The following is a 139086-nucleotide window of genomic DNA, read 5'->3' on the forward strand; positions in this document are numbered from 1 at the left end:
TAGCCTCCCTGACCAGTTTTCTTCTCATCTTTTCATCAATTTTGGAGGGACGTCCAGTTCTTGGTAATATCACTGTTGTGCCATATTTTCTCCACTTGATGATGACTGTCTTCACTCCATGGTATATCTAATGCCTTGGAAATTCTTTTGTACCCTTCTCCTTACTGATATCTTTCAACAATGAGATCTCTCTGATGCTTTGGAAGCTCTCTGTGGACCATGGCTTTTGCTGTGGGATGTGACTAAAAAATGTCAGGAAAGACCAACTAGAGCAGCTGAACTTTATTAATCAGAGGCACTTTAAATGATGGCAGGTGTATGCTGACTCCTATTTAACATGATTTTGAATGTGATTGCTTAATTCTGAACACAGCTGTGGTGTGCACACTTATGCAACCACATTATTTTAGTTTTTTTGGTTTTCTTCCCTCCACCTAAAACATTTCAGTTTGTTTTTCAATTGAGTGGTACAGTTTATAGGTCACAGGTGGAAAAAGTTCTGAAATTGTTTATCTTTGTCTCATTTTTGTACAGCACAGGAACCTGACATTTTACCAGGGGTGTGTAGACTTTTTATATCCACTGTAGTTGCTCTGGAAGACAAGCCACAGTAAATGCTGTAACAAAATCCCAGCAAATTGTTTGGTCTTTTGCTTCTCATCTGAGGCACTCATCAGGGACGTTGTCAGTGTTTCCCATCTGTATACAGACATAAATACCTAGAAACATTTTTACAAAAACACATGTTCAGACTGACACAACCATTTGACAACAGTAAAAGTTTTTGTTAAAATTTGAACCTAATTTATTTTTCATTTTTCAAAATAATCACAATGACCTGGAGGAGGGCATAGAAAGTACTGCTGCTATTTTTGCTGATGATACTAAATTGTGCAAATGTGCTGATGATAATAAATTGTGTAAAATGTTGCCACTTTGCAGAGCGATTTGATTAAATTGGAAAATGGAAAATAAGGTTCAATATTGACAAGTGCAAAGTTATACGCTTTGGTAGAAATAATATAAATGCAAGTTATACATTAATGATAAAAAACATAGTCAAGCTGATGCTTGATGTAAGTTGATTTATTTTACTTAATTAATTAATTACTAATTAATAAAATTGCTATACAATGCTGAAAACCTAACCATAACATGCTTCAAATGTGGGACACGTCTTTGAAAACAGGAAAAATCAACTTTCACAACAAACACAATATTACACATTAGCTGTGGCTCTGTTGTAACAATTGCCTCATATTTATGTTGACAGTCATTGCATCTGTATTACTGTAAAAGTGTAGCTGGCTGACTCAAGAGCAATTACACACACAACAAGTAATGTTCAAGGTAAGGTCTGTGCTATATTTTCTGCATTTTAATAGCTAAAATCTGAATAACTTATAGGATTCAGATATGATCCAAGAACACTCACAGTTATAGCTTTTTTATATTTGTACGTTTTGCAGCAATTAATCTCCACATTAAAACTGGCACTGGATTTGATAAAGTGTGAGCATTTTTTTGGTAGTTACAAGTAGTTACTTTTTTGCAAGTATATATTGATATTATCAGTCTGTTGAGCTTCTGAACTCATGATTAACCAAGCAGTTGCAGGTTCTGTTTCCCTTGTTAAACCCTGTGGGATCTCTCCATCTAAGCGACCCAATGCTTTTAGGGACAGGAACATATTTAGGGGTAGGTGAGTTGATGATTTAAGAAAAATGTATTGCAATTCCAACAAATATTTAACTATTGTTTTCATCTTATTTTATTGTTCCTTTCCGAGCTTGTCTGAAACTGTCAGTGACAAACAAGATAACATCCTGTTCACTTTACTGACAGTCAATAAGAAGGTTTGGATGTGTGTGTGACCTGCTGTAATGCACATACCAGTACTGAGATATATTCAGCATAGAGAAGCAGGGATGGTAGGGGCAATATCATTTGGTGTTTGATTTACAGTTTACACTGAGCAGCCAAATCTGGCTGTAGCTATGTGCATGGATGGAAACAGGTATTGGCTTGTATACACAGCTTGTGCCACAGTGTGGTTTAAGCCTGGTGCAGTGAGCCGTAGTGTACAAAGTTTCACTGACCTTACTGGGGCTTATAAATAAGTAACTAGTATTTTAGGAAAATTATACAAATTTAAAAATAAGGCACAATTCATGTTATTAAATTTATTGAGGAATGTCACACATCACAAGTGACATACATGACATGTGCAGCCATAAAGAGAATAGCGCTGCACGTCAGGCCATTGTGATACAAACATCTAGCAGTGCCACCTTCTCTGGAGATAAATAATAACATTGCCATTAATCAACAGTTATCCCAACTGAGCAGTTAAATAGCTGCCAGCCTGCCAGTAGGCAACCCTCAGGCCCAGACTGGCAATCTGTTTCGATTCTGGCAAACGCGGAAAGGCTACTGTTAGATGCCATAGAAAGTCAATATAATGGGCTGATGGGGGGCTGTTTGGGCCTTTGTGGATGTAATATGCCACAACCTATTCTGAATCTCAGTCCAGATCAGGCAACCCTACAAACATTAAATCTAATGACTGCTCAATATTTACATCACACACATTTATGTACATGTAGATACAACCCTAAGCCCTGTATATATATATATCATTTTTTTAAACCACCACAACCGCTATACTCTGTGGCTCATAAGCAAGTTCTTTTCAGTTAAAGGAGGGACCATTCCTTTATTGTTTTGCAAGTACTTTTTATTATAAATCAGTCATCTGTGATGGAGAATTCTACGCACAAGCTCATCTGTAGAATTTGTGTTAAAGTTTCACTACTCAATGTGTTGCTTATACTACATTTTCTACAGTCACCCAAAACTGGAAACAGTTCATTGTGTGCTAAGCCTGTATCATCTAGGGACCCCCAAGCCCTTACACCCTTTTAAGCCTCTTTTAAATTTTGCTGGCACTTCCTTTCTCCCATTCACGCCGCATCAGGACATGTCAGCAACTTGGGTTACTCGGGTTTTTGACATGCCGCGATGTCACAGCCATGTGACCAAGATGTGGGCGGGAGAGTGTGACGTCAGGAGCCAGTCTGTGTAGCGCCAATCAGATCAGACGGACCGCCCCGCGTCACAGCGCCACGTGACACCAAGGAAATGGAGCTAGTTTTCCCCATCCAAAGAAGTGAGCAAGAGGTCTGAATGTAGACTTGTGGTGGCGCAGGGTTTAAATGTCAGAAAGGTGCAGCAAGAGGTGAGGGCAAAATGGCGAGGGCATCAAGGGGACCGTTCGGCAGTTTTGGGGCCAGTGATATAAAAAGTACCCAGCAGTTGGAGGAGCACACTGTCATTTGTATAGGGCTCCTGTCAGTGTCATATGTACAGGACTGCAGGAGTTCATGTATGAGGAATGGAATGTGATTTGTATATGACTGCTGGTGAGGTACTGTGTGATATGTTCATGGCTATGTGATGTACCGTGCTGACTGGCACAGCAAGGGTGATGTGTATAGGGGTGTTGGAGGAGGACTGTATGATCTCTACATGGGTGCTGGAGGAGGGCAATGTAATCTATACAGGGGTGCAGGAGGAGGGCAATATGATCTATACAGGGGTGCAGGAGGAGGGCAATATGATCTATACAGGGGTGCTGGAGGAGGTCAATATGATCTGTACAGGGGTGTTGGAAGAGGCCAATATTATCTATACAGGGGTGTTGGATGAGGGCAATATGATCTATACAGGGGTGCTGAAGGAGGGTAATATGAACTATACAGAAATACTTGGGGATGGCATGTGAACTATACAGGGGTGCTGGAGGAGGGCAATATGATCTATACAGGGGTGCTGGAGGAGGGCAATATGATCTATACAGGGGTGCTGGAGGAAGAGGGCGATGTGATCTATACAGGGGTGCTGGAGGAAGAGGGCGATGTGATCTATACAGGGGTGCTGGAGGAGGAGGGCAATATGATCTATACAGGGGTGTTGGAAGAGGGCAATATGATCTATACAGGGGTGTTTGATGAGGGCAATATGATCTATACAGGGGTGCTGGAGGAGGAGGGCGATGTGATCTATACAGGGGTGCCGGAGGAGGAGGGCGATGTGATTTATACAGGGGTGCCGGAGGAGGAGGGCGATGTGATCTATACAGGGGTGCTGGAGGAGGAGGTCAATGTGATCTATACAGGGGTGCTGGAGGAGGGCAATATGATCTATACAGGGGTGTTGGATGAGGGCGATATGATCTATACAGGGGTGCTGGAGGAGGAAGGCGATGTGATCTATACAGGGGTGCTGGAGGAGGAGGGTGATGTGATCTGTACAGGTGTGTTGGAAGAGGCCAATATGATCTATACAGGGTGCTGAGGGAGCATAGAGAAGCATATTTTGGGTGTTATTATACAGGTATGCTAGGGGTGCATGGGTTGATCTGTTTGATTTGCTGGGGAAGTGCGACGTGAACTGAAAACAGTGAGGCCAGGGCTGCTGTAGGAGCACAGTGTGATATATACAGGGATACTGGTTGAGTACCACTACTGGAAGGTCAGTTGCCAATTAACCTACCTATTCTTTCAGATATTCCAAAATGCCCAGCTAGAAGGCCGAATTTGGTGGACTATGGAGTTGAACACTTATTTTCTTCCTTAGATATTTTTGTAACTACTGATGAGTGTTTGATGCATCAGTTGCATATTGAGTAATATGCAAAGCAATGGTATAGTTATGGATTACTTAGTAATGTTTGTGTTTGTTTGAAGAACATTGTAATTGTAAATGAACCGTATAAGAATTAGGGATTCGGCTGAATTTTTCATGATGGATTTGGCTGAATCTGATGGATTAAAAAGAGCCTAAAATGTAGCCTGCGGAAAAATATTTTGTGATTTCCTTGTTCGCGTAGGGTCGTGTGATTTTAAAGGGTTGGATTTAGTTCAGCTGGTTGCTTTGATACAGCCTAATCCAAATCCTGCTGAAAAAGGCACAGATTCACCCGAGTGTGGAGTTTTGTGCATCCCTAGTAAAAAGACACATGTTGCATGTAGATATGACGCAAAATGCATTGCTTTATCTGCATTTGGCTTTTTATTGCTCTCCCCTTGGCAAGGCTCCTAGAGAAGCATCGGGTTTGATAACTTACATTTCCATATGATGTATTGCACAAAAAAACACATCCATGTGCAGGGACCCCAACACTAGCAAGTAATTTTCATCTGTTTAAATAATACGGAGCCATTAGGGGTCTTTTACAACTATAAGTGCAGTTGCACTTGGCCGCAATCAGTTTCATTAAAGGTACTTGTATTAACATGCGCTCTTTGTATTCCCATATAGTTTCTCTGCACTGCTTCCATTAAAAAAAACATAAAAATGAAGGCCAATTGCAATTAGTCTCAGAATATGAATATCTACATCATATTAAAAGCTAATTCAAAGGTGAACTGCCCCTTTAAAATATCAATTAATATCCTTTTTTACATTTGTCAAAATATATAAATTTTGTACATTTGTCTAAATACTGCTCAGCAATAAGGAAATCATTTAACAGAATCTTGTTTCCTTGAATTAGAGTGATCTCACTATTCCCATTCTCCTAATGCCTTCAGCCAAGGAGGTCAGACCAAATACCGAGAGCACGATTCACTTTTGCTACACGCAGACATGTTATTGGATCTTTTGTTTTCAATAAATACATGACCAAATATAATATTTTCTGTTTCATTTGTTTAACTAGGTTTTCCTTATCTACTTTTTTCAAAACTAAATATAGAAAATTTGAAAGTGTTCACAAACTTTCAAGCACCACTGATAGGGGTGTATTTATTATGCTGTGTAAAACTAATTTGCCGAAAAAACGGAGTAAAAAGCTGTGTAAAATAGATGGAAAACATCGCCATCTGAACGCCGGATATTACGCCGTTATTTTCCATAAGTTCCAGTGGAAGAAAAAACGCGTAAAACACGCTGATTTTATGCCGTTTTTACGCCATTTTTACACAGCGAAGCCTGGCGATATGTGGCGAATTTTCTCGCCGTTTTTTACACAGCATAATAAATATGCCCCTAAGTGTACATTAATTATAATCCACTTAATGAGTAAATGAATCCCCATAAATGACAAATGAAAGGAAAGATGTACAGAAAGCAAAACTGTGCCAAGCATGTTGTTTGGTCAGTTGGCTTCTGATGCATTAAGTGCATGTTTAAGTGCATGCCTATATGTTTGTTTCTAAATGTTGTTCTATGTACAGGTATGGACCTGTACAAAGAACAACATTTAGAAACATAATAAACATTCAACTATATGCAACTTATATTTTGTTTACAGTTTCAAACAGGCAAAACAGCCTGCACTGGTATGCTCCCCACTGTCTTTATATAGAGAATTCTCGGCACTCACCCATATCAATATATGGTTCAACCTTAATGCACCTCACTTCATTTACTAACGCTCTCCCTCTGTCTGTCTCTCAATATATATATATATATATATATATATATATATATATATATATATATTTATATAAATATATATACATACATACATACATACACACCTACACACATATCATACCTCGGGTGCAGGGTTCCAATACTGTAGAAATGACCAGCAACACCAAAAAACGTGTATTTTTAAAACAGTATATGTATGTATGTACAGTGACTGGAAATAAAGAGAGTTTACTGATCTTCTTGCAGGATCACGCACCCCATTCCAAAATTATTCAAACTTGCATATAGAATCAGTTATTTAAAAACCCATTATCCAGTAAGCATTGAAATACAGGAGTCCTATTGGGGCAAGCAATTTATATTTTGTGACTGGTTTCATATTCCTTTGTGATAATTAAGTACGTTAGTAACTAAAGCTTTTCATAAATGCTCAGATTTAGCCAGGATGTATGACTGGACATGTATGCCAGATTTGGTATCATGCTGCCCCAGATACAGTTTATGTCCTATAGCAATGCTATGGAAATGTAATGTATCCTGTACTTTAAAACTTGCCACCTTTATATGGTTGCAGAACTTAGAATGTTTTTTAATTTCTTTATAATTTAACACCAGAGTTAATCAGTAAATATATGATTTATGTAAAACGGAATGAATTGCTTCTGCTTTTTTCTCCCGGTAAATTCCTGGTCTATTCCAGCTCTGCTGGCTCTTTAAAGGCTTAAGCAAAACTGTGAGTCAAACAGGCAAAACCTGCATTCAGAGCTGGTCTGGGCTCTTGTGCTGGGCGGTGCAAGGAAGTGTTAAGGAATAGTTCTCGAGGGTTAATACTTTGTGCCATTCATTGCTTGACAGCAGACACTTGGTACGTTTGTATTACCTTCTGGGTTCATGTTTCTAACAGCATTTGTAAAGTCATGTTATTTGACCCTTCTATGGTTACAGCGTTGGATGAAGGCTGTGCCTTAATGTATTTTATTTGGACTGCAGTGTAATCGTCGCAACTGCATTCTATTATAATGTTTCTTTTTAGTTAGCATACCTTGACTAACACTTCTATATTGTTTGCTTTGCAAGTTTCTGTGACTCTTGTGTTTCTTACAATAGTATCTTAGTATCTTAAAAGGTGACTTTAAATGGTGATTCTGTCTTCCATTGCATTTACAGTGTTAGGTTCAGTATGATATACAGGTATGGGACCTGTTATCCAGAATGCCCAGGACGTGAGGTTTTCCTGATAAGGGGTCTTTCTGTTATTTGGATCTCCATATCTAAAGTCTACTAAAAAATAATTTAATATTACATAAACCAAATAGGATTGTTAAGCCAACATTAAGGATTAATTATGTTTTACTTCGGATTAAGTACAAGGTACTGTTTAATTATTACAGAGAAAAAATAAAATCCGTTTTTAAAATTAGAATTGTTTGATTAAAATGAAGTCTATAGGAATTGGATTTTCCTGTCATTTGGAGCTTTCTGGATAATGGGTTTCCAGATAACGGATCCCATACCTATAATAGATTTTTTCATTTGTTCTGGAGTAAAATATGCAATTTTCTATGTCTCTTTTGCTTTAAAGTGCAGTTTTTTGGGGAAAACTGAAGCTACACCATGTTTTGTTGTGAGTTAGTTAATTAAATTACCAATATACAACCCCCTCCTTTCACCCCTTTCTTGTGGCTATTTTCTTACAGGTAAGCCAAAGTCCATTAGGGCTCTGGCACACGGGGAGATTAGTCTCCCCCAAATTCCATCCCACCGGCGAAAATGTAAATCGCCGGTGGGATGGCATACGCGGCACGCAAGTTTCCTCTCGAGGCAACTTGCGTGATTTCACTGAAATCACACCGCCGCGTATGCCATCCCACCGGCGATTTACATTTTCGCCGGTGGGATGGCAATCCGGGGAGATTAGTCGCCCGCAAACAGGGAGTTTTGTCGCGAGCGACTAATCTCCCTGTGTGCCAGAGCCCTTAGGGGATTTTCTGTGCACTAGTAATCTAATTATCCACCTGACAATGATCAAACTTGGAGTAGCTTCAGCATCCTTGTTTGGCTTTTGTTATTTCTTGAGGTTAAGGCTGATGCCACACGTGGCGTTTTTCCGCTGCATTTTTTCTAATTCTCTCGGCGGCTGAAAAACGCCTGATATCATCATCCATAGAAATAACTTGAAAAGACGCGAAGCAAACCACACAATGCGGAAATACGCTAGAAAACGCCTTAGCACGGATTTTTCAAGCGTTGGCCGAAATACGCCAGTATTTGCAAAGTAAGCTATTCCTATGTATACGCAAAGGCAGCTGCCAGACCTAGCGGAAATACGTGGCGTTTTTGTTCTATTTCACACTGTTAGCACCATGGAAACGGGATTTGCTACGTCACCAGTACTAGGCTGAAAAACGCCATAGTCGGGCTGTGTGGCTTGTGCAGCGTTTTTAGGCCGAGAAAAAATGCAGCGGAAAAACGCCACGTGTGGCATCAGCCTTACAAGAGAGACTTTTTTTGTGATTAAAATAATAAACGTTTAGCACAAGCCCCTTTCATGGTACAGGTATCTTACTATCTTACCCCTTATCCAAAAACCCATTATCCAGAAAGTTCCGAATTACAGAAAGGTTCTCTTCCTTAGACTCCATTTTAATCAAATAATTCACATTTTTACAAATGATTTCATTTTTCTCTGTAATAATAAAACAGTACCTTGTACTTGATATAGTTAATCCTTATTGGGGGCTAAACTATCCTACTGGGTTTAATTACTGTTTAAATAATGATTTTAGCAGACTTTAGGTAGGAGATCCAAATTACGGAAAAACCCCTTATCTGGAAAACCCCAGGTCCCAAGCATTCTGGGTAATGGGTCCCATACCTGTACTAAAGTTGAACAAGGTGGTATACTGCGCTTTAGGGCCAAGACACTTGCACTGATTTGCCTCATATAAAAAACTTTACATGTGGCAATCTGGCTATATGACATGAAAATGCAGAGGAAGGCATTTTCCCTCAATCATATTCAGTTGGATGAAAATGTATTGATAGTTGAAGAAAAAAAAATAATACCATAAAAATCAACAAAAATTTAATGAATGTGCACATCCAGAACTGAGCTACAAATAAACTAAATGATCATTTGTTTATTGTAATTGTAACACAAATGAATCTGTGTGCATGCATTCTATGTTTGTGCATTTGTTTATACAGTATTACCTTATTTATGGTGGCGCTAAAATTGTACAGTACATACATTTTTGTGAGCAACTTATATGTCTGTGTATTATGATCTTGCCAGCTATCTGCCTATTGGCTTGTATACATTTACAGTGTGGGGTGATGGCTGGCTTCTCTTTTACATGATATGTGACATTGTTAATAATTAACAGTACACAGATTTTTGAGCACAGATATAGAGCAAAGTGCTCTTAGAGAATTGGTTTAGTTGCTTTAAATATCCTTTTCTCGTTCCTGTATGTTGCTGTTTGAAATGGCCTTTCTTAAATTGAAGAATAAATGCTGTGGCAGAAAGGTAATATAAACTGAATATGTCTGTAGTGAGTTATGGGTGGAATTCGGCATATTGTTTAGCGCTAAGATCACTGGCATGGGAGACAAAAAGCTAAGGAACCAGTGTTTTTTCTTTTACTAAAGCAGAGTAAAAGAGCTTAGGTAATCGTGTAATTTGCCTTGCTTTGTGTGGCTGCACGTTGGCATGCACTGTGCTGTATGTGCAATAACAAAAACATAGGCTTTACAGTATAACGCAAGCTGTTGGTAATCAACGTGAATTTACTATATATACAAACTTTAGAAAAAGACTTTTGTATTACCTATTTTATTTAAAATGTGTTGGCGACATTCCGGTTTTTCAAAGTTCATATTTACAAAGAATTTTCTTTAAAAACACAATAAACGTGACATTAGAGATGCCTCACACTTGTTGCTTGTGCCACAGTTTATTTATGCCTACCCCCTATGGGTTTTGAGGCAAGATATTACAGTATAGTGGTAAAAGGTTTTAACTAACAACTACCTACCACCTGTTCTTTTCCTACTGTTATTCATAAAAATTCCTCTGTCCATTCTGAGCATGTCCTCCTGTCAAGGTCTTATGCTTTCTGAGCTCCTCTGCATTCACTCTGCCTTGAAAAACAAGTAAGCCTTTTATTTTAAAATCCCCTAAAATGAATCTTTGAGCACTCCTTCTATCTCCGACTATGAAGACCTCAAAGAGGTGTCTACTAGACATGCTCACTGCCTCTGATCCAACTGAAATCAATCAGGCACGACAGTAAGCACCACTTCAAGGCCTTCATAGTCGGAGAGAGAAGGACAGCTCAAAAAGCAAAATGGGGTGGAGCTTCATGCTAGACAAGGAAGTCGGTAAAAGAGTTGTAGTTAAAATGGCTGTAATAGAGAAAGGAAATAAATCTGGATGCAGGGAGAAAGGTATGTTATTCTGGGGGCTGTACAGAGTAATTTTAGATATTTTAAAATATCTTTAAATACAGGGATGCAACTACAGTTGCCCGGGAGCCACTCTTTCTTTAAAGCCTGATGGCAGGAAGGGGGATGCTAGCCTTCAAGTGCTGTACCTAAATATTAAATAAATAATTTATTAGCTGTATAGTGATTATGATTCTGCGGTAGACTCTGTTCCTTCTCCTCCCCCTATCCTTATCCAATACATCTGAAGAACTGTTCCTTCAGAGAGGTCCTCTTCTCACTGCACTGCAGTTTCTACATGTGCACTGTTATGTCTTGTGACTGACATGACCCAATAAAGTTTTTGATTCACTATGCGCAAACACACATATAAATTACCATAGACCATAATTAAATCTAATTAAAACTGCACTAACACATGAAAAAAGTGTCTTAATAACACAGCTTCCTAAGGTTTGTGCACTTTGATCACATAGTTTTGATGTGTCATCACATCAGTGAATGTACAGTGTCCCTAAACTCCATGATCAGGAAGTGCACACAATTGTAAGGTATTTACAAAGGTGAAAAGCAGTGGTGTGCTGAGGCACACAAGTAGGTTTGAATGTTTTTTCCTGTATAGTTTTCAGGCATTTTAAACCCATACAGTCTTTTAGAAGCAATCAGCAGCTGCCATGATAGAGCAAGTGGCAGCCTGATGAAATACCAGGAAACACTGTTAAGCCTGCCCAATCGAGATCTGCCCGATTTCAAGCAGGGCAGGCCCGTAAGGGACTGATATCGGCAGCTAGAATTAGCCCGTGTATGGCCACCTTTAGGTTTGCTACTAAGGTGAGTGACACTCTCCCCTGTCTGCCTATTACCACTCCTGGTGTTAAAAAATGGAAAGTATTTTGGTTGATGCACATGGAGCTGTGACAGGCAGACTTTCACTCATAAATGCAAAAGTGAGGCATTTTGGTGCCATACTCCTTCTGAATGGAGTGGTCAGAGTAATATTACTTGTTTATTTGCTATGAAAGTGAAAGCACTGTGCTTTATTCAGGGCACTTAGTCTCCATGTAGTTTGACAAACAAGGCCTCTGAGGAGTATATGTAGTTTGGCTCTGAGGTCCATTTGCTACTGGTCTATGTGCATCAACCTGAGCTCTTTCCTTTCCATAATATCAACAGTAGGGTTGCCACATTTTTTAGAAGATATACCGACCTGTAGGGAAAAGGTTATGGGATATAAAGAGGTAAAATGGGGTTATAGGGCAGAGTTATAGGGGGAATGGGGAGGGCTGGGGGCAGAACAGTTGGAATTTACAAATTTACTGGCAAGCATATTGCCTGTAAATTTGTAATACTGCTATTGGCTGGTATTTTACCAGCTCCAGCCAGGTGACAACCCAAGCAGACCACTGTTTTCTAAACAACATTTTATCGTGAAACACTCAAAAAGAACTCAGCGCTTCTTGGTGAAAATCCTTAATAGGCAATCTTCAATGTGATCACGTGCAGCTTCCTCTTGGAATCAGCTCCTCCTTAGATGAGCCTCAAATGTGTATGCAGTGTTGTCAGTGGAAGCGCATAAAATAAAAACATAAACAGAATATAGTGCAGATCAAATGGATATTGTGTGAACCGAAACCCAAAAGTGCTTAACGAATAGCTGATTACAGAGTGTAACACCCAATCATAGTGTCTAGTATAAATGCTCACCAGACACCATTAAAAATGGAGCATATAGACCAACCAGACCGGGCATTGATTAAAGTGGGATCAAAATCCTCAGTGTATATAGAATGGAAGAGGAGGCAAAAATATATAGTGTAAATCGTTTAATATAAAGATAAAACCCTGCTCAGTGCAGGCTACTTACAGTGTATACAACGATAAAAGCAGTAATGAATAGAAGCTCAACGCGTATCGCGTGCTCTCTGCATGCTTCCTCAGGAGCCAGTGAAGAAAATTATGAACCCCTTTGTTCCACAAAACACCCCATAATTTCAAAAGCCTAAACATTTTATGTAACCTCTTTATGTGCTTTTTGATGTTACTTCTTCATCTACATCTGATAACAAAATTAACTTTAAACAACTTGAAGATATTGCTTTATAGAACTTGCAGTGAGTTTGGTAATGAATGTATACTTATGCCCAAGGCCTGTGGTGTACTAGGTGTGTGGACAGGAAATAATTAAAGATATGGTCACTTAACACTGCTTGCAAATGGTTTATGACAAATCAACTTATAAAAACTCAAAGGGAAATTCCACATTTCCTTGTGCAGGAGTTGCAGGTAATCATTCTAAGTTACAGATTTACAGTTTGATTTAAAAAAAAAAAAAAAAAAAAAAAAAAAACCTTTCTATACTAAATAAATCAGTTTACTCACTGCAAACAACCCTTTATTTTGCCACTGTTTGTTTTCCTTGTATACGGCAACAGCAGTAAAGGAAGCCGGGTGGAGTTTCCTCTGTTCTCTGCCAGACGATAACAAAACTGGCTGAATTTACAGTCTTCCTTAAGGCAGGTGCCTGGCATCTTTTTATTTCCTTCTAGAATAAAAATATTTTATTATTCAAATATATAAAAGTATGATACATATCCATACATCTAAGGGAAATTCCAAATTTCCCTCTGTATTGTGTTAAAGCCACAAGTGGTCATTCTCTTCTTAAAATGTACCAGTCAACATTTTTACTCTGCCATTATAATATTGATAATTTTTCTTTCTTTTCTCATCCATAGGGAAGTTTTATCTCCTTGAGTGAAACGTATCAGATTCCATAATGGAGAGATCCCAGGGCAAAGTGTGCAACAAAGATAAAAGTGAGAGCATTGAAGAGACACATTTCTTTGCAGCCTGTGACTGTGAGGAGGACTTTACTCGAGGGAAACCAATTAGAGGGAGAACAAAATCCAGAAGCTTATCTGCATCTCCAGCACCAGGGAGCACCAAGGAATTCAGGTGTGGAATGACTTGGAATGGTTGTACAAAATGGACTTCCTAAGTACCACAATAAAAAGTGGATTTGGATCAGACCTGTATTGGCAATATGTGGATCCTGGCAGGGCCTGCTGTAACATGCCATCGACAGTCACTATTTATTGGGAAGGTTTGGGCCTCTGTATACTTGAAGTGCCAGGGCCTATTTAAATGCCAGTCCAGACCTGATTTGGATCCACTCCATAATAATGTTTCACCACTTTTGCTAGTTTCTGCTAGTCAGAATATCTTGCACCACAGTAAGAGTTAGTTTTAAGATATTTGTACAGTAATTTTTGGACCACCAGCTTTTTGTACTATTATTATATCTTTATTGCCACTGGACTGTGTGAAAGGATGTAAAAAGGCAATATTTACTGATATATATTCCATTTTGTTAAGATTCTTTAATAGGCCACCTAATATGATATAAACCTAACCTAAATCTATTGGTTACATATTCTGTGGAGGTATAGTTTTCCTTTAAACTTGAAGTTTGAGTTATGAATAGAGCTACAACATACTGGCATGGACCTTGAATGCTGAGGCTTGACCAGAAAGATAAAAACACTCTCTCTGTCCATAAATCATCCCCTCTGAATTTATTATACCTCATTTCCCTGCTAAAATTAACCCCAGAATTTGTGCTAAATACAACCATACGTTCTAGGGTAAAGTACATAGCATCTTGACAGTTTATTATACAATACTTCTTGTATATTGTTGCACATCTTTTTCTGCCTGTGATTTTTTACAAAATTGTAATTGCTCTTAAAATCTTCTTATCTAGGCTGCAGAGCATGGTAGACATTTGTTATGTACTTTTGGACCTCCTAAATTCAATTAAATAAGGACTATTATAAAAACATACACATGCCATCTTCAGTTGGCAGCAGGCAAAATTTGTAATTTCTGTTTCCAAAGCTTTACATTCTTGATAAGGGGCTGCTGGTGTTTGCACAATTTAAGGAGAAGGAAAGATACAATCACTGGGGGTGCCAAAATATTAGGCATCCCCCAGTGGTTGTAATTGCTTACCTGAAACCCTGTGCTGGTCGCCTGTTAGGAGAAAACTGCACCAACCCAGGTTAGCTGAGAGACAGCGATCCTCTTCCGTCTGTCTTCATTGTTCCAAATCCCAAGGCCAGAGCATGTGCAGTAGGGTGAAAAGTTCTTGTTAAAGTTCAGCTTTTCACTCTACTGTGCATGCGCAAGCGGTGCTGGGACAGAAGAAGAGAATCGCTGTCTGGCAGTTACTTGGGGCTGGTGCGGTTTTCTCCTAACAGGAGCACCAGCCCGGGGTTTCAGTTAAGTGATTACAATCACTGGGGGTGGCTAACATTTGGCACCTTTGGTGATTGTACCTTTCTTTCTCCTTTTAACAGTGCCACACAGGTCTGCCATCAGAAACTTTGGTGCCCTGCACAAGTTATTTAAATTGGGCCCCCCCATGAACACAAGCGCACAGTACCAAAATTTTGCCCACGCCCCTTGTGCGTGCAATATAAATGGCTGATGTTACTCTATAATAAGCAGTTCATGTGAAGAGTTCCATTGATTAATGTACTAATAAACCATTCAATTTATAGCGGGTCAGTGGAGTTTTCCCTAAGTTTAACCCCTTCCCACCTACCTGCCCCTGCTCTGTGCTACCATTGCTTGATATGAAAGTTACATACCTTTTTGCATAAGCTACGTAAACTGTGTAAGTATAGGGGCCCATAACAATGCTGTGGGGCCCAATAACTAGTCAGTAGTAGTTTAAAAAAAAAAAAAAAAAAAATAGCAAAAATAATTAATGTGCTAATCAGTCAGGATTTTAATTGGGGGTCAGTGGAGTTTATACATAAGTTAAGTAAGTTTCTTTGAAAGTAACGTAAGTTTTTGCATAAATTACGTAAATTGCATAAGCGTAGGGGACCAATGATATTTCTGTGGGGCCCAATAACCAGTCATTCCCCTGCTGCAAAGTTCATATAGAAGACGCTGATATAATTCAGTAGATAGATCGCTATTTAATCATCTGATGTTACGCTATAATAAGTAGATCATATAAATAGTTAAAATGAATAATTAATGTGTTAATAAGTCAGTCAGTTCATTGGGTGCAGTGGAATTTAAGTTTGTAATATATTGGTGGTCAGTGGAGTTTATTACTGCAAAGCATCGTCCCTGCATTGTGGAAGAAGATTTCACAGGGTACTTGGCGTGTTAGCCACAAACAAACCACAATATTAGCCTTTTGTCAGTTGCTGTTGTTCTAAAGTATCCTGTCACATGCATGGTAGTTTTTGCATTGGTTTACAGTCTTGATTTATGGTTTTATGGTAATGTTTTTCTTTGCAGATGTCTTCAGTAAATGCCTATTTTAACTTTTCTTATTCTACAGGGAAAATATACCCCTCTTTTTAATAGGAGCTCATTCAGTTGGGCTTATGTGGACATGGTGCATAAGTAATCTGAACTATATAACTGTATACACCCATCCTTGATTCCACCGGTTGAAAGGAAACCGTAATAGTCTGCCTTTGCTTCAGGGACTAGCTTCCCACACACCCCTTAGGCCAGGGATCCTCAACCTTTTATACCCGTGAGCCACAGTCAAATGGAAAAAGTTTTGGAGAGCAGAAAAAAAAGTTCCTGGAGGTGCCAATGAGAGCTATAATAGTCTATTTAATAGCCCCTATTTTGACTGGAAGCTACAGAAGGCTCTGTTTGGCAATTGAACTGGGTTTTTTTTTGGCAACCAAAACTTCAGAAATTCAAAAATAAGCACCTGCTTTGAGGCCACTGGGAGCAACATCCAAAGTGTTGGCAAGCAACATGTTGCTCACAAGCCACTGATTGGGGATCACTGCCTTAGGTTGACCAGTCCCTGTAAAGTGATGGATTCTATGACTTAATGTCCCTCTGCCTTACACAGAATCTGTGCACCACCCACTATGAAAGTCTTATTAAAGTCCTTGAATTGATCACTTCACAATAGATCAAGGTGTAGCATGGTTTTTAATCTGTGGAATCGGTTATAAAAATACATATGTATATCTGTAAATTCAGACAATTTCAAAACGGAAGGGGTTTCACAGATGTTTGTTTTTTTGTTTTTTTTTTTACAAAATTCTGACTTTATAGTGTTACCAGGTACTTGCTTGTTAATGTGAAATATCCAGGCAGCATATGCTTGCCATTATGTGTAGTCTTCTTCTCTGTAGCTGTACGCTGTTTATTTCTGTACATAGCTGTAGATAATTATATGTCTGGAACATAGGGTGTAGATAATTAGCCAACAGCAAGTTTTTAATTCTTATGCTGTACTACCCCATTATGTGTAAATATCTATATTACTGTAGTTAGAAGTGTGATGTACCTAGTTTTTGTTGTGCGGCACTGGGCTTCGTCCTTGTCTGACCCTTTTTAATTTTGAAGCTTTGTGCCTGCAGGTTGTTTTTTAAATATCCAGCTGATTCTGTACATCGATATGATTACTTTGTATGTTTCCCACCAATTATGCTTTGCAGAAGTGTCAGGTTCAGTCCTAGAGGCTAAAATGAGTCAGTCTGCTATTTTGACTTGCACAAAAAAAAAAAATGAGTGCTTATAGGAGCAAGACTACTTGTTCTCTGCTCTGGTAGAAATCCAACCTGAACAGTTGGATTACTGTCACAAATTGCAACTGCGCCCAGTTGTTCACTGTTCCATTATTTTTATTGACACAAACTTCTTCTCTGTTGTCATCTCTGAAGTTCCAGAGCACTGAATTGGATGAATTAAAACCAAGTAATAGGGATTGCAGTGTTGGTGATCAGTGCGTTAAGAAGCTGTTGACATAAATATTTATTAATATTTGGCCAAGGCCAACAGAACAGAATGCACAAAAAGCAATTACTGACAATTCAAATACAGGTAAATGTATAAAACACCACAAATCAACTTCCGAAACAATGGAAAATATAGGAATCACAGTGAGATAGTAGAATAAAGAAATGTATATATATTTTTTTAATTATTATTTAGGAGTGCTGGTGCATATCTTTTTCTGTAGCCAGGCACCTAGACTCTAAACCGTTTCACCTGTATTTTATATAGATATTTATACAGACATAAAATAAGGGAAGTCTCCAACATTCACTGCTAATTAAGCAATGCATGTATGTTGTGCCATCTCCGCCAATAGTATTGAAACTTTAGTTTGGGCGATTTCCCCACTATTCACTAAGAAATATTCAGCATTTCCATGTATACATGCACATTGCATAGAGTACATAGGATTTTGCTCAATATTGGTAGCTTTTAGTTCCTTTTTAGCTTTTACTTGTTCTCCTGTCATTGTCTAGTTTAGCCTCATCTGTAATGAGAGCCCTAGTAGAGTACTTGAGTAAGTATGACTCTGCTTTTTCTTATTTGTTGCTTTGGAGTGTGCATTGTTGCTGCTGATACTGCAAGTTTAAATTAAGTACATTTTTGTAATTTTATAGGGGACTTTTACCAAATAGAAGGCAGGGTGTGGAAAATGGAAACAGCTTTTTTTTTTTGCACCTTGCACGCTGGCTTCTACTTTCAAATGCTGCAGGAATCGGCACTCCATTTTTAAACACAGAGACCTGCACCCACCACCATGTATCGTTGATGTTGTCGTCCCTTTCCCATCCCATAACATGTTTGTCATTCATACGCCCAAGTTTTAGGGCAAAGACACACATAGCGCTATTCGTAGCAGCTACTTGTCATGGCTAATGATCATTTACTGATAATTGTCTCTACGTGAGTTTTAGCAGAGGCAATTCCCACAAGTAGCTTCTACTAAATAGCTGAGTGTGTTCAACCTTAGAATGGCACTGGCTGCCTGCAAGCCGCAAAGGGGGCCTGTACTGTACTTAGTGCACTGCTCCTACCCCCCCCCCCCCCCCCGTGCTCTTGCACGTCTACCCTGGATTTTAGTAAACTCTTTAGTTTACTCTTTATATCTACATGGTAACGTGACATTATCAAAAGTTTAGTTTAATGCACTACGTAATTCCTTTAGTTTGCAGAAAAAAGTACCCTAATTCACCCTGGTGCTTACACATTAGGGTATTTACACCAGCATTTTCTGTTTGTAGAGGTAAATGTAGTTATAATATCACAACCAATAAAGAGTTATATGTACAAGTTATATGTAGAAGGAGAAAACACAAATGTTAGTGTTGCTTTTGTGCAAGTCAGAAGAAGCAGTGATATTTTCTACTGCTGCTAATGCCATTTGTCCAAACTTTGTAAATAGGTGTTGAAGCTAGGGCTACATTAATAAATATGCAAAGAGGTATTGGCCCAGGACTCTTAAGAGCAAAGGGCCCACATCAAAAAATGGCAATACTGTTTAAACTAGACATGAAATATGACTTTTCTTTTTCATGACTAATGTGATTATAATCACCATTTGCAACTATACAAACACCTGCAAATATTTGTAAAGCACTATTTGATACTATGCAATTATTAGATCATGTTGCAGGTCTCCGTCATACCTGTGTTAAAATACTGTCAGGAGTAAGAAGTGAAATGTGCCGCACAATCAAAGTATCTTATAGAACTGGTGGACATTGTGACCACTGCCCTGCATATGTGGTGAACGTTACATCAAATGTCGATTATAGTTGCCCTTTTCTAAGCCAGTTATAATGTATATATGATAAGTGATTTCACGATGAGTTTAAAGAGTGCTGACTACACAACTTGCATTTGCAAAGTGATTAAAGCTTTTAATAATGTGTGACATGATAATACATGTTTTTTTTTTATAAGGTGTAAAAATGAAGAATAAAGTAAAATTGTGATGTTTAATGAATTGAAAGTGGAAGTAGGCTAGTGTGCCAACTAAGGGCTGCTATTTGGTCCTTTACCTTTTTAGCCCTGGCACTGCTGGTTATTGGGTGGTTTTAGCCCCTCAGTATTTGAGCCAGTTGACTAGTGCTAAACAGTTTAATTACTTGGCAAGCCAATGACAAATGTTTTAGTGCTATGGAATGTTAAGTCCTTCAGAGAACACAAAATAACTTTTATTTATTTATTAACTCTCAAATTTATTCATAAAGGAATATTTATTTAAAAAATCAGACTTTATATAACGTATAAAGATATTCATTTCCCAGGTCTCTTTGTAGTTGTAACCGACTAGCAGTAGGATTCTATTGCCCTATGTTTTGTTGTCCTAATCCTTTTCGGAATTGAAATTATCAACTTGGTTCATTAATGTTGGAGGTGTGTTCACATTAACCCATGTAAATTTGCTTTCCTGAGCAGAAGCTGACCACGTCCCCACAATTCAAGTGTATCTTGAGCAATCCCTGGCACTCATGGATTTTATAAAAGCTTTAAGAAAGCCACACTTTGCCAAAATGTCTGCATAAAACCCAAACAAAGCAGCAATGGACATTTCTTCTTGCAGACTTTGGCCCCAGGAATAAAGGATTTTTCTGAGAGAGGAAGTTAGATACCAAAGTACATACATAAAATAACACAAGAAATCCTGTCGCTAAATCATGTCACTAAGCCAGGTCGACCCTGTTAAACATACAACAAAAAAAATCTTTTCATGCTTTTTAAGGAAAAAATAGCAAGCGTTCAGTTTTCATATTTGTAGCCTAAATGGTAGTAATTAGGAGATATGTCTTCTTTTTCTTTAGTTTGACTGGTTTGTTCTTTTTAGGCGTACAAGATCCATGCATGGACCATGCCCAGTAACCACTTTTGGACCAAAGGCCTGTATGCTGCAGAATCCAAAAGCAATCATGTAAGTATTGTTAAGTTGGTCGATTTTTTACTTTTTAATATGCTAGCAATAAGCATTGATTTTTATTTAGGCAGCAATGCAAACTACTTAACTTTTTATTAGTTTTCATAAGTTACATATAAATTGTATTTTATGAATATCTGTCCAATGGTACAAGGACAGTCCTTTGCCAATTTGAATGTGCCCATACCATTGGGAAACAATCTACAACATTATCACTTCATATTTGGTTGTAGGTCTTCTGAAGAGACATATTTGACAGCTGGCCAATTGCATGTACAAGCAAGGCCAAACACTTGTGGCCTATTGTTTGCTACACAATGTCTGTGCCTGCTGACAGTCACTCTCCTTTCATTTGAATGGGACATATTGTCTATGGCAGATTCTGCTGCCAGTGGGTGTCTGCCAGTTTGGGAAATACGCATCCTGACTGTTGGGTGATTTGGTCTTTCCCAACTTTTAGGGCTCTGGCACACGAGGAGATTGCCTTGCGAGGCAACTTCGGTGATTTGCCGTAATCGCATGCGCAGCGTGTGCCATCTGCGACTTACATTTTCACCGGTGGGATGGTAGTTCGGGGAGATTAGTTGCCCGTGACAAGGGAGATTTGTCGCGAGTGACTTATCTCCCCGTGTGCCAGAGCCCTTATGGTTTTACAGGGCGAGAGTGTTATAAAAGGCTGAGGATGAAACGTTGAACTGTCTTTTGCACAGCCTCAGTAGCTTTGATAAACAAATTGCTTAAAAGTCACTGGAATACATTCCACCATACATTCTCAAGCATGACAACACCCTATAAATTGCATATTTTTTTCTGAATCTTTCACTGGTTAGTGTTAGGTCTCTTTAAGAACACTCCCTTGAATGTGAAAAAAAACATTACATTGTCAATTGCATTGGCAACCTATGAATTCTGTTAATTTTACCAGCTTTTCATAATATTGCTTTTGTTTGCATCTTTATTATACTTCAGTAAGCATTACTTTTTTATTCTATCAGAGCCTTATTTAATGGCAAGACTTTAGTAAACTATTGGTTGCTTGCAGGATTATATACTTTTGCTAGACAGATACATACAGATAAAGGATTATACTTATTTGACATAGATTGGTGCCACAAAACAAACAGAAGGGCTTGGTCACCTATTAACTGCTCTAATGTGCAAGTCACGGTTACAGAGTAATTTATAAACTGGAGGAGTGTGGTGTAGGGCTTGTAATTATAATGCCTATCAACACAGATCAGTGTATTTTGTGTATTTTTTTTAATTACAGCTCCAAAATGTATGAGAATGAATACATTTATTGTGTACTCCCCATATAGACTAAATAATGTTTTTGCACAAATGAAATCTAGACTCTGAAAGATAGCCTTCCTTTAATTTGAAACTTTCTGGATAAAAGATGTTCGATTAATGGATCCTGTACATGTATATGGGAAGGATTTGGTCTATGGCACAGAAGAAGAAATGCAGAATATCTATTACTGCACATCTCTTATGTCAAAATTGTCCCACAGTACTTGCTCTTTTGTGCATCAGGCTGCAGGTGAAAGGTCCCTGCTAGTGGTTATAAGGATTTCGATCACGTAAAAGTAACAAAGGTCACCATTTAAAAAGCCATGAAATGAAAGTAATGTATGTTTACTCGTCTGTACTCCATTGCCAACATTTGTAGAAAACATATTTTATTTAAAAATACTTGTTGTTTTGTTAGTAGAGAATTTCGGGACAGTTCACGAATATACAAAATGTAAGGTTTCATTGAACACAATAGAGTAGGTAGGGCTTTGTTTAGACAGAAGATAAACACAACACTTTATAATATACTGTAATAAAAACAGGAAAAGATTATTACATAAACAGGATAGAAATAAATACAGGTGTGGGATCTGTTATCTGGAAACCCATTATCCAGAAAGCTCCATCTCCCATAGATTTAATTTTAATTAAATAATTCAACTTTTTAATTCAACTTTTTAAAAATGATTTCCCTTTTCTCTGTAATAATAAAACAGTACCTTGTACTTGATCCCAACCAAGGTATAATTAATCCTTACAGGACTTATTGTATATAGGGTTTATATAATGTTTACATTATTTTTTTTAGTAGACTTAAGGTATGGAGATCCAGTTACATAAAGACCCCTTATCTGGGAAACCCTGCGTCCTGAGCATTCTGAATAACAGGTCCTATACCTGTAGTATGTAATTTCAAATTACCTTCGTTTTTGTTGTTACTAGTCCTTTAAACTTGGAGCAATATTTGTGTATCCAAAAATCATTGTGCAACATTACACAAAACTGCTCCTTATGCAAACCCTAGTCAGTCAATAATGCCCTCGAAAAGGGGTCACACTTCCAGCTAACTAATGCCTTATAGCACTTGCAGGTGATTCACTTGCATCTCAGTTCTGACGCTTTGGCACTGTGTTTTTGGACTGCTTTAAAACGCTGCTCCTTTATTTCTGAGTGCTAACCATGTGACCTGCGAGTGCGCTGGGAAGGACCAGACAAGACAATGGAGGGGTAACTGACCGCTCTGAAGGGGCATTTTGACTGCTCTGGTTCTCACTGTAGGAGGGCAAAATGCCCATTTGCCATTAGCCTAGAACCTAGTGTAAAAATTAATTTGGACATTACCGTGGGTGAGCAGTGGAATAGGAAATGCCTTCACTAAGACAACTAATGCATAAGGCAGTAGGTATAGGAATATAAAAGGAAACCTAAAGGGTTTTCTTGATCTCCATGATATTTCGACAAGTATAAGCAGACAGAAATGAGGTTAAGTTGGGTCACTTGGCTCTGGGACCCTCGGGTGCTATTTACATTGGATAGCTGCCCCAGTACTTCTTTTTACAATCAATCACTGCTAAAACCTGCTTAAAACAGTGTTTTGGGCTCTGTGCACTTTAAAAAAAAACAAAAAAAACGGTGTGCGTGCTGCAGTGGGTGTTTCTGAGCAAGTGCTTCATTATGTGTGTGCATATAATTATCTTATGTAAACTTTAAAATTGTTTGTGCATGCTGATACGATGTGAGAACCTTGCCATCTGTATATTTACACTTATTATATACATATATATATATATATATATATATATATATATATATATATATATATTATATACAGTGGAGGAAATAATTATTTGACCCCTCACTGATTTTGTAAGTTTGTCCAATGACAAAGAAATGAAAAGTCTCAGAACAGTATCATTTCAATGGTAGGTTTATTTTAACAGTGGCAGATAGCACATCAAAAGGAAAATCGAAAAAATAACTTTAAATAAAAGATAGCAACTGATTTGCATTTCATTGAGTGAAATAAGTTTTTGAACCCTCTAACAAAAAAAGACTTAATACTTAGTGGAAAAACCCTTGTTTGCAAGCACAGAGGTCAAACGTTTCTTGTAATTGATGACCAAGTTTGCGCACATTTTAGGAGGAATGTTGGTCCCACTCCTCTTTGCAGATCATCTCTAAATCCCTAAGGTTTCGAGGCTGTCTCTGTGCAACTCTGAGCTTGAGCTCCCTCCATAGGTTTTCTATTGGATTAAGGTCCGGAGACTGACTAGGCCACTCCATGACCTTAATGTGCTTCTTCTTGAGCCACTCCTTTGTTGCCTTTGCTGTATGTTTTGGGTCATTGTCGTGCTGGAACACCCATCCACGACCCATTTTCAGTTTCCTGGCAGAGGGAAGGAGGTTGTCGTTCAGGATTTCACGATACATGGCTCCGTCCATTTTCCCGTTAATGCGAATAAGTTGTCCTGTGCCCTTAGCAGAAAAACACCCCCAAAGCAAAATGTTTCCACCCCCATGCTTGACGGTGGGGACGGTGTTTTGGGGGTCATAGGCAGCCTTTTTCTTCCTCCAAACACAGCGAGTTGAGTTAATGCCAAAGAGCTCTATTTTGGTCTCATCAGACCACAGCACCTTCTCCCAGTCACTCACAGAATCATTCAGGTGTTCATTGGCAAACTTCAGACGGGCCTGCACATGTGCCTTCTTGAGCAGGGGGAGCTTGCGAGCCCTGCAGGATTTTAATCCATTGCGGTGTAATGTGTTTCCAATGGTTTTCTTGGTGACTGTGGTCCCTGCTAATTTGAGGTCATTAACTAACTCCTCCCGTGTAGTTCTAGGATGCTTTTTCACCTTTCTCAGAATCATTGACACCCCACGAGGTGAGATCTTGCGTGGAGCCCCAGAGCGAGGTCGATTGATGGTCATTTTGTGCTCCTTCCATTTTCGAACAATCGCACCAACAGTTGTCACCTTCTCTCCCAGCTTCTTGCTAATGGTTTTGTAGCCCATTCCAGCCTTGTGCAGGTCTACAATTTTGTCTCTGACATCCTTGGACAGCTCTTTGATCTTTCCCATGTTGGAGAGTTTGGAGTCTGCTTGATTGATTGATTCTGTGGACAGGTGTCTTTTATACAGGTGACTAGTTAAGACAGGTGTCCTTAATGAGGTTGACTAATTGAGTAGAAGTGTCTAACCACTCTGTGGGAGCCAGAACTCTTAATGGTTGGTAGGGGTTCAAAAACTTATTTCACTCAATGAAATGCAAATCAGTTGCTATCTTTTATTTAAAGTTATTTTTTCGATTTTCCTTTTGATGTGCTATCTGCCACTGTTAAAATAAACCTACCATTGAAATGATACTGTTCTGAGACTTTTCATTTCTTTGTCATTGTACAAACTTACAAAATCAGTGAGGGGTCAAATAATTATTTCCTCCACTGTATATAATATATATATATATATATATACATACACACACACACATATATATAATTATATAATTAAAACATGCTGGTGGAAGCTGCCATATTACTTAAAGTTTGCAAGATATGTGGTATGGAAGAATCTTAAAGTAGTACTGACAAATTCCAGGTTTTACCGGAATGTGTTAATATCACTTTTAAAAGAAAAGGGTTAATCACTGGGGGTGCCAAATGTTAGCCCCCCCCCCCCCCCCCCCCCCCAGTTATTATAATCACTTACCTGATACACCACGCCAGTGCTCCTGGTGGCAGAACACTGCAAGGTGCTTCTGTTGAAGCTGATTTGCTGTGATCCTCTCCCGCTCAAAGAAAGAAAGAGCATGAAGCGGATTGTTCCGTGCTCCTCCAGAAATACCCCAGGCTGGTGCAGTTTTCTGTTAGCAGGAGTTCTGGCTTGGGGTATCAGGTAAGTGATTACTATCTAACATTTGACACACCCAGTGATTATACCTTTCCTTCTCCTTTAAGGGCTCTGGCACACGGGGAGATTAGTCGCCCGCAAGTATTCCTGTCCATTCCATGCTAGTTCATTATTTTCTGGCATTCTCTCAGGAAGGGCTAAAGGGATGTTGTCATTAAGTACAGACTGCACTGAACACCATAAATTCCTAATGCAGGAGCTACCCTTGGGGCACCTTGCCTTCCATCCTGTAATGGATTTTACCTCTGCCCAAGAAAGGGTTGTAGTTGGATAATTAGTGCCTGGTGTAAGAGTCCGTCTTGAATTACTTTTGTGGGTTTATAATAAGACACAATATTGCTGAACAATGCCCACTTTGCCTTGCAACTTTATTATGTTAGTCTTAGAGCTCTTTCACATAGCATTTTCATATATCTTCATAATGTTTTATTATACTTGATCAACCAGGATATTGTTTATCTGGTTATTATGGTAACCTGAGTGGTTTGGTGCCATTTACTGGGACCGGTAAAAGGTTTGCTGCATACTCTTTGCACTTTTTTTTTTTTTTGCACAAGACCTGTGATTGCAGTAAAGTTTTTTATATACCTTATATTAATATATATGTAATACAGGTATGGGACCTGTTATCCAGAATGCTCAGGATCCTGGGTGTCCCAGGGTTCTTTCCATAATTTGGATGTCTGTACCTTAAGTCTACTAATAGGATTGTTTTACCTCTAAAGAGGAGTAATTATATTATTACAGAGAAAAAGTAAATCATATTAAAGAATGTGAATTATTTAATGAAAATAGTCCATTTTATTTAAATAATCCAAAACTTTCAAATATATTTCCTTTTTCTCTGTAATAACAAAACAGTGCCTTGTACTTGATCAAGTGGGTTTATTTATAGGTTAAATTATTTTTTTATTGTAGTTTATTTGTAGTATGGAGATCCAAACTACAGACAGACCCCATTATCTGGCAAACCACAGGTCCTGAGCATTCATGATAGGTTCCGCACCTGTATATATTTCAATATTTAATAAATATGTGTGTGTGTGTATGTATATATATATATATATATATATATATATATATATATATATATGTTTTCATTCTATCGTTGTCTAGGTATCATTCCAGAATTTCTGCCTGAGACAAGGCATTGACTGTATCCAAGATATTATATCTAATTCAGCCCCAGCTAATGACATTTAATTTCAATCAGGTTTCAACATACAGTGAAACTGAGGAAACATGGTGAAACCATGGGGTGCCACTTGAGCCTTTACCAACCTAGCCTCACTGGCAGATGGGTTTTCATCAGACAGCAAATGAATATACTGAAAGCACATAAGGCAATGGCAGGATGTTTTATGCAGTGTGAAGAGCCCAAATAATAGTGGATTTGTGCAAAATCATGACATACACAGCAGTACGTGCCCCATTCATTGGGTTCTATAAATCAGACTAAATTATATATAGATATATGAAGTTATAAGTTTCATAAATCCTTGCTAGTTACATCATCCATTATAGCAACACATTAACAAATACTAATCTTAGAAACCAATATAAATCATAGACTTTACTGGAGTCTGCAGCTTACTGACCCAAAAAGACTCCCATTTTTTAACAGGGACTACTCTGATTTTGGTTGGTGGCTGCACGTGTTTGTGTCCACTGTTAAAATAGTAATTTCTTTTTATTTGGTTTTTTTTTTTTGTTCTTGAGGAAATGGTCTGTGCCGAAATGGACCTTGATATAAGATCCCACAAGACATTAAAATAGCACTGGCAAATGTTGATAAACATTATTGATCATTTTTCTTTATTAATGAGCTTGGTATTCAGCTAACTATACCCAGACATACTGCTTTGTTATAATACCAAATAAGCAGAGCATAAGTTATGTCATCACGTTCCACAGTGCAATACGGGAAATACAGAATGCTTGCAACCTGGGGTTTTTCAGGTAAAGGATGTGTTATTTGGGTCACCACATAACACCATGTAACTATACCCAGACATACTGCTTTGTTACAATGCCAAACAAGCAGAATGTAAGTTAGGTCATCACATTCCACAATGCAATACAGGCAATACAGAATGCTTGCAACCTGGAGTTTTTTGGATAAGGGATGTGTTATTTGGGTCTCCATACCATAAACAAAATTAAATAAACCCTATAGGATTTTTTGCCACCATTATGGATTCATTCAGCTTGCTTGCCCTCAAGTGCAAGGATCTTTTTATTATTTACTGTTTTATTATTACATAGAAAAAGGAAATAGTTTTTAAAAAATAAAACCATTTTCTCAAACTAAGATCTCTGGAAGGTGGCCTTCTTGTAATTCAGAGCTATCTGTATAACGGATCCTGTACCTGTAATGGCACACTGAGCTTACAAAGGAAAAAGCTGGAGATGTTTAGTACAGGTATGGGATCCCTTATCTGGAAACCTTTTATCCAGAAAGCTCCGAACTATGGAATGCCTGTCTCCCACAGACAACATTTTAATCAAATAATTCAGAATTTTAAAACTGATGTCCTTTTTCTCTGTAATAATAAAACAGTACTTTGTAACTGATCCCAAGTACGATATAAATAACCCTTATTGAATGCAAAACAATCCCATAGGGTTTAATTAATGTTTTATTGATTCTTTAGTAGACTTAAGGTATGGAGATCCAAATTACGGAAAGACCCCTTATCTGGAATGCCCTTGTCCGAGCATTCTGGATAACGGGTCCTTTACCTGTACTATACTAAATACATCAGTGTATAACCTCTGACTAATTAAAGGAATGTCCTTTATTTACAGCATGCTGAATCCTTATTATATGAAATGTAATAGTCTCTGCCACAGAACTCATTGTTTTGTTATATGTCGTATTTTGGGACTAAAAGAAGGAGGTGCAAATCACAGGTGTTGTCCTATTGTGAAAAATACTTACTGCCTCCTGAGTGACCCTCCCTCGTGCTGGCTCTGTCATATAAGGAGCAGCTGGGAGAGAGGATCATATGCTTCCCTATCCTGACTTAAGCTTTCCTGCTCCACCTACTGGGCTGCTCCTGAGTTATGTAATGTAATACTCGCATGCCTGGCTATTAAGGTGTGCTGCACTGCTCTGGGCTCCAGCCATCCGACACAACACCTGAAAACACCGGGCTACACAGAAACTCCTTCTTGCACTTTATTTTCTTATCTGAGTAGCACATTTGCTAAGGCGTTTATATCTACTGGTCAGTTTTTATTATTGACCCAAAAGGATTATTTTAATACATGCTTCATCACATAGATACAAGCGGAATGGCAAATCCCTGTATACTTACAAAGCACAGGCTCCAAGGCTTTCAGACTTGGAGACTTTCATACATGCTGTGTTTTTCAGTCAGTTTGTTATGACATTTTTATTTTTGTTAATATCTATTTCAGTTTTACAGTCTTAGCACAGTGTCAGGGATGAATTAAAGAAAAACAAAATAGGAAGCTCTAGCAATGTTTTGGGATCAGTAACCTCTTTCTTGAAAAGTTTCAACTCTGTGCCTGGTGATTTTATGAAGAAGACAATGAAGATTTTTGACCGTGTCAAGCATAAGGAAATTCCTAAGAGCAACTGGAAATGGTTTGTATCATTATATACGTTGTTCTTGTTGCATTCAGACTTTATATACTTCTGCTGTGAACATTAGGGTTTTAAATCAGATTCAGATGCAATGGGATAAACCTACCATTTGCATCTCGCTAACTGACTCCATGGGATATAGGAAGGGTCAGAGCTATTCAGAGGGATAAGCTTGCATATACAGTGCTTATGTATGTTTAACTTTGTGAAAGCAAAAACTGTGATCAAAATGGTGCTGCTAATACATAAAGTTGTCAGGATAGGTTTGTGTGGTTTGTTGGTATTTGTGTGATTCCGTTGTGTACTGAACATTTCAAAGGAGAAATCGGAGTAAGGAGTAAACCTCATATAAGTTTCTTAACTTTGTGTGAGTGAGGATGTTATATTAACACACAGTAATGTTACACCACAAATGATAACATTCTGCGCCCTGCACTGAACCGAGCAAAGGAACCTGTAGAGCTTGTTGTTTAATGGTTTTGTTTACATTTTGCTATATCTTTTGCAGTCCCGTTATAGTGGCGCAATTATGGGTTAACAATCTAGCTCTAGGAGCTGCTCTGCATCATGCTGTGGTAAAAGCATTACGTTACTGTAATATATTCATTATCATCTGATTATAATAACAATGGGCCATTCACAAGTGTCACATTATCTAGACCCTACCACAATTTGTCACATTAGTGCAGTTGTATCAAAGCAGAGCGAGAGATTTAACATTTATCATTTTTAATAAGTAAATAGTTAATTTGCCTGCCAATTAAAACAATAGGCTTCTAATAGTAACATCGATGTATTATTTACAGTTCAAATCTGAAGTGATGGCAATGTACTATGGTCAAATCAAGTGAGAAGTGGTGCAGGTTTCCAGTAATAGGTTTTGGACAAAGCATCTCCTATAAATGATAGACCCATGTTATAATGTCCCTTCTTTAAGCAGCATTAAATAATGGCCCTTGACAAATATGTTCATCATACAACATGAAGCAAAATAGAACAAATTTGTATATAGAGAATATTTAGCACAACCAAAATAACAAATTCACAATACAAATGAAACCATGCATAAAGTGCTACATGTCATTTAAACGAGTGTCAGTAAATCTGTATTTCTGGCCACACTGTTGGGGCACCTTTTATATTTTTTCTTGGTTGTGTTAAGGAAAATATTGCAGAGACTGAAGTTTCTATCCCTGCTTTTGGGAGATGCTCTGAGGACAGGTTTTGTTGACTGAAACCTTTTGTGCTGTGCACTGAATTCTTCTGCTTTCTATATAATGGATCCTACCCAAAGGCAAACAAATACAGACTTGTACCCATTGTTCTGATTTTTGCATTTTAATCCAGATAAAATATTGTATATAACTGCATAAAAAAGTTAAGGCTGAGATCTACACTGGCTTCTCAAGGGCTATTCCAGCTTTCTATGCATATGTCACCTACCTAATCTATCCAGTCTCAAATCGTATTCTTAATCAGTGAAATAGAATCCATTTAAATTATGTTATATACTGTAATACAAAGTAGTATCTGTACTGAATGTTTCCAGCACACAGATTGTTATCATACACACTTTTACCTTAGGGGAAATTGCAGTGGCTTCAAGTGACAGAGGTGCACAAAACTCTCAAACTTGTGAGACAGGTTTACATGCCCAAGATGGCACTTAAAATAAACACAGAATTACAGACGTTATTGCATTACCCTAAGGAAAATCACCAAGACAAAGAAACTGATGATTTCCCAAACTAAACACAAAATACAACTTAAGGTGGCCATACACGGGCCGATTGTAGCTGCCGATATCGGTCCCTTGGACTGATTCAGCAGCTTATTGGCCCGTGTAGGGGTAACAACGACTGGCCTGCCCAACCAATATCTGGCAGGTTAGAAAATTCAGTCGGAATGGGAACCGCATTGGCTCGTTGATGCGGTCCCCAAACCAACTGCGCCCATTACAGTCCTTACAATTCGATTATTTGGCCCCAGGGCAAAACGAACAAATTAGCCTAAATTCCCCCGATATCGCCCACCTGTAGGTGGGGATATCGGGTGAAGATCTGCTTGCTTGGCAACCGGATCATTACGTGTATGGCCACCTTTAATGGATGGGGTTGCCCCAGAGATTGTAAACTCTTGCAAACAAAATCCTCTTTTCATATTGCAGAATAATTATATCATTAATTCTATTTTCATACAGTCATTCTTGTCATACAGTTCTGTGGAAATCCAATCACAAATGATTGGTAATAATAATTTGTCGACTATAGCCTGATATTGCTTTACATTACATTACCCCCTGTCCTGAGTATCCAAAGCATGTTTTGCAAGACTTACATTACCTTTATTGTTTTTCATTGCAAAACTGACACTTAAATCTAACACTAAATATCATTGTAATATCCTGTATTATTAGGGTAGTCATAGTAATGCAGCATGTTACAATGATGTTTAAAATTGTTAGTTTTGCAATGAAAAATAACAAAGGTAATATGAATAAGATGCCTTCATTTACTAACAAACATGAGGTTTCAGTACATTACAGTTCTATTTTCAAGTGGAGTTTTAATTACTATCGGGAAAACATCAGAGCTAAAGTATATTCACCCAAATGAAGCTCCCTTCCAGCAAATGTCAGTGTTTAACAGATCTGACCCACAAAGGGCAACATTCAGCGGCAAAAACAAACTAAATGCACTCTAAATCTGGTCACACTTGGAGCAAGAAGGGTTCTCCTGCTATTTAGCCCATCAGTCCTAACATATGGAGCAGTTTTGATTGCCCATAGCTAGGTATGGCCACACTGTACACTGCTTTGGCCTGTGGGCAATGTTCCCTCTAAACTGGATGGTCGTGCCAGCGCACACAAAAAAATTTGTATTTATTCTGACCTGAGCACATAGTTTTTAAAAATGCACACACTAAAAGTCTAAAATGTGTGCACAAAATAATTTTTTTGCACTCATAGCCAAAAAGAAATTAGAGGGCCAGTTGGTGTAAATGTAGCATTGCCTAGTGTAAGGTCATGTTCACTGTCTGCTTCTCCCTTGGTATTGTGTAAAACAGATGAGCCAGATGTTTGTGTCATTAAGTGTGAAACTGACATGTTTGTGCAGGTTTAATGGAGTATCTAGAGAAATGCCACAAATGACAAATATATTATTCATTGCCATTTTCTGCTGGGATTTCTGTATGGCGAAATAAGATATCTGTAAATTTGTCATGCATTAAGTGACCAGGTCATTCCTATAGCTTCTTGTGTAAATCCAAAAAATTGCACCTTGGACTAATGTTTTGGTTGGTTTGGCATGCTATAAGTAAACGCAGCTTGTTCTTACATATAGCATGTTTCTATGTACATTGATACCTCAGTGCTTTCCTGCTGCACCTTCCATTCAATGTATTTTAAACAGATCTTCAGTAAAGGAGAAGTGGTTACGCTCCCTCACTTCCATTAAATAGTAGCATTGTGGTTATGAGTTGCTGACTGAAATTAAGTAGAGTTAATATAATGGTGTATATTTGTCAAGTAAAATGCTTGCCACTGGTTACTTGTATGTGGTTTAAATTATTACCAAGGGTTGAAAGTAAGAAGAGGTCACTATTTTGGCAATAAATCATCTACAAGTGGAAAGTTTTAAAAATTTGGGGCCCCAAGAGAAGGGAAGGTGTGATTTTTTTTCAAAACAGGTGGATCATGAGTGGGGTTAAGATTGTAATTTATCTGCCTGGGTGGGTCAGGAGTGTGACCATGCATGCCCATGGCAATTTTTTTAGTTTGCGGTGTTAACTGCCCAGGAGACCTGGGTGACCAGTGGGTTAAATATTGTGGCCCCCTGAGTGGAGACTGTGACTTGTACAGACCTAAAACTTCCAGAGTGTACTTTTGGTAGACTGTTAAAGTCACCCCATTCTAGTTCTCATTCCTTTCCTTACCTAGAGGAAGTTCGTACACATATTGCAAAGGTGGCTCTTTTAATGGCACCTTCAGACATGATAACAACCCTGCAACTGATCTCCTGTGTTACATAATGCACAAAGCCTTTCATGCTGACATACAAATGCACATAACCATACAGACCAGTTGGTAAGCCCTGATACCTAGGAATACACTGCACACAACCAGTTCTGCTTCTTTTGAAAGCATTTTGAGCAACACACATCTTTACACTTTATTCTGGTAGGGGATTTATATTCTAAAAAGGTCAGAGCAGCAACGGTGCCCAAATATTGTAATAACATTATCATGGATGATATCCTAGTAAGTTAGGCAAGTGATTAATAATACGTGCCTTGGACTTTTTATCCAGTGCCATTTCCTTATTGTGTATACTCATTACTCATCTGTTTTATAGAAATTTGTTACCTATTAATTGCTCTCTGTTGCAGTATGGATCTCATTTGTTTGCATTATTTCTTCTTCCTCCTTTTTTAAAGGAAAAGAAAATGCTGTTTTACTAAGGAGTAGCAAAATGGGCATTCCCAGTGAATGAAATAATGTTTTTTTCTGGGGCTGGTGCTCCTTTCCGGGAAGTGTAAGCGATCTTTACGTAATTTGGATCACATACAGTGGCTTGCAAAAGTATTCGGCCCCCTTGAACTTTCCACATTTTGTCACATTACAGCCACAAACATGAATCAATTTTATTGGAATTCCACGTGAAAGACCAATACAAAGTGGTGTACACGTGAGAAGTGGAACGAAAATCATACATGATTCCAAATATTTTTTACAAATAAATAACTGCAAAGTGGGGTGTGCGTAATTATTCAGCCCCCTCAGTCAATACTTTGTAGAACCACCTTTTGCTGCAATTACAGCTGCCAGTCTTTTAGGGTATGTCTCTACCAAGACTGAAATCCTTGCCCATTCTTCTTTGCAAAACCGCTCCAGCTCAGTCAGATTAGATGGACAGCGTTTGTGAACAGCAGTTTTCAGATCTTGCCACAGATTCTAGATTGGATTTAGATCTGGACTTTGACTGGGCCATTCTAACACATGGATATGTTTTGTTTTAAACCATTCCATTGTTGCCCTGGCTTTATGTTTAGGGTCGTTGTCCTGCTGGAAGGTGAACCTCCGCCCCAGTCTCAAGTCTTTTGCAGACTCCAAGAGGTTTTCTTCCAAGATTGCCCTGTATTTGGCTCATCCATCTTCCCATCAACTCTGACCAGCTTCCCTGTCCCTGCTGAAGAGAAGCACCCTCAGAACATGATGCTGCCACCACCATATTTGACAGTGGGGATGGTGTGTTCAGAGTGATGTGCAGTGTTAGTTTTCCGCCACACATAGCGTTTTACATTTTGGCCAAAAAGTTCCATTTTGGTCTCATCTGACCAGAGCACCTTCTTCCACATGTTTGCTGTGTCCCCCACATGGCTTGTGGCAAACTGCAAACGGGACTTCTTATGGTTTTCTGTTAACAATGGCTTTCTTCTTGCCACTCTTCCATAAAGGCCAACTTTGTGCAGTGCACGACTAATAGTTGTCCTATGGACAGATTCCTCCACCTGAGCTGTAGATCTCTGCAGCTCGTCCAGAGTCACCATGGGCCTCTTGGCTGCATTTCTGATCAGCGCTCTCCTTGTTCGGCCTGTGAGTTTAGGTGGACGGCCTTGTCTTGGTAGGTTTACAGTTGTGCCATACTCTTTCCATTTCTGAATGATCGCTTGAACAGTGCTCCGTGGGATGTTCAAGGCTTTGGAAATCTTTTTGTAGCCTAAGCCTGCTTTAAATTTCTCAATAACTTTATCCCTGACCTGTCTGGTGTGTTCTTTGGACTTCATGGTGTTGTTGCTCCCAATATTCTCTTAGACAACCTTTGAATTATTTGATTACAATGAAGTCTATAGGAAATAATTCTGAGCTTTCTGTTCTGTTCCATTTTCTGTAGCAGGTACTCAAAATAGCTTTGAGGGTTCTCGTTTGACTTGTTTTAATGGGGGTTTTTAAATTATTATTTACATTTTTAAATTATATTTCCCTTTCAGGTTCAAAGGACAAAGTTAGGCATTACAGTTGTGAAATCTGTTATGTAGGATGCTCAGGATATGGATAGAATTGTTTTGCCATAAAAAGGGATTTTTGCTAAGAATGATGAATTTCTTGGCAATAAACTTTGCTGATTTTAGAACCAATCTAACAGACCCCTTACTTTTATTATTGTCCGCTTGTTTTCATAATCAGCATGTTTTTGCTCAATATTCTTTGGACTGTTTTACAGCCATCACCCTACTTTGCATTACAGGTATAGGAACTGTTATCCAGAATGCTCGGGACCTGGGGTCTTTCCGTAATTCGGATCTCCTACCTTAAGTCTAATGAAAAACTTATTTAAACAGTAATTAAACCCAATAGGATTGTTTTGGCTCCAATAAGGATTAATTATATCTTAGTTGAGAGTACAAGGTACTGTTTTATTATTACAGAGAAAAAAGAAATCATTTTTAAAAATATGAATTATTTGATTAAAATGGAGTCTATGGCAGATGACCTTTCCGTAATTCTGAACTTTGATGGATAATGGGTTTCCATATAATGGGTCTGATGCAGTTCAGTTCTCTATTTAAAGAATTGACATACCTTATAGACATCCTAAAATCCAGCAAAATGCCTTATTCCTTGTATACCTTGAAAGTTCAGAATGCCTGACTTTATTACATTTTGAATTAACTGTTTACTGCATATTTTATGACATGATTTTATTTTTTATATTATTAAACTCTGAAGGCATATTCAGGACCCAGCAAGCCAGCTGCTAACTTGGAACAAGCCTCCCAAAAGTGTCCTGGTGATAAAGAAAGTCAGAGATGCCAGTCTGCTGAAGCCTTTTAAAGAGCTTTGTGTGTTTCTTACAGAGGTAAGCAAAGTCTCAGAGATGGGCTGAATGAGTGTATGAGAGTATAGAATTTTGGCTGCCGTGCATAGACAGACCATTTCCCTTACTTTGTTAAGGGAAGCAGTGTTAAAAGGAATTAAAGGGGGACTCTCTTCAGAATTATTTTTGCATATTAAAAATTATCTGTAAGTGTAATTGCAACTAAATCACTGTACTGTACTGTGGTAGTCAGTGCAGGCAGCCTGATACTTTGCCTCTCCATCAGAAAAAACTACTTCTAAAATCATAGGTGCAATATATGCAAGATTCATTTTTAATCCCATCACTTTATGCTACATCAGGATCTATCCATTTCTCTCTTAGCCATCACTGTAAATTTCCCTGTTCTCAATCTGGGCCCAATAGGTGAAAATTAGCCATTCACCATTTGATAAATATTCTTCTAAAATCCTATAGAAAGTAGGTGGATTATTCTGTTGTGAGCTCTAATCTCACATTGTGATAAATCTGCAAGAAAAGCTGCTTCCTATGTCACCTTACAATAAGTACAGCATTATAAACTTGTGTTGGCTGTGCTATGGCAGTGGAAGAGCCACACCAGAAGAAAGTAAACATGCTTTTGTGCTGCTCTTACTCTTGTGCTTGTATTTATACAGGAGAAGAACATGATTGTTTATGTGGAAAAAAAAGTCCTTGAAGATCCTGCTATTGCCAACGATGAAAACTTTGGACCAGTTAAGAAGAAATTTTGCACATTTAGAGAAGGTAAGAGTCACAGTAGGCTCAATAATGGGATTAGATAGCTTGTAGTTAAAATAACAATATCCAGTTGTCCCACAGTCCTTTTTATAGTGTAGCATCATGTTAACTGGAAAATCACTCTGTTTAATTATTACTAGATTACGATGACATATCCAATCAAATTGACTTCATTATTTGCCTTGGAGGGGATGGGACTTTACTCTATGCATCATCACTTTTTCAGGTATGTCCGCTTCACTTTTGCCTTAGTTTATACTAATAAAGATTTGATTGGCTGTATGATAAATTCCCCAGAGAAAGTAGAACTTGCAGTTCTTTATAGAGATATTTTAACGAGAATGTACTTGTTACTAAAACACATTTAAAGCAATAGATATGGTCTGTAACTTTTCTTAGTGAGTAAAGTTTCTTATAATAAAAGTAATGGCTTGATACAGAAAGAGCCCTCCATTATTACAAGGTATTAACCCAAATCACATGAACATCAAGTGTCTCTTCTTCATAGCTCTTCCAAATACAGATTCTAGGTTCAGGTGTAGATTGATGTTACTGGCCTAGAACCTTGCTTTTCCAAAGAGTTTTGCTGGAAAGCAGATCTGACCACCTTCCATGTAACTAATACAGCTGCCTAGGGTAGAATACTAATTTCAAACACTCTGATATATAACAAAATACTCTGGATTTTTATACATTTGCTAAATTAAATAAAGTCAAATGTAAGTCAGTTAAGTAAATAAAGTCAAATGTAGGGATTTTACACCCATGCGTTTAAAATTTTAGATAATTTTGTCAGTACTTTTGTCCAGTATGTCACTGACTTTGTTTCTTGTTTGCTTTCAGGATAGTGTTCCTCCGGTGATGGCGTTTCATTTGGGATCACTGGGTTTCCTCACCCCCTTTAACTTTGATAACTTCCAAACTCAAGTCACTCAGGTTATAGAAGGTAAGAGACATGCAGTGCAATGCCACATGCTGACATCAGAGTAACTTTAAAGGGGTTATTCACCCTTAAATTAACTTTTAGTATGCTGTAGAGCAGTGATCCCCAACCAGTGGCTCATGAACAACATGTTGCTCACCAACCCCTTGGATGTTGCTCTCAGTGCCCCCAAACCAGGTAGTTATTTTTGAATTCCTGACTTAGGGGCAAGTTTTGGTTGAATAAAAACAAGATTTACTACCAAATAAAACCTCCTGTAAGCTGATAGTGTGCATAGAGGCTACCTAATAGCCTCTAATAGTGAACTTGTATGATGCTTGTGTTGCTCTCCAAATCTTTTTACATTTGACTGTGGCTCCCTGCTGTAGAGTGCACTGTTCTAAAACAATTTGCAATTGGTCTACATTTATTATTTTTTGTAATTATTTAGCTTTATGTTCAGACACTCTCTGAATTTTAGCAGCTATATGGTTGCTAGAGCCTAAATTACCTAAGCAACCAAGAATTGGTGCAAATGAGAATCTTGATATGAATAATCTACAGCACTTGGCCATTGCTGATATACAGCTCCCATCTCCTTAAGAATAGCTTTCTCCTATTTGTCGAATACTCTGGGGGTCATGGTTCAGCTGGAGATCCACATGATGATCCATATTAAGATGGCCATACACTAGTAGATTTAGTATGCCGATTTGAGTTTTTTAGACAGCTTATCTGCCCATGTATGGGGACCCCCTAGATGTCTCCCAAACCAATATCTAGCTGAATATTGGGCAGATGTCAGTAGGGAAGGTTTGAATTACCCCACCAGAACGGGGGCCGCATCGACTCATTGATTCAGTCCAGCGGCTCCTATACACATCATTGTAATTTGATCGTTCAGTCCTCGGGCCAAGCGATGGAATTAGCTCGTTATCACCCACTTTTGGCAGATTTTAACATGTATGGCCACCTTTACAGAGAATTGGTAGATTGAGCATCCAGCTGACTGTGCTTAGGAGAGAACAAATAAAGGTTTTACACTTCAGAGTTGTTTTGGCATTGGTAATAGAACATCACAGCATAATTTTTTCTGAAATTAAGCGTCTTCATCTTCTGCCCCCACAGGTAATGCCGCTCTTGTACTACGCAGCAGGTTAAAGGTGAAAGTGTCCAAAGAGCACAAAGAGAAGAAAACTGTACTACAGAATGGAGTGGAGGAAAATGGCCTCATAGTCAAATCTGAAAAGGAACCAATAAAGCAAACAAAATATCAGGTGATTTGTCAGCATTCAGATTTGATATGCAAGAGATGTTTGAAGAAAATTTATAAATGCTCAAGGTTCATGGGAAAACATGTTTTTTTTCAAAATGTATCAGTTCTGCATTGAAATCCATTTTTTAAAAACAGATTTTTTTTTTGTTTAATTTTCAAATGTCACATGGGGCTAGCCATATTCTTTATTTCCCAGGGTGCCACAAACAACACAATTGTTTGTGGGTCCCTTTGTCTTTCCTTCAATACAGTCGCTACAGAATATAAAAAAAATTATATTTGCATATTAATATTTTCTTCCTGGTATCTGAAGCTCCCATATTGATGCTATGTGGGCTACTATTACATGCAACATAAAACCTACTTTTATTTTTCTTGCATGCTCTTGCCATTGAGATCTTAGCCCATACCTTTATTCAGGGTGTAGTGTGTGCTGTGATAAAATTATGGATTCTGGTAGAGCCTGACATTTAGTCACTTGCACTTTCACCGTCAGCTGCCACACAAAATCCTGCAACCCCAAACAGGGTGTTACATTGTCACAGCAGCACATATGGGAACATTAGACATTCTGGTTTAAAGGTAACATTTCTTGCTTTTTTACCCTAGGTCCTCAATGAAGTTGTAGTAGACAGAGGTCCTTCTTCCTATCTCTCCAATGTAGATGTCTTTCTAGATGGGCACCTTATAACGACAGTGCAAGGCGATGGTAAGAAAAGAATATCCAATTGTATAAGAATTATCTACATTCACTTGATTTGTCTTTAAATGTATAGCATAAGGGTGTCTGCTGTTTAGCAAAATATACAAAAGAAGTGTATATTGTTTCAAAAATAAGGGCTTTGTGCAATGAGCATTATTTACTGCACATTGGCATTCATTCAAATAAGTTACAAAAAGCCACATTATAAATATAGCTCCACATAGCTGTCATTGTTAGTGACCATTGTTTGGGAGCTGGGAAAGGCAGAAGAAGTAGTCATATAATTCAACAATTATAAAAAGGAAGGCCAGTTATAAAAATCACTGAGAATAGGACATTCCACAGCATGCTAAAAATCAACTAGCTCTTTTTTTGATGCCTGTATCAGGTGTTTGCATCCACTCCTTCTGTAAGTGTATTTTATTAAGCTGTTTCCATATGCATGTTGTTTATCAGGGGTCATTGTATCTACACCTACTGGCAGTACTGCATATGCAGCTGCAGCTGGAGCCTCCATGATTCACCCCAATGTCCCAGCAATTATGATCACGCCCATCTGCCCACACTCCCTCTCCTTCCGACCAATTGTGGTCCCTGCTGGAGTCGAGCTCAAGGTGAGTCATGTTTTCAAGCAGTATTGGTGTTATCCTTACATTATCCTCTTAAGGTGGCTATACACATTGCGATCCATTCATTTGGTGAGGTCGTCAAACGAGCGGATCTTTTCCTGATATGCCCACCTAAGGTGGTCGATATTCGGCTAATTTGACCATTTGGCCCTAGGGCCAAACAATCTCATTTAAACAGTGGGCATAGACACAGTTGGATCAATGAGCCAATTCAGTTCCCTATCAGATGGAAAATCAAACCTGCCCAATTGAGATCTGGCCCATTTAAGGCTAGATATTGGTCCCGTAGGCCTGTCTGGGGTGCCCATACATACAGATAAGCAGTCTTAAGAATGCAAATCGGCAGCTGACATCTGCCCGTGTATGGCTACCTTTAATTCCTTCTGTTATCTATATTTTCCCTTTATTAAATAACATCAACAAAAATGCACTCCATCTGTTAAATGCTTAATAATGCAGATTCAGTAGCATGCCATCCCATCATTGTCTGTTCTTATGAAAGGCCCACTCACAGCTCCAATATGGAAACACAGGTGGAGTCTAGCAAACTAAGGAAAGGATAGCACAGGAGACACAAACTGATTTCAACAGCAGCTACATTTGCAAATAGGTTTAAAATCACTGTACATTTCTAATTAATGTATATGGCTTAATTGTCTTTCATTAAGCAATTAATTTTTTTCATTATGGAAAAATATTTTCAACATTTGGGTAGACATTGCCTTTAAGTAACCCCAATGAAAAGATGCAATTGAAGAAGCCACCAGAAGGTTTTTTGTGTATTTGCTTATAGATAATATTCTGTCCCGAGGATATAGGCGCTGCTTGTTTTTTCACTTTTTTTATCTGATCTACATTATCTTCTGTGCCTATCGGCATCTTAATACCTGACCAAACCAGAATTCCACTCTATTTAGCTTATTAAATGTGTTTTGAACTGCTGTGAACAGTTGTGTGCCCTGTATCAAAAGAATGTACTTCTTCTTCCATCTTAAGATCATGCTATCCCCTGATGCACGGAACACTGCTTGGGTATCATTTGATGGGAGGAAAAGACAAGAAATCAGCCATGGAGACAGGTGAGATGTTTGGCCAAACTTTCCTTTGCCATCAACATGTCCTGACCCCCCACCTCTGCTTCATATCGGTTTTGGCCATAAAGCTGAGGCTCCTGTTGCCACTGAGCAGAGAAGGGCAAATATGAGGGCACATGGAGAGGTGGAACGCACCAGGAACAAGTTAACTTTTCTTACTTTTGTGAACAAACACTTTTTCATGTTCAAGTACACATGTGCACAAGACATTTTAATCATGGGTGGATTTTGGCATACTTTTGGATGGACAGGGTGGATCAGAGGAGTAGCTGTGTGTTTGAGGGGCTTTTTTTTCCACTGGGGCCCCATTTTACTTGTTGGCAGGATCCACCACCAAGGGGACCCAGATGACTAGTTGGCTAATAATTGAGGGCTTGCTGGTATATGGGGGCCAAGCTAGTTTATTAGTATGGGGCCCAGTGCTTAATAAAGGTGGCCCTGTAGAATTACTTGCTTCGGTGTTAGTGAGTGAGGTCTGCCTTTCACTGCCAGTGTCTGGTTAAAGCTTATCTTCTGTAATGTGCCATGGGAAATTGTGAGAAGGTTGTGAGAGGTACTTGCCGGCATTGACTGCCCCAGTTCTCCAATATAGCTCACTGGTGCCCAAAAAAGCCATTTGCCTTATATGTAAATAAATATTTGTTTATTATCAGGGATCTAAGAACCTTTTTTTACCAGGACCTCTGACAACCTTTATCTTAGTCAGCACCCAGAACCCATTAAAAGCATCACAACTGAAATTACAATCAGTTATTTACATTAATTGCTCTTTTATACATATTTAGATTATTTCACTGAAAAATGTAAATTCAAAACCATTGGAATTACATTTTTAGAAATAAAAAAAATCTTATACAAATATTGACTCTGAATCAGAACTGACTTCACTGTTGGAGGACAGACGTATAGGTTGTATTCTCCCAGTAGACTGGAGAGTATCAGCTAATAGAGCTGTGGAAGTTTTCTGCTCTCTGATACATTAGTATGTTCAATTCATGTGCTTGGTGTTCCCTCTAATAAGTGACTTGCTAAGCAGAGCTTTTCTGTTGCCTCCTGTGTTTGCAGTATTAGCATCACTACCTCGTGTTACCCTGTCCCTTCCATCTGTTTTCGGGACCCAGTGAACGACTGGTTTGACAGCTTGGCCGAGTGCTTACATTGGAACGTGCGGAAGAAGCAAAACCATTTCACTGAAGAGGAGGAGGAAGACGGGGACTTTTAAGGATTTTCTTGTATTGGAACATGCAGTATCTGCTCCCAGTTACAGCAACTGTTCCACTTACTGCGCTTCACTCACGGACAATAGACCAAAACAGACTGAAGCCCTTATGGGAAATACCAGCTGCAAAGTACTGGTCTTACTTCTAACCAGCTTCCTTTATTTCTCAAACTAGTGTTACCTTAAGATTTTAAAAAAGAAATTTATAATTATTTCATATAAAATTACAATTTCAAATATTAACCGACCTGCCGCCAGCGGTGCTTACATGAAATTACACAGTTTTCCGCTGGTGGCAAAAGAGGGTTTTGTAGAGTTGTTTACATTTTATAAATATATGTCCCATGCCTGAAAAATCTTAAATGGATTTTATTTTCCCTTTCTCTATGTCTTTTATGAGGTGTGAATAGGGTTAAAATATATATCACATGGCATCTGTCATGTTTCTTCATTTATCAATATTCCAACCTGTGTTCTGACTGGGAGAGAAGGGTCTGTAGGTGCATTTTCATTCAGCCCTGACAGCAAGGGATAGACAAAATATTGCTGCTTCCCATAGTGATGTGTCGGCACCTTTACAAGCTATATAAGCTTTATAAGCTACTTTGGGTCTGGCACTTTCTTTGAAAAAAATTGCCGAACAGAAATAATACTAAACATTACTGCTCAAAGCAGAACATCAGTTGTTTTTATTATTTTTTTTTTTATATCTCCCTCCCTGATTTGGATGGTTTTACCCCAGAAATATTGGGTAGCAACTCACATTCACCATGAGCATTTCCCTGCTAATTCACTCCTGGCTAGTGGGGTTGCAGTCAGTGGCTCACACACTTATACATTCCTGGGGAGTTGTGTAAACCATTGCACGCTGTGTAATGCTTCTGGACAAGTCCTTTGGCTACAGATCTACAGAATCTGCTCCCATCTCTCTACAGTGTTACTTATTTAGCAAGTCACTGCAAAGTGTATGGCATTAATGCTGCTGGTCTGTTCTACACCAATGGTCTCCGCCTGCCTTTCCTGCAGGATAAGAACATGGAAATTCGCAGAAAAGTATAATTTTTTTTTTTTACCTGACCAAACGAGTGATTGCTCTTTTGTGTATACCAAATGCAGCACTGGGGACATCATATAAAGATATTGTCTCATACCTTTTTGTCAAACTTGCCATGCCCAGTCGTCTTTGTTACACTTATTTAATAACTCAGTGTATTTATATTATTCATTAGTTAAAGACTTCCAAATAGAAACTCCTTAGAAAATGACTGTGCCTTAAATTACATTGAATATGTGTAAGTCTTTTAAACACAACTAAAACTTTATCATGAGTGTCCCATACTGTAGCACGCACACTGCATATGGCCTACAGATTTAGTCATTCATAGTCCTAAAAATACTGTACCGTGGAATTCTGCCTCATTACTTCCTTGCTTCTGCCCCACCCACCAAGTCCTCTTTCTGCTACATGTGATGCATTTTATTCATCTTATCTTACACATTTGCATTAATCAAAATGATCATTTCATGCCGCTTGCTGTACCCTGGGCACCTTCCCTGACCAGGTATGGAAATGCTGTGTGAGAGGAATGAAGGTGGGTTCCAGATCTGTATGCAGGAGGTCTGGGGGAGTCAGCTTAGACTTCACAATATAGAGTTTCTGTTTGAAATCCTGCTGGATATTTAATGCTATGTGGATAGAAAGCTGTAAAGATTTTGTTGCGATTCACATACTTTTTTTTTTATCAACCAAGTGTCCAGTCTTTTAGTTGTAGGGAAAGCCTGGCCTTCTGAATCTAATAAATCAGAAGCATCTACCCAAAATATTCTACTAGTTACTGGTTCAGTTGCTACAATTTTGTTAAAGGTTATATAGATTTAGTTGTATGGCATGAACTGGATTTGTATAACATAAAGAGAGACACGGCACAGAATATGACATGGCTATAAGCAGAGGCGCATGTAATGCAATGGGAATGGAGAGAAGACTTCCCGGCCTGAGAGGGTGTGACGACTGTGGGTGTCACATTGAAGTGATACTTGAGTGCTGTAGCTCCAACAAAGGGTGTCATGGCACACACTGTTTCTACATCAATAATGCATATATTCTCGTTTTATTTACTTACCAGCAGCAACTGGGTTACTGCTCATATTTGTACAGAATTTCTTTTGTGCCCTGATGCTTTATGTTCTGCAGTCTGACCTCATAGGTGGCTACTGTAAGCATGAGGTGTCCAGGGCAATTTGGCACCACAGAGGTGACTGCCGCTGTTATATTCACAGGGGGACACTTACTATTGAACCTCACAGGAATGTTCCATCTGTTCTGTTTGCAGTTTATGAATTTTACAGAAATATGTGTCTCATGGAATGGTGCCTTTGCCTGTCCTGGTATCATTCTACCTGCTGACTGCCTACAAGCCACCGGGTAACATCAGCAAAGCATTGATTGTTTACTGGAACTGTTATTTTTCAGCACTTTATCAGCAATTGTAGCCAAAATTGTTCAAATTAAAATGAGAGATGATCCACATTGTACCTTTGCATTTATTTAACAATCAATCCCATTTAACCGGGTCTAACTCTGATGTGACAACTAAGAAAAAGTCTCAAATACCACTGAAATAAGAATAAAACGAAGATAAAACAATTTTATTTCAATCCATTAAAACCATAAATAACCCCCTACAGATATGGCCTAACGCGTTTCATGCTTACCCAGAACTTAATCATAGGCTCCAGGGCAAAAACACATCCGAAGGGTATATATACAGGCAAAGACCAACCCCATCCACCCTTAATTAAAAACAATCAGAAATGCAAACTGTCATTTAACCCATTCAACAAAAATACATAGTTTCTAACAATAGTATGGAGAGGGTTGAAATTTGCACAATACAGGTATTGGACCACTTATCCGGAAACCCATTATCCAGAAACTTCTGAATTATGGAAAGGCCATCTCCCATAGACTCCGTTTTAATCAAATAAATCACATTCTTAAAAATGATTTTCATTTTTCTCTGTAATAATAAAACAGTATCTTGTACAGTAGCCAAAACAATCCTATTGGGTTTATGTAATGTTTAAATAACTTTTTTAGCAGACTTTAGGTAGGAGATCTGAATTACAGAAAGACCCCTTATCTGGAAAACCCCAGGACCAGAACATTCTGGATAATGGGTCCCATACCTGTTGTGGGGTTACAAATAAAACACTCATAAAAACAGAGCAATATATAAAATAGCAAGTGCCTGTTCATACGTTAAATGTAGCAAGTAACATCAAAGGCATAATTCATGCCTAAAGGTATTCGTGTCTGTATACACTGATGTGGTTCAACTTAGAGCACAGAGAGCCCATCCGTCAGGCTCCTATTCCAGCCATTGGCTTCCAACTGCCCCAGCTCAGTATTACTCACAAAACTGTCTCTCTGTGCTTCTCCAAGTTCAACTGTGTCCTGTAAGTGACCTATAAGTACTGCGGGGCTTGCACTAAGGGAGCGTTGTTTGACACTTGCTCTGCCTTAAGCAAGTATCAAGTACTGGGTTCCCAATGTACTTCTCCTATAGGCATTCACAGTTGCACTTAGTGAATAGTGTGTAAGTGAATGTCCATGTCCTGTGCCGCACCATACTGTATATGGCACCCAAGTTCATTATTCTGATGATAGATAAACATGTGTTTGCAGCAACGCCAAAATGGAAACAACAACAAATAGAGCAACAGAGTAAAGGGCATCTGAATGTACATCTGCCACAATTTGTTCAGCAAACATTTCTCTCATTTCCTATATTTTAAATGCTTTCCAAGCTCAAAAAATGCTCTATTTTGCACTTGGAGAAATGCAGTTAAACACAGCATGCTAAACACTGATGTGAGCACGTTTAGGTACAACCAGGCAGAATGATGGGAAATCGTTGTGTAAAGGCCCTAGGCACATTATTCAGATCTATGCCGGGAGCATGAGTCTATAATGAAGTTCATTCAGCAGTCAGAGCTCCATTAATCACATCTCTTCTAATACCTCAATCAGGGACCACAAACATAACAGAAAATGTAACTTCATATTTACTGAGATTTCCTTTTCCTCATAACTCTTGGCAGCATTCACACTAAGGGGGTTTTCCTGCTTCGCCCTTTTGGGAATTAAATTCCAGCCTCCTTATAGGCCACTGCTTATTGTGGCTGTTGAAATCACAAACAGCTTTCTCCTGTTCCTTACCTGAAGCAGATGATGATCAGCATCTAACTATGTCCACATTATGCCATTCTTTTTATTGTTTTGACTCTGAGTTTAGGAAAAAAGATGGCAGAATAATTTCCCTGTTTAAGTGATGGGCTTTCACCATCTTGGGTAAAAAATCTGGCACTATTCTAAACAATACCTTGTCTGCTTGGACCAGCGTCATGGAGAGATGAGCATGCAGGTCACTCACCCTTCATACCAAAGTGACTGCCACTAAAAATGATGTCTTTAGGGTTAATAATACATCTGTAATTGTTTCTATTGGCTCAAATGGTTCTGTAGTTAGCCTTTTTAAGACTAATGGCAAGGTCCAAGTTGCCAAGAGTAACTTAACTGGAGGCCTTAAAGGAGTACTAAAGCCTAACTAAAGTAGGGCAGAAATGTTGCACATTATGTTTTGGGTTTCTGTACCAGCCCAAGGCAACCCCAGCCCTTTATCAGGGAAGATCTGAGCCTCCAAAGATGCCCCAGTAGCTCCCCATCTTCTTTTCTGCTGATTCCCTGCACATACTGTGCTGCTGTCACTTACTGAGCTTAGGGACGAACACACATTATACTGTATATACACAATATAAATGCCACAATAAAGGCTGATTAGTAATTCATACATATAATTACTACGTGACCCTTTCAATCTCCATAATTTTAGAGAAATCATTTAGGAGAAAGGATGATTTATTGCAACTTGGACTAGCAAGTCTCATCAGAGTCAGAGGATCGTCCACCATCCTAGATCGCAGCAGTGAGATGTAGGATGGGCCAATCCTTAAGTATCGCTATAACATTTACCTCTTCCTCTTTGGGATCAGGGAAAACACAAGAAATATGTATAACAGACCCAGAGTCCAGTTCTGAGAAAGAACATCCATTGTTACCGTTTAGTAACACTGTTCTTGAGTAAAAACTACTTCCAATTCTTCCAAGCCACCATTATGCCTAATACTGGCTGCCCCTACTTCTGGACCATTTGGAGGAATACTTGATTTTATTCCCATTCATGTTTGTTGGTCTACATACAGCTCAGAATGTCTGCTAACTGATTGAACTTCCTTGGAATGTGTAGAGCTGCCAAATACTGCTCTGCCCACCCCATGATGAGTTCCCCAGTTCCTCCAGCAGACTCAGGCTGTAAGTTTCACCCTGTTACCATCAAACAACATCTCAGTTGACGATCTAAATGTGCTCCCCAACCCCATGGGCTGGAATCTGATATTAAAATCCTCCAATGGACTTCGCCTAACCATTTTCTTGACATCTGACATCCACCACCTCATTTCATCTCGATTTCTTCCATTACTGGATGAAGTTCTGTTGCAGAGGCCTTATAAAGCACCTGGTCCACCTCACCGCTGGAACCACCAAATTCAGTAGACCCAATAAACTGCTTATCTCTCTAGCTGGAAAAACTGGTGTCTGAAGAAAATGTGTTACTACCTTGTTTATCTTGACTTTCTTGTCTTGTGGCAGTGCTACAAGTACCTTGTCTTGTTAGAAATCTCGCCCCTAGACATACTAGTTCCTGTGAAGGTAGAAGTTGACTATTCTCCATATTAGCTTCAACCCATGTCTCTGAAGCACATCTATTACTAAATCTCTGTGTTTTGATAAAGTTTCCAAATCTTTTGCCTTTAAATATGTTTGTCCAGATAGTGTATATTAAGATGACTTCTTTCCTAATAACATAGAATATTTAAATTTTAAATTCCACAGTCCACAATCTTAAGGTGCCCATACACGTTGAGATTTGCTTGCTTGGCGAGATCGCCAAGCAAGCGAATCTTCACCTGATATCCCCACCTGCTGGTGGGCGATATCGGGGAGCGTGTAGGCTATAATTCGATCGTTTGGCCCCTGCGGTCCCCGATCCGACTGAATTTTCTAACCTGCCCGATTGATATCTGCCCAATTTCAGGCCAGATATCGGTTGGACAGGCCCCTCGTTTCTGCCCCTACACGGGCCGATAAGCTGCCAAATCGGTCCAAGGGACCAATATCGGCAGCTAGAATCGGGCCGTGTGTAGGGACCTTTAGCCACAATGCCCTATGAGCTGCATTTGACAGCTCCATGGCCCTGGATAATGCCTTCACCAAATCAGCTGAAGTTTTGGTTATGAAATTTATAGCAAGTTTAACCTCTGCTACCTCTGCATATCAACAATACTTGATCTGTCAGCTCCATCCTTCAAAGCCGTCTCTATGTTCTGCACCAAACATTGTAACGCTCTTGACACAGAACATTAAGGTTGTTCTCCTTGACAAGCAAGCAATCGCAGTATCTACCTTGGGAGCACTATCCAGAACTTGCTCTTCCTGTAAGGGTAAAGGATAATTCTTGTGAACTTTAGATAGAATAGGGTACTTCCCATCTGTTTTTTTACCAATCTTTTAACATAGTATCCTTTATGATTTCATGAATCAGGAAGGTACCTCTTTCTCTTTTTAAAGATATAAAAGAGGAAGAGAATTGAGCTTCCTATTTCTCTGGTATATCCCATTGCAACTGGACCACTTTTATTAAAGGCTCAACAAGGGACAAGTTGAAAGAGGATTTTGTTTCCTCCTCTACTGATTCTCCCTCATCTGAATCATCCATCAAGACATTTCTATGAGAACCACTGGCTCCTGTTCAGAATCACTTCCTGATCTTTTTGTGGCCTCTTTAAATCCTTTCGTTACAGCTTCTCGATCTCTTCCAGGAAGGATGCAAACTCCCCAGGCTAAGGATCCCATACTTGGTCCTGGTGAGCCATAAAAAAAATTGAGAACAAAATGCCCTAACAAAAAATCTATTATCCCATCACTGGCAAGGACATGAAAAAATACAAGTTCAGAAGAACATAGAACATTTAGTGGATGGAGTGATTCTGGATTATCCTCTAGGCCTTCAGAGCCGTATGGAAATCTGCAGGAATCCAAACAATCACAAGGCACTCACGCCATGATGCTTAAATAACTGTGTGTACTTTAAACACTGAGTTATTCAGATTTATGCTGGAAGCATAGGTCCATGCAGCAGTGCATACAGCACTCAGAACTCCATGGGTAATGGGCACATCTCTATTAATACAGAAACCACAAATATAGTTCTTTTCCCCCAACAGAACATATAATGGATGGGGTGCTCCTGGGTTACCTTCCGGCCCTTCAGTGCCATATGGAAATCTGCAGGAATCTAAACAATCGCAAGGCAGTCGTGCTCTGAGGCCCAAATAAATGTGTGTACTAAGTGTGTACTGAGTTTTATTAAGCATATTTTACTCTGCTTCCTCAGGTGTCTGTAGTGAAGTATATTTCATTCTTTGGGTATGGAGATGGTATGCAATGTTGGTGCTGGGCATTTCTGATGCTTAAAGGAGAAGGAAAGGCTAAGTCCAAATGTTAGGCACCCCCAGTTACTTAAATCACTTACCTTTTACCCCCACGCTTGCGCATGCGCAGACAAAACAACTAAAAAGTCGGCTTTTTCATCTACTGCTCATGCGCCGGCCCAGGGGGTCTGAAGACAGAAGAAGGAAGGAAGAGGAAACACTCGCTGCAGGTACATTTCTACTGGGAGCTGCTGTCTTGTTCCCTTCCCCTTGTTCTGCTGATTGGCTGCTGGGGGGGGGGGGGGGAGATTATCACTTCAACTTGCAGCTCAGCAGTAAAGTGTGACTGAAGTTTATCAGAGCGCAGGTCACATGGCTGTGGCACCCTGGGAAATGAAGAATATGGCTAGCCCCATGTGAAATTTCAAAATTAAATATAATACATTGCATTTTTGAAAAACGGATTTCAATGCAGGATTCTGCTGGAGAAGCTCTATTAACTGACGTGTTTTGAAAAAACATGTTTTCCCATGACAGTATTTCATTAAAGTTGTTCTTGATTTGTCCCATCTACTACAGTAAGACCCTGTGCCAGCCAGCTTGTACCTATCAGAAGGGCAATGGTATATGGTGGCATGGTATACCCATAGAGATAGGAAAGTTGCAGCACAAGCTACTTAGTGGTTTCCCGTGATTATGTCACAAAACAATATGGTGATTTAGGAAACTCCAATAGATTTTACATTTTCAGTGATTTTAGTTATTAGTAAATTCAGTTGCAGTTGGATGCAGCATCTGTCTGTCCTTTGTATTTTCCTTCTCAGTTTGCCAGAATACAAGCTGCCCTTGGGCTCCCGCTGACTCTTCAACCTTTTGTCACGGAAAATGTGAAAATCTGTATAACTGACAGGATTAGAGGATCACTGGTTGGGTGGAAAATACTGACAGTTACAGCTAGCAGGGTGTGATTCGAATGCTTGGCTGTAGGACCTGGTGACTTCTAATAAAGCCACTGTAAATACTCATTATTATATTTTTGTTATAATAACCCTGACAATTAGCAGCCTCAGTGCCTTGCAGGGAGAATGCCATTTGCCCCATTCTGTTCTGTAGTTTGTGAATGTTCCTGGAGGACTGACAGCAATTTCATGTATTTATCTATTTATTATCCTTCTCAGCCGAGGGCAGTAGCTTTGGCAAATGGGCAGGAAAGGAGCAATATTACGCACTTTGTACCTGTCTTGTCTTCACTCGTAAGGCTCACAACTGTGTTTGTTTTCTAGTTTCAGCTGGCATGGCAGCCTTGCCAAGGATTATACACTATAGAGCGTAGCATTTATAGCAGCGTCATCTCTGCATTCAGCACTGGATTCAGAGGGACGTTATTTAATTGCAGGAGCAAGTGAATGCCCAGCGCTCAGATAATACCCTGCATAATGAATTTAAAGGATGAAGGGAGGGGTTGCGCACTGGGAATCTAATTATGTATAGCACAAGGGCCAAGCATGGAGTAGCTTCAGTTTCCTTGTTAATAACATAGATTTTTTTATGATAGGCAAAAATAGATTCAGCACAAGCCCTATTCATTGCGCTCATATTGCACAAGGGCGTACACTGCACCTTTATGATTCCAGTAATGTTGGACCAAAAACTAACCAATCTTTGTTGATTATAAGCCCTGTGATTGTGACTTTACATCTTAATTCACTGACTGTGACTGCATATTTACCGTGTATATTTCCCATGGCTGCCCATGCTATCCTGAACATAATCTAATCTACTGGGTAAGAAGCTGGTTTGGTGATGGGAGGGTTTGAATACGTCACACGCACAGTTTATCAGACAGACAAACCCATTGCAAAAACTTGCACCAGTGTATATGCATCAATCAAAAGCAGGTAAATGCCCACATCATTTTTGGCCAATAATTGTCCATAATGTTAGGCTAATCCCAGACAAGGCGTAGGGCAGATAATTTCGGCAAGCGGAAAAGCGTTAGCTGAAAATACCGCGCTACGCCTCCTACATGTGCCTGCACCCGAATAAATGAGATACGCTCGGAAATTCGCATAAAAACACAAGAGAATGCAAAGTTTTTTGCGTTTTTATGCGTATTTAGGCTACACGTGCCTGCACCTGAGCGTATCCCATTTATTCGCTTTTCCGCTTGCCAAAGTTATCCACCCTACGCCTCGTCTGGCATTAGCCTTAAGCATTTAAGACATTCTTAGCTCAGGTTCCCCCTTTGTGGGACAGTAATATGGTAATGGCCTGTTACCTCCAATGTTATGGATGCACACGGATCTATGATCCGCAACTGCAGTTGGGATTGCACAAAAGATTCCATTCATTAAAGGTGCTTGTGTCCAAATCTGCTCTTTGAACCTTCATGTATTTGTGCTCAGTATCTCTGCACACATGACACCCACCGTTCAGAATTGTGCACCTATTGACATTGGGGAACCTGGACCACTTGAAGGTCAAGGATAATTTTAGGCTTCCAGAAATGATACCACCAAAGATTTTCAGCGCAGTTGTGTGCTTGATGCATCAGATGAAATTGCACCAGCTCACAGCCACAAATATCCTGCTATTCTGAGAGAATTGTGGGTCCCACCCCATCATTTTGTTTTTCGGGCACCTAAACTACACAGCCCCAAAATTTGGCAACCAATGGCCATAGCTATTTTATCCCACCATATTTACCCAAGGGCTGAGATTTCTCACTTGTATTTCTCATTATATATAATTATTGCATTATTATCTGCTGCAGAGTTTGGAACCTTCCAGCCTGTGTGTGTTATTGTTGGGCACTTTTATCACATGCATATATTAGACCATTTCATTTACATTATACAAAACCCCAGGGGCTAAATTCTTTGGAGATCTGAATGTATTGGTTGTTGAAATACAAGCCATTTCTAAGGGTTTATTCTTTGAGAGATGAATATGAGGCATTGTGTGACAGATACAAACTCTCAGGATTCCTGGAATCTTTCAGTGGTTAAACCAAATGTTTGCTTTGTGACCTTTGCTTAAATCTACGCACACAGTGCAAGCGCATGGCACGGAATTAGTCAAATCAGCCCTGGGAGAAATATGTTAAACGTGTCAATCCTCAGGGCCACTGTTTTAATTATGGATATACCGAATGCAGGAATCAGTTTGGGATTCATCCAGATATGAGCCTTTTTGATAGCAGGATTCTGATTTGTCCAATCGCAAGTTGAATGGCAGATCTGAATATGAAACCTAAATATCACGACTTTAGGTTGCACGTTTGGGAAAATCCTAAAATCTTTTCAGCTGTTCTGGATGCTAATTTGCTTATGTGATATTTAATTACCCCCACTTGGCAGCAATCAGAATGGCGCCCTTATTTCTCAGCATGCCACCTGTCCCACCCGGTCTGTATGTATTGGGCACACATGGCTTTTCCAAAGGTATTTTTCACTTTTCTGATGAGAAAAAAATGAATATAATTCACCTTCATCTAGGAACTTATTGGCAGCACAGAAACGCAAATAATAAAGAGCATACACTTAAAAATGGCAATTCTCTGCAAAACTGCAGACTTTCAAATCTAAGTCCATTCAGTTTTACCGAAACAACATATTTTGCAGTTAATAGATGGGTGCATGGGCACAGTGCCGCTCTCTAATCCATAGCCGCCTGGGGCAGTAGGAGGAAGAGCTTTAAATGGGAGTTGATGGAGGCCGGACTTCCCTCTTGCACAAAATATAACCTGCCAACTAATCCAGAACCTTTTTCTAACCTGCGCATTTTTCTCACCATTTATTTACAAAGTGCCAACTTATTAGCGGGCAGAAAATAAATGTAACAATGGGCAGAACATTTTCAAGTAAAATGGAACTTTTGTTTTCCTTATGTAGGTACTAAGCAAACCTACAAAAGCTCCCACTCCTACCCCTTGGCCCCTCTCATATTTGCAGGGGACTGTGGAATGCACTTTTCTGGTGTGCTAGTGAGGGTGCATTCTGGGATATGTCTCCTCTTACACAGTAATGAATTAGTTATACCGTGGGACTGCTGCTACTGAAGTATTTATAAACCATCTCACATGAAAGGACCCACCTCTCAGGGAAGCTAAAACAATATTTATATTTATCAAAGAGTTCAACACATTTCCACAACTTGTAGGAGTTTTAAGGGCATATTTATGAAGTGGTGAACACTCAGTTTCATTCTTTCATAAATATGTCCCTAAAATGGAATGGAGAGCTGTGAAACATCCCTGGTACAAACTTTATTTTCACTGTATGTCTTTGCTTCTTACTGTATCTGACATACTACACACAGGCTGCTTTTGTGGTATTTGAGTTTTATTTGAAAAGAAACCTTGTTATAAAAAGCTCTGCATTTATATTCCAGTAACAGACAAGACTAAGGCAGTAAAGTTCAGGCAATGGCATGAGAACAGTTAAAGCTGTCAGTGCTGTGAATACAAAGTTCAACTTTACTGTGTGTAAAAAAGCCCCCAGACATTAAAGTCATTAGACAGGACAAACAGTGTTGTTACGTTGCTAGACTTGGAGCACATGATACTCAGTGTTAAAACAAAATCAGAATAATCCAGTTTATTTGTCACTAGCAAGAGAGTTATATTCAGCTGAAAGGCAGTCTATAGGAAATGAGGGAAATAATACAAGGAATCACAGTGAATTAAAAGGAGAGTATGCACATGTGCATTTTCTGTAATTAACGCTAATTGATTGCCATTATCTAAATATAATTGTGTTTGAGAAAAGGGTATTGCAAGAAGCCATTCCATCTTGTTTTTGGTTTGTGTTACTAATACTAACTAACGTAATGCAGTGCTAGTAACACACATTCACCAATCAGCAAGTAGCATAAAAACGATCGGCTGTTTAAAAAGACAAACTCTGATAGGCTGCCTTGCTTACTAGCACTGAAGCAAACGTTGCGTCTCATCATACATAAGCACTTGGCTGCTCAGCACTACAGGATACCCATATAAAAGCACAGGTCCCCTCATGCAGCAGTAGCCAGAAAATAATCACTGCTGCTTTCAAAGGTTACTTACCAGCTTACAGCGTTCTTTCAAAATTATTGAAAATGAACAAGTAGTAAAGAGCAGAGCCAGAGTGTGACTAACCCCTGTATGCATAACAGTTGCCCTGGTGCAGTAACCACAGACATTAATAAGAAGTTTGCCTTTAAACTGGTGACCAGTGTTACCTGCTTATTACATAACCCAATAAAAGTGTTTGCCAGCCACATAATCATACATAGTGATTAGGAACACCTTTGCTTAAAGAAGAAAGTTACAAAGTATCAGGTAAGTGATTGCAAACACTGGGGGATTCCTAATATTTTGGCACCACCTAGTAATCGGGATATTCCTTTAATCCAGCAGGCTACTGCAATGAGGCTCCTGGATCCACCTGAATCTGTCACTGCTGCCTCCCATTTATCTGAGAGGGAAATTCCTGATATTGGTGCTTTTCTAGAAACCCCCAAAACCACTGTAGTGAATATTTTTCAGCTGAAAAGCATTAGCACAAAAGCTGTCACATTTCCAATATAAGAGAATGGGAGCCCTAAGCCTGTCAGTGTAACAACAACAGGGCTTGTCTGCCTTCCAGCATCATGCACTTTAGTCACAGCATTGGTTTAGTCTTGTTAAACATTCTTTAAAAAAACACAATGGCCAAGGGCACTCTGGTTTGGCTATAATTAGAAATTATTGGTGGGGGGTGGGGGGGTAAAAAACCAAAACTGTAATATCAAAAACACTCCACATACACCAAAAAGTCAAAATCTGGGTGTGAAATGAATTCTTATGTATAAAGCTTTTGTGTTAGCAGTAATGCCCAGGTTCCCGTCTTGCTGTAAATTCTGGGGGTGCAATTTATAAAAACATAAATGGAAGAGAAGACACAATAATCATACACTTCAAAGAAGTCAGTTTCTTACATGAGTTATGGCCCTTTATATTTAAAAGAATATATATATATTTATTTACAAAAGTGCATTGAGATTTAGTGCAGTGTGACACATACTACACTTGCTTGAGCCAGTCAGAGGCCAGTAGTGGGCACTACCATGGCAGGGAATGGCAACACACACTGCATTATTCAGGTTCCCCTATGCAATTTATTTACCTCACTTTCATTATGGAAGTTCATCCCCTTGGTTTCAGCCCTTTTGCCAAAAGCATGAACCACCTATTGAACCAACCATTTGGGCTGAAGTTTACATTCTAAATAATGGCACACTTCACATGTTTGTGTATATATATGGGGGTCATTTCACCAGCCAGGGTTTTATAGTGATCTGCACTTAAACAACCCCTGTCCTTGTGAAATATTACCTTGGGTTTAATACATTATCTGATCATTGCTTATGTAATCTATGTTATTTAATTACAATTCTCAGCAAAGGCAAGTTAACACAAGCAGAAGGATACTGATCAATCCATAAAAAACAAGTTTTTTCCGGAGCTTGCACCTCTATAAAAAAAGCAAATTAGGAGATACTGGCATCTTTGGGTTTATCATCAAATACACTTTTGTGGTTTGATTCCTTTGTTATTTTGTTTATAAATGCTACGGAGGCTGCTTATACCTACTGTAAATTTCAATTAAGGTTTCAAGTAGCGATAATTGTCTTGTCCTTTCTATTTGTAATATTTTCACATTATTTGGGAGATTGCATGGTTCAGAGACCTTTAAAGAATATTTTTGTACAAGCGAAAAGTTATATTTTCTACGTTAAGTTATATATAACATATCACTTGTGCTGTGCCTTTGTAGGGAAATGAATGGGATGTTGCTCTGCAGCCTTCTGTTTTACCTGTAATGAAGAGCCGTCTGGCTTTATGTTTAGCAGGGCTTATCACAATGACTACTCAGCTTACTGAAAATAAATGTAATCATTATATTAATGAGTGACATACACATGCAAAACATTTGTATAGCAATATTACTCATAAATTGCCCAGAAAGTATGCATGCCAGTTGGAATGAGACAACAGAGGGTTAGGCTTTGGCAAAATATTTGCCTGTGAATTTTACAATGGTAAGGAAACCTAAACCAATGTACAGTAAGTAAAAATAAATGTATATCTTTTAGCAGCTTGTATTTTAGAGTTTTTCCATTTAGATTGGCACTTTGTGTATTGGTATCCACTATCACTTTACCTGGCTCTTAACTAATGAACTCTATTCCTGTTGTCAAACTTTTCTTAGAAATCATTCAATGAATGTGAGCTTCCCATAACTACAATACCAAGTTCTTGGCTGGATAATTATGTAGCCATGCTTATACTTCATTATCCCACCTAGTGAGGGAATGGCTTGAAGAAAGCTAGAAAACATTGGGGCTGTGCTACAAGATTTAGCCATGACAGGGATCATGGTGACTAGAAGCATACGTATTCCCTTTGCTCCTAGTAAGATCATGTCAGGCGCTGCTCAACAATAAAGTTGTGTCCATTTAAGCTCCGGCAGTGTTACAAGTGGCCAAGAAATAATCATCCTTTGTCCCGCTAGGCAGCTATTCAAATATTCTCCAGGAATCTCAAGGCGATTCTTCTCATGAGTCGATTCTTCCATATGAAGAAAACACTGTCCCAAGAAAAAATCATTACAACATTAGCGCTCATCATTACTGCAGTCTGCTCTCTAATTAGCTGAAGCCAAGCTTATCAGCCTGAACAAACATAGTTGTTGTGCACACAGTGTGAATTCTCTGCCTATTCAAAAAAGGCGGTTATATATCTCCTTGTTGTTGTCCATGGGTACAGTGCTTATGGGAACAGCTATTATGAAAGAATGCAGATTTCTGTGGATAAGAATGTGGCTTGATACATTAAACCTAAGGGCTCTGGCACACGGGGAGATTAGGTGCCCGCGACAAATCTCCCTGTTCGCGGGCGACTAATCTCCCCGAAATGCCATCCCACCGGCGAAAATGTAAATTGCCGGTGGGATGGCATACGCGGTGGCGCGATTTCAGTGAATCAATTTACATTTTTGCCGGTGGGATGGCATTTCGGGGAGATTAGTCGCCCACGAACAGGGAGATTTGTCGCGACCGACTAATCTCCCTGTGTGCCAGAGCCCTAATAAGCCAAGAAAGTTTGTAAGGAAACATTCAAATAAAGTCACTGGGTGATCAGCACTAGCCCTGCAGACAGCATATTTACTTACTTCTCTCTCTCAGTCCTTGGCCAAAGCTGCGATACACACGGAACAAGGACCAAAACAGAATAGATTTAATAAGCACAGAAATACAAGAGCCAGTCACAGCGGCAGCTTCCAGGGTGAATGGCTGTGCCCACTCCGTCACGACCTAATGGAACACAAATGTGTTATTGGGAATATGCATCACTAAACATAGTTCCATACATAGCCTCTATGGCTGACAAATCATCACATCAGTCCTTAGCTCAAATTATATTTTCTTAGCTTCTAGCTGGCCATAAAAACCCAAACTAGTTTTTATATAGAATATTACGTTTTGGTCATCGGTGATTACAAAAATCATACTGCATATAGCAGATTGAGCAAAGTTGTATTTTTTTTCTAAGAAATATATGTATTATGGATTTTCCTGCCAATCATTGATCTGCTGCCAGCAACAGGTGATAAGAGGAACTGCAAGCCCCATTTTGACCTAGTAATCAGCTGGAGGTTAAATACTAAAATAATGCCCTTATTCTGTGTCAGAATCAGTGTAAAAACTTGCTGGCTCTATTCTTACAATTTGTATATAAACCTTTGATTTACCTCCAATTATGTCAGTTCTTCTCACATGGCTGCTGCTCCAAAGTAATGGAGTTCACCGTGGGTACATAAAGGGCAGCCGGGGGCAGAGGCTGGGTTTTGTATTTGAATATTGATAGGTACATTTTATCGTTATACTGATGTGTGGCTTTAAACCTGGGACATAGCATTATCAATTGAATTGCAAACATTCGAGGATTATACAATTAACACTTAAATGAAGAACATTCATTCTTATAGTGTCGGTATTTATCATAAAAAAATATTATCCTAATTATGGGATCCATTATCTGGAAACCCATTTTCCAGAAAGTTCCAAATTACAAAAAGGTCATCTCCCATATATTTCATGTCTAATTTTTAAAAATTATTTCCCCTTTCTCTGTAATAATAAAACAGTACCTTGTACTTGATCCCAACTAAGATTTAATTAATTCTTATTGGAGGCCAAACAATCAGATTGGGTTTAATTAATGTTTAAATTATGATGTTTTACTACAAATACAGCACACAGATCCAAATTACAGAAGGACCCCTTGTCCAGAAAAGCCCAGGTCCCAAGCATTCTGGATAACCTGTATTATTATATAAGTCATAATTACCGTGTAAAGGAGATACACAAGATAGGCTATTTCAGGGATGTTTTGCAGCAGAAAGATCCAAACAAGTGGTTTTAGTTCTTTCAGGATCTAAAAAAAAAGAAATGAGATATTGTTATAGCAGCCTGGGTATTTAATCACAAAACTGAATAGTTGATTCTAATGTGGGACTTATCCAACATTCATTTTCTTGCATTTACATATACATCAAAACAATTTAATATACTTTGTTTATTCAAGTGTCTTACAGAGCTTTTACAGATCTGTGTAGGGAGAAACAAGACAGATCTCAGTAGAAAATAGAACCGTTTCTGATCTTGACAATGGCCCTTTGGCTGTACTTGGGGGAAACACTATGCAGTTTTTAGCAACTTGACAACATCTATCCTAAATTTCAAGTTCTTTCTTTCTCTGACCTGAGCTAGGCAAAAATAACAAAAGGAATGCACTTAGCATGAAATATGGAAGAATGCCAGTCATTTACCAGCAGGGTCAAGGGTTAATTCTACAGGCTGTCAAGAAGTGTACTGTAGGCATATGATTGGTAATAAGATACAATAGCAGGCTAGCAAATGGGAAGAGTGAAAAAATAGGAGACAGGACAGGGGTACCTGTCATTCTGCACCTCTCCATTGGGACAGCATAAGCAGAAGAGAGTGACCATGTCTTTTTACCCCCAAGTCCTGACTAACTTTATTTATAATAAAATATTTAATTAAAAAAATGTTAATGTTAATGTAAATGGCACAGCTATGATTTGAATGGAGAGGAGCCACTGGCTAGGAATATGGGCAGGGGCTAGTTGTTTTGAGGTGGCCTGCTGGGAAAAGCAGCAACAGGGATAGCTGGGATAATCATGTTTTAACCAAGGTTTGAGTTCTGGACTGCAATGAATGGTTATGGTATTAGTGTTCAAGGGTTATTAAACACAGTGGCAGCCTTTTCCCCACCAAGTCCTCGTGTAGTCTGTTATTAAAGGAAAAGTCAACCCAAAATGTAATTTTTTGCCTAATAAAAGAAAATATAATTCTAAGCAACTTTGCAATATACATTCCATACAAATTTGTAGTGTTTTTTTTATTTATTTGTATATATAACTGATATTAAAAGCAGTGTTTCTTTTCTATTCTCTGCCCTGGTGGCTCTGGCATTTGAAACAATGTTACACAAGCCAAAAGAATGACAGACCTGACTTGGTGGAGGAGACTGACCTTTGCAACATTGTTTAAAAAGTAACAACCAGGAGTTTAGCAAATGCTACTTTCAATAGCAATTACATTTACAAATAACCTTTAAAGCACTAAAAATCTTCAATAAATTCACACTGGAAAGTTGTTTGGAATTATCCTTACTTTTATTAACTACCACCCATAACTAGGCACACATGGTAACGTGTCAGACACTGCCATCAGTTTAAAAAGAATCCACTCTTACAATAACACTGGTGAATGAGAAAACATCATACTCACAGCAATGATTCCAATAGAAACCTTCAAGCAGGCCCAGAATATCCCAATTCCCAAGATGATGCTGTGAACGGTGGAGATTTTAAACAAACCAGAAAATGAAACAAGAACTGATAGACAAAGCTGTAAAACAAGAAAAGAAACAACAAAAAGGATAAATTTCAAACTTATCACAAGCTTCCCCACTTAATATTGTGTTTAGAAATGCTAGTTCAACTATATACTGTACCCAAGGGCACGGTGAATGCGGATATAATTGCCAATGCTGCCACATAATGTAATGCATATAAAATCCACCACACAGCAAACACATGAGCACTTATGGCACACTCAGGCGGGTGATTTGTTCTACACTAAGGGGCACATTTACTAACCCACGAACGGGCCGAATGCGTCCGATTGCGTTTTTTTCGCAATGATCGGTAATTTTGCGATTTTTTCGGCGTCTTTACGATTTTTGCGTAAAAATGCGAGTTTTTCGGCGTCTTTACGATTTTTGCGTAAAAACGCGAGTTTTTCGTAGCCATTACGAAAGTTGCGCAAAGTCGCGATTTTTTCGTAGCGTTAAAACTTGCGCGAAACGTCGCGCCTTTTAAGTTTTAACGCTACAAAAAAGGCGCGACTTTGCGCGCAAGTGTTAACGCTACGAAAAAATCGCAACTTTGCGCAACTTTCGTAAAAATCGTAAAGACGCCGAAAAACTCGCGTTTTTACGCAAAAATCGTAAAGACGCAGAAAAATCGCAAAAAATACGAAAAAGTCGCAAAATGTTCGTTTCCAATCAGAATTTTTCCAATTTGGATTCGAAATCGTGTCTTAGTAAATCAGCCCCTAAGCCTTCAGTGGGCCCTGAACGTGCTTTTATGGACAATGAATATAAGGTTGTCACTAGTGATGAGCAAAACTGCTGTGTTTCGTTTTGCTGAAAAATCTGTGTTTTTCTAACGCACCCTATGCATTGGAGTAAATGGGCATTTTTTCTCACATGACAAAAACACGATTTGTTTCCTGGCAAAACAAAATGTATTGTGAAACATTCTAACAAAATATTTTCACCCCTTGCAAAACTGCTAAATGTCTCTGCAAATATGTATTAGGTGAAAAAATTTGGTCAGCCATATAGACGTGCAGGTGAAAATAAATGTAGAAAATTGGGAAGTATTAAAATGTATATATCTTCACTATATCTTCATAGTGGAAAAGTTAAAAAGAAACGAGTCATTTTCATAGCAAAAGGAACCAAAATATCTTCCGTAAGTTCTACTTTCACTATAAATCTATGTGTATCTGGCAGCTTCCACAGCAAATGGCAGATGCAGCAGGTATGTGGAGACAGAATTCGCTATGAAATCAAGTATTTTGATTGGGCCTGAAGCAGTACTTTTTCCAGATTATTGTAGTACATACAACACCCCACATATACAACAAAATTATATTGTATACTATTTATTTTTTTGCTGACATGTTATTTCACAAAGTCCTGTGAGTGCTGGCCTTTATTGCTCCTTTATTTGTATTTTTCTGCATGAGCACCCGGGCAGTTGCTACCTTGTTTGTGGTGTGCTTCCTGTAGTGGAACTATATAATATATATATATATAGGAACCCTTAATTTTACTGGATATCTAAAATTGGATAAAATGCTCCGACCAGCCTAACCCTGTTGTATGCACATTTTAAACTTATCTGCACATTTTTTAAAAACTGTATGCTCAGGTCAGAATAAATACCAAATGTGGTGTTTTGGCACATTAATAAACACATCATAAGACACAGGCTCTTGCTACAGGACCAAAGGCATAAGATGCATCTGAGCATGGCAAAGCATTCCTCTGGGATTTTTGTTATACCAAGTGATTATGTTTCTGCTCACCTTCTGTTATGGCCCATGAACATTCTCTCTGGCCCAATATCTGGAAAATGCGGATAAAGAAATCTGCCCTTAAGGATTTTTCCTGCTAACGTATGTTACCTGGAAGAGCTGTCCTGAATGGGGTCACTTAAACTCATGTCTTGTTACATGCTTTGCCTCCTAGAAAAAGTAAACTTGTTTCCCTGGGTATTCTAGAAAAACCTAAAAGTCACCTGTAAGTTGATGTTTCCCCCATACCACGGATCAGGTTCTACAAAAAATAAACTGTCTGTGATATGTATGAAAGCAGACGGCTTGACGTACTTGTCTTTGACTGTGGCCCAAAGCAGGATTCTTGACTGGGCTCACTATTCACTATGTGCGAGCATGGAAGCAACAAGCAGTGCTTCTACATGAAATACAAATACCTTTTGTGGTCTATAAAGTATTAACCTGCAAAGCAACCTATACTAAAAGGGAAAGGATACTTGACTAAAGCTGCCCATATATCAAACAACTGGATCTTTCCCCAATATGCCCGATCACTATTCACAGTCGCAGTCACTATTAGGAAAGGTAGCAAGCAGCAACACTTGTTGTGTACCTGTTGCTTTTTAAATATTATTTTTATTTCTTTTTCCTTAAAAAAATAATTTTACTGGCTGCAGACTGCTGTTGCTAGGCCCTGTTATGTACCTTGCTGCCCCCCGTGCACGGCCGGTACCTGCTTGTTGGCTGAAGATTTAGGCAAGGCAAGGCAGCAAGGTGCATATGTGTTTGTACTACTTTATGTGCCCAAGCTATATAAAGCTGTGTTGGATGCAGCATCGCCGAAGCTGACGTGGCTTTAGAGAGATTGGATGCACACAAAGTGTTGCATCCAATCTTCTTGCCTAACTCTTCTCCCAGCCAGCCAGCAAGCAGGTACCAGCTGTGCATAGAGGGGGGGGGGGGCGAAGAAGCTGAAGAAGCTGCCCCATGGGCCCCTGAGAACTTTGGACTTTCAGGCTATACCCTAGGTTAGTCTACACATTAATCCATCCCTGGGGATACAGGCCACCAGAGCGCGGACTGCATCAACAAGCTGATGTGGGGCAGATAAGCTGCCAACTGAAGGAGCTGAATTGGTAGATAAAATCTGCCCTTAAATAACCTTAAAAGTCACAACAACATCCAATCAGGAGCTTCAAAAAAAGTAAGTAGTCACTAAGCTGTACCCATTCCACAGTACGGACAGGTATATTATCCCTAGGATTGATTTTGATACCCTTAATGCTTTCCTGCAGTTTTGCTAATATGCCCAGAACCTACAAAACAATTTAGTATATTGATCACAAAGTTTAGAACTGTAACCAACTGCTATTCATGAAGTACTAGATTACCTTTGTGTAGTGAACTAACCCTGTACTGAATTTAAACTATTTTTGCAGCCTTCTCTATTTGCATGAATAGTTCTATATCAATAAAAGGGGCAACTGCCATCATGCAGGCTGTGAATTAAATGATATTCCTCAACATTTTCTAATTCCCTTGCCTGCTACATGTGCTGTTTGAATACAGGTCAGAGCCTCAGGCTCCGACGAGGGGATGGGTATGTACTCAGCAAGAAAAACACCCAAAAGTCCTGTAGCTTTAGCTTTATCTAGTTTCCTTATTATTACCCTTTACTTATATAGTACAGGCATAGGACCTGTTATCTAAAATGCTCAGGACCCGACCCCCTTAATTTCAATCACCATACCCTAATTTTTCTATAAGGGCCGTGGTAGATGGGGAGATTATCGAAATTACGGAAGTTGCCTTGAGAGGCGCCGCATATGCCATCCCACCGGCGATTTACATTCAAGCTGGTGGGATGGCATATCTGGGAGATTAGTCGCCTGCAACAAGGGAGATTTGTTGTGGGCGACTCGATAACCTCTCTGAAGGTTTGAAAAATACATAGTACTGAATAACAACATTCTGTATAAAAAAACATTTCTGTATGAATACTGAAATAGGCACTGAAAAAAAATCATTAATGCATTAATAAAACATATTTACTGAATTAGAATTGATTATACCCCAGTGCGTCAAATAAAATAGACCATATTTGGGAAAACGGGTGGTTACTGTAACCCATTCAGATGTAAAATCAGAATCACCAGTTTCACCACTTGGACTACCATCTCAGTTTATCATGTATCACCCATGATATCTATGTAAACATAGAAAAGATACAGGACACAGATGGCCTCACTTCAAGTTTCCCTGCCTGCTACAGAGCTTGTTGGGTGACATTCCCAGAAACCAACCACTGGGTGTCTATTAGCGCTCTGCCTGGGCAACAACAAATTACAGAAACTTTTTGGGACTGTTCTGATTTTTTCAGTGTGTCCTATACCACACCGAGTCTTCTCTCTCTCTCTCTCTTTCTCTCTCTCTCTCTCTATATATATATATGTTTATTTAGGAGCAGATTTATAAAAATTTGAGATAAGTGCTTAATACATAAAAACTCACCAACGTTTTATTCATTTCTTTGAGATTTTCAGAAGCGTATTTCTGAAATGTTGAATTCTAAGTATCAGTCAAAATATTTCAGCCAGCACAACAAGTAAAGTGCAAGCAGGGCTTAGCCCTTGCGTGTTTATTCAAAATGCAACGTTTCGGGGGCGTACCCCTTCGTCAGGCCTGTTGTGCTGGCTGAAATATTTTGACCGGACTGTGTGGAGAGTGCCGACTCTCTAGGCTGTGCACCAAGTAGTAATTCTCTGGAGGAGGTAAGGGTGTGCTGGTGTAAATATTTTTCCTATTGAATTCTAAGTTTCACTCATTGATAAATACACTTCTTAGCATTGGGTTGCTTATTAAAGGTATAGTTGTATGTGGAATGTGTCACTATCCCTTTAAGCATTATCCCATAACCATACAGGCAGGTGTTCTGTCCCACTACCACCCCATGAAACTGCTTTCTGTTTACTACCTCAAATGTAAACAAGGGCAGCATTCTCCCTGCAGTCTGAAAAATAATAGAGTGCCTTTAAAGCCAATGGAACTGCTATGTGTGTCTTGTGACTTCTCTGCTCAGCCTTCTATTAGCAAGGCCATTTCCAGCAACTTTGAGGTTCCTGTCATCATAGCATCTAGGGCAGCAGTTCTCAACCTGTGGGTCAGGAAGCCTTTGGGGGTCGAACAACCCTTTCACAGGGGTTACCTAAGACTATTGGAAAACACATATTTCCAATGGTCTTAGGAATAATTTTATGGTTGGGGGTCACCACAACATGAGGAACTGTATTAAAAGGGTTGCGGCATTAGGAATGTTGAGAACCACTGATCTAGGGTGTACAAACTACTATAACAAATAAAAGAAAGCATGCAGAAGGACCTCAAATCGGTTTCTCGCTATGTGGTTGAAAATTACAGTACCAAGCACAGTAGCAAAAGACGCTGGGGGTTATAGTTCACTACAGAGTGATTACTGAAACCTTGATATCCCTGTTGATATCATTTCATAAGATTTCAAGCTGGTTTTATATTATTGTCTCTTTAAGATCACTTTATTTTTCAGAGTATTCTGTACAAACATTATTTATTAGGAAAGATTCCCAGTGAGTCTCCTTCTGCACACAAAAATACAGTTCTGTTTCAGTCATAAATTCCCTTCCTTTAATATTCCAGACTGCATTATTTATATGACAGCAATGTGGGTCTAACCACTGAACATTAATGTAAGCACAGTGATACATTTATAGCCGCTTCTTTCCATTTTATTGCTATCCCAGTATGACATTAAACCTATCTAAACCTCAACTGCTCTAGCATAAAGGCAAGCTCCTCTAGTACACAAGCATCACGCTGCATCCTTCACAGTCTGATGATACCCAGAGGCCTTTGCCTGTACATCATATATCCATTAATATAACTACATATTATGATGGGTGAATGTACTTACTAAAAAGAACACAATATATTTGGTACCAGACTAAACCAGGATAATGGAGTTTTCAGTTATAATTTAGTGGTGGAAAATGGAGGAAAATACATCTGTGGAAGTTGAACTAATGGGGTGGTGAAAATGAATACATACATAATTGGGATTAGCAAATGGCTGTAAAAACTTTATAGTTTATCCCAAACACTGGCTGCTACAATTAAACTATACCCATGATGTTATGACAGAAAGGCTAAAGTAAAGTAGAAAGTGGTACTGTACCTGAGCCTGAAGGTCAAATGTGAGCAAGGAGAAACAGAGGCTCAACATGACGTACTGTAGCTGCAAGCTTTCAAGCGCACCTCCAACTCGGAAAGCCATCATATTCTGTCCCAGCACCAGGCTCAAGGAGCATATGACATGAAACAGTCCAACCAGCATAATGACAATAAATCTTGGCTGTTAGTGAAAAGGATAAAAATAAGAATATGAGATATCCATGACATAAAACACACAGGAAGTTGTCAGATTGTTTCCCCTCTGCCAAATATAGTTCCTAATGCATTTAACAACCCCATGCTCCAACCCACTTAGGAAAGAGTAGTCAAATAACATGGAAAGCTGCAAGCCCACCCAATAATAGTCTGAAGGGACGCAGCCTTATGAAAAATTTACTTTTCCAAAGCTTTCAACCACATGATTAATATGTGAATTTTGTGGTTCTAGGCAAGTTCTAACTAGCATTATGAGTGGCTTCTACATTATACCAGAGCCCTGAGTATGCCAGTGCTCTCCTGGCATATATAGTATACCAACCATACCTGTCCATGGAGAGACAGGCATTGTGGACCCCCTCCACAGGCTTTCTTCAAAATAATATTAGGCATTGTTCTCTTTATTGTTATGTTCCTGTATAAGCAAGCAAGCAAGCACACTTCCAAGCCACTTTGTACTAGCTGCACACTTCACTTATGTTACCCATTCTTGTTCCAGTACCTTAACCCAGGAGTCCTCAAACTACGGCCTGCACCCCTGGCAGCAGAGAGAGAGGAGTCAGTGGGGAGCGGGACGGGAGAGCCGAAAGAGAGGACGGACGCTTACAGAAAGAGGACTAGACGGACGGATGACTGGGGGGAGCTGGAAGAGGTAGGACTCAGCGGGTGGGTGGACAGACGGAGCGCGGGAAGGTGGACGGACGGAGCGCGGAGGGGGGAATTTGCAGGTTGGGGGGGGGGGTGCTGCTCCGTCTGTCCAGGAATGCAGGAGCGAGCCATAGTTTGACAACGTCATGGCGGTCTGGCCCTCCAACTGTCTGAGGGGCCATGAACTGGCCCCTTGCCTAAGAAGTTTGAGGACCCCTGCCTTAACCCTTATCATGTGCCTTGATCCATAGAGAGGCATTTGTTGTACTTTGATCTGTTTCCTTTCCAATCATAGCTTAAAGTCATACTATAATCCCAGACTATCTATTTTTTAGGTTTCATTTATTGTGCAATTTTAATTAGTACTGTGGACTTGTTTCACTAAACCTTCTGTTCTCTGTCACTAAGCTTAATAATCTAGTTAAAGGCTCAGAATCCTGCAGCAATAATTTTAAGCTATGTCATCTCTAGGACCAAAATTCATAATGCACTATTTCTGACAGTACAACCATCTAAAAGTCCTGACCTGTCCAACTAAAAAGCACTTAGGAAGTCAGAAAGCTGGGAACTTCCATAGGGGAAAGTGGCATCAACCTAGCTTTTAGCCCTACTGGGATGGATCCAGAAGTTCTGTTCTGCACAAAATATGGCACTATGAAAATAAAATGTTATCCTCAGGAAATTGAACACATGAAAATTGGCAGAATTACTGCTTGTTTGGAACAAGATACACACCATGCTGCCTGTGTGCCACCTGAGTGCCAGACCTTCCTTTCTTCTATAGAGACAGCAAACCAGACCTACTAAATTTAATATCCATAGCCCCAATTTACATCATTTTTGTCCTTCTTGAACTTTTCATGGACCTTCCATATTCAATATTAACCAAGTCTGTTCTCAAAGTGACAAACTGCTGTTTTAGTTTAAGTTCAAAAATTCATAGGTTAACTGGGTCTGAAATAACCTATTCATTAGGAACTGTAACATAGGGCTTTCTGACGTAAGTGTTCTGAGATTTTGCACACTCAACAACACTTTCTTTGGGCATGAAAATGCTTTAAAGATTAACCCATCCAATAGTCGCTTGATATCTACAAATCCTTATATTTGGATTTTCCTGGCCTTCATTTGAGAAAGGCTGTGGATGCAGCCGAAACGTTAGATGTTGATTTGAATAAAACTTCTATATTTTCTTAAGACCTGTGAGTGCGGACTCTCTCTACAGCTATATATATATATATATATATATATATATATATGCAACAAGTGACGGCACTCGCAGGATTTACACAATAGCAGAAAAAAGCAGAAAAAGTAATATCTTACAAGGTTTTTTATTGATCCAGGATCACTTGTTGCATTTGTATTTTATTGATTTGCACTGGCACCTGGGTCGCAACTCCTATTGCATGGTGTGCTGCCTATATCTGGACTATATTATATATAGTTACATAGTTACATAGGGTTGAAAAAAGACCATTGTCCATCAAGTTCAACCCATCCGAGTAAACCCAGCACACAACCTATACTAACCAATCTATACACTCACATACATAAACTATATATATACAACCAGTAATACTAACTGTAGATATTAGTATCACGATAGCCTTGGATATTCTGCTTGTTCAAAAACTCATCCAGGCCCCTCTTAAAGGCATTAACAGAGTCTGCCATTACCACATCACTAGGAAGGGCATTCCACAGCCTCACTGCCCTCACCGTGAAAAACCACCAACGCTGCTTCAAATGGAAGCTCTGTTCCTCTAATCTATAGGGGTGACCTCTGGTGCGCTGATTGTTTTTATGGAAAAAAAGAACATCCCCCAACTGCCTATAATCCCCTCTAATGTACTTGTACAGAGTAATCATGTCCCCTCGCAAGCGCCTCTTTTCCAGAGAAAACAACCCCAACCTCGACAGTCTAACCTCATAGCTTAAATCTTCCATCCCCTTAACCAGTTTAGTTGCACGTCTCTGCACTCTCTCCAGCTCATTAATATCCTTCTTAAGGACTGGAGCCCAAAACTGCACCGCATACTCAAGTTGAGGCCTTACCAGGGACCTATAAAGCGGCAAAAATATGTCCTCATCCCTTGAGTCAATGCCCTTTTTTATACAAGACAGCACTTTATTTGCTGTAGTAGCCACAGAATGACACTGCCTGGAATTAGACAACTTGTGATCTACAAAAACCCCTAGATCCTTCTCCATTAAGGAAACCCCCAACACACTACCATTCAGTAGATAGTTCACGTTTATATTATTCCTACCAAAGTGCATAACTTGGCACTTGTCAACATTGAACCTCATTTTCCAGTTTGCTGCCCAGTTTTCCAATTTTGTCAAATCGCTCTGTATATATATACACACATACACACACAAAAACACACACTATATGCTGTGTGAGACCGAAATGGAGTAATAAATCTTTCTTTTTGCATTTACATTATTGTTTCACAGTTCTTTAAATCCTAGGAATGCTGTCCTGTGCCAGTATATATACATACTACATAAGCATGTAAGTATAAATTTATAAAACACGAGCAATCAATATATTAATGACCATATAAAAGCATAAGGCCAAAGGCCGCGTGCTTTTATACAGGTCATGAAACTCCAGGTTAACTTCTAATATTCTCATATTTTTCAACAGTGGGTACTTTATTTATTATAATACACAAGTTTCAGTGAGTCATGTGACTGACATTACATCACTACGCACTAGGGATGCACCAAATCCAGGGTCTGGTTTGGGATTTGGCCAAGATTCTGACTTTTTTCAGCAGGATTCTGATTCATCCAGATCCATGTGTCTGGCCAAACCAAAGCAGAATCCTTAAAATCACATGACTTTTTGTCGCATAAACTTAAACATAAATCTTTAACCCTTCCGTGGCCCTATTTGCATATGCAAATTAGGATTCAGTTCGGTATTGGGCCAAATTTTTTACGAAAGATACAGGGTTCCCACAAAATAGTGGATTTGGTGCATCCCTACTAAGGCCCCGATTATAACTGGTGATCACTAATCACCGTTTAGGACATAAAGGATTTAATTTACAGGATATTCATGGCTCTTGTGTATTATATGCATAATCAGTGCTTAGTGATATTTTTTTGTGTCACATGCCTACAGAAACCTGTGTATTATAAAAATATAAGAATGTGCCCTCTATTTTAATATGTGTAGCTATTAAAAGTCACCTTGGATTTCCATCACTTTGTTTGATTAGAGATGCACTGAATCCAGGATTCGGTTTGGTATTTGGCCAAGATTAGGCATTTTCCAGCAGGATTCGAATTCGGCTGAACCCACGAGCCTGGCCAAACCAAATCCAAATCCTTAAACTCAAATGATGGTTGAATGGTTTTGTACTCGCCCAATCTTTTACAAAGGATTCAGGGTTCAACTGAATTCAAAAATAGTGGATTCAGTGCATCCCTGTTAATCATGGAACCCCTCGGTAACATCTAATATATTTTACACTGCTTCCTATATAATTATACAGAGCTACTTGTAAACACAGAGCTCTCCATTTGTACAAGTGATTAAAGTACAGACAGGAGAACAAAGACAATAATGAATAAAAAATAACTGTATACAGTTACAAAGATTAAATATCACATGTTAAGAGATACAGGAGGAAGGAGATCACCACCTATTAGTGCTTACAATCTAACAACATATTTTGTTCTTTCTTATGCCCAATAATCTAAACTTTTTTCCACACATAGTTCATGCTCTTCAATTCCTTTCTGCTGATTTTATTAATTTACACCTGGGTGCTTTTATACTACATTTTTTTTACTGAATTCTGATTGGAAAGAGTGTGTTTTTTTTTTAACCTTGGGGCCCTATTCTTCAGGGAGTCTGCCAGTTCAAAGCCTGTCCAGTTTTCATTGTGGTAAAACACAGACTGAATTCTATCAAATCATATGACATCAAAGCCTTGCCCATAACGTCACTGGCCTACACTGTCAGTTACACTCCTAACCTTACCAGGCTGTCCCTGATGACATCACTCTCACCAACTTTGCCGCCGGCCAGGGTGGCAACCATAGACTTGGGCTATTTTCTTCTCTGAGAGACTTCCATCCAGGGAAATCCATTCCACTTCAAACACCACTACAATCTTTGTTTGACCATTTTTTATATTCAGGTATGAACCTCAATTTGTCATTTCCTCTGTTCAAAAAATCACCACGTGTGTCTAATTCTTTCTAAATAAAGTATATATTGAATGTTACAGGTAAGCGGCAATTCAATCTTTCCTCCAACACCTTGCATGGGTCCAACTGAGAGATCAAATGTAAGTGTTCTACTGGCCAGCAGCTGTGGTATAAGAAGGAACATCATGAGAACCCCCATCTCTTATGTTTATTTATAAAGCACCAACATATCCCACAGAGCTGTAATAAGAGTATATAATAGCTGACATAAAGACAAAGTGATAAAGTAGGTAATGAGGGTCATTCCCACAAGGTCTAAAGGGTCAGAGATAAGTGACACAAAGTATAAAAATGCAGCTGTGTGGGGAAGTTTATGTTGGAGAAATAGGTTATGTTGTTTCTGCTATTATGTTAGTGTTATTACTGTCAGTGAGGAGATACCGGTCAGCAGCATGTGATGTGCAAGAGCTGCTATGTTATTCTGTGAACTGATGGCTTGTGTAAGGGAGCTGCTGCTGGTTAGTAGGTTATTAGGTTAGCATGTTAGCTTGAAAGAACAGGTGAGTTCTAAGGGAAACTCTGCAGCGTAAGGTAGTGTCTGATTGTGTGGTAATGAATTCCACATGTAGAAAGCAGCTCTGGGGAGGCCCTGTAGGGCTGCATCTGAGAAGGTTACTGGTTAGAAAGCAAATTCTATGGTCCCTCAGGAATATGTATATCTGGAGATAAGGCTTGAAAAATAAAGCAGGGCCCTAAGAGAGATTTTGCAAGTGAAGTTCAAGAGTTGATGTGAGACTGTATAAGTAGGCAGAGCAGGGATTTGCCGAAAGGTGCATCAGAGGTGGTTTGACAGGTGAGACAGATGAGTCTTGCAGTGGAATTCAGGACTGATTGCAGAGAGGATAAGAAAGAGAGTGGCAGATTAAATAGGAGGAGGCGGTTACACAGTAAAAATGTTTTTTAAAAAAGATAAGTTCTTCAACTTCCATCAAGTTCAACCCCTCCAAATTATCCCCAGAGTGTATATACACTCATATATATTAATGTATATGATTAATTATCTCATTTTTATTCTGTACGCCTTTGCCAAAATATTGTAAGGCCTGTTTGTCATAAACTAATGTAAATTACTGCACTATATAAAAAAAATGATTACGAGTACTAAATACCAATGATTACTAGTATTTAGCAGTTTCATGACTAAGAAAGGGGCATGTATAAAAATAAAGTTTACATTCAGACACTTGCATGAAACTTGTCTAGGTGTAATTGTCTGTGACTGGGGTTGGTTGGAAGCACAGCTTATATTGTTGCTCTTTTTCCAGTTCAAATTTAGGAGGTATGGGTTAATGCAGCAGCTATGCGGTGCCACCCCCTCCAAAAAAATGATTTTGAGGAGCCTGGAGCGAACCACTCCTCACCCCACCTCCTGCCAGCTTGCGTCCCTTGCTCCCCACTCACTCTCAGGTGAAAGAGTGGCTGATGAGGGGGAATTTCTATACTTTACTGGAAGCAGTCCCCTCTCACCGCCACCCCCCACCCTGACCATGGGTTCTTCTTCCTCTATGCCACAAAAGCATATCTGCCCAGACCCGATCCATAGAGGGCACTCCATCGATCCTCTGGTCTCCCTCCCCTGATGCGCTGCTTGGAGGAGGGGGACGGGCTGTGGGGGGCCCTGCGGGGAGGTGTGTGAAGGCCGTGGCAGGCTATTGCGGGGTGCAGAGGCCCCTGAGGCAGAAGACCCAGAAGCCCCCGGGTGTGCCCTGTACCCCCCAGTCCAAACCCGCTGATGCATAGTTCACTAGCTAGATGTTTCTTTGCCTGCAGCAACATTTATTTAGGGTACCCATCTCACAAACAAAATGAGAAGTGAAAAAGGAAATCATTTGACATACAACCAGTAAAATTGGGATGGTTTAGCTGATTTAGTAACATAAGTGATAAACTTTACCAGTGAAGTAAACACATAAAAACTATTATATTTTTTTTTTATTTAAGAACCACTACACATTATTTTTAAATACAAGCAAATAATTTCAATTGGATAACATCCCATCTGTTTCATCATTAAGTTATAGGCAGTTTGCAAATTATGAGTTAAAAACTGAAGTCTGTGAAGACAGATCTGGACCTGAGGAATTTATACCCAAGCATTCATAATAATAATAATGCATTATGCTTAACAGTGAAAATAATACATGGAAGAAAACTGCCTTATTTATATTCGGGCACATTTACAACCCCTGGAGGCACAAGGGCAAGAGTGGGGCATTGTAGATGACCCCTATTATGTTTTGGTATTGTGTTGTTTTAAATAATGACCACAAGATGGAGATGTGCTCTTAAATTTATAATGAGTGAAAAAGGTCATCAGAGCACATTTATATACAGGCATGGGATCTATCTAGAAACCTGTTATACAGAAAGCTCCAAATTATAATAAGTCCATCTCCCATAGACTCCATTTTGATAAAATATTTAAAAAAAAAAACAGTACCTTGTATTTGATCCCAGCTAAGATATAATTAATTCTTATTAACGGCAAAACAATGCTAGTGGGTTTAATTCATGTTTAAGTTGTTTTAACAGATTTAAGGTATGGAGATATAAATTATGAAAAGATCCCTTATTCAGAAAACCCCAGAGCATATTAGATAACAGCTTCCCATACTTGCACTAGTGCACAAAGTGCTGAACATTAAAATGATAGCATATTAAAAGAGACAGGGATCAATACAACAGAATATAAATAAAACAAAATTACATCTACATTTAAGACTCCCCTCCTCTCAAGACGATACCTGCTCAAGAGGAAGGCGATACCTGCTCTACAGAGCTCATGCTCAAATCAAATCTTTAGATTGGAGGCAAACTTTAGTATACATTGACATTATAAACAAACGTACTTTCACTCCTTGCACCAGTATGTCCATTCAGTCTTCTCTGATGAACTGTGCCTAAATGCACGCTAGGGAGCCCTGGAATTACCAGCTGCCAGGATCTGGCAGGAATTCTTGAAGTAAAATGAAGGCTAAGGGCCGTGGCAGACGGGGAGATTAGTCACCGCGCGACATAATTTCCTTGTCGCAGACGACTAATCTCCTGGAAATGCCATCCCACTGGCTAGAATGTAAATCACCGGTGGGATGGCATACGCGGCGCTGAAATCGCCGAAGTTTCCTCTTAAGGCAACTTCAGCGATTTTGGCAAATCGATGCACTGCGTATGCCATCCCACCGGCGATTTACATTCTAGATGGCATTTTGGGGAGATTAGTCACCCGTGACAAGGGAGATTTGTCGCGGGCGACTAATCTCCCCATCTGTCACGGCCCTAAGGCTGTTATGCTGTTATCTTGATGCATTGCTTTGTATGTATATCTGTATGTTCAGTGTATACACCCTTTTATTGTACAGTACTGCGGGATATGTTGGTGCTTTACAAATACCTGATAATAATTGCGGGTTTAAAATATGGCTATCTGCATCTAAGCACATTAGCGCACCCTGCTGGTAAGTAAGTCTTACTGACTGCAGCTTGTGAACTGAATCTCAAGAGACAGTGGACAAGATAATGAAGCAAGACAATGATCTTAAACACACAAGTCGTTCTACCAAAGAATGATTAAAGAAGAATAAAGTAAATGTTCTGGAATGGCCAAGTCCTGACCTTAATACAATTGAAATGTTGTGGAAAGACCTAAAGCGAGAGGTTTATAAGAGGAAACTCATCAACATCCAATGTACTGTTGCCCTGCACTGGTAAAAGTTGTGTGTTTACTTCAGAAAGTCTACTATAATTTATATAAATAAGCTGCTATGTAGCCATGGGGGCAGCCATTCAAAGGAGAAAAGGCACAGGCACATAGCTGATAACAGATAAAACACTATTGTATTCTACAGAGCTTATCAGTTATCTGCTATGTAACCTGTGCCTTTTCTCCTTTTTTCCAGCTTGAATGGCTGCCCCCGTGGCTACCCAGCAGCTTATTATATAAATTATAGTAGTGTTACTGTAGCAAACACACCAGTTTTAGCAGTGCAGGGCAACAGTGCATTATATTTTTATTACTTTAAAGCTCTTTCATTTTTTGGTGTTACTGATCCTTTAAGGTGGCCATACACCTTCAGATCCGCTCACTTAGTGAGTGAATCGAATTAGAACGAAAGGTATAGGCGAAGTCGTATCGGGGACCGCATCGATCCAACTTAATTTTTTAACCTGCCCAATTGATATCTGGCCGATTTCATGCCAGATATTAGTCGGGCAGGCCCGTCGTTAGTGCCCCTACAAGGGCCGATTACCTGCCGAATCGGTCTAAGGGATTTTCAATAAATACAGGACCAAATATAATAATCTTTGTTTCATTTTTAATACAGATTTGCAGCACAATTGGGATTTTGCCAGTGGTGAAAATTTTCATGAATCTATGCTAGAATGTTGCAATACATTTTGTTTGCCCTGAAACAAATCATGTTTTTGTCACTCTTAAAAGAAAATTTGAGAAAGATGCCCATTTACTCAAAAGCAAAGGTTGCGAGAAAAAAACTAATAAACAACACCCATTGACTTTAACAACACCCACTGACACTTGGCTAAATTTTGCCATTTTGCACCTTTTCCATGGTTTTGCAGATTTTTCGGCAAAGCAAAATGCAGCAGTTTTGCTCATCACTAGTGACAACCCTATATTAGTAGAGAGCAAATCACCTACCTGATTGTGCCATAAGTGCTCATGGGCATTTGTGTTTGCATTCCATCATGCATTCCATCATGTGGCAGCATAGGCAATTACAACCGCATTCACTGTGCCCTTGGCTACAGACCCTTGGAGATACACACGTATACGCTCATACCTCCAATATAAAATCCACCAGGGGGCAAGTGCAGATACAAACATGCATGTAAGGGCTTCGGTTGCCACCAATTCAGGAAAAAAATGCCAGACTTCCTATATTTTTATCTTTCCCACTACTACAGTGATCCCCAACCAGTGGCTCGTGAGCAACATGTTGCTCATCAACCCCTTGGATGTTGCTCTCAGTGCCCCCAAAGCAGGTAGGTATTTTTGAATTCCTGACTTGGTGGCAAGTTTTGTTTGACTAAAAACAAGATTTACTACCAAATAAAGCCCCCTGTAAGCTGATAGTGTACATAGAGGCTACCTAATAGCCAGTCTTAGCCCTTATTTGGCATCTCCATTAACTTTTATTGTTGCTCTCCAAGTCTTTTTACATTTGAGTGCGGCTCATGACTAAGAAAGGTTGGGAATCCCTGCACTACTACTAACATTGGCATCAAGCATCCTTTTTATGGGCCAGGGTTACACTATTTTGAGGACACAGGGGGTCAAAGGTAGATAACCACTGAGCTGGATTTGCACCAGTGTAAATAGGATTGCTATTTACTTTTACAATGCCCGCACTACCAATGAGTTATAAAAAGGATCGCCAGATGCAACTGTCTCAGTCTGGCTCCTTACTGTGCCCTATTTGCCTGTGAAGCAGCTGATTGGGACAAACTACAAACAGCAAGACATGCCCTTGCCATGACTTTAGCCGAGCTAATGAAATGCTGCCCTGACTGCAATTTTATTTGCATGCTGTCAGCCCTGCAACATACACTTTGTAGAGGTACTAAATGACTCCTGTCAGTATTTTGCAAATGATTGAACTAAAACAGTGCTGTCCAACTTCTGCGGTGCCGAGGGCCGGAATTTCTCTAGCATACATAGTGGAGGGCCGCTAATGGAAGCCAGTTTTGACCACTCCCCCTTTTAAAACCACACCCACTTCAAACCACACCCATTTTATCACAATGGGGGTAGTGCAGCTTGGTCCTCACTGCGGGGATATCAACTCTTATTCATATATGAAAGAATTATATTATGTCAAATTAAGACACACCCTTAAATCCATATGCCTCCTCCCCACCTGTGGATACCACAGCAACCCCCAGCACATGATTACACACCTTAGGGACCATTTAACTACTAACAAACTTCCAGAACAAACCCCTGCCAGGTTCACCTCCCACAGGCAGCATAGGGCAGGCAGAGTATGGCACATACAGGCAACACTCTGCCTGCCCTACCCTGCCTGTGTGTGCCATACCCTCCCTGCCCTATGCTGCCTATGTCCCATACTCCGTCTAGCCTATGCTGCCTGTGTGCCATACACACAGGCAGCATAGACCAGGCAGTACATACAATGTCTGAGGTGTGAACAGGGGAACAATGTGGGTGATTACAGCCTGAGTCTGAGGTGTGAACACTGCAGGGGTGAACAATGCAGGGATTAAAAGGTGTGAACAACACAGGGGATTACATTTTTAAACAATACAGGGGGATTGCAGCCTGAATCTGAGGTGAGAACCATACAGGGGGCCAGTTAATCTCAGTACTGATATTATTTAAAGTTTACACAAAGGTAAACCATCAAAGCAGCCAGACAGGTGGGGCCCGCAGGACGCCAGTTGGACAGCACTGAACTAAAAGATGCAGCTATAGTTTATACAGGAGCATTGGCCAGCTCCATGTTGGTTTGCGTTGAGAGCTCTGTGCAGGCAGTCAAGTTCTCCCACAGACTTTGTGCAAGAGGCCATTATTGTGCTGAAACAGGAAAGAGCCTTCCTTAAACTGATGCCACAAAGTAGGGAGCATAGCATTGTCAAGGATCTCATTGTATGCTGTTGCCTAAAGCATACCTCCCAACATTCGAAAAATAAAAAGAGGGACAAAAAGATTTAGCGCGCGTAGCGCGGCCATTTTTTGGCCACGCCCACTTTTGTGGTCACACCCTAATTGCCACACCCCATTTTTTCACAAAATACTCCTTTTATATAGTTCAAATGGTGGGATCAGATGCAAAATGTGCTATACCCTCATACTGTACTACCTAAGGAAAACAATATAGCAACTCCTACATATAAAATACAAATATAGAGAGAAGGCAGTCAGTTATAAGTGAGTTATAACTATGTACCAGTTTTACCCCCCCACAGTGCCCTCAATGGCCCAATAGACAGTACCCCCCAATTTCCCCCACACACAGTACCCCCCATAGAAAGTGTCCCCAATTGCCCCCATAGACAGTACCCCCCATAGAAAGTGCCCCAAATTGCACGCATAGACAGTACCCCTCCATAGAAAGTGCCCCCAATTGCCCCACAGACAGTAGCCCCCATACACATTGCCCCCATATAAAGAACCCCCATAGAAAGTGCCCTCAATTGCCCCTAATGACAGTAGCCCCCATACACAGTGCCCCTATAGACAGAGCCCCCAATTGCACCCATTGACAGTACCCCCCATACACAGTACCCCCATAGACAGAGCCCCCAATTGCCCCCGTTAACAGTAGCCCCCATACACAGTGCCCCTATAGACAGAGCCCCAAATTGCCCCCCTTGACAGTAGCCCCCTTACACAGCGCCCCCATAGACAGAGCCCCCAATTGCCCCCGTTGACAGTACCCCCCATACACAGTGCCCCCATAGACAGAGCCCCCAATTGCCCCCGTTGACAGTACCCCCAATTGCCCCTGTTGACAGTACCACCTATACAGTGCCCCTATAGACAGAGAGCCCCCAATTGCCCCCGTTGACAGTACCCCCATACACAGTGCCCCATAGACAGAGCCCCCAATTGCCCCCGTTAACAGTAGCCCCCGTTGACAGTAGCCCCCAATTGCCCCTGTTGACAGTAGCCCCCATACACAGTGCCCCCATAGACAGAGCCCCCAATTGCTCCCGTTGACAGTACCCCCCATACACAGTGCCCCTATAGACAGAGCCCCCAATTGCCCCCGTTGACAGTAGCCCCCGTTGACAGTAACCCCCATACACACGCCGCTTCTTCTTTGGCTCTAACTTCTCCTGCGGCGGTGACAGGCCCTTTTATAAGGTTGCGCCCTGTGCGTACGTGTGACGTCAGTGCGCACGGGGCGCAACCTTATAAAAAGGCCTGTCGCCGCTGAAGAAGTTAGAGCCGCAGAAGAAGGAGTCAGCGCATCCCGCTGTCCCAGAAATGCAGGACATTCCTTGAACTATCCGGGACAGCGGGATGCGCTATAAAATCCGGGACAGTCCCGCAAAAGGCGGGACGGTTGGGGGGTATGGCCTAAAGGTTAAAACCTGAAATGGAACCATGAGCTCTGTACCAAAGAATGGGAAACAGCCCCAGACTATTAGGGGAGGACATTTACTAATGTTTATTTTTTTTTTTTTGTGCAAAAATAGGATTTTTTTTTTCAAGTGACAAAACCGCGACAAATCTGAAACAAAAAATGTGCCATCTAAAAGCTGCCAAGATCATGCAAAGTCAATGACAGGTGTTCTTTTTACAGCTGGAGAATCTTTCTTTGCTTCATAGTTTTAGAAGTTTTGGGGGGGTTTTTTATTCATTTGTGTGAAAATACAAATTAGTCCCAGTTTTCTTTTTTTCATTTGTGCTTTTTCAATTAAGATTTTTTTAATAAATTACTTGACAGTTGTGATTTTGTGGAAATTAGATTAGTCGTGGTTTCAAATACTCTAACACAACAACAATTTTGTGCGAAAACACAAAAGTTTGTATTTATTTTGACCTGAGCACACATATTTAAAATTTGTGCACAAAATTATTTTTTATAGCCAAAAAGAAATTTGAAGAAACATTGGCAGGGATGTTTGCCAGAGTCAATTTTTCATGGAGACAGGGAATCTAAAACTGGGTCATTCAAGTCTTGGCTGGGATTCAAAATAGGCCTTGACATTCCAAGTACACATAGGCACAAACAGCCCCCCCCCCCTCCCACCAGCCCAGTAATGACTGTATATGGCATCTTACAGCAGCCCCCTTTGGCATTTTCCAGAATCCACAGATTGCAGGTCTGGGGTCAGTCCCCCTGAAACAGGGACTGATGGTAACCCCAAAATGAAAATAGTGTATTCCTTAACTCTCAACTGTCCCGGGACAGTTCCCATTTTTCCTGGGACAGTTCCCATTTTTATGCCTCATCCGCCATCCCAGATTTTCCTTTTAAACTCCCAATACCTCTGCTTTTCACTTTTAGTAGTTCAGCATTTTCTGCCTTCTGGACAGGAAAAGACACAAAGTCTTTTGGCTCTTAACAGAACACTCTACAATGTTTGTGAAAGTGACACATCTGTAGGAGAGCGCACTGGAAAGAAACAGTGTCTTCGTACGGCTCTTTTCGGCACAGAGGGTATAAATTGTCTCCGCAAAGCCTTCATTTGGCTCTTTCCAGTGCGCTCTCTTAAAAGTTTCTTCACAGTCTTACGATGTGCCACAGAAAGAGCCAAATGAAGGCTTCGCAGGGACAATTTATAACCTCTGTGCCTGAAAGAACCATATGAAGACATTGTCTCTTTCCAGTGCGCTCTTTTAAACATTGTCACTGTCACAAACATTGTAGAGTGTCCCGGAAAGTGCCAAACGAAGACTCTTTCTGCAAGAAGGCAGCAAATGCTGAACCAATTTAAGAGGAAAGCAGAGGCTTACTGCTCTTTTCTGCACAGACAGAGGAGAGTTGGGAGGGTGGCTCTACATTTGCCAAGTTGTCTTTCTAGGTGGGGTGGATTTGTGCCCTGTGTATTTAATGTATAAGCAAGCACTGGGGGGAAGTTGTATAGCTACCCACAAGGATGGAAATACAAATGTTGCTTTTAGTCCAAGGTAACATGGACTAAGCAGAATTCACTTTCTGCTGCACAAAGATGTTGCTCTTTGGTGCTTTTTACCATCTGTGCCAAAAAGAGCAAAGTAGTTAAAGAACAGGACTCTTGCAGAGTGCAGAAATGCAAGGAGCAAGTGGAGAAAGCATAAGGTGCTGGAGCACCTCAAATCCAGGTCTTCTGTAACTAATGAATGCTGGTATTGCCCTGTACCTCAGAATTCACTGTGTAGTATGCAGTGTGTAAGAAAGATGTGCTCCACTGCATTACCCATTGGCTTTTACTTGACTTTCTCTTACTTCCCTTAACATTTTTTATAAAATGGGTGTGGTATTTGGAGGGAGTGGCCAAAAAGTGGGCATGCTAAAAAGAAAATGTTGCATTTTTTTGGCCCTCTTTGTGATTTTCAAATGTTGGTAGCTATGGTATTCTGTATTGTAACACAGCACAACCCCAGCAAATTATATATGCCCCACATTATTTAATACATATCATCCTCTCACTATTCCTCAGTCATTCTCCATATTTTCTCTATTTGTTTCACCTATTTTCTTTTCTCCTGTTCTCTATAGCCCTCTCAGCCTTCCTAATCTGTATAACACTTCCCTGTCTCTTTTCTGCTCCTTTCCCAACAATATTTTCTCCCCTTTTATCTTCTCTATGTAAATTGTTTCTTCCACTTTTTACCTGTCCATTTTATCTGCATGCAGAAGTGCAGAGGAGCAAAAGAAAGCTCCAGTATTACAATATAAAAGTTCCACAATTCAAAACCCTTGCATCCCTCCTGTGCGGATGCTATATCACTGGTAATAATAATACAAGAAGACTCTCCCAGGAAACATTACAAAAACTTTTTGCAATCAGCAGTGTAATATCTTCCAAATTCCTGAAGGTGTCAGTCCAATGCAGCACCAACTGTCTATTAAGACCTGATGCTTTGCATGTTATAAAAGCCCCCTTCCCCTTCTTGCCTGGGTGAAACCTGATCTATTATCAAACACCTAAAGACTAATTAATCATGTTTGTAAAATAAACTGGGGCTTGATAACTGAACACAAAGATTATGTAATTTTAAAATAAAGTCAAGTAATAGGGGGAGGGTCTAAAAGCCAGTGGGAAATGCATCAGGATCTGGAGCATATCTCTGTTGCACACTGCATACCACACAGTGCAGGTTGTGCAGGTTGAAAAATGTCTCAAATGTTTAATATCCCCAAAAACATTTTTCCCATAGAAACATATGGGACAACCTCAGTTCAACCAATAGTTGGCCATTTACCAAAACAGTGACTGGGTAAAGAGGATAGAAAATGTCTAAGGGGCAGCTTTGTGCTCCACAAAGATTGACTTTAGATTAGAATGGCCAATGCTAAAAAACATAACCCACATCAAACCCAAAATGCTTGGAGTTTGCAGAGCAAATATATGAAAAATATTTTCTGTTCTAATGAGATGACCACTGAAAATTTTGGCCTTAGCACAAAAACACTCATCAACACCCTTAGAACACCATCCCAGTGGTGAAGTATGCTGGTAGTAGCACCATGTTATAAGGATGAGCAGGGACTGGAAAACTGGTGAGAATTGAGGGCAGGATGGATGGATCCAAATACAGGGCAACTCTAGAGAAAAATCTGTTTTCAGAGATTTTGAGAACTGAGATTAGAGAAGAGGCTTCCCTTTCAGCAGAACAATAACATTAAACCGACAGCTAAAGCTACACTGTAATGGTTTCAAATTAATACTGTAAATGGGTTAGAATGGATTAGTCAAAAGAAAAACCTTGTTCCATAGTTTGTACAAATGTATCTACCTATTTATTCATTTTTAGATGTGGTACTGAGGTGTGACTGGCTCCTTTTAAAATTGAAACAAACAACTGAGATGTTGCAAATCCTGAAATGCTGCCAAAGCTTGTGCGCACTTCCTCTTTTATATTTACATAGTGAGAGCTAGAATAAACACTGGGTGTAACAAATGGGCTGATGGTTGGTTATTAGAGAAGGCACACAATAGAAAGTATGCATTGCAGTTCAGTCGGATCTACCTACCTCTAACTTTTGGTGTCAACTGCAACTCACCAATGCTACAAAGCTACATTCTCATACCCCGACTAAGGTATCACAAGTGAATTCTGTACGGTTTTCCTCCTTATTTCGAAGAAGAACAGAAGATCCTGCTCGCACACCCTTAGCTCTCCAAGAAAAAATTAGCGCTCGGTGCACACTGCTTGGAGGGTTCGGCACCCTCCCAAAATCCAATAGCAACAAAAAAGCACTGGAACTCAGAGCTGCAAAATGGGACAAGCCCTTTAAAAATCTTTATTGCAGAAATGCAACGTTTCGGGGCAAAATAACCCCTTTATCAAGCATGATTGACAAAGGGGTTATTTTGCCCTGAAACGTTGCACCTCTGCAATAAAGATTTTTAAAGGGCTTGTCCCATTTTGCAGCTCTGAGTTCCAGTGCTTTTTTGTTGCTATTTCCTCCTTATTCCACCAAGGAAAGGGGTAATTGTGTTCATCAATTGAATAATCTTATTGGTGTAATATTGGCCAGGCTAGGCAAGACAATAATGTTTGGTCAAGGTAAAAACCATAAAGTGAAGAGATTTGGTGGGATGTATATTTTTGTACAGAAAGGTCTATTTAAGTTTGGCTTTAGTATAAAATGTATACCTTGGATGCAACTTTTAGATTCCACCCCAACTGCTAGAGTCTGCACAAATAACTTGGTGCTAGAGGCACTAGACTGGGCTGCCCCATGTCCCCTTGATGCCCTAGCCCAGGGGTGGCCAGACCTTTTGCATCAGCAATCGACCAATGATCAGGGAATGCGGAAGTGTGGTATGAATGTGTGCGTACGCTGTGTCATGTATGTACGTATTCACGCAGCACTTCCACATCCCGCTTCATTGCAGCCCAGTAGAAATCCAAGGGGGATCGAATGGTGGACTGCAATCGACATCTTGGTCACCCCTGCCCTAGCCATTACGTCAGATGGGTTGATAGAGGGATGCAAACATGAGGCCACTAAGGAAAAAATTACCCATTATCCAGAAGAGCTCCACAGAGCCATCTCCTATGAAGATCCTTTTAAACAATAAAATTAATACTTAATTAGTACTTAATGGAAACTAAGCTCCATATTGGTGACAAAATAATCCCATTATGGGCTTATTTAATATTTATAGTTTTTTTTTTTTAGCAGATTTAAGGTATAGTGATCCAAAGATCCCTAAGTCAGAAAACCCCAGGTCCCAAGCATTCTGGGTAATATATCCTGTAACAGTAATATGCAAGCTAATTTTCCTACCACAGTTTTCATATGTGTTAAACTCTCATGTCTAGATCTCAAAAACAATAGTTACTAAAACATTTGTTTAGGTGGGGAAATAGTCTAGATTATTTTATTCAGCAATGCAACTTCTCTTATTACAAGATGGAGTTGTTAATTAGCATCCCAGTTACATCCCATAAGGACACCTCCTACAATATTAAGCTTGCCAGTTGGGAAGGAGTCAAACGGCCTTCTAACATGATTTCAAGAACAACAGATCATTTTGAACGTCTAATTGTTTTATCAGGCACCCTATTTAAGGTGTTGAGACCCCCTTGTAGGAAAACAATAATCTCAGTAATCTGGAACTAGAGAAAAACTGGAAGATACCGGGGCTGCAGGACGTTGGATGATTATTTTTTTTTTACAGATGGGCAATGCAAAATGTTTGTTCAAATGAGGAATGTATATATAAACTTTTACCAGTGCAGGGCAACAGTACATTATATTTTAATTACTTTAATTAATTTTCATTTTTTGACGTTACTGTTCCTTTAAACTCAATGATCTTAATGAGGTGGCAGGGGTGGTTTTCTGTTGTTGCTGGCTCACAAATGACAGTCATACATATTTTTTTTTAACCAGTATATAGCAAAGTTCACACGCTCATACTGCATTTTTCAAATTATCACTATATATCAATCAAAATAAAAAAAATACTGCTTGCAGAATCAGTTGGGTTCTAGGGTGATTAAAGGAGAAGGAAAGCCTAAGTCACTTGGTGCCAAAATGTTAGGCATCCCCAAGTGACTTAAATCACTTACCTTTTACCCCGGGCTGGTGCCCCTGTTAGGAGAGAACAGCACCAGCCGGGGTAGCTGCGCACGCGCATTAGAGTGAAAAGCTGAACTTTAACAAGAAAGTCGGAAGAAACGCGGAAGAAGGAAGCGCTCGCTGCAGGTACCCAGGGCTGGTGCGGTTTTCTCCTAACAGGGGCACCAGCCCCGGGTACAAGGTAAGCGATTTAAGTCACTTGGGGGTGCCTAACATTTTGGCACCCCCAAGTGACTTAGCCTTTCCTTCTCCCTTATAGTAAAGAAAAGGAAATATAATGTTGTGGTACAATTGCTAGATATTTCCAGCTCATCAGTAATGTTAAAGCTGCAGCTGTTATTGAACTTAAATAAATAATCCTGCCAACAATTTAGGCAGGTACATGTTTCAATTTCAACTCCAATAATTTCCACTTCAATAATCAAAAAACTTGATAACTAATCAATAATGAACACCTGGGTTGGCTAAGGCTCCCTAAGCCTGTAGGATCAAAACAGAATGCTGGCATTATACTAAAAAACATCATTATTTCTTGTACTATTTGAAAACAAAGGAACTGAAAAAATGGTCTTGGGAGGTTAACTATACCGACTTAAAGGAGAAGGAAAGGTAAAAATTAAGTAAGTTTTATCAAAAAAGTCTATGTAAATACAGCCATAAGCACTCACAGAAACATTGCTCTGAGTCCTCTTTTAAAAGAAACACTGGATTTCTTGTCTCCTTTTTTGTAAACATGTTGTTTGAGTGTCTGACTTAGTACATGCGCAGACAGCGGGAATGCTCCCCCTAGCGTCCGGTTGCCATGGCAACACAGTATAGGACCCAGCAAGCAGGAGCGGTGCGCCGTGAGGGGGTAGCAGCGAGCGGGGGGGGGGGGGGTTGCGGAGAGTAGAGAGCGAGCAAGACGCATCCAGAGGGAATCTGAGCGGGGGGGGAAGAGGTGGTGCGGGGAGCAGAGAGCAAGCAAGACGCATCCAGAGGGGAGCAGGGGATCCAGAGCGGGGGATCCAGAGCGGGGATTGGAGTGGGGTGGGGGGGGTTGGTGTGGAGTTGGAGTTGTAAGCATGCGCAGTAGGGACGGTGAGGGAATGGGCATCCCTAAAGGGAATGGGCATCACTAAAACAAGTATGTAGTTTGTAGTTAGTGTATCTCTGTAAATCTTTCATTAGATAAGCCAATAATATAGTGTTTTTACACAGCAATAGTAGTACTATTTAATTGTGTGCTTAATAGATTTTGACTTTCCTTGTCCTTTAAGCAAATGGAGAAAGCTTCTAGGGCTCTTTTATAATAATGCTTTCTGCAGAATAAATATAGCGTTCTAGTTGGTACTAATGTGGCAAATCTATTGCAAGTGAAATGGCAAAATGACTTTGCTCCTCCTTTAAGTGATATTTTTTTTTTGTTATGAGTTTGCTTACAGGACTGGGGCAAGGGGGGGGGGGGGGGTGAATTTTCCATGAAAGCCTGACAGCTATGTTTCTCAGAATTAAAAATAAAAGTTTTTTTTGAATAAACTACACTCCTCACTCATATCTGTGCCAGCTGGTAAAGTAATCCAAAAGTCAGGGGACAGGTTATGTAAACTAAAATGAATAAAAGAAAATTTAAAAGCATTTTTCTGATGAGAGAAGTTGATTAAGGCTGCTGTTCAGTTTTAGATGTTAGCCGAAAGAAGTTGTGGTAATAGAGCTTCTTAACAAGTCATAAATCCTGCGTGCATACAAACACATATATATACCTGAATAAATCTGTATATGCTATTACATCTATCATTACAGGATGTGAAAATTGATTGTGGGAACCCACCTGTATTTCCACTTTGGCTTCTTTTGGGAGTACACTGAAGTTCACAATAGAGCGAATCATTTCCAGCAAGATGGAGAGAATGAAGACAATAAGCTCCTGGCGATTCTCCTGCAGTATACCTCGTGTCACATAGTAGATGCAGAACACTGAGAGGAAATAAAGCACTGAGATTGTAGGATTCTTTTGTGACTTTCATACAGCACATATCAGACAGCAGTCAGCCAACACTCTACTTTACAATTATCCTGATAGTTTATATTTATGTTGCTTTTGAGTTTGGTATGTCTGTGGTTCCCAACTGTGTTTGAAAAGAAACAATTAGAGGGCTGGCACAAAATGAATAGAGGCCGAAAGGCGAGTATGTTTGAAACTATTACTACATCATAACTGCAAAGAAAGTGAGTGCTCAGCAATATTAATTAAAATTAACAGTGAGTGAACAAATGAGCTGTGAACAAATCCTGTGCTGTGTCTGGAGACTGAATAATACACCTAAATGCAACTAGTTCACTAAACTTAATGATTAAAAGCAACTGATTAATGATTAAGTGACCATACTCGGTCGGACACATAAGGTACACTGACCAAAATGCTCCCAGACTGAAATGAGACATACTGCAAAGGAAGGGGCAACACAGGTATAAGGGTTGCTTCACTAAAGTGCGATAAGCGTTATCGAATGCTTTTTTGCGTTAAAATTGACGCGAAAAATAATGTTCGATTCGCAAAATTATTATCGCGTGCGTTAAGACGCATATCGCATGCGCTAACTAACGCATGATCGCAAGGCGTTAATTTTAATGCATTGCGTTAATTCTCGCATAGAAATAATACTAACGCATGATTCGCGTGATTTACGAATGTAATGGTTACGTGCGTTAAATCGCGCGCTAATATAGCAAGCAGCGACATATATCGCACGCAGCGAAAATTAACGCTCATCGCGAGTTAAAAAACGCAAACAACATTGCGCCTAATTAACGCAAGTATCCTATAGTGAATCAAGTGTTAAGTCGCAAAAAATAAGAATCGATAAAATTTTTACCGCATGCTCTAAATAGCGCTAGAAATATCGACCTTTAGTGAACCAACCCTCTTTAGTCATCCAGGTTCATAGGATTATCTGATTTTCATGGTCTAGTTTGCATTACTAAATTACACTCTGTGTATTACAAATACTTCCTTCTACCTATTAAAATTTTATTCTTGAACCAATAAATGTGTCATAGTCATATCGTAGTCATGGCCGGAATAGGGTGTTTTACTGTTGAGTACTACTCTCATATCTACAACTAGGTGGGGCATGTGAGTAATTTTTGTTTTTAAGGAATGCAGGTGTCCAGGAGTTGTTACCTTCCAAATGTTCTGCTGATAAGGAGAGAGAAAGGTCAGGGGTGATATCACCCCAACTTGCAGTGAAAAAATGACTGAACTTTACCAGAGCATCAGTCACATGGGCACCTGGGAAACTAAGAATATTTCCAGCCTGCATCAAATTTCAAAAGTAAATATAAACAATCTGTTCGCTCTATTAGATTTATATGCAGGATTTTGGTGGAGGAGGGCTATTACACACTGGTTGTTATGAGGCATTAGTCACAGGACAAATGTTTCTCTGGGAAATTCCCACTGCAGTCAGCAGCAACAAAAGAACAGAATTATCAAGTATTCAGTGATAATAGCCAAAATGGTCAAGGTGCCATGAGCCTAAAGGCAACAGTGATCTAATAATGTAAGGACCTTTCAAGGTTTAGGAATTCCCCTGAAACACTATCAAGGTCCCCCTCATGTCTTCTAACTGTTTGGGGGATACATATCCTAATACTGTAGGGGTCTCCATAGACCCGTCAAAAGAGACCAATGGAAGGATGCATTAGACCCCTTACTTTTCCTTACTCTATACCAATCATGTTACTCATGTCAAAATTGCAGCAAAATCCAGAGTATGTACAAAGCGCTAGGTTAAAATCTTTTTGCAATTTTGGATATTCCTGGAACTACAAGAAGGGCAAATGATACAATAACGCTTTGGGGTCAATTCACTATAGGCCAAAAAAAACGAGTGTTATTTTTAACATGCGTTAAAAATATTATCACTTCTTATATTTGGAGAATTAAAGGAGAAAGAAAGGTAAAAACTAAGTAAGCTTTATCAGAAAGGTCTATGTAAATACAGCCATAAGCACTTACAGAAACGCTGCACTGGCTTCTCTGAAAAAAGATTTCTTGTTTCTGCAATTCCTGTGCCAGAGACATGCAGCTTTCTGTTCTCTGCTCTCTCCCGCTCCCCCCTCCCTCAAGAATGCTAAGAACTCACTCCCCGCCCTTAGGAATGTGGATCTGAGCCAATCAGCAGGAAGCTGACTCATAGTCTAACTAACTGAGCATGTTCACTTGGTCTGCATGTCTGTGCAGGAGTGAGGCATTATGGGAACTTTCTTTACACAGGTCAGCATTTTTCTTCCTGTTTGGCTTCTGATCTTCTGAACAGGTGAAATATGGGGAGACTTAAGGGCACTATTGAGAGAACTGAAGGTATGCCTGCAGCTTGAGATTAACTCTTTACTAGCCTTTCCTTCTCCTTTAACGATCGATTCACAAAAAAGACACTTGTCTGAATTAAGAAGCAATTTTATTGTCGTTATTTATTTTGCAATGACATTTTTAAGCAATATTTTAAAGCATGCAATATATTTATGCGTTATTTTGTAGCAAGCGATTTTAGCGCACGCTATTAAGCATGTAACTGTTACTTCCTGAAAACTACCGTTCTGAAAATTACCATTTCCCTAGAAAAACACAGAAAAGTATTTAAAACATCCCAAATTGGTGGGCTAGTACAGGTATGGGACCTATTATCCAGAATGCTCGGGACCTGGGGTTTTCTATATAAGGGATCTTTCCATAATTTGGATCTCCATACCTTAAGTCAAAAAATCAAGTAAAAAAGTAATGATTAAATGATTTAAATGATTAAGTAAAAACATAATTTAAATATTGAATAAACCCAATAGGATTGTTTTGTCTCCAATAAGGATTTACAGAGAAAAAGGAAATCATTTTTAAAAATTAGAATTATTTGCCTATAATGGAGTCTATGGGAGACGGCCTTTCTGTAATCTAGAACTTTCTGGATAACGGGTTTTCGGATAATGGATCCCATACTTGTATATGAAAAAAGGATATAGATGTTTGATGTGACCTCAAAAATCACAACATGGAAAGGATGGAAGAAGAATACCGTATATACTCGAGTATAAACCGATCCAAATATAAGCCGAGGTACCTAATTTTACCTAAGAAAACTGGAAAAACGTATTGACTCGAGTATAAGCCCCTCAATGGTGCAGCATGAAAAGCATCCATATACCGGTATACAAAATCTTTAATCCCATAACTAAATATGGCATTTCTGTATTCTTTAACTACAGTAACGTGCTGTTATGGATGTCACTTCAATGAATACAAAATTATTCTATATAAATTTGATAAAACAACTACTGTGCCACTAGCCATAGAGCTTAGCAAGTTATGTAAACCTTGGATTACAAAAGTAAACTTGTAACAGAATGGACTTACCCCTTGTCTGCACCCAAACTTTTCACTGTGTGAATCCCTTAATGATGTCCTGCACATGATGACAGCACAGCAGGCAAGGGGGGGAAGTGCTCCTCAATGTCGCATGGCACTCCTGCGAGCGGCGCCACGGTCTCCCAGGGGGGGGGTCCAGGGAGGAGGGGGCTTGGGGGTGCTCCTCATGGCTGTGTCCCCTGCACATAATGTTGTCCCGCGCTGCACTTAATGTCGCGTGCACGGCGGGTCTCAATGCTGCTTAAGGCCGGCCACGGGGGTCCAGGGAGGGGGGGGCTCGGGGGTGCTCCTAAATGGTGGCCATGCCGCTGACTGTGCCCCAACGCGAAGCGGCGCGCTGCGCATAAAGTCACGCGCACACCCTGTCTACATGTTGCTTAAGGCCGGCCACGGGAGGCCGGCCAACGACCGTATTGCTTGTAGTGTGAGTGCAATTACCGTATATACCCGAGTACATTTTTAGGGCTGAAAAACTCGGCTTATACTCGAGTATATACGGTACATTGATTCCATGTATTGCTCGGAAGCATTGTTGCAATGTGGAAGTTTCACAATTTGAAAAGAAGTCAAGAAACATGATGAACTTCTTCCCTGTGTGATTCAATTTTTTAGCTCATAGATAGACTATAAACCTCAAGCTACACTTACAAAAAGGGCTGGAGTGAAAAGATGTGAGATTACTGGAAACCTCACTTTAAAAAATTGACTCATACCACTAAAAATTGACTCATACCACTAGCGCTGTATTGTAAGCTTTACTTGCATTACTGCACTCTTGTGAGTGTTTTTCTCTTAGCAAATCTAAATCAGTGAGGGACGCAGTGTCTTGTAAAAGAGACATTTTGTAATGACTTCACCCTGGGGCTGGAGATACATATGTACAGCTATATAAATAGAGATGATAAAAGACTACTCTTGAAGAAGGTCTCTTCAAGCTGTAAATGGCCTTGTATATTTGTTATAATGTACAACAAGGAAGTGAACCTTAAAGGGGACCTGTCACCCTAAGAAATAATTACAAATTGTTTTCTATTGTGTTTGTCAAGCAAAATAAACTTCAATTACACTATATAAATGTTTTAAAACTTATTTCCTTCAGCCCTGGAATTCATAATTGCAAAAAACAGGCAGGCTCCATTTTGTGGACACTGTTATTAATGCAAGCTGTGCATCCCCCCATCTCTGTGCCAGTATGGGGGATCCTGATGCCCATGTCCATGCACTGGTTACAAAATAAGATGGTGAGGAGGGAGGGGGAATGTGAGGAGTGCAGTGACATCTAAGAAGTTCTGAATTGAAAGTGAAAGTAACTGTCTGCCACACCCCTATGCCTAAGGCATAGAGGCGGGTCAGGCAATATTTGATTGACAGCAGGGACTTTCAATTGCTTATATAATGGGTATAGATGTGTTAATAAAAAAATGGATTTGGGTTACATGTTTAATTTGAAAAGGGCTTTTATTATACAACTTGTTATGCCTGGGTGACAGGTCCACTTTAAAAGTAACTTTCATTATGCTATAGACTGTAGATTATGTACATTGTATTCTGCAGATTTTTAGCCTTAAAATACATATGTAATATATATGCTATATATACAGAGAGGGTAACTAAAATGATGTATACTTACCTATTCCTATCAGCTGTATAAGAGACACCGTAAAGTCTTCATTGTTCTGTTTCACCAAGTCAGAAATGGTGAGGCCCAGTACACAAAGCAGAGAAAGTATAGCGAGAATAAAGTATGTTTTTATTGGCCATGTTAACTCTGCCCAGGGCTTGATCTAAGAAAAGAAAATAGTAGTATGAATATCCTTTCAATTTCTTTTAACGTCTCGTGCTTAAATAACATCAGTTATTTTAGGAGTCATATGGATTTATGTTTTGCCAGATTTTCACCACACATATGTGTGTGTATGTGTGTAAATGTGTATTTGTAAAAATTCTGAGGTTGGTGGCACACGGGGCTGATTTAAAGCCTGCAAAAGAACACAGGCCATGACTCAGCCTCTACACTGGCATCAGACTTCTTCTTTGCCTTTGTTTGCATTTCAGAGACGACATCCACTACTAGCGTGGGGTGCAGGCAAAGAAGGCGGCTGATGCCAGCATAAGGGACACGTTGGTCAGGAGATACAGTTCCCAAAATACTGCTAATGAGCAGAGAGTTGACAGCCTATGAAAATATGACCACAGGTAGATACGTTGTAGTTGTAGAACCACCATATGGGGTTTACCCTGATGTATGGTGGCTTAGCAACTTTATAATGATAATCCTGTAAAAAAAAACCCTGTAAATGAATTTACTGATTAAAAAGCATAAAAGCTGAGTAGCGCTGCCACACAAAGCCATCCAAAGAAATTAAGAAATGCCATTGTTTTACCCAGGGCTGTGGAGTCGGAGGCAATTTTGGGTACCTGGCGTCGGAACAAAATGAACCGACTCCGACTCCTACTAAATTTAAATGGGAATAAAAAAAATAAAGCAAGTTTAAATGTCCCAATTCACAAACAGTCATAATTAATTACTTCTCTGCTATAAGAATAAAGCCCAATGCACGCAGTGCATAAACAAACACGTTGAGTGACCATGAAGCATGCTTTTCATTGACTGTATGAATGTATAAAATACATTAGCATATTAAAAACAGAAGTGTCGGAGTCGGAAGTATCAGAAACTGAGGAGTTGGAGTCGGAGAATTTATCTACCGACTCCACAGCCCTGGTTTTACCAATTGCAGTTGCTAAGTAAGTTCTCAAAATGAAGCTTTATATTCCAATTCACTACAATAGACTCTACAAAGTCAATGGAGTTGCTTAATTTTGGAATTAAATTTCAGCACCTTTATAAACAGGTGCAGCAGAGCCTTTACATATAGAATTGACAGAGAAAGTAAAACATTATTTTGAATACTGATTGAACAAGGTGCAGTTTATGCCAAGATTTGCACTTTTTCAATGGTTGTCAACGCATTGAGTTATTGATAACATTGCTTGCAGTGTAACATTTTGGTGTGACTAGGAACCACTTTATCAACTGTGTATGTGAGGTATGTTGTTGAAAATAATATAACATCTGTAAATGTACTTTTGAATTGTAATCTCTATTGAGCAGGACACTCTTCACCTCCTGTTTTAGTTAATATTTGTATGTAATCAGTATGTTTGATATATACACCCATTTATTGCACAGCACTGCAGAATATGTCAGAGCTTTGTAATGTCTGTTAATAAAAAGAGCTGACCACATGCTGACATTAATCCATACTCACTGGTCTTATCTTGGTCAACAAGCTTTGTATCAAACTAATCTTTTTTACCAAGATGAAACCTGTAAGTATGAATTTCCTTCAACACATGGACATCTGTTAGTGTGTAAAATTAACCCTGGCAAATACTTCTAGTATTCTTTCACATTCTAAATAATAATCATAAAACATATGTGCTGGATAAAGCAGCTACTTGTTTGTCTGTGGATTGAGATAGACATCTGAGGTGTTCTGAATATCCAGGAATGTTTTTCTGAATATGATATTGAATCAGCAGGCTTCTTATAATTTGGACATGTTCCTCTACATTAAATATATAAATAGAAACATACTGATTGAAGCAGGTATTTGTAATAGCAAAGGCATGGTTTAATATAAAGACCTAGATCTTAAGAGAAACCAGTGTTAAAATGGAAGTAAAGACTCTTAAAACACGTAGAAAAAAGGGTAAAGGTCTTCAATAACTTCACATTTGCCAGGCTTATAGAATGTACAGACAAAACCATGAACTCCATAAGCATCACCATTTTCTTTATTTTTTGGGGGAAGTAAGTTGAACAGTAAGCATTATTTCTGTGTAATTGGCCTAAGAGTTTAGGTTCAGCTGGTCTGAGGAAGTGTGGCGTTACCGCATGACTGACAATGTGATTTCTAGTAAATGTTGTGAAATTAGAAACCCACTGTTGTCATAATTCCACATCTATGTTTGCCTTACAAACTAGGCTATCTTTCAACAAGAAAAAAGGATATGGAACAAAATTTTAGAGCAACGACAGCTATTTTTGCCCTTTCTGACCTACAACTTATAGATGCTGGAATTTCAGGGAAAGGGAAAGCCTTGTGTGGCTACTAAAAGAGGAAAATGAAAACACATTCTAATCTGCTGTGGCCACAAAGTACATGTGAAGGAGGAAGCACACATTGTAAACAGTCTATAGGGGAACTGTACTTTATAGTAGGCTTGCTCTTTATGTTGCTTTAGCACTAAGGCATACTGGGTAATTCCTAGTGTTTTGGCATACAGGGTAATTCTCAGTGTTTTGGCACCCATGATTTCTAGTAGCTCAAAATGCAGCACCAAATTTCCCCATTGCCTGAATGCACTAGTTCAAGCAATTGTAAGATGGCTTCTGGTTTCTTGGAAACATATTTATAAAATAACAGCAGCCCTATCTTGCTTTATGGCACGGGTTCCAGATCTAAGTCTGGATAAGTACAAGCTGGTAATACCAGGCACAGTTTTAGTTGCTTAAAAAATACATAAATAAAAAACCTCCCCAGCAACTGCCAGATGACACTTATGGAAATCCAGCAGAAGAGCTGGGGAGGTGGGGAAGGCGGAAAGTGATGTCACCTCCTGTGGAAGTGATGTCACATGTAGAGGAAGTCATGTCATTTTTAAAACCTGAGGGGCATATTTAGGTCCATTACCTAGGATGGCACTGAACCTAAGTACAGCCCTGCGTACCAGTGTGATAGGCTCATGGAAAAAGAAAATATCACTTTGAGGGCCTTGTGCCTTGGGACAGACACAACTATGTGAATACTACTGCTTACTGTAACTACTATCAAGTCTTTGGGGGGAATTCACAAAAGTGGAGGTAGCCCTTTTTTGGGGTAAAAGTGGAAGAAAAACTGGTGGAAAACACTTTCTCCAGATTCACAAACAGAAATGTGCCAAAATTCTGACTCAACCGGCCCTTTTCCATTTTTGGTGAAAGAAAGACAGTTTACAGACACTTTTGTGAATTTGTAATTTAAACATCATTTTTCAACGTTTTAACAACATTTTTTCCCCAACATTTTCGAAATGGAGTAAAGCTCAGTGTACCGTATATACGGTACAGACTTGCCTTGCTGCCATAAACATTAAACAAATCCCTCCATAATGGACAATGAAACAAAACCCATCCCATACCTCTCGTAAAAGGATTACATTGCAAGGAAATACAAACCTTCACACAGCCACAATCTCATGTTCATATTGTCACAAGAGAGTGCTGCGTATGGCTTATGTCACAAAACCGTATTTGTGAGGGAAAATCATTGCAGTTCTGTGTCATTAGCTCCACCGGGCTTTCTCATGGTGCTTCACGGTATTACTTATTATTGTTCCCAAAAGTGCAAATGAGTTCCAGGGTTGGACTGGAATTCAAAATAGGTCCTGGCTATGGTTTCCGCCTTTTCTGAAAAAAATATCGGCTTTCCTTTATTTTTGCTTTTTTCCCCATTAACTTTGGAAACAAGTATCATTTTTACCAGTCAATCTAGTAAAATGCCAGACATGTGGCAGCCTTGGCCCTGGCATTTCAATTACACAGAGGCCCAAACAGGGGCTCAGCAGCATATGGTACCCTTCAGTCACTAGTCATGCCTTTTAATCTCCAAGTTGGTCTAAACCGCTGTACCCCATAACCATGAGTGCGGTGGGACAAGCATGGGCACTGGAAATCCTGTCCTTTAGATGGAACACATAAAGGGGGCCATTTATTTATTGTCTGGTCAAGGCAGGGCCACCCTTTGCCAGAGCATGTTGCACCCTGCGCCCTTATACACCAGCAACAAACAGCAAACTGGTGTTTGTTGCTGGTGTATAAGGGTATATATACGGTATCCTTCAGTTTATTCTTAACATTTCTATTCTCTAGCTTATTGTTTTATCAGTTCTCATGCAATATCGTGTTAACAGTGACTTTTGAGTATATGGTAACAACTGGGTCATCTCTATTTAAGTGTGGACTTTGTTAAAACTCGGGTATATAGGCAGCAGCAATAGGTTAATGTCAATATGCTTTCTGCTGAGAATGGGGGGATCTATGTCAGTTCTATTATCAGTTCTCAAGCAATATCGTGTAACAAGATTATCCTGCTGTACTTCTTGTGCTTCGTGTGCTGGCTCGCTCGCACCAGCCCTACTGGTGACACCCTAGGCTTATACTCGAGTCAATAGGTTTTTCCAGTTTTCTTAGGTAAAATTAGGTACCTCGGCTTATATTCGGATCGGCTTATACTCGAGTATATACGGTAAGTCTGTCAGACCAATTCTAAGCTCTTCTGTTTTGTTCTATTTCACCCAGTCTCCAATTCACACCTCTGGTAGGGGCCCCAATGGGGGATCATTAACATATTAATGGGGATTAGCAGACAAGTTTCTCTCTCACCCTAGAACAATAGGTGCAAAAAGCCTCATTAACATTTTATAAACAAGTGCCTCCCAGGCAAATTTCTAGTTTAACAACAGTGCCCCCTCTTTAATCACTTCACTGACATTTGCCACAACTTATAGCAGGGGCAGAACTACAGAGCTCCCTGACAGCATTGCCCCCCATCTGTTCCCAGCCGCCATCTTGGGGATCAGCAAGCAGCCCATATACACTGGCACCCAAACTGGGCCCCTTTTCACCGGGCATGTTGGTGTGGGGGCCGGGTTGCTGCTGACCAGTAATGAGTAGGGGCTAGAGAAGAAGGTATTTAGACCCTTAAATCTTGTTACGGAAGTGGAATTACCTGTACACAGGAATATAGAAAACATTAGAGAGCTCAGCTTGTCCTGAATAAAGTGATGTATAGTGTCCCTGGGCAAACTAAAATTACCACTCAGGAAATGCCCCAAAGTGAAATCACAAATGGCATATGAAATGCAAAACCCTGCTGGTAAAATCCTTATTCCAAGGCTCATGTAGCTGTGGGACTGGGTTTGATGGCACCGACAGATTTACTAACAGCTAGAGGCAAATTCATAAAAAAAATGTTGGGAAAATGACAAACTCTGAAAACTGTCTCTTTAAAAAGACAAATTCACAAAAGTGGAGATAGAGGTTTGTGAATAAGGTGGAAAAACCGACAAATCTATCTCCACTTTTATTTTGTCTCAATATCCCCACTTTTGTGAATTCCCCCCATAGAGTTACACTGAGCTTTACTCCATTTTGAAAAAATGTTGTTAAAATGACGTATAAATGTCGTTTAAAGGACAAATTCACAAAAGTGTCTGTAAACTGTCTTTCTTTCACCAAAAACTGAAAAGTGGCGGTTGAGTCGGAATTTGGGCGGATTTCTGTTTGTGAATCTGGAGAAAGTGTTTTCCACTACTTTTACTCCAAAAATGGGCTATCTCCCCCATGGTCTCTAACTACTTAGAAGCTATTCACTATGCACAATTCAAGCGAAAGCTCTTTTGTGAACGGTTGTAAGGTCACATTCCCAGCTATAAGGTTGCTGTGTTATTAGGTAAATTGTAGTGTACTGTGAGTGTATATGGAAAACTTAGCATGGAAACATTTTTTGGACAAACTGGGCACATAACCCTGTTTAACATGTGCACAGATTGCTCTGCCTAGCATTGCATATAAAATGTGACTAAAAACAGAACACTATTAAACCTTGTGTAAACATGAAGTGAAATAATAATAAAAAGGTAATTACATGATGAGAGTAGACAGTGTTTTACAAGGCATAGCTTACTGTGTGTGCAAACATGTTTTACTTCATATGTGCACAGAGACATATAAATAGTAACTTCCATATAATGTGACTCAATTTTTTTTAAAAAATACTACTGCTGGGACAAATAAACTAGAAGCTTCCATTAAAAGGAATATAAGCAAATATACACAGAGGGAATTTTAAGTGTTATAAAACTGTGTAGTCACAAAAATATAGATAAGCTTAGTTTGTAGGGGTATGTTGCCCTTCAAACAACTTCATATAACTTGTTAAGAAATACAAAGCAAATGGACATACTGGCTGAATGACACAAAGAATACATTTAGCTCCACCTGGATTGTTGGGAAAAATAAAGAAAAAAACTTACAGGACCGAATGGAGTGGGAATTAGTTCCTGATGCCTCGGTGCTAGATTTGGCAATGGAAAGTCACTGGCATCACTGTTCTGAGAAATGATAGGTCTGTGAAATTGGAAAAGAACAAGAATATATAAAATGTATTGCTTAGCTAGAACATACTTGCTCTATAACTTTTAACTCCAGTGTCGGACTGGGTCTCCTAGTGACCACCAGATACAGAAGCACCTGAGGTAACTCTCACAGCATTGATTCTCATCTTATATCTCATTAGATATAAATAGTGCAAAGCATTACAACTTTTCAAGTAGACCCTCAGTGGACTGTAATGAAAACAGGACCTCAATTTTACATACTCTGATTTTACGTTTTCCCTCATTTTACACTCTCACCAAAATATAATGTATAACGCATTTCCCAGATTTTACACCATTTTTTCCTTGTACCATGAAAAACATAAAATGGGTGTTCTACTGTATTTTCCATAAAGACACTTAAGGGCTCCTGCCTATGGCAGCAGCAACAACTTTAGGGGTGGCCCTAGGGTGCCTATATGGTAAATTAAAATACCTGAAGTGAACCTCCAGGATCAGCACGGCTGGTTCTTCTGCTTCTGCATACAGCACGTGCTTTGACTGTTTGCAGTCATATATGCTCCTGCCCTACTACATGGGTACAAACTGTTCCCATTCTAATGAAGCCTTGAGCCCTGGAGCAACCTCGATCCTGCAAGGTTCCAATAGCAGGTTGCATTAATAGCTGCAACCAGGGATTGTCGATTCGCCCCCCCCCCCCCCCCCCCCCCATCAGAATTTTGGCTTTTGAAGTAACTTACTTCAGTGGCACTACCGCCTGGCAACTTGCCTCATGGCAGCAACACCGCTGGGTGCACCAGACTTCTGCCCAGTAAACCAGATGCAAATGTTGATGTGGACACACATTTTGGAAGAGATGCAGCCTTTACTCTGTACCCAATTTGCAACAAAACACTGAAAAATTGAAAAGGCCAGAAATGGATCATTATCTCCCTCCCAACATGAGGGGTGTCTGGCGTTCCTGTGTGAATTCCCTGACCAGCACAGCTTTGAGGAACCTGCAGAAAACCTTTTATTGATATAAAAAATCGGATCAAAGCACTGCTCTGAGTTACCTATTGGTGCAAACGTGCAGTAAACCCTAGCAACCAATCAGCACAAGCAGTCTACTGAAAGTTAGATTAATGAAAGCAAATGTCTGGTTGCTATGGTGACATTCTTTTTGTATGTATGCAAGTAAAGGCACCTACAGAGTTCAAACACCCGCCCAGGAACCAGTACCACTAACTAACCTGTCATCTTCCATGCTGGAGATCTTGAGTACGGACTCCTCCGAAGACACCCAGATTCAGACAAATGAAAACAAGGCCTGCTGAGAAGGAGCGATGAGCGCAAATCCGCAACACTTACACAACAGTCTGTGCCCATGCAGCTTCTGTGCCAGACACTTACGGAGTTCCGCTCCGCCTGCTTCTCTGGCCCTCAGTCGTCAAACAGCACTCTTGGCAATGAAGGAGTTACACCCAAGCAGCAGTCACCACCGATAAGCCATCTCCCGTTGCATTATGGGACATCCATGCCTTTCCTCCGGGAAGATTCTGGCCAGTGCAAACAATGACTGACAGAAACGAAAGCATTATGTTCTGTATAATTGCTCCTTGTTACTGGTCTAATACATGTAACAGATAATCCATTTTTCTATTGTATAAATGGACTATAGGATTTTAAGTTTGTCACTGTATTACTTCTATTCTTGTGATTATAAAGCAAGTAAATCCGGCATAGAGGGTGGCTTCTGCTTTCTGGCCCGCCCTTTCTCCACAGGGAGAGATGTCAGCAGCCAGTGGGAGTGCTGCCCTGAATTTCTATAGTCAGATTTGGAATTCTTAGCTTGGTATTATAGGAAGGCAATCATTTACAGACTTCATTTTAAACAAATAATTACAATTTTAAACAAATTATTCCCCCTTTTCTTTAATAACATAGTATAAATCCTCTCTCCTTTGTGGGCATTTTGGATTATGTCATTTCTGGACTGGTAACCCAGGGGCTCACCAGAAAACCTTAGACCAGGGGTGCCCAAAAGGTAGATCACTGTCTACCAGTAGATCACTTTAAAGTTTGTGGTAGACCTAGAGGTGGAATTTAGTGGGATAACATCCCACCATTTCTTTTTTTCCCCCAGCATACTGGAGCTTTTAAGTGCGGCTGCTAAAGCCATCGGTCTTTGTAGTTTCATCCCAGCATAGAAGATTGTCCCCACCGGGCCACTGTATATATTTGTTCCCTCTTTATATATGTTTATGTGTGCAGACTACAAAGTGGGCCATGAAGAAAGGAAGTAAAAACTACTACAATCCTTTCACATTACATTTGAAGTTGGCACTTGAATAAGGTTATATGGGCATTAAATGTGAATTTGGCACTGCATTTATATATTGCTATGTGTATTTCTTAAACATCGATTGATACTTTTTCTTGCTTATTGCGCCAAATGATAAACGTCGCACTATTTTAACTGTGGTAGATCTCATGACTGAGGCCAGGTGGCAAGAGTAGATCACAGGGTGACAAAGTCTGGGCACCCCTGATTTAGACCCTAGGCCCACTTTCCATACTGTTTTTCCTCCTTTCCTCACCCAACCTCTTTATTCTTCTAGTCTCTTTTATTTACATGTTAGCATCTATTTTTCCATCTATTTCTCCTCTTTCTTCCATTCAGAAATAGGGAATGACCATGAAACAGGCCAAATATATATATATATATATGACCTTCCTGTCATACGATTGGTTCCCGTGCCTGCTCAATACTCTCTCCTCGGGTCTCTCACAACAAGTCCTGGCGGCATCCGAGTAGCGAAGGGCTCCTCCCGACGTGAAAGGAGGCGGTTATAGGCAGAAGCGTGAGCCGAGACCGGACCCATGGAGTCTGTTCTGAGTGTTGGGATACCGATCATGACAGTAGGGTTTTTATGAATTTTGGGTAGAGTGTACAGTATGGGACAAACCGGGTATTCTTTCGTAAGAAAATTGAAAACATCTGTGTCAATAAATCCATTCGTAAGCCCCAGAAGTAAGGAGGAATCTATCTGCTTTTTAAACCCACATGTGGTGTCCCTGTCTAATTTCCTATAGGTGGTCATGTCAGACAGCTGGTTTAGGATTTCTTGTCTATAGTCAGAATAGTTAAGTACAACCACCCCTCCCCCCTTGTCCACCAGTCTGATAATAATATTAGGATTTTGTGCCAAACTTTTCATGGCTTCCCTTTCTGCTCTCGTGAGATTGGGATGGCCCTTCAGTTGGGTATGCTTCTGGGTTTCATCTATCAGGAGTCTGGTATATGCTTCTATAGATTTTGGAGTGTTGGGTGGTTCAAATTAGCTTGGAGGTTAAATGTGCGTGGTGCCATATGTGGGGTCCTAAAGTGGTCTTTGAGTTTTATTGTGCGTTGGAATCGGTGCACATCTATCATAATGTCTAGGGCCCGTGTTTTGGTAGTAGGGACAAATGACAGACCTTTAGCCAGTAAATTCATTTCTGGAATTGTGAGAGTATGAGAGCTTAGGTCAAAAACTACCTGCTCCACTGTTTTTTGCTTCTTGTGGAACAGGTGCTTACTCCCCCCCCTTCTCTTGTTGGGGCGCCCCCTGTGCGGGTTCCTAAAAAAAGGGAAGGTGATGCCCCTGAAGTATGTGTAGTAGGGGTACTATTAGTGGTATGGATTAGTCTCCCTCTTCTAAAACCCTGCCCTCTAGTTGGGGTGTCAGAGTCAGTGGAGGAAGTGTAAGGTGAAGAATCAATACGGTCAGTCCTAAAATTGGAAGGAAAGCGCGAACCTCTACCCCCAGTCCTGGTTTCTCCCCCTGTCAGCCACCTATAGACCCTGTTCTGATAGTCACCGGTCACTGTGATAACTTTTTGTTTTTTAAATTTAAGTAACTCTGTAGTGTACTGAGTAAGTTGTTCTTGCAGTTTCTCTACCCACTTATGTTCCTTGTCATGAGCAAGTATTTGTAAATGTGCAGCCTCAAAAGCAGAGATGTCTGTGTGTACCACTTTCAAATTTTTGCTCACCTCCTCTATCACCAACAGCATCAAGTCCATTGAGCACTTGTTGAGGATTTGGCACCACTTCTTACAGAAATCGATATTATTTAGGCCAATGGTGGGTATGTTGCGAATCCTAAATCCTCTGGGGATATGTTGTCTTTTGTAGAAGTCGGATAGGTATATACCATGCAGCTTGAGGTTGATCTCGCGTTCCTTCAGTCTCAGTAGTTGTTGATATAGATCTGTATTAGATGATAATGGGATAATGCCCTCTGCTGTTTCCTCAAAGAGAATATCCGCTGCTTCCGCATCACAAAACTGGAGACCGGTTAGTGGAATTTCAATCACATCTTGAGCCGGTCTCCCGTTTTCTGACTATAGACAAGAAATCCTAAACCAGCTGTCTGACATGACCACCTATAGGAAATTAGACAGGGACCCCACATGTGGGTTTAAAAAGCAGATAGATTCCTCCTTACTTCTGGGGCTTACGAATGGATTTATTGACACAGATGTTTTCAATTTTCTTACGAAAGAATACCCGGTTTGTCCCATACTGTACACTCTACCCAAAATTCATAAAAACCCTACTTCCCCTCCAGGACGACCAATTGTTACAACCTCTGTCTATATATATATATTTTTTCCTTCAACCTATAGTCAAAGAAACACAAACTTATATTAGAGACACAGGGGACCTCCTACTAAAATTACATGCTCTATACCCTCTACCACCGGGGATTTTACTTGCAACAATGGACGTTTCATCACTATACACTGTGATTCCAACAAAAGAGGGCATTACAAATATCAAAAACGATTTTGTTAAACACCCGGACAAGAACAGACCTCCAACAGAATTTCTTACTGAACTACTTACTCACTGTTTGACAATGAACTATTTTAAATTTGAACATTCATACTACCTACAGACTAGTGGGACCAGTATGGGATCAAATGTTGCTCCATCATTTGCCAACCTCTTCATGGCTCATTATGAACACTCATACATTTTTCCCATATATGGCAAATATATCTACAAAATGTTTCGCTTTATTGACGACCTGCTTCTGCTGTGGACGGGTACCAATGACCAATTCTGGTCAATGGTTAAGGATTTAAATGAGCTACCAACCACGATACGATTCACGGCTCATCTTGATACGACTTCGATTTCATTTTTGGATTTGGCCCTAACAGTGACAGGATCAACCCTGGAGACTACAACCTTCAGAAAAGATACGGATCGCAATACTCTACTACACTTCTCATCATGTCATCCTCCACATTCCCTACAGAGTATCCCATACTCACAAATGGTACGTATGATCAGGAACAATTCTGACCCAACAAAGCTACAACACCACGACTGTTGGAATCTTCAAGACACAAAGCGGCATCCCTAACACAAGCCGTTGCCTTGAGAGCAAAAGAGACAACTCCTCCGGAAGCTACCAAAGAGAGACTGACTTTTATCACTACGTTTGCCCCCGATAAAAAACCTCTGACTAATGCAATTTCTTATCATTGGTCAGTCCTGGCGAAAGACCGTACACTACCATCAGTCTTCAGACATCCTCCACGAATAGCCTATAGGAGGGGCCACAGCCTAAGAGATATTCTAGTGAAAACTGATCCGAGTCATTGTTACCAATCTGCCAACCCCACTACCTAGCTCTCCTCTACAAAATTGGGTTGCTATAAATGTCCCAGCTGTACCACCTGCAATGCTCTGATGTCGGGACCTTCTTTTAACCATCCACACACAGGACGGTTGATACACATTCAACATAGACTCACTTGTACATCCAAATTTATTATTTACTTTATCAAGTGCCCATGCGGCCTGTTATATATAGGCAAGACTATTACAACATTTAGGGATTGCATGGTGAATCACAGATCTGCAATTCGTGCAGCATTGACATCAGGTGAAGCTAATACCCCAGTGGCAGCACATTTTTTGACACACAAACACTCTTTAGCAAGCATGAGATGCATGATTATCGATCACATACCCCCCTTGGTCCGAGGTGGCAATTGGGAAAAACTTCTTCTGCAGAGTGAATTAAAATGGATGCACAGACTGAATACCATCCCTAATGGACTTAATGAACTGGTTTCCTATTCAGCTTTCTATCTATAATCTTTCATTTGTAGTGATTTGTATGGACTGACACCTCTTTACATATTCACTAGCTCTTTTGTAATGTTTACAGTGAAATCACAATTATTCACCAAAAGGTCCTCTTGCTGTCATCAGAATAAGTTCTGTATCAGACCTATGTAACACAGAGACAATATGTTTGTTTGTTATAATTTGTTCTTTATTTTATTCTGTAATTAGGAAACACGTTATAAAGTCAGAGGAATAAGCTCTATATCAGTCTTTTAATAATACCAATACAACACCTTGTTTTTGTTAATATAGGCTTTTTATTTTTGTTCTCTTTAACTAATACACAACAGAAAGGTATAACATTACTAGATTTACACCGCCCTTTTGGGCAACACTTTTGGACGTGATATTAGGTTAGTAGCACCTACTATAGTGTATATATACATTGTTACAGATTTAAGCAATACAATGGTGATACCTTGTTATTTGTTACAATATATTCTTTATGACTGAGACTAGTCTTAGGATACTTTGTTTCTAGTATTTCCTTTACATTTCTTTTCTATGATCCTCTCTCAAACCCACCTGCGCTGTAGGCAACATACACTCCCATCATTTGTAGTATACTATCTGATGCAATAATAATCTGTTCCCATTTACCTCAATGCCCTACATTTCCATTTACCTATAATATGACACATTTAAGTACATAATTTGGAGACTTTGTGTGATGCAAAAAACCATAGGGGTCCGTGTTTGTTACTTTCCAGGATGGATCGTGGGGACTACCAGCTCCGTGTATGCTGCTATGATAAATGGCAGCCTGTACGGAATGCGGGGAGGTATTATCTGTACTGTGTATGCTGCTATGATAAATGGCAGCTTGTACGGAATGCAGGTTTACCCCAACTATTCAAGCACCAAAATTCCCTGTAGTGGGATCCACGATCATTTCTTTGCCATGCCACCTATCTGGTGGTAAGATCGTGGAACACGGAACCCCTGATGTATAGCACCTGGCACATTCTCCCCTGAACGGGGAGTACACAGCTCCCCCTTCCTACCGCAATAAGCGATATATCGCTTTGGTTAAATAGTAACCCGTATACATTAAATTTCTAGAGCGGACATCGGACCTCCGGTGTATAATACTTGGCACATTTTCCCCTTAGCAGGGTGTACACCGCTCCCCCTCATACCGAAAATTTAGAAAGCAGAGACTAGCACTAAGCGCTATAGCGCTTCGGTTACCATGATAACCTGTATTCAATAAAAAACAGTACCTGCTGTTCAGTGCCAGAATAGATATTGTTATAAACAGGATCAGAGTAACCCTACTAAATATCTCCTTCTGGCAGCAACTAGTTAACAAAGCAATATCACTTATTTCCTTTGCATCCCTCACAGCAGCACAGCTGTTCCTCTATTAAAGACAGGACAGTTAGACACACCTCCAAAACAATTTCACACCCCATATAACCCCCCCCATACTCCCCAATTGGTATTGTTTTTTCTGTCCTACCGGATAGATAGGATGGTTAGAAGTGGAAGAGGAGGCACAGGCTTTAGCAGAGCTTGCCGCCAAAATGTTTCTTCGTACCCAGAAGTGACGTCATGCACATAGTGCGCTTCTGGAAGCGACGTCATGTGCATGTGCAAATGCCCTGTTGAAGCTGAAAAAGACTAATAGAGCACAAAGTGGCTCATTTATAAACACTGGGCCAATTGTCCCAAGGGTAGTAACCCATAGCAACCAATCAGTGATTGGCTTTTTTTCAGCCAGCTGCAGGTAGAACAATGAATGCAACAATATGATTGGTTGCCATGGGTTACTGCTCACAGGCAAAATTACCCAGTGTTGATAAATGACTCTGACAGTGTTTTATTCTCTGGCATATTTATGCCAGTGTAGGGAACTGTGTGTGCCACTGGCCTAAGAGTGATGGCACAAGAGGTATAATTTGCTGCAAATAAAACATATCAATTGCATTTTAACTGCTGTGATATACATTCATATTCTAAGGGAGAGATTTATTAAGACACGAATGCTTTGGGATCACCAATGCGATATTATCGTGACTAATAAAAAAATTTCGTAAGCATTTTTGTGATATTTGCAATCTTCAGAAATTATCGTATCCAATCCAAATTTTTCCCATTCGGGATTCGAACTTGTGTTTTAATGAATCGGCCTTTAAGACTATTTCATGTTTTGTCCAGCAGCTTTCTAGTGTTGAAATTCAGCAGCTACCTGGCTGCTAGGGTGCATTTTACCCTGTCAACCAGGCAATGGTTTGAATAAGGAATAGAATATGAGAGGATAGGGTCTTAAAGAGCAGTATTTTTTTGGCTGCTTGGGCCACTGACCACCATCTGACAGCTGAAAAGAGGCGAGAGAAAAAGAAGACAATTCAAAAACTACAAAAAATGAACTACAATTAAAAAGTTGTTACATACTAAAAGTTTTAAAAAAAACTTAAAGGTGAACATCTTCTTTAATCTTGCTTTTTATGGACTTTCATGGACTACTCGGTTCTCATTCTCCTGGACCTTTCCTCTGCTTTTGATACTGTCAACCATACTGTCCTTATGCAAATTCTCTATTCTCTGGGTATCTGGGATCAGCTGCATCCTGGTTCTCTTCTTATCTCTCTAACCGCTCCTTCTCTGTTGCTCTTGCTAACTAATACTCTACCCCGGTTCAGCTTAGTGTGGGGGTGCCTCAGGGCTCTGTGCTTGGTCCTCTGCTGTTCTCCCTGTACACTCTCTCTTGAAGGTGACCTTATTTCTTCTTTTGGTCTTAAATATCATTTATATTCAGATGACATTCAGATATATTTAGAAACCCCTGCACTACCCTCTGATGTTCAAACCCAGATTGGTAACTGCCTCCTGGCTATCTCCTCCTGGATGAACCAATGCCACCTCAAACTTAACCTAGCTAAAACAGAGCTCATGGTCTTCCCGCCCAAACCTAGCCCTTCTCCTCCTTTCACCATCACTATTGACGGCATGACCATTAACCAAAACCTGCCGCTTTTTCCTCCGCAATATTGCCAAGACGACCCTTTCTTTCACAAGGAACAGCTAAAACACTAATCCATGCCCTTATCCTTTCCCGTTTAGATTACTGCAATCCCCTACTAACTGGCCTCCCAGACTCCCACCTCTCTCCCCAGCAATCAATCTTAAACTCTGCTGCCAGGATCCTCCTGCTCTCTCCTAAGAGGGAACCTGCTCAGCCTCTCTTAAGCTCTCTAGTGTGGCTGCCTGTTAAGCAAAGGATAGCTTACAAAATCCTTTTGCTTACATTCAAAGCCCTTCACTCCTCTGCTCCTCACTACATTTCTTCACTGGTCTCTCTGCATGTTCCTGGTCGTCTCCTCTGCTCCTCTCAGAGCCTCCGTCTTTTTACACCATCCACACCCACTGTGCTCTCTCGTCTTAAACCTTTCTATCTCGCTGCTCCTTACCTCTGAAACTCTATCCCTGAATCCCTCCAAAGGGAACACTCTCTTTAAAGGAACAGTATCATCATAAAATTAAAGTGTTTTAAAGTAATTAAAATATAATGTGCTGTTGCTCTGCAAAAAAAAATGGTGTTTTTGCTACAGAAAAGCTACTATATAAATAAGCTGCTGTGTAGCCATGGGGGCAGCCATTTAAGCTGGACAAATAGCAGATAACTAGTAGATAAGCCCCATATAATGGGGGTTTGTCTGTTATCTGCTAAGTAACCTGTGCCTTTTCTCCTTTGAATGGCTGCCCCCATGGCTACACAGCAGCTTACTTATATAAACTATAGTAGTCTTTCTGAGGCAAACACACCAGTTGTAGCAATGCAGGGCAACAGTACATTATATTGTAATTACTTTTATACACTTTCATTTTTTGGTGTTACTGTTCCTTTAAGATAAAACTCAGATGCTACCTTCTGGAGCACTAAAATCAGTTTTTATCAGTAATACAAATAATTTTCTAGGTATAGTCTGAATAAAGAAAGAAGATGGTACACTTGGAGATTACTTGTAGGATTAAAGTAAAAAAATAACAAATTGGACAATGTTCTGGCGATTAACTGACAGACATTAATCATACAAAAGTTGTGTCCCGGAAATTGTAGTGACGTATGGAAACTTTCATCCCTGGAATGGCGTTCTTGCTTAAACATATAGTATGTGTTCTACACGTATAGTACGTGTTCTATATGTTCTAACGTTTTATGATCGATTGTGTGCACTAAGCTTTGTCATTTTCTATTTTGAAAAACAGTCCAGTATATTTGAATGCCAAATACAGAGCAGCACTTGCAATAGTACTGACAACAGCACATCAGGAAAAGAAGAAAAAGAGAAAGGGTTCTTGTTGGCGTAAGCAATGGCATTTTGTTTATACATCATAGGTCACCCATGGATAGCATCAGGCAATACATGCAAAGATATGATCGTTATCCAACAAAAATCTTTTAACCTGTCCAAACAACCTTTCGCCATGGTATGAAAATTTTTGGGACAATTATGTGGAGCCACACATTTTCCGAAGATCATAAGAAACTTTGTTTTGTATGATTATATTGGAACATGTATGGCCATTTTAAATCCAGAAGCAGAGGCCATTGCTTTACCACTCATTGCACCATAGAACATCCCAGGCTTTCCCCATTCATCCCCTTTTTCAACCATCCACATTTCTACCAGTTGTGAACAACAACTTCCAACATCCCCAGAGTCTGAAACTCATAGTACTGGATTATGTTGAGGATTTAAATCTTGCCCTTATTATACTTCATTAGTGAAATTTTTAGCAGCCTGGTTATAACAAAGGAACATGTTCCAAATGTTGTCCAGTGGCATAGCAAGCCACTGGTGCAAAATACTGGGCCACCTCCTTTTAAACACTCTCAAATCTCAATCCATGACCAATACTGGGGGCAGCTTCTTGGCGCCCTTATCTCTTGTATGGGGTTTTGTGTTTCTAAAGTACAAAATGTAGATTTCTAACTATAAGAGGGAGAATAGGTGCAGCCTTCTTCTGTAGCCAGGGTGGGAGTGGGGTCATGACACAGTTTGCAAACTTAGCAAGTGGTGTAGGGTAGAGGGACAACCTGGCCAAGGGATTTGGAAGTGTGTGTGTTTCAGAGGTGGATCAGGGGTAGGCCAGGGGAAGAGGACTAGTTATAACACATTTACTGACAAGTACACTAAATTACACTACCTGACAACAATTGTTTAATAACTGTTTTGTATGGGGGGGAGCCCCATAGGAATAGTTTTAAAAGACCATTGTTTTGTGTGATTCCTTTGGATATGGTCAGCTAATTCAAATCAAGAGACTGTGCCTTCTATTTTAATCTAGGTGAGCAGACAATTAGGCCATCCTGGTATATGGCCAGAGATAGGAGCCAAATTCAGATTGCTTGGTAGTAGACTGACATTTGTTCTTCAGCTCATGATATTTACTATAAAAGGTTTGCATGTACTTTGTATGTGTACATTATTTTAAAAGCACTATAGTTTGTTTGCTGTTCCACTCTCAAAGCTTAATAAGAACTCCAGAGATCAGCCTTTAAGAGAAGAAAACATGTTTTATTGTGCTTGTGCATTTATTTTTCTGCTGCAGTTTTGCAGTGTGGGTGGTTCAGAACTAAGGTAAATTGCATGTGCTTTTCTTTGTTGTTAGTTGCAAGTTCCAAAGCCTCAATAGCCACACTTATGCACAGTCCACCTAAAAAGCAGAATGAATACAATGGCACACAGTGCAAATTTAAGTATGTGCATGGATCTTGTTTATTTTTAATGAGTCGGGTCAATATGCACAACAGTTGCTTTAGCATTTTAGCATGACTGCACTTGTGGCTGTATATGGCAATTAAAAAGTCCAGTAGCCACAGTGACGTTGACAACAGACAGTTTTTTTTTTTTATATAAATTGCTCATTCAGTCATACCATAGCCCTTCCCCTCTTCACCTCTATAACTACCCTTCCAGGTGTAGATGTCAGCATTGTGCACTGGCCATTTGGATGAGCAGCGATAATAATTAAAGTAATGCTAGGTGAATAGAGGCTAAATGGAGTGATCTAAAAAATAAAATACCTGAGTAATGATGACAATTTGCTATCATATCAGCCCAGGCTCCAGGCAATGTTCCATCTATGCTGTGGACCTGCATGCACACACAACTTTTGAGGCCAGAGCTCACAATTTGTAGACAAAGGATTTGCTTGAAACATTTCATTTAATATTATTCAGACACACAGACCTTTCTGCACACACAGGGCCTTATTTACAATGTGCAGGGCAGGGTGCAAAAAAACGGGCACAAACCACCATTTTTTTTTTTTTTTTTTTTTAAGTGACTTGGGTGTTTTTTGTAACATCAATATGATTTTCATTTCTATTCATTTCTCTAATCAGTTTGTTTCTTTTTTCAGGTATATTCAACCCAATGTTTTTAACAAAATAATATTTTTTATTTGGACAGACGTAATCAGGTAAGTATGTTGATAATATGTGATAGAACTCTCTGCCATTTACCATGAATTGTGACTTGTATAGAATTGTAAGTAGTAACATTAAACAGATTTATACTGTTCAAAAACACTTCTTAAAATATAAACCAATAAATGCAGTTTCTGGGGTATTGGTGTAATTTTAGTTTCCTCTAAAGAGGAATAGCTGGAAGGTAAAATCTATGAGGACCCCTAGGGGGAGATGTGTACCTATTTGGCAGTGGTTCTCTAAAGCAGTGTTTTTCAACCTTTTTTGGGCAAAGGCACACTTGTTTCATGAAAAAAATCACGAGGCACACCACCATTAGAAAATGTTAAAAAATGTAACTCTGTGCCCAGCAGCAGTGCCCCCCTAGTACACTGGTGCCCAGCAGCAGTGCCCCCCTAGTACATTGGTGCCAAGAGCAGTGCCCCCCTAGTACATTGGTGCCCAGCAGCAGTGCCCCCCTAGTACATTGGTGCCAAGAGCAGTGCCCCCCTAGTACATTGGTGCCCTGCCTACGGCACACCAGGCAACATCTCGCGGCACACTAGTGTGCCGCGGAACAGTGGTTGAAAAACGCTGCTCTAAAGCAGCTTCTTGCTGCCTCTGCTAACTTCAGGGGCACTGCTGCCTGAGGAAAGTTTCTCAACTTGCATCATGGCAGCAGTGACCCTGATTTCAGCCATGATTAAGGCAAATTACTATTAACACATGTAGTTATAAAGTGCTAACATATTCCACAACAATGTACACTGGAAGGGTATAGACATCAAACTACATATTACATAACAATTCTGATAATACATGATGTTCATCAGAGCATACAATCTAAAATATAAACAAATACTGTACTCTCTAACTTGCCTTAAAGGGGTAGTTTACCTTTAACAACTTTAAGTATGTTATAGACTGGCCAGGTCTTAGTAACTTTTTAACTGGTCTATGATTTTTTTACATTATTTTATACCTTGTTTTGTCTCATTTTAGCTTTCCAATAGGGATCACTGACCCCAGCAGCCAAAAAATTTAAGGCTGCTGTTGTAACCTTTTATTAAAGGGGTTGTTCACCTTTGAGCTAACTTTTAGTATGATGTAGATAGTAATATTCCAAGACAATTTTTAATTATTTCAATAACTGTTCAGCAAACTGGTTGCTTGGATCCAAATTACCTTAGCAACCAGGGAGTGGTTTTAATGAGAGACTGATATATGCATAGGAGAGGGACTGAATAGAAAAAAAAGTTACAAAAAGTAACAATAACAATAAAACTATAACCTCTCAGAGCAATAGTTTTTGGCTGCTGGGGTTTGAAACAAGAAGTTTGAAGAAGAAAACTATAAGAAATAAATAATGAAGACCAGTTGAAAAATTGCTTAGAAACGTTCGTTCTATAACATACTAGGGGGCCAATTTACTAATCCACGAACGGATCGAAAGCATCCAAATGCATTTTTTTCGTAATGATCGGAATTTTTCGTAAAATTGACGCGACTTTTTCGTAGCCGAAAAAATCGGAAAGGTTTGCCCGCTGTTTACTAGCGCTAAATACGAAAAAGTCGTAATGGCTACGAAAAAGTTGCGACAATTTGCGCAAGTCGTAACGGCGACGAAAAAAATTGCAAAAAATACGAAAAAGTCGCAAAATGTTCGTTTCCAATCCGATTTTTTCCCATTCGGGATTTGGATTCGTGGATTAGTAAATCAGCCCCTAAGTGTTAAATTAAAGGTGAACCACCCCTTTAATTAACTGTCTATTTAGTTCTACTCCTATTCATATTCCAGTCTCTCATTCAAACCGCTTCCTGGTTGCTAGGGTAATTTGGACCCTAGAAACCAGATAGCTACTGAAATTTGAAACTGGAAAGTTGCTGAACAAAAAGCTAAATAATTCAAAAGACATAAACAATAAAAAATAAAGACCAACATAAAGTTATCTGAGAATATCACTCTCTACTTTAGCTACTACAGGTATGGGATCTGTACTCAGAACATTATTTGGACCTTCACACCTTAAAGGAAAAGGAAAACTACAATCATTAGGGGGTTTCTCCCCAGTGATTGTAATCACTTAACTGATACCCCAGGCCAGTGCCCCTGTCAGCAGAAAACTGCACTGATTCAGTGTACCCGTACACAACCAAAACTCTTACTCCTGTCTTCTTTTTTTGTGATCCTGGGGCTGGTGCATGCGCAGTACAGTAATAAAAAGCCGTCTCTTTTGGTTAAAGTTTGGCTAACAGGAGCACCTTATTGTATCAGGTAGGTGATTACAATCACTGGGAGATGCCTAACATTTCTGCACCCAACCCCCAGTGATTATACCTTTCCTTCTCATTTTGGTCTACTAAAAAATCATTTAAATTGCATTGTTACCTTTTATTACTTAATATATTAATTCCTGCTTCGATTCATATTCTAGTCTTTCATTCAACCACTGCCTGGTTGCTAGGCAATTTGGACGCTAGAAACAATATAGCTGCTAAAATTTCAAACTGGAGATCTGCTGAAAAAACAATAATTTTAAAAAGTGAAATAATATAATAATATTGAAAATCAAGGCAAATTGTCTCAGAATATCATTCTCTACATTATACTAATAGTTCATTTAAAGGTGACCAACCCTACTGATTTAACTGTGCTAGAAAACTCTGATCTTGTTTAATTTCTATTACTTATTTTATTATATAGAGCTCTTTTGAATGTGTTTATTGTGTGTTAACTAGCAACTGGAACCTAGTGATCTGGAGCCCTAATAAAATCCTCAGAGGGTCCCAAATTTGAAAACACCAGATAAGAGCTGTAAAACTATACATAAGCAAGTGTAATCTTCACATTATGGATAAAGACAGGGCAGAATTCCACATACATGTACAGTCACTAATATTTGTTCCTTTTCTAGTATTTTGCATTCAACTCTGCTCTTTCAGTTAGACTCCCATCATCCACGGTTGAGTTCTGCTATGGAAGGTTCCCATCTTATGTATAAGGAGAGAGAGAGAGAGTCAGTGGGTTAAAAAAAACACACTGCTCATCGCTTTAGGGAGGGTTCTTCTTGACAAAGTTCTGAGAACACACCTACGTGAACTGGAAACTCCGAGCAGCAAAGATCAGAGAAAAACAGATTTTGCAAAGTCGTTTTATAAGGTATAAGTGCAGATATTTTTTGCATTGAATGCCACAGTTATTGAATGCATTCATACTATGTTATATTGTAGCAGGATTGAGTTGATTTAATTAACTTTCCCTTTAACAATGCACAGAACATTATGGTGATGTGGCAAACCCATACAATTCTATACAGCAATCTTGTCTAGATTTGACTTCTCCCAAAAAGCAAATATAGTATGTATTGTTTCTGAATGCATCTACCAAGAAAGTTTAACTTGCATATTTCTTCTGTTGTTGATCTACAACTGCCAACACCCCTAACAGTTGGTGCCTTTTAAAAAAAAGCAGCTTTCTTTGGCCACAAAATGAGGTTTTTAGAGGCAATATTTTAGAAGGTACAAACATTTTCTATGGTTTTAGTACTGTTTACAGGATATTTATGACTCCTATGTATTATAAAAGGCTTATCTCTGACCCATACTGACTCTATTTTAAAAGAGATTTACTGCTGTTTGTGTAAGGACTTTTTTGACAGGTTTAATTTGTGGTGAAGTTGTTAAGACCTTTTTATAAATAATGCCATAGCTACAGTTATACATTTCTTACCAAGGGATTTTGCAACTACCTTAATGGCTGGTTGTGTCCCTGGTAAATTCTATAGCTCTGGAAGTCCGTGTAGCAGCAACATATATCCTGCGGGAGGGATGTGTTCCCATACCCCTATGAGTAGTGTAAAGCTGACCAAACATTGAAAGATCCATTCGTTTGGCGAGGTCACCAAACAAGTGGATCTTCATACGCCCACCTTAAGGTAGGCAGTATCTGGCTCATACAAATTACTGGATCACAACAATAGTAAATGCTGGCCCATCTGTATTTTTAAACCTGTCCGATCAAAATTTGACTGATTTTCAGCCAGATTCTGTCAGGCAAGCCCATCTGAGGGAATTCTTTGTAATACCTTGTGCCAGGGTGGTGCAAGTTCCCTAAGCACCAGACTCGACCAGAACAGCCCCTGTGGATTCTGAACATTTGCATACTGCACATGCACCACTGCCACAGGAAGCGTTTTTTTTCTTTTTTTTATGTCAGTACATGTGGGTCTCCCCTGTAGCCAAAGGGCCCACGAATGCAGTACGGCCCTGCCTGAGACACATTTTCTCCTCCCCTCATGTCAACAGCTTTCTAGCTTTAGGGTAGCAAATACTTTTCCTGTATTTATGCCACTGTGTATAAATGTGATACGGTCCTTAGAGTGTAAGCTCTACATAAGGAGGTACTAATGTGACTCTCTAAAGTGATGTGTAATATGTTGGTTCTGTGATTATAGGATAACATTAAGCTATGAGCAGAGGTAAACTACAGTAAAAGTACAACAGAAGTCAATTAGACCAACTTAAAAAGTAATTTATCAAATAGAGTCAAACATTGTCACAAGAATATACAAACCAAGAGATGAAAATACATCATCAAAGGGGCATGCTTTTAAAACTATGCAATTTAGGTTACCAGTCATGTAACTTGTTAATAAAAAAAGGCATTATATTTACTTATCAGACCCATGTAGTTTATATTTCATTGGTAAGCCCACTTCCTTTAGCTATACTATTTGCTTTATAGCATAACTGCCGACATTTACAAATAAAAAAAATATTAACCCCAGCCAGTTATATTATGCTTACCATTCGTCCCCGTTTCATGGGGACAGGCCCCATTTCAAGACCCCTTGCCCCGTATAAAATTGCCCCGTAAAGTGTCCCCGTTATTTGCAATAAACTTTAACAATCCCCGTGTAATGCTAGCAACGTTCCCTTGTAAAAATAAACCTCATTGGATCCATAAAATAGCATTCAAGTTTGTTCTCTCCTTCCCATTGGCTTAATTGTGGCGCCAAGGAGAATGGGGGGGCTGGGTGCAGATAAGTTATATATAGTGGTCTGTCCCCTAAATGCGCAGTTGCGCAGCTGATGGAAAGGAGGGCAGTTGTAGTCGCAGCCAAGCAGGTGAGTGTACAAGGCAAGGCAAATGGGATTGAAATGTTGGATTCAAAACAATCACAGGACATACTTTGTCCTGTGACTGTTTTGAATCCAACTTTCCAAACTTAGCAGCAGCGCAACTTTTCACACAGGGCAGAGGAGCAGTAGTTAAGTCAGAGCAGCAGCCAGCACACCTTTGCTGCTTAAAAAACTCTCCTCTGCCCTGTGAAATAAGTGGTAGTAACGAGTAGCAGCACAACCTCACTGAGCTCTGTACTTTGTAGTAGTTTCGCATAGTACGGAGCTCAGTAAAGTTTTGCTGCTGCTCTTAATTATTTGACGAGTGGTAATTAGAGTAGCAGCGCAACTTCACTGAGCTCCGTATTGTGTTGGGGGGGAGAACAGAGCAGTCATTAATAACAGGACAGATTCGGACTCCACGGTCTCCACATAAAATATCTGTCCCATTCTATCATATTTATTGCTTTATGCATAATGTATATCACATGATTATTATATAATATACACATGTAGTGACCCATATATATATACACACAGCATATAGAGAGAGAGAGATATATGTAGATATATCTATAGATGGCGGTGTGGTTAAAGGACAAGGAAAGGCAAAGTCACTTGGGGGTGCCAAAATGTTAGGCACCCCCAAGTGACTTTAATCGCTTACCTCGTACCCTGGGCTGGTGCCCGTTAGGAGAAAACAGCACCAGCCCGGGGTACGAGGTAAGCGATTAAAGTCACTTGGGGGTGCCTAACATTTTGGCACCCCCAAGTGACTTTGCCTTTCCTTCTCCTTTAAAAAATGGATGTGGCTTTTTTTTTTTTTTTTTTGCCGTGGCCCACTGTCCCCGGATTTCACTTTCAAAATCTGGTCACCTTAAAATACCACTGTAGAAATGACCAGTGAGTACTTTCTTAACCCCATACATGCCAGAAAAATCACTGAAGAATGGGCAGTGAGCACTTCATTTACTCCAGATAGGATAGGATCAATGCATACAGATAGATTGTAAACATTACCTCACCTACACTTGCACTTGTGCAATACACTGCCTTTACCTGCTTGGCTTAAAGGAATAGTAACACCAAAAATAAAAGTGTATCTAAATTACAATATTATGTATATGTAACACATAACTTTTACCAGTGCAGGACAACGGTACATTATATTTTAGCTATTTTAACACTTTCATTTTTGTTGTTGCTATTCTAAGATGGAACGCACAATCAACTCGGATTTTTTTTAGGATCCGGAACAGGCGATGGGGGCGGGGCAGTGCTGGATATTCAGGTATGCTTAAAGAGGACCTGTCAGTTTTTTAAAAATGCATGGAAGTGTTTGAAAATATGGTACACACCATAACGGTTTATATATTATTTTAAAATTAGTAGCCAAAGACACTTTTTTTAACTTACATAAAAAAAAGTGGCTGGAAAGCGCCATGTTGAAAAACTGCTGTGTCTCTCTTCTTGCGGGAGTGAGCAAACAATGGAGCCGTGTGTGTACTAAATTCCAAGCCCCTTCAGAAGCTACGTGGGGAGAGGGGAGTGAGCAAACAAGCAAGCCGCTCCTATACTAAATCACAACTATATTCAGAAGGCACAGGGAGGGGGAGAGAGACAGAGTATAAAATGCAGGATCCAGGAATGTTACGATAGGTAGTTGACGGAAAGTTCCGTGAAACGTAACTTGAATGCGACATAGTATCTTGCTACCGACTACAAGTGAGGTCATTCTATTTGGATTTTGTGATTGGTGACAATGTGAAGGGAAGGCGATGAGGTTAGGAATTGGGCCCGTCCTTACCAAAGCTGCCATGCGTCTGCAAAACTAGTCAGCTGGTGGGAGGATTGTCCTGTAAGGCCGGGTTGGCACTATACAAGCGTTCGTAAAGGCAAGTATTTATAGCTTGGACTGTGTTTATCTTCCGTACCTCACATTTCTGCTTTACTTTTGCTTTATTCCAGGCTGTGGTGCTACGCTCCCATTATACCCACTTACTTTGGAGCTGCTGTAACTCGTTTACTTTATGCGCCTTTTCATTTTTCTGTTTATTGTCTACCGTATGCTCTTGCTTGCTGCTGTGTTTAATCAAGGCAGAAAATTTGCAGCGCAAGGTTCAGAAGTCTTGTATTTCGGATTATGCAGCTATACATGGGATCATAGCACAGTACTGGTAATGGTTGTTGTAGTTATACAACATCTGGGGGAATGCAGGCGAGCAAATGAAAATCTTGTAGAAGTGGGCACTAAGTTTTCTCAGGAGCAGTAACCCATAGCAGCCAATCAGCAGGCAGCATTTACTGGTCACCTGTTTAAAAACAAACATCTTATTGGTTGCTATGGGTTACTGCTCCTGGGCAAACTTAGTGCCAATTATTACATATGGGGGTAAGTGTCCTGTGTTGTGTTACTGCTTCCACCCCAAGGCCCAAGCAAATGGGCTTAGCTCAGTTTCTGGAACTGGAGCAGACTGTATTATCCCTCAACAAAAAACAAAAGCAAAAAATGGCTTATTAAAAAGCTAACATTTCTTAACATTGTAACTTATAGCACAGTATAATTCTGCCATTTTCAGTTTTCCCATTTACATATTTTTTTCTATCAGTCGCTGTGCCAGTGGAGCCTACAAACATTTTTTTTTTAATTCCAGGATTATTTTCATCAGGAGCAAGTTAACCTGTTTATAATACTTTGCTCTAAAGCTGGTTATATATGAAGAGATTTTATCTTTTGACAATTTCACCAAACAAGTTGGGTTAGCCAAAAACTGGCTGGCCAAGGACAAATCCACGGGCTGATAAGATCCTTGGCCAAGAGGTTATTATGCTTAGTTACATGTATTGTGCTTACATTGCTACAATAAACGACATAGCGTTCAAAAGATTCTTCCTGGAGCTGTTTGATATTTTATCCTTTGATTAATCAATGTATAAATGAGGCATAATCATGAAAAATGTTAAAACAATTGCTTTTGCCCTATTTACAGGGGAATAGGCTGCCAGTTTAGTCAGGAAGGTCCAATCTGTTGTACAATATCTGCCTATGTATAGCACTCTAAAACTAGAGTTTTAAACAGTTTAGGGTGATGGCACACAAGTAGGATAGTCACCCACCGTAAATTTGCCCTATTGTGGGTGCCTTATCTGAAAATGCTTTCCTACTGCCATTAATGTAAATTGCTTGTGGAAAACATACACACTGCACAGTAGTGACGCAACTTTGGGCTACTGTGCGAAGCACAGGCAACACATATGTTTTCCCACTGGTGATTTACATTATTGCTGGTGGGAAAGCATCTTCAGGGGATTACTTGCCCATGGTAGATCAGATTTACTGTGGTTGAGTAATCTCTCTATGTGTGCATAGCCCCTAAAAGTGGCGACACACGTGACGATTTGCGATCTTTTGTGAAAACATCGGTCGCACGAAAGATCGTACAATTGGCCACACACCATTCAGGGCTGAAACGGCAAATAAGGAGGTAGAAACAATAGGATTTCTACCTCTTTCTGCCGATTCAGCGCTGAAGGCAGATTTTGGTCAGGCGCCTTCTATGGCGCCCGATCAAAATCTTTTAACTGGCCCGATCGGCGAGTCGACCGATATCAGCAGCTTCCTGCGATATCGTGCGACTCGCCGACTTGCCATACACGCACCGAATATCGTACGAAACGAGGTTTTGTACGATATTATCGGTGCGTGTATGGCCAGCTTAACTCCTATCAGCTTAAAGCCTGTTTACAAATGTAAGTGCTGTTCTACCCACAAAAGTGCTTGTACCCACACATGCACTTTACACCTTGAACTAAATGCTGGTTGAGCCTGCTCTGATGAATTGTGGGCATGGTACAAAACAGGGCATACATACCCAAGCAAGGGAGCTTTGAGGTGGTGGTGCCTTTAGGGTTCCCATAGCTGCTTGTGCCTATAAATACAACCGACCTGCATCTAGTGAAGCACATGCTTATCCTGACTTGTATGTGTTTTATTAAGGTGTAAGCAAATTTGTGTTGCATTGGTTTATGGCAAGCAATTTATAGTGCATGGGATTTAGCATGTGTTTGAAATGACAGTATTCTAGATAAAATTGCTGCATTATGGGTAAAAAACATGATGATTTGTGTATGTTTTTGCACATATAGGTCAGTGACACACGGGGAGATTAGACGCTGTGCGAATGGAATGGCATACGCGGCTCCGATATCGCCGAACTTTACGCTCAAGGCAATTTTGCCAATTTCGGCAAATCGCCGCGCCGCGTATGCCATTCCACCAGCGATTTACATTCTAGCCAGTGGGATGGCATTTTCGCGGGCGTCTAATCTCCCCGTCTGTCACGGCCCTAAAATTCTACTAATAAATGAACCTTGTGTCGCTTATTTTTAAGATGGCACTGACAGGACCACCTGGAAAATGGTGGTTGTTTCATCTGGTGAGTACAGATAGAAAGATAACAGTGATGTTCAAAACATCAAAAAGTTGCTGGACAGGATAAAAGATTAACAGGCACTTTATTTTCTTGGGCACTGTTATGCAGATTTGTTTCATAATAATGGGTTGGTGGAAATACGTTACCCTGCTATTACATTACGCATTTGTTATATTGCATTAGATAAAGTAATTATATGTTATAGATATTATACTGGAACAAGGACAGCACTCCTAGGATTTAAAGAATTGTGAGCAAAATGTAAATGCAAAAATAGAAAGGTTTATTACTCGACATTTCGGTCTCACACAGAAACTTTCATCTGTTTTTCACTCCAGATGAAGGTTTCTGTGTGAGACTGAAACGTCGAGCAATAAACCTTTCTATTTTTGCATTTACATTTTGCTCACAATTCTTCAAATCCTAGGAGTGCTGTCCTTGTTCCAGTGCATTTTTTTTGTACTAGCACCCAAGTTTTGTTGCTGCAAATGGTGTGCACCCTATGGACTATTTTATATATACAGTATATATATATATATATATATATATATATATATATATATATATATACCTATATAATTTTTTGACATAAATATTTCAAGTTTAAATAATTTTTTTATTTTTGTTTCCCTTATACAGACACAGAGATGTAATCCATAAATTTCACCTGAGATTTGACTGAACATAAATCATTTTGTAAGGATGCTGAAGGGTCTTCTTGAAAGCTTTTCCATAATAACCTGACATTTTGCCACAGGCGGCACAGTTAACCTGAAAACAGATGCCATATTTTGGTCAGTCGAATGAAAATGCCATCTTCGGGATTAAAGAAAGAACCTGAGGATTCCAAATGCCTTTTATCTCCAGAAAAAGTCAAAGGCAAGGGGCCTTTTCCCATAGGCCCCTTATTTCAACATCGAGCTGAGAAGATTGTAATTACACGAAGTGACAGCGTACCAGATGAGAATGTACTGCAAATTACCATTACAGAAACAACAATTATTGAGTCAGACCTGGGGGTCTTCAATTCTCGAGCCCTTATCTACCTCATATTGTGGTTTTTCTTTAGCTTCTGTACATTATTCCTTAATAAATATATACTTACATTACTTGAAGGAGAACCAAGCATGCTAGGTAAATATCAAGTGATTTTGCTTTCAGTTCCTGCTGTTCCAATTGTTTAGGTGTTTGGCCCAAACAATGAAAAACTGAGAAGTGGCCTTGCATGTGTAAAGGTTCCTTGTAGGGTTTCTGTCCATTCAGCCTGTGAGCCAGTTGGTTAGATTACTGCACCAGTTGGACCGTGTATGGCCACCTGTAGCCATTAAGTACCCTGTTAGGAAAAACTTTTGCATTTTCCTTAGATGCTGAATGAGTGAAGCAGAGGTTTGGGCAGGTAGCAGCATTACATTGTTGCATAGAAGCCCACATTCTGAAATGTTTATTTAACATTAGATTCTATCTTTTGTCAGAGGTCTGTTATAATCATGCATTTAGGGCTTTGACACACTTGGAGCCTCTTATTGCCAGTGGGTGATGAAGTGCCCAACAATACTTACCGCTTCACTTTCATTTTAATCACAGTATGTAAAACACACTACAATGCAGTGATTTCAGGTGGTCGGCTGAAAATGCGTAAGGAGGCATTTTTTGTGTGTTACCCAGGATTGCCACATGTAATGTTTGTAACCTAAGTCAATCCCAACAAATGTAAAGAGGAAAGTATTGTCGGGCACTTCATTGCCCGCAGGAGAGAAGATTTTCGACTGGGCAATAAAGAACTGTTGTTTATTTGTTCATGTGATAAACTAGAACTCCACTTATCTTAGAAAACAACAGAAAAATGGTTTGCAATCTTGATATGTGTTCTCTGTTAATCTTAGGTGCTGTCCAAATGCTGACTACAACTTTCATTGGCAGCATAAAGATGTTTATTCCCTGTTGTCTGTACCAGCATAAAACAAGGCTCAATTACCCTTCAAATTTCCTCATGATAATGCTGTTTGTGGGACTAATGAGGTAATTCTTCTAAACAAAACCTATGAAAGTCAAGTGTTCTTTGAGTTTACAATTTTATTATAAGTGTTACTTTTTATTCCTTATTATTCAATTCAGCTCCTCTTCTATACATATTTCAGTCTCTCATTCAAACACAAGATTGTAGCAACCAGATGGCTGCTAAAATTCCAAACTGGAGTGCTGCTAAACAACTGAAAAACCACAAGAAAATCGATATTGTCTAAGAATATAAATGTCTATGTCACACTGACAGTTAATTCAAAGGTATAAACATTGTCTCAGTCAGTTAGGAGCTGCATTTATGCTACTATGCACAGTATTAAAAAAAAAAAAAAAAAGAAAGAAAACGTTTACTTGCATAAACATACAATCCTCTACAACCCTCATGTTTATGCCATTTTACTTTTATAATGTCTGCTAGTACTGATTAGTTTTACAAACTATATATATATATATATATATATATATACATACACATACACACAAACAAACCGGATTCCAAAAAAGTTGGGACACTAAACAAATTGTGAATAAAAACTGAACACAATGATGTGGAGGTGCCAACTTCTAATATTTTATTCAGAATAGAACATAAATCACGGAACAAAAGTTTAAACTGAGAAAATGTACCATTTTAAGCGAAAAATATGTTGATTCAGAATTTCATGGTGTCAACAAATCCCAAAAAAGTTGGGACAAGTAGCAATAAGAGGCTGGAAAAAGTAAATTTGAGCATAACGAAGAGCTGGAAGACCAAATAACACTAATTAGGTCAATTGGCAACATGATGGGTATAAAAAGAGCTTCTCAGAGTGGCAGTGTCTCTCAGAAGCCAAGATGGGTAGAGGATCACCAATTCCCACAATGTTGCGCAGAAAGCTAGTGGAGCAATATCAGAAAGGTGTTACCCAGCGAAAAATTGCAAAGATTTTGCATCTATCATCATCAACTGTGCATAACATCATCTGAAGATTCAGAGAATCTGGAACAATCTCTGTGCGTAAGGGTCAAGGCCGTAAAACCATACTGGATGCCCGTGATCTCCGGGCCCTTAAACGACACTGCACCACGAACAGGAATGCTACTGTAAAGGAAATCACAGAATGGGCTCAGGAATACTTCCAGAAACCATTGTCAGTGAACGCAATCCACCGTGCCATCCGCCGTTGCCAGCTGAAACTCTACAGTGCAAAGAAGAAGCCATTTCTAAGCAAGATCCACAAGCTCAGGCGTTTTCACTGGGCCAGGGATCATTTAAAATGGAGTGTGGCAAAATGGAAGACTGTTCTGTGGTCAGACGAGTCACGATTCGAAGTTCTTTTTGGAAATCTGGGACGCCATGACATCCGGACCAAAGAGGACAAGGACAACCCAAGTTGTTATCAACGCTCAGTTCAGAAGCCTGCATCTCTGATGGTATGGGGTTGCATGAGTGCGTGTGGCATGGGAAGCTTGCATGTCTGGAAAGGCAGCATCAATGCAGAAAAATATATTCAGGTTCTAGAACAACATATGCTCCCATCCAGACGTCATCTCTTTCAGGGAAGACCCTGCATTTTTCAACAAGATAACGCCAGACCACATTCTGCATCAATCACAACATCATTGCTGCGTAGGAGAAGGATCCGGGTACTGAAATGGCCAGTTTGCAGTCCAGATCTTTCACCTATAGAGAACATTTGGCGCATCATAAAGAGGAAGGTGCGACATAGAAGGCCCAAGACGATTGAACAGTTAGAGGCCTGTATTAGACAAGAATGGGAGAGCATTCCTATTCCTAAACTTGAGAAACTGCTCTCCTCGGTCCCCAGACGTCTGTTGAGTGTTGTAAGAAGAAGGGGAGATGCCACACAGTGGTGAAAATGGCCTTGTCCCAACTTTTTGGGGATTTGTTGACACCATGAAATTCTGAATCAACATATTTTTCCCTTAAAATGGTACATTTTCTCAGTTTAAACTTTTGTTCCGTGATTTATGTTCTATTCTGAATAAAATATTAGAAGTTGGCACCTCCACATCATTGCGTTCAGTTTTTATTCACAATTTGTTTAGTGTCCCAACTTTTTTGGAATCCGGGTTGTATAATACTCAAAATGAACCTTAAGTCCTGTGTGCGGTACCTAACTTCTGGATTTTGTATGCACCCAGACGAAGTATCCCGACATATACGTGAGTGCCAGCTTCCCATGTTTATATATATATATATATATATATATATATATATATATATATATATATATATAAATAAATATAAAGATAAATAGATGCCGCACTCACAGGTCTTAGTGAAAAATTTATTGTGTCAGACAATATATGCTGCTACTGCTACTAACATGTAGTTTCAATATGCGCATGACTGTATTCCACAATATTTTTTTTTGGGGGGGGGTGGAGAAATATAAATTTATATATATATATATATATATATATATATAAATTTATATTTCTCCACCCCCCCCCAAAAAAAAATATTGTGGAATACAGTCATGCGCATATTGAAACTACATGTTAATAGCAGGCCCTCTGTATTTTTGGGTCTGCTGTGTTATGCCTTGTTAAAATGCCATAAATTTACAATGTAATATAGCTCATTCTTGCTTTCACAAGAATATGTATGTGGAAATGTATACAAATGTATACAAATGTATGTATTATAGCAAAGTAAACTTTTGAAAGTACACTATCTGCAAGGAGCTTATATGTTATATGTCTTTGAACACTGGTTTTCTTCAACACTACAAAAACATATTGGAAGGCTAACTCAAAATTCATATAGACAACAACAAGAGATGCTCTCCACTCAAAATATACAGCACTTTGCAATAAAACAGGTTTCATAAATCTATATCCGGGTTTATGTCTTTTGCAGTTTAAAGTAAAGATAATATCTGCAGATGAACTTGACCCCACAGTTCAGAGGTTTTCCAAAGCAATATTCACTTAGCACTAAGCACATACAATGTAAGCTGCTTTGTCAGCATGTCATCTGACTGGATTCTATTGTCTTTTTCTATGCATTTATTAAAATTAACATATCTACTATTGTTTCAGATTGTAAACTACAGATTTCGTTGATATTTTTCCATATAACACACTGAAATTTCCCAAGCAAAATATGTGACTTTCACTAGACAACATTTTCCTTTTTGTTTTTCAGGTTTGTGACTGTAGTTCTGGGATTAATTAGCCTAAAAAATGTAGCTGTTTCTTTTGCTGAAACTGTTAAAAGCTCAGCTCCAATATTTACCGTTATAATGTCCAGGCTCATATTGGGAGAGTACACTGGTAAGTTAATTTTCTGTTTTATTTTCATGCAGCAAAGATACCAAACCATATAGTTTAACTAAAACTCTTGGTACTAATATTTTTAATGTGGTATAATATGGTCCACTCTAGTCACTCATAGCAAATATTTAAACTGGCTATACATGGACTGATATGTTTATATGATATGTTTGGTCCAATAATGCAGTCCTCTTCTAACAGGTCTGCATGGTCCCCCATAAAATGTTTGTGTGGAGGGTGGCCAACATTTTTTATTTATTTTTTTTTTCTTTTTAATTTAGCATTAGCTCTGTTGTATTTAACATTATTGTCTAAACAAACACAGGACTGGCCTTAGGAAAAATAGCTTGTTATGCAAAATTATGCAAGTAGTAATTCTTGTTTTATATGTTTTAAGTGTTTATGTAGAAGAATATATTTCCCTTGCTTCCTTGTAGCACCCTGTGTGACCTCATAGATTGAATATGCCATGATTGTGTTCATTGCACCCTTAGCTAATAAACATTCATGAACTGCCCCCAATAGTACTAAAGTTGCAGTGAGATAATAGTATCTGGGAAAGAGCTGTAGTCTTTTTCTTTTAGTTTTCTTTTCATTATTTTGAACCAGATAAAGAATATAATATTACTGATGTTTTGATATTATTTAATAATTGATTCTATTTGCTATTTATCTTTACAGGTATGATGGTGAACCTTTCCTTGCTACCAGTCATGGCTGGATTAGCTCTTTGCACAGCAACAGAACTCAGTTTCAACATAGTGGGCTTCTCAGCTGCGTTGTCAACCAACATAATGGACTGGTGAGATGACTGTCACAGAGTGAACAATGACTAGCCCATCATGCTTTTTTTGTTTTATTTTGTTTTTGTTTTTTTTGTGTGTGTGTGTGTGTAATGATTGGTAAATTTACATTATCCTTAATTCCTCTTTTGTCATTTACTGACATCATTTATCAGTAAGGCACAGGAGCACTTCTTTATTCTTGGCTTCTTACTGACTTTCTCCTAAATCCATCAGGTAGAGGAAAACTTGCTCTATGTTTGTCACTAACCACATCCTAGGCTAATGTCACACCAGTCGTCTCATCCACAAGCAAAAGAAATGCCAATCTTCTTATCCTGTGTTTTTCCACCTCATTAGTTTTACTCTTTTTCCTCAGGGACAGGAGTGTTCTTTATATACTGTCTGTTTCTCATTGACTGTATCTTTCTTTAGTAACAAAAACACTTTTAAATTGTAAGGCTTAGGGGGGTTTTAGGTGGTAGCACTCTCCTGCATCGCCTGTTAATGCACATTTCATTGAATTATACCCTGAGGCTTTTGTTCTCCACTTCCATCTGGCAAAAAAAACATGGTGGTCAAAAGCAGAAAAAAAGCCCCTGTCACTGCTGCTGATATTAAATGTAATGCACCATGGTTGACACAAACAGAGCAGTGACAAAGGGACAGTTAAGTAATTTTTGCACAGAGCTCTATCTGTCACTGCTCTGTGTATGTCGGCTATCACGCTTACCATTTAATAACATCAGGAGGATTACAGGTCAACGGGCATTTTAACCACCATTGTTTTGCACTGTGTTGCTCAAAAAGTCAAAAGACTGGCTTTGCCTAACTGTAGGCTGCCTACAAGCCTTTTCACATCCCCCTTATAACTAATGCCTACATTGAGTCATGGCCAGTCTTATGACTCACGGGGCATTTTAAGCAACACAGTGGAAAACAATAGTGGTTAAAGTGCCTTCAACCTGCAATCCTGATGTTATTAAATGGAAAGTACCTTATTCAGGAGGAAGGCATATTGTTACATACTTTGGGGTGTGGTCAGCTGAAGAGATCTGTAAATGTTTATTTACACCAGGGATAGCATTTTCTGTTTTTCTTTTTTTTTATAGCATCTGTTTGAGGGTATATTGTTATTTTAAACTGTATACCCACAAGTTTCTTAAAGAGATACTGCCATGATTTTTATGGTATACTTTTTATTTAAGTACACTGTTTACATGGCAAGTAATTCACTCTACCATTTAAAATTTTATTCTTGAACCTACAAATGTATTTTTTTTTAGCTTTAATATTGGTGTGTAGACAGTCATCTCAGTGCGTTGTGCCTGAGTCTGAGCTTTCAGAAAGAGCCAATGCTACACATTAGAACTGCTTTCAGATAACCTATTGTTTCTCCTACTCCCCGTGTAACTGAAGGAGCCCCAAGCCGGACTTGGATTTCTTACTATTGAGTGCTATTCTGATATCTACTGGGAGCTGCTATCTTGCTCCTTTCCCTTGTTCTATTGATAGGCTGCTGGGAAGGGGGTAATATCACTCCAACTTGAAGCTCAGCAGTACAGTGTCAATAAAGTTTATCAGAACACAGGTCACATGGCTGTGGCACCCTGGGAAATGAAGAATATGGCTAGCTCCATGTGAAATTTCAAAATTAAATCTAAAAAAAAAAATCTGTGTTTTTGAAAAACTGATTTCAATGCAGGATTCTGCTGGAGAAGCTCTATTAACTGATGTGTTTTGGAAAAAAAAGACATGTTTTACCATGACAGCTGGGCTCCATTCACTGCCATGAATGCTGTACTTGTAAGCACATATATAACAAATACAGGTATAGGACCCGTTATCCAGAATGCTCAGGACCAAGTGTATTCCGGATAAGGGGTCTTTCCGTAATTTGGATCTCCATACCTTAAGTCTACTAATTAATTAATAAAACATTAATTAAACCCAATAGGATTGTTTTGGCTCCAATAAGGATTAATTATATCTTAGTTCAAGATCAATTACAAGGTACTGTTTTATTATTACAGAGAAAAAGGAAATCCGTTTTAAAATTCTGAATTATTTGATTAAAATGGAGTCTATGGGAGATGAGCTTTCTGGATCAGGGATCCCATACCTGTATAAATGCTTCTAATGTATGTTACATTAATTGTCTTGACAGCTGCATGCTACATTATCAAGTATAATCATGGAAACAGTTATTCTTTTTTTTGTTAACATTGTTACTTGTTACTGTTTTGTATCCATTTAGCTTGCAGAATGTCTTCTCAAAGAAACTTCTTAGTGGGGATAAATACAGATTTTCGTAAGTATATCTCCTGATTTAAAACCATGCATACACTGCAGATTTACTTGCTTTATTTTTATTAATTATAAAATTATCAAATTAAATTGTAATTTGTTTTAGTTTGTTCAGTTAGAACAATATCAAGAACACTTATGCCAAGTTTGTGTTTTATAATATTCATATATTTAAGACAGACAACATTTTAAATCCATTTTTACTTTGCACTTTACAACAGTCCAATAACCTTCCATGTGGGCTGATCAGTTTTTTGAGAATTAAACCTGAAATTAGACTGACTCAGAATAACCATTTAGGGACAGTGACTTTTTGGTTCCTGACTGACTAGTGAGATTTAGGGGCTGATTTAACAATTTCTGAATTTCGGACTCTGAAAAGTACGTTTAAGAAAAAATCGTATTAAATATGGAAATTTCAGATTTCATCGTGGTCGTACGAAAATTTTGTGGTACAATTCGAAAGTTCAGAAATTTTCTTATCCGAACGATCGTAAAAGGCGCACAGAAATTTATTCAGTGAACAGCCTCTTTGAAATCCTTTAGTACCTCCCACTCTGGTTGTCCAGAGGTTAATAGTAAGGCTGCAGGATCCCCTTAATCACTTAGATTTCCTTCTCCTCCTGTAACCCACTTGGCCCCCTCCCTCAGGAACTTGCTTTGACTTTTGGTTTGTGGGCATGCTCAGTTGTTCTAAGCTCAGATTACTAAACATGCCCTCCAGTCTAGCAGCCAATGAAGAGAATAGCATTGCTGGTTCCCATAGAAACTCATCTCTAGCTGTCTGTTTCAATTTTTTTCTCCTAACATCCTCTCCTGAGCTCAGCTCAAACAAGGCAGAACTTTTATCAAAGACAGTTCTGCCTGTGTGAGCCTGTATTCTTAATGAAAATGTATGCTAAATAAGGGTTGCTGTATGTGTGTATGCTGTTTGCAGATTTATATCTGATTATGTATCAGAGGAAAATGGCTACCGGGTGAAAGCTACTATTTGCTTTAGGAAAATGTGAAGGTGCTGACAAACGGAGTGGATATATGCAGTACAAATGATGCCATTTGAGTAGGGGAGACTTGCCCAACATTGTAGGCAAATGTAGGCTTTTATATGTCTTTTAAGCAAACAGAGAAAGCTTCTAGTGCTCTTTACTCAGGTATGGTAATGCTTTCTGCAGAATAAATATAGTGTTCTAGGTGGCACTAATTTGGTGAATCTATTGGCAGTAAAATGCAAAATGACTTTCCTTCTCCTTTATTGGAGACTAGCCATGTCATAATCCCTATCCCCCCCCCCCTATAAAAAAAAAAAATCTGTAAAGACTGTACAGTTTTACTTCTTTATTGACTCTTGCACCCTTGCCTTAGCTGTGTTCACTTTTAATTACTTCTGATTAGTTACTGATGAGAAATATAATAATTTCTCTAAGCTATTTTTCTTTTTGTATGGCCAGACCACCTGAGCTCCAGTTCTACACCAGCGCTGCAGCAGTGATCATGTTAATACCAGCATGGATTTTTATGATGGTTAGTAAAGTAATTTTTTTTTCCTTTTCAAACAACTGTGAAGTACGGTTATAACTGATATTATTTTGCAAATATTACGTGACATTTCATGATTAGCATATCTCAGTACTTGGTTAACTGGATACCATACTTGCCAAAGAGTGACACTTTGTTTTTGACCTATGATTTACTACACTCTAGGTAAATAATTATTTTTTTAGGTGCAGTTTAAAGGTTATTGTCAGAATAAAAAGGCTTTTATTGGGTCTTGTAAAAGTTTATAATACTCTGTTTTAGTAGACAAAAAGCATAGACATTAAAAAAAGTAGCAGTATTTAAAAAACAAACAAAAAAACTAAAATATTTGTAAAAGGGTTGTGCGCCAAAAACATTTCAGTGCTGCAGAGAAGCAAACAATTGGATTGGCCAATATGCCCCTATCCACACCCTGTTCAGTAAGCACTGACAAGCATGGCATTCACTTGTCAGTGCTCACACAGGTCAGATTGAACCTTATAATACACCAAGATTCGATTTATATAAGCACTGACAGCCACATACTGTGCCTGTTTGTGCTTACTAAACAGGATGCTTATAGGGGCAGATTGGTATTTTCTCCGCCTGCAGAGAAAACATTTTATACAACAGTACTTTAAGAGGTTGTCAAGAAAGTAGCCAATGAGCTTCATATAAGGTAAAGTTTAAAAATTATTGGACAATAAGGCAATTTAAAAAGCTAAACATTTTAAGCGGCATTCTAAATTAGATTGTGTAGTGAGAGAATTAATTATAATTGTCAAACCATAAAAAAACTGATAACCTTGGGAGGATATGGCTTCCAGCATCAATAATAATTTATGCACCATTGTAAACAGAATATTTGAATAAGATGACTTTTTCAGGCATTCAATAAATGACCGGGATCATTCGGTTGAGTAACTCTTATGAGGAAAAATTAATCACTGTATTTTCTTGGTTACCCATTGGAAAGGAGGAACATGTATGTATAATGAACTTAGAAACAGGGCTGTGGAGTCGGTAGATAAATTCTCCGACTCCGACTCCAACTCCTCAGTTTCTGATACTTCCGACTCCTCTGTTTTTAATATGCTAATGCAGTGCTGTCCAACTGGCGGCCCGCGGCCGACCCCCCTCTGTGTGGCCCCTCACCTGTCTGGCTGCTTTGATGGTTTACCCTTGTGTAAGATTTAAATGGTATTAGTACTGAGATTAACTGCATGGTTCTCAGCTCAGATTCAGGGTGTAATCCCTCTGTATTGTTTAAACATCTAATCCCTTGTACTGTTCACACCTTTTAATCTATGCATTGTTCACCCCCTGCATTGTTCACACCTCCTACTCGGGCTGTAATCACCCACATTGTTCGTCTGTTCACACCTCAGACATTGTATGTACTGCCTGGCCTATGCTGCCTGTGTGTAGGCAGCATAGGGTAGGCAGAGTATGGCACATAGGCAGCATAGGGCAGGGAGGGTATGGCACAAACAGGCAGCATAGGGCAGGGAGAGTATATGGCAAACACAGGCAGCATATGGCAGGCAGAGTATGGCACACACAGGCAGGGTAGGGCAGCATATGGCGCACACACAGGCAGCGTATGGCGCACACACAGGGAGCGTATGGCGCACACACAGGGAGCGTAGGGCAGGCAGAGTATGGCACACACAGGCAGCGTAGGGCAGGCAGAGTATGGCACACACAGGCAGCGTAGGGCAGGCAGAGTGCTGCCTGTGTGTGCCATATACTCTTTCTACCCTATGCTGCCTGTGGGAGGTGAACCTGGCAGGGGTTTGTTCTGGGAGTTTGTTAGCAGTTGGAAATAGCCATTAAATGGTCCCTAAGGTGTGTAATTATATGCTGGAGGTTGCTGTGCTATCCACAGGGGAGGAGGAGTCATGTGGATTTTAGGGTGTGTCTTAATATGACATAATATCATTTTTTCACATATGAATGGTGGTTGATATCCCTGCAGTGAGGACCAAGCCTTTGGGTTTTTGCTGAACTACCACCATTGTGATAAAATGGGTGTGGTTTGAAGTGGGTGTGGTTTAAAAGGGGGCGTGGTCAAAACTGGCTTCCATTAGCGGCTCTCCACCATGTATGCGCGAGAAATTCCGGACCTCTGCACCGCAGAAGTTGGACAGCACTGTGCTAATGTAATTTATACATCCAGGGGGGAAGGGGGCACTTAAAACACAACTGAACTGATAATAAACTGATAGACAATTTTATCTATACTCCTACTTCTAATGATTTCCCTAGAATCCCATAGTCATGTTTAAAGTTTAAGCTAACATTACAGCTGAATTACAGCAGTTTTTCAAATGTTTTAAAGCTTCAGTCTTAAACTGTTGACTATCCATTCCCTTCACGTATACAAGTATTTCTAGTCCTGCAAATTTTTTTTTACTTAATTAGTTATCCGTGAGAGTTAGGCTAGGTTCACAGTGGGCATTGTGTTCCCTGTAACAGAGGAACATGACGCAGTGGAGCTGCCGCACCTTAACTGTGCGTTACGTCCCATTTAGTGAAGCATACAGTCAATGAAAAGCTTCATGGTCACTCAACGTGTTCGTTTATGCACTGCGTGCATTGGGCTTTATTCTTATAGCAGAGAAGTAATAAATTATGACTGTTTGTTTGTGAATTGGGACATTTAAACTTGCTTTATTTTTTTTTTTTATTCCCATTTAAATTTAGTCGGAGTTGGTTCATTTTTTGCCGACTCCGACTCCAGGTACCCAAAATTGCCTTCGACTCCGACTCCACAGCCCTGCTTAGAAACAGAAGTAGCTGTCTTCTTGTAAAGTTTACTTGTTCAGTCGGTTTGGAATTACAGACTTAAAGTAATAGCTTTGATTTCTTTATATTGGCAGTCTCTTGACTGGTTTTTGTTTTCTTTTACATATAGGATATGCCATTGATTGGAAAAAGTGGAAAGTCATTTCATTACAACTGGGATATTATTGTTTTGCTTCTTATTGATGGAGTTCTGTTTCATCTACAAAGTATTACAGCATATGCCCTCATGGGAAAGATTTCTCCAGTAACTTTCAGGTACACTAAAGTCTATTAAGAATTATTTACATATATTTAGTTTTCTAAATGATCCTGTCACAACCTCAGGGCCATGAGTTCACAGACATAGGGCAGGACCCAAAGAGTAAACAGTTGGTATCACAGGATGAGGCGTTTATTGGAGAAATGGCAAGTAGCCATCAGCATGTTTCCATAAGCCAGTAGGTGGTAGCCAGCCTGCACTCTTGTTCCGTTGGGAATAGGGAAATACACACAGTTGGGGGGAATCTTCTTGCCGCAGCTAAGGTAGATTCCAGGGAACGCAGGGGAGGGTGTCCTGCCATAGCGAGGTTACACCCCAGACAAAAGGCTCCTTGGAACTGTTGGCAGCCACCTTTGTAGCCAGAAAGGGAGCAGCCCCTGTCGTAAATGCAGAACAGGGTTTGATTCCTTCTGCCAACCCAAAGGCAGCTTCCAGAGGGGCCAATCATAGCTAATCCCACTGGGCCTATGGGAAGCCACCTAGTGAGCATGCCCAGTTCAGTCTATTGTATTTACCAGACAGAGCACTGCTCTCACAAGGGGTAGCTATGTGTATTGTGTTACAGGGTGTGGCTCTGTGTGCCCTCACAATAGGGGGCAATTACATTGGAAGGGCCAGACAGAGCTAGCTGGCTACACACAATACACACTTAGATGAGATTAACCTACACAATGCATTTGCTACAACAGGTAGGAGGGGGCAGGGGGTACATTTCAGCATAGCCAGAATATTTCATGTTTTCCCTCCAATTTATACAACTGGTTATGTCACAGACCCCTGTTCATCCTCCTGTGCGCATAAACTAAAATCATTATTCTACACAGTTTTGTTTTTTGCTATGTAAACATGTGCCCTGTAGCCCAACATGAACTTGAATGGCTGCTGCCCTGGCTACCCAGTGGCTTAATTATATAGACTATAGTGATACTGAAAACAAAATATTTTGTACCAAGTCTAGGTAACATCATATCAGATACATATAAAACCTTTTCATGTTTTGGTGTTATTTGTCCTAATCATACTTTTTAATGGGAGATTTTAGTGAGCATCTGCACTAAATGAAGGCACAAATCCTCTTGGAAACTTGAGCTAAACTGCTTTGCTAGGGGGAAACAACTTATTTCCTGACATCATAACATAACATAAATTACTGGATCAATATTTCTTATGGAACTTTGTAACATAAGATATATGAAATACTCTTCAACCAAGTGGTGCTTAAAAATCTACTTGTGCAATAAGAGATGTAAAGAAAAATTCAAACCCAAAAAGGTCTTAGTATAAGATATTGTGCATGCTTTATTCAATTCAGTGTTGCTTATATGTATGTCAACCTTGTCATTTCAGCGTTGCAAGCACTGTGAAGCATGCACTTTCTATATGGCTCAGTATTATTATTTTTGGGAATAAAATAACCAGCCTTTCAGCTGTCGGGACTGTACTAGTAATCATTGGGGTTCTGCTTTACAACAAGGCCAGGCAGCGCCAGAGAGAGATGATCCACATGTTGACTACAACAGGTACTGAAGAGATTGAACCAGTAAGTAAACAAGACCAGAAATCCCATGAAAAGTAGTTAGGTTGCCAAGCTCATGGCCTCTCTTCACATACTGACATATATGGACCCAGATAAAATGACATCTGTACTTCAGAAGACAATCACAGTCACATTTAAAGTAAACTTAATTCAAAAATACTCTTTGCACTGTGTAGTGCTTTATATGTCCATGATGTTTGAGTTATATGCTTAACAGCACTTCAATACCACTTAAATCTGCTATATGGATTCTGCTGACATTGAAGAAGAATTCTCTGACCAAACAAATATAAATGGAAGTGGAAGTGTTTACTTTTCAATACTGGATGATAATACAATATTTCCTTTGAAAGAAAAATGTTAAATACAGAATTTGTAGATATTATGGTATAACCCACGCATAAAATAAATAAAACAGGTTGTACATTTTTGTGCAAAAAAAAGAATTATGGCATAAAAGAAAAATTAGACCTGGGCCAGTTTCTTAGTAAAGGACGTACCACTACGTTTCAGTGCAAATTACAATGCAAAACCAGTGACTATACATGATCTTTTATCTATCTCTATTATTTACTTTAGTTTGTAGTTTGTGTCTGCTACATGTCTGTTTTGTTATCCTATGTTATTTTTTTTAATACTTTTTTGGAAAAAAAAATTCTACTGGGAGGATCTGCATTTTGCTATATTCAGCAGACATAGCACACAATCAAAGACTGTATTCTCAGCCATGGGTATTAGTAAACTAGCCTGGCCTACAGAAAAATGAAGACCATAAGAGGAAAAATCTATACTAAGTAACTGAAAAGGCTGGGTCATTAAGGAGCAAGGCTGTGTGACATTGCAGAACCACAGGCATAAACAGTTGCCCATTAATAAGTGTGCCATGTCTGTGCATCACGGTTTTGAATTAGTCTTAATATGTAGGCAGATCACACTGACCACCCCATTTGTATTGCGGTAGCCGTCATTGACATTTTTTTGGACCATGTTGTTACTTTTAAAAACTGAGGTTGTTCCATGTCCCATTTGACTGTTCTGTTGATAGTATTTGTAGATAAGCATTAGTTTATAGGCTATACATTAAAGATCTTTAGGACTTACAACAAATTGGAAAGGTAAATGTATTTTTATTTTTTTAATTGAATACACTAAATAAGGCTTAATTCAAGGACACCGTGCAAACCAGAATGATCATTAAAAAAAAAAATCATATTACTGTACATCTGTACTTTTTACACAACAGCTTAAAATCCTTGACAGTGATTTTTATTTTATCATTTATTTCAATTAGGCACATGTATCAATACAATTGATTTCATGTTTTTGTTTTTGTTTTTTTTTTTTGTATTTTTGACAGTGTTACAAAAGCCTTTATTACACTGCTTCTTCTCTAAGTACATGGTGTCCTCACAACATACCAGTACAAGTGATACTAAAAAAAAGGTCCATTTTTTTTCCTTTTTAAATAACATATCAGTATCACTTAAAACCTTACCGACAATTACTTTTCATTTAAAGCGGACCTGTCACCTTAAGAAATAATTTCAAATTGTTTTCTGTTGTGTTTGGCAAGCAAAATAAACTTTACTTACACTATATAAATTATTTTAATTTTATTTTCTTCATCCTTGGAATTCACAGCAATTGCAGCAAGCAGGCAGGGGCCATTTTGTGGACACTGTTATCAAAGCAGGCATTGCATCCTGCCAAAATCTTGTTTCTGTGCCAGTATGGGGGGACCTGATGCCCATGTCCATGCACTGGTTACACAATTACATGGTGAGGAGGGAGGGGGAATGTGTGGAGGGCAGCAACATCTAAGAAGTTCTGAATTGAAAGTGAAAGTAACTGTCTGCTCCACCTCTATGCCTAAGGCATAGAGGCGGGGCAGGCATTATATGATTGACAGCTGGGATTTTAAAATGCTTTTATAATGGGTATGGATGTGGTAATAAAAAAATTATTTTGGGTTTCATGTTTAATTTGAAAAGGACTTTTATTATACAACTTTTTATGTCTGGGTGACAGGTCCACTTTAAATCTCAGCCTTTGTTTCATCACCGCTTCATATACTAGAGCTGCCAGATTCCGAAAAAAACATGATTCCACAAACTTAAAAGGACTTTTAACGAGGGATTTTGAGTAACAAATTCCCATAATAATATGCACCATTCCACAGGCATATCCAAGTGTAAAACATAACCTTTAATAGATCGCTAAAACTAATATAGTAATTCTGGGTGTATTGAATCTGCAGGAGTGCATTGCAAATTGTATATGCTAAATAAAAAAATATTATTGAAGGAGAACAAAAGATATAAGGTATAATTGCTTACATGATACCCCAGGCCAGATGATGCAGATCAAAAGGCAACACAGAAACCAAGAAGAGGGGTGGGTGTAAAATAGAACTTGACACAGGAAAATTTCAAAGTGTCTATCTTCAATGGTTTATAATTTTAGGGGCATTTATAGCTAAGGGTAAAAGTGAGAGTTGATAATTATGGCCCCCAAAAAATGATGTACAAGTGAATAGAGATCTGCACAATTTCCCTCTGGTGAGTTGTGGGAAGGCCTGCTTTTAATCTTTAATAAATCTGTCAGGTCTGGTTTATCTAGCTGTTGGCCCATGGCATATGTGCCCTCCCAAGGTGTATTTATAGTCCCGTCTGTTAAAGGGTTACATAAACCGGTTTGTGTGACATCCTTTTAA

The 139086-nt window shown here is 39.4% G+C and overlaps 3 protein-coding genes across 7 annotated transcripts; 2 read left to right on the top strand and 1 right to left on the bottom strand.

The window, feature by feature from the left end:
• Positions 1–1332: 1332 nt before the first annotated feature.
• nadk (NAD kinase) lies at positions 1333–45418 on the top strand. Of its 5 annotated transcripts, none has more exon segments than NM_001004896.1 (12): positions 1333–1350; positions 13623–13842; positions 20546–20629; positions 36178–36307; positions 36943–37051; positions 37186–37271; positions 37889–37991; positions 39096–39244; positions 39853–39952; positions 40403–40560; positions 41572–41654; positions 42735–43269. In NM_001004896.1, coding segments are annotated over 11 exon segments (1338 nt in total). In that variant the 5' UTR covers positions 1333–1350; positions 13623–13663; the 3' UTR covers positions 42892–43269.
• Positions 45419–54767: 9349 nt separating this feature from the next.
• Positions 54768–101580, bottom strand: LOC100486142. The gene is made up of 9 exons (XM_031905868.1): positions 100950–101580; positions 99634–99727; positions 93182–93335; positions 87961–88106; positions 67328–67504; positions 61282–61401; positions 59816–59902; positions 58638–58779; positions 54768–58052 (listed from the first exon to the last, which is right to left on the bottom strand). Exons 1-9 carry the CDS (start codon positions 100961–100963, stop codon positions 58021–58023), a joined length of 966 nt encoding a protein of 321 aa, XP_031761728.1. The 5' UTR covers positions 100964–101580; the 3' UTR covers positions 54768–58020.
• Positions 101581–119132: 17552 nt separating this feature from the next.
• On the top strand, positions 119133–124216 carry slc35e2b (solute carrier family 35 member E2B). The gene is given in 3 exon segments (NM_001011387.1): positions 119133–119323; positions 122501–123378; positions 123595–124216. A coding segment is annotated over 1 exon segment (375 nt). The 5' UTR covers positions 119133–119323; positions 122501–122670; the 3' UTR covers positions 123046–123378; positions 123595–124216.
• The last annotated feature ends 14870 nt before the right edge of the window (positions 124217–139086 follow it).

Source organism: Xenopus tropicalis, chromosome 7 (assembly GCF_000004195.4).
Source record: "Xenopus tropicalis strain Nigerian chromosome 7, UCB_Xtro_10.0, whole genome shotgun sequence".
NCBI classification, from domain to species: Eukaryota; Metazoa; Chordata; class Amphibia; order Anura; family Pipidae; genus Xenopus; species Xenopus tropicalis.

Excerpts from the sequence above, each read along its gene's own strand:
- LOC100486142 (XM_031905868.1), bottom strand. Across the intron at positions 88,107-93,181 it reads TATACAGCTGATAGGAATAG|TGTTCTGCATCTACTATGTG; the intron begins GTAAGTATACAT and ends ATTTCCTCTCAG. Across the intron at positions 58,053-58,637 it reads CCAAGGACTGAGAGAGAGAA|TGTTTTCTTCATATGGAAGA; the intron begins GTAAGTAAATAT and ends TTCTTGGGACAG.
- nadk (XM_031904981.1), top strand. The coding sequence starts at position 13,664 with ATGGAGAGATCCCAGGGCAAAGTGTGCAACAAAGATAAAAGTGAGAGC. Across the intron at positions 20,630-36,177 it reads CAGAATCCAAAAGCAATCAT|GCATATTCAGGACCCAGCAA; the intron begins GTAAGTATTGTT and ends TAAACTCTGAAG. Across the intron at positions 41,655-42,734 it reads GAAATCAGCCATGGAGACAG|TATTAGCATCACTACCTCGT; the intron begins GTGAGATGTTTG and ends CTGTGTTTGCAG.